The following is a 144,179-nucleotide window of genomic DNA, read 5'->3' on the forward strand; positions in this document are numbered from 1 at the left end:
GAATGTTACAGACTCTATGATCCAAACTCTGATCAGCTACATGTGTCACTGTGTCACCTGGTGACAGCAGGTACACTATGAAATACCATAAATGTATATATCAGCCAAAACAGGGTTTTTTTAATTTATTTATTTATTTTTTTAGATACATTACTCCACTATAAAATACACTGGCACTGTGTTTGTAACAAAAATATACTATAATATATATACAAGCCATCACTGTAATTTTTGCATTTATTTTTTGTAAAAAATACTTTTTCTTGCTGTTAAATGTCGGCTACTAAACACCATATCTCTAACAAGATATACTGTAATATTTAATGGTAAAATCTTTAATTTATTCGGCATTTATAAAGTATTTTATTGTCAGAATAGCGTTTCTTTCAATGGAAAAACTTTTTATTTTTTATGGTATAATATGGAATAAAATGGCAATCTTAAACACGCAATCAACAGTTCTAATATAATATAATTTTCCCGTAATATTAGAAAAAGTTGCACCATATTTATTACGGTAAAGTTCTGGCAACCACAGCGGCTAGTTTTTTACCGTAAAAACAACAGTTTTTTTAGAGGAGCAGACTGAAACTGCATCACTTGTATTTCAGAGAAAAATAAATGCAGATGTCTCTTTTTTGACTAAGCTGTGCCAATACACAATTCATTATGTATATTTAACAACGTATCGACACAGTTTTATCTTATCTTCTCTCACTGTGCCATCGTCAGCTCAGACGTGATAAAAAATATGTTATTTCCTAAAGAGAGAGCCACAATATAGCAATTTTTGTCTTTTTTAGTGATAGGCAGGGGATTTTTATGGGGGAGTAGCAGTTCATCATTAGATGCCACATAGAAGTGGTGAACGTCCTCTGAAACTGGGAACCTGAAGATTAATTTGAGATGCAGCTCATCACTGTGTGTCAATTTTTTCTAATTATATTTGTAATAAACTTGTTTTGGTTAAGCACAGATTCAGTTGGTTAAAGTTTACAATGTACAAGTGCTTAGAACATTATGAGTATATGAAGTCCATTTTCATGCTCAATTATGTTCCATAAGGTGTTGTTTTTGCAGCAATTTTTGGGTTGATACCATTTGTTACACACATTTGATGCAAAATGTAACATTTATTCCCACTCAAAAACTATTTAAAAAGGTCCAATGGTCGAAAATATCACACTAAAGCCACATAAAACAATAGAAAAGTTCATGCTCTGATATGATATCAAGATTTCTGCAAGAATCTTTTTCTGCGATTGGATGGCAAGCACTTTGTGATCTGGAAACTGCTGAGAAACCCTCTTATTGTCAATAGATTTAAGCACATAGGCTTAGTCAGTGACTACAAAACATTGATGTCACACCGTGGTGAGGTGGGGTTTTATTCTGTGTTCTGGTCTTGTTATTTCCTGTTTTATTTTGAAATAGTAACTCTCCTCTCGTTTCAGGTCTCTTGCCCTTCCCAGTGTGTCATCTGTCTGATTGTCTCTCCTAATTACCGATTGTGTTCACCTGGTGCTCCCTTCCCTCCATGTGTTCCAATAGTCTGCGGCCACGTTTATACATAGTAGAGTATTTAGAAAAACGAATATTTCCCCCCCTCCGTTTTCAAAAAAGTTGTAATTTACATCAACCCGCATAAATACGCCCTCGAGCGCCATTATATGCCACACCTATGGGTGGTGTAGGGAGAAGGACAAAGCCATGCAAGCCAATCAGAATCCTCAGAATCAACAACAACGAATAACACGAGCGACTTCCCGTTCCTTTCAAAACAACTAGATAGAATGAGCGTGAGTTTTTAGAAATAATCGTGAGCGGCCAAACCGCATGGAAATATCTGCGTTTTCCCTTCCTATAAACAGGGCCTGTGTTTTTCCTTGTCTTGGTCCAGTCAGCCGTTTTGTTTTTCCTCCTTTTGGAGTGATTTTGGGTTCTTTGTTATTTTTCCCCCTTTAGTCCTGATCCAGTGTTTTAGTAGAATCTTTTATTTTTCCTGTCAGGTTTTGTTCCTCCCTTTTGGAGCGCTTTAAGTTTGTAGATGTTAGTATTTAATAGTTTAGTAATAGGGATTATCCTCCTTTGGAGTGACTTTTCTTTGTTTAGTTTTTACTCAGAGTCAGGTGTTTCATAGCCCTTTTCTTTCACTATGTGAGGACTTACCCTGCTGCATTCTTTGAATAAAGAAACTTTTAAGTTCACCTGCTCTGCATTTGAGTCCTGACTTGAATCAGCAAAGTGACCTCTAGCGGAAATCTGCTGTGTCGTGTCTATTTCAGTGATAGAAATCTGGCAATGCTAAAAAGCTGTATAGTTAACGGGCATGAAAGGGTTCTTGCCCATCAGCACTGTTTGATACACAGCTAAAGTCATATAGCAATGACCACTGCACTCACAATGTTAAAGCCAGGAGGAAATTCTTGTTGACTACTACTACATCTACGCTGATTTCCTCTGTGATGCTTTTACTGCAGCCCACTAAGGATTAAAAGTTGCTATACAACACACACACACACACACACACACACACACACACACACACATTTTAGACATCACCCAGTCTAAAATGGGATGATTGAATTCAAGTGGGGCTGGCTCCGTGTTCGTGACCACTTCCTCTCTGTGCTTTTTCCACATTAATGTGGTCAAACTAATCACCCTGATAAAGCAGCAGAGAGACACACAACGGGACGCTTATTAACCTGAATTAGTAACTCTCACTTACCATTCAGGTAAAAAGAAAATAAATGCTACACTATATGACTTGTTTCTAAACAAAGAAAATAAATACATGCATCCTTTAGGTGTAAGGAAAACAATGTTATCTCAATAATGAGGCTAATAATCATATATTATTAGGCCAGAGCTGGTTGAGGGGGCCAAAAGCAGGTAAGATTGGAATTGTTGGGTTTAGTCCGAGTGGCCGCATTCAATTTACACGACTACCCTTCTTGTCCATTCTGGTCTCAGGGACGATCCAATTGCCTTTGCAAGGCTGTCAGCTCCTCCATGATTTTATCCATATTGCGGTTTGTTGCCACAGTCTGAGTACTGACAGCTCTGCCCACCGCTTCAATCAAGTTGGGCAGCCTTATGGGGCTTTGGACAGCTGTCACTGTTTTCTGTACTCATTGATAAACCAGGGCAACGCTTAATCCAGTCAGTAAAAGACCTGTAATCATGGTTCCGAATAGATAGATGTCTTCCACGTCCTCAACGGAAAGAGCCGCCAGGCACACGACTCGCCACCTCTCCCACGCATCCATCGTGTAGCCAGCTGTGAATGTCCCGGCAGGACAGGTGGGCCCCCGAACTCAGGCTTTTCGTCGAGAAGATGGTGTCAATTCAGTTGATCAAATCGATGATTTCTAGTTTTGGAGAGCAGTGCGTAGAGAGTCTCTCAAAGTGTAAGACAGTAGAAAAGATGAAACGAGAGGAGCGAAGCAGGGAAGATAAGGGGAGGGAGAGAGGAGAGAGAAATGCGAGCCAGAGAAGAAGAAAAGCATCACATTGTTATGCACATAAGTATTCATTTGAGCCCAAACACTGATCTTTTTCATAACCTTAACCAAGTAGTCCAGTTTCACAATGATAACCACATGTTTAAAACAGCGATCATGTGACTGTTTCACAATGTGTAATAAAATTATCATATCTAATATGCTATCATACCAACCGATCATGAGATTTTCTGTGACAGAGCACACGTGTGATCACATTGTGCTCCTATGTGGTTGTTGGCCAACAGGTCATATTTGATCTGAACACAAGGTTTCCAAACGGGTTACATAATTGGTCTGAACAAGTGTATTTGCACATGAAAATCCTGCTATAACATTTAAGTCCACTGCGTGTGCGTGTGTGTGTGTGTGTGTGAATGAGTACCAGTAGATAGGTGCATGGCGGTGGCCAAAAGGGCAACGGAAAGTTGTCTGGTCAAAGTACTCTTTATAATAAAGACTTCAGCATGAAGAATATTTTACAACTCTATACTATAAAAATAGTTAAATGTAATTATAACTAATTAACATTTAATTACAAATAATGTATCCTATTACACTGCAAAAAGGGTTGTCTGAAAGCAAGATAAAAACACTAAATCTGAGGGAAATGATCTTGCTGCATGGACAGATAATTTACCTTGACAAGATTTCTTAAATTAAGATTATTAAATCTAGAAATAAGCATGTTGTACACTTAAAATTAGAAATTAACTTTTAAAACAAGATCAATAATTTAACACTTCTAAATCTAAAGTTTTTTTTTTTTTAATCTTGTTAAGAAACAAATAATTTGCAGTGCACAGATGATAGGAGACCCATCAGTTGGTGATTTTGTCTAATTTTGTCACAAATACCTGTAGAAGTAGAGGACATGCTGCCCACATGGAACAGCTAAGAAGCATGCATCACAAACTACTCTGGAGTCACCACACTGCAAAAAAAGAAAAGTTGGGTGAACTCAAAATTTCAAGGCAACAAACTTCAATAAAAATTTTAAGTTGGACAATTAAACTAAATATTTTAAGTTTTGTTTGCTCAACTCTGAATTTCTCTGGCACGGTTGTAACGCCGCTATGAAATGTCAGCTAATGTTGCGACCACAATTTTGAGTTAGCATTGATACGCTAATGGCTACTCTTGTAGCTGTAGCAAGCAGCGCCGCTAGCATCAGTTAGCCGCTAGCTTTCGCTAATGACCGAATTTCACAACAAAGAAATAAGAGTTAGCAAAACTATTGTCTCTTGTTTTGAACCCCAACTTAAAGATATAAGTAACAACAACTCACAAACTTGTTTTTGAGCAGACAACTGGCTTCCTTTGTTGTGCTAACTTACATTATTGCCCTAGATGTCAGTGATTTATATTTCCAAGTTTTACCAAATTAAATCACCGTTTTAGGCCAAAAAATACAAGTTGGCTTTTTTGCAGTGCAAAAGCTCCAAAGCATGACTTCTTCATGACATCCATCCAGACTAGAAAACAAAGCAGTGTGGAGCCCTACTGTAAATTTACCTCTAAAGTTCAGGCTGTAAACTCCATGAGGCCAGTTTCAGTTTGATGATGATATACCAAGTAAAACTGGAGACAAGCTCAGATATATAGTATAAAATTATAGAACTGGATATTTTCTTTATTGAGCATGATAGTGTAAGTGATAGTGATAGTGAAAGTAAAAAAAAGATTAAAAAACACATTTTATGTTGGTTTTTCTTTGTTTCTTTTTGGTTCAAAATGTTGATCCAGTAAGTCAGAATAAAAAAATAATGACTATTAGGTCATATAGGTGAGGTTGTGCTGGAAAAAAAATATACTAACATGGTATTTAAACATTTTTTAAGTGATGTATACAGGCAGGAGGAAAAGGATTAAAAAATTGACAAAATAGCCCAAAACTCCATAGAGTTAATCTGTATCTATATTTAGGTACTTTGTTTTTAGGCACCAAAGCAAATTCCTTGTATGTGAAAACCTACATGACAATAAAAAAGATTCTGATTCTGGTGGAAGACGTAATCTGATGATTTAATGCATTCATTCATTCATTCATTCATTCATTCATTATCCGTAACTGCTTACCCTAACTGGAGCCGATCCCAGCTGACATTGGGTGAGAGACGGGGTCAGAGGAATTATCAGCAATGTGTATATAGCCTTAAGAAGTTGGACTGTATTTATCATTGTGCTCTGCGTTTCATTACTGGCTTGGAAAATCACACACATCATTGCAACGACTGAAATGCCATCTTTGTATGTTTGCAGGCTCCCATTGGTTAGTTTTAATCTATAAATGTATTCTTGGGCTGCTCCCCTCATATCTGAGCATGTATGTGAGCATATATGTCATATGTGTGCATACGTGTCGAAACCAAACTAAACATGGTCTACGCTCTCTGCGCAGAACATGTCTTTGATTCTAAAATATCAAGAAATCTCTTCCCTTGGTCCTGTGACTGCTCCTTATAAGTCTCTACTGAGGCTCCTTCAGTGTTGTTATGAGGGCTGTATATGTTTTTAATTGTTTATGTTAACTGTGTTTAAATGTTGTAACTTATCACTTTTTATGCTTCTTTCTCGGCCAGGTCTGTCATGGAAAAGATATTTATTTTAATCTCAACGAGACTTTTACCTGGTTAAATAAAGGATATATTTACATATTTACATTTTGATGCTTTATTTCAGGTTCTGAAATGGGGGTACACGTAACCCTGGGGGTACGTGAGATTTTAATTAAATAATAAATAAAAAAAACAAGAAAAAAAAAAACATATATATATTTTTTTTATTTAATTAAAAAATAATAATAATAAAATAAAAATAAAAATAAAATATATATATATATATATATATATATATATATATATATATATATATATATATATATATATATATTTAATTTAAAATAATTATTTAAAAGGCTATTCAGTTTAATGATCCTAAAAACCCAGAGTGTCCCCCATACCAGGATGGTTGGACCCAACCTGTCATATGCCACCTGGCATCACCTGTCAATCACTTGAAAACCCAAAGATGGAGTCGTGGTTGAAGCCTAGCAGTTATAGTTTTAAATGCTTATATGCTCACTGTTTTTACTACATTAGTTTGAATCACTACATTTTAGTGATGAGAAATATTTGCAATAAATTTAGTCATGGATTTTTAACATTAACATTTTTTTTTTCAAATGTTTGAATGTGTTTATGTATGTTCTGTTTTTAAGTCTTTTTTTTTTTTCAACCAAAAATACTTTGCCCTGGTTAGGGGTTGCTTGGCTGAAAAAATATTTCACAGAGGGTACATCACTGAAAAAAGGTTGAGAACCACTGCTTTATTAGATAGTGACAGAGAGAATGGAAGGGAGAGATAAAGAGGAAGACAGCAGCAAAGGGACCCTGGGGCTGGATTCGAACCCAGGTCTGCTGCCCCAAGGACCCAGAACCAGTCACCGGGACGTCCCACAAAAAAGTGTGTTTAAAGTATCAATCTTGAAAGTCATTCCCCAAAATGGGCCGCATTTATACAGAACGTGCTCCCTCTCAGAGTTAGTCAGTAAGTGAAGGCCTCTCTAGCTCTTGTGTGGGTTCATGTGTGAAATCACTGCCATCTAGTGGAAAACAAGTGTAATACAAACTAGATCCAATTTATTCCACTGAATATGACGATTCATACCCTCAATAGTACATGACATGATTGGGTGTGGGACAGATCAGAGATCAATCATGTTGTAGGAGAAACTCTCAACACAATGAAATATTTCACAGCTTCACCTGTTACATAACAGCCGAGCCAGAGAGACTTGGCTTTGACTATAATGACAGCAAACATAATAGCAATCTGTGCATTATCTCCACAGTCTGTAACATCACAACCTGAGTGAGGTGTTCACTGATGGTTATTACAGCACAGCACAGGTTGCACAAATGAAACACTGAGGAAAAGAGAACTTGTATTGCTGCAGGAATAAAATGTGTACAATCGATCAGAGTCAAACTGGATCCAGGTCTTTGCCTACAACAGCACTCTGATAATAACTTGAACAAACAACACATTGTCTTTAATAACAGTTTCTTTTCATCTATGCAATGCATTAAATCATATCTATGATCATACCCACAAATGTACACTGTTACAGCTTAAAGAGTGATGGTACAGCATTCTCAGTGTAATTACTACAAGACATTACACTAGAAATTATTGTTGGTAAAATCAACTCCCACTCTGTTTTAATTGCTTTAGTGCAAAATTTGTTACAGTACATTTCAACCAATCATTTACTAACTTTCAGAGTTTTTTTTTCGTGATATCAATGATATTAAATTATATACAAATATTGCAGTCATGTCAGCAGTCATCTATCTACAGATGCTCACTTGTTAGCAAGCTGCACACGAATAAACACAAAAGACACAAAACCCAACATGAAATGCATATATATGCCATAAAATCGGTTTTCCAAGTGTTTCCTGTCTACATTACTAGACATATAAGCTACAAAATAGTTTCTTCTCCAATGTATGCACTGCAACATATGACGCAGGAGTGTCACATACTAAAAGTATCAAGAAACAGAACTGAGTATAAAGAAAGAGCCAGCTCCTCCGTTGTGCATGTGTGTGCTTACATGTGGGGCTCAGTGTCAGGACTGCCCAGCAGGGGGCAGTGTGGGCTGGTACATGACAGCCCAAAGTCCGGGACTTTCACTCAGACTCCATCACTCTCAGTTTTTTTTTTTCAGTGAATCCTATGTATTGCACTAGAGCCTGGTTCAGGAGGGTGGTACAGAGAAGAGGAAGTGGAATCAGCGATGTGCTGCGTTCGTCAGCTACTGCAGGCTACAGATACTCTTCTTCTTTTACATACAGGATCTCATGGGCCGAGCTGGGAACCTGTGTGACAGAGATAAAGAAAAGATTGTGGTCAAAGGTGGAAGTATTCCAGACTGACATTTAATCCATTCTCATAGTGCAGTGGTTCTCAAATGGGGGTCTGCGTACGCCTGGGGGTACGTGAAGGCACTCCAGGGGGTACGGGAGATTTTAAAATACACATTTAAAAAGTAGCATCCATGCAAAAATCCTTTAAAAATAATAAATAATAATAAATATTTTAGGAAAATATAAGTATAAGTTCATAGGATGGATTTTATATTCAGTAGCCTATTCAGTTTCATTCTCCTAAAACCCAGAGTCTCCCCCATACCAGGATGGTTGGACCCAACCTGTCATATGCCACCTGGCATCACCTGTCAATCACTGGAAAACTCAAAGATGGATTTGTATCTGAAGCGTAGCAGCAATTCTTTTGAAAACACAGAGGGACAAGTGGCAAAGGAGGCCAAAATTCTCTCTGTATCTTGAAGATTATGTTTTAATTGGATTTAGGTTAACAAGTTGCAATCCACCCTAAATAGTTCAGGAGAGACCACTACAAATGAGCAGTGTTTTGCACATTTATGGAGTTTTAAGTGGTTCATTTTATAGTTTTAAATGCTTATATGGTCACTGGTTTTACTACATTAGTTTGAATCACTACATTTTAGTGATGAGAAATATTTGCATTATTTTTTTTTTCAAATGTGTGAATTTTGTATGTGTCTATCAGTTCCAAAGTTTAATAAATCAGACACTGATGGCACAGCGCTCTGTTTTTAAGTCTTTTTTTTTTCCAACCAAAAATGCTTTGCCCTGGTTAGGGGGTACTTGGCTGAAAAAATATTTCAAAGGGAGTACATCACTGAAAAAAGGTTGAGAACCACTGCCTGAGTGAATAAATGACAATTCTTTCATGTCATTGGCTGGGAGGTGTTTATTAGTACTGCATCTCAGTATATTTCCTCACATAATTCCTGCCACGAGTTTAACTGTTATTGTAAATAAGTAAGTCATGTATTATACATTTCAAACATCATGATATGTAGCCAGTTAACTGACCTTTAACTGACTAGAAACTCAATCATTTCTATTGCATCCCTTTAAAAATTGGCCATGATCCTGATTTCGAAAATGTTCAGCACGGCCCATTATTTGAACTCCCAAACAAACTCAAGCACTTTTAGCAGACTGCACTGACAGCCCTGTCCACAGGGTGGAGTTGTTCAGTCAATCTGTGATCAGCCCAACTCCCTGTCACATTCCTGCTGGACCTAGGTTGACTGAGAAGTTTTTGGTTGTAAAGCTTTTTGGATATCTCACTGTAGAATGTGTTGCCGTACTGTTTTATTTATTCCCTCGGCTGTTAATGAAGGTTGGTGCGGAGTCACAGAGGATAGATGCTAGAACCAACCCACCAGATGTAGTCACCCGCCCTACTCTGCTTCTGATTGGCTTATCCCCATAAGTCTTACCCTAACACTAACTCTCATGCACTGACTAGCCCCTTTCAGACCACCGTCTGAAATTCACGCCTCTGTGACGTTTCCCCCTCAGTCTGAACACGTCAGAGGCATGATGGGACCAAGTGATCACAGCTCTAGCTGTATCCCAAAGTCAAGGAAGGATCCTCAAACAGCTGAATTTGAAGGATACTACGTCATCGACAGCAGGATACTACGTCATCGACAGCAGGATACTACGTCATCGACAGCAGGATACTACGTCATCGACAGCTGAAGGACCCACCAGTGTGCGTGGATCAGTGTGCGTTACACCAGTGAAAGGAAGGACTCTGGCCTCATCTCTGGAGGACCCAACTCTGAAGGAAGGAGACTACCAAGGAAGGATCCTTGACATTAGGATACAGCCTCTGTCTCTCGGAGGTTGTAACAGAGGTGTAAAATTTGTGAGACTGTCCAAGGCAGGATCAATGTGACAGAGCCGATAAGATGAAAAATACATGATGTATCATCAGAAACATGCCTCTCACTTGAGTCCGACAGTAAATGAATCGTGTTCAGCAAGAACTCTGCTTGAGTCTTTAGAAACTCTACAGTGAGAAACAACATGACGGGCAGTTGTTCCCTCATTATTGTTATGAATGCACTCACCGCTGCCTTCACTTATTGTACACATACTGCTCTTTTACACGCCAATACCTCTCCTCCCACTTCGTCCCATAAAGCTAAATTGCAGTATGAATTCACAGACTGGGGACGCCAATATTACGCTGTTGTGGAATCAGCAGTGGTGGATTCAGATTGTTTGAAGGGCAGGGGCGAAAAAATAAAAGGGCACATTCTGCACAACATGTGGCCCCACCAGCAGCAAAAAGCTATGATGCATCATGTATGATGAAATATTAGCAGTAAGTGAAAAGGAGATCCAGATCAGAGTAATTAAAGATATGGTACTGACAATTAAAAGTATCAAACCAAACCATGTAGGGGGGTCCGGGGGCATGCCCCCCTGGGAGAAAATGTTTAAATTTTTAAGTAAAATGCATCTATTTTGTGCACTTTGACAGCTAAATGAGAGCAAACATCTCAAATAACATTATTCACAGTTGGGTGATACCGTATTATAGAATCTCTAGAGGGCACATCATCATAATTTATTGTATGAAGGGGCACCCTAGAGGGCAATCAATACGTTTTTTCATGTGTAAAGGGCAGCCAATAAGGCACTTCCTCTCATTTTCACCACTCTAGAGGGCACTTTAGCACGCTTTTTCAACCACGGAGGCATGAGGGGGGGCGGTCGCCCCTCCTGCCCCCCCTCTGAGTCCGCCACTGAGAATCAGTATGTTCTAAGGCTTAACCCTCTGGGGTCTGAGCCTATTTGCCCTCTATATACCACATATTTACTATACTATGTTTGGTATTTGGTATTTTCTCAGCACAACTTCAACATGAACTGACAATTATTTTTTTTACCTTAACCCACTTTATTGATACATTGAGCCCCAAAATACACAAAAATCATGAACTCTGCAATGAAATTATACTATTTATGACAATAAAAACCACAAATATGCTCAATGAACTGTTTCGGACCTAGAAAATTTAAAACATAGGTTGCAAATATGAACATATAAAGGTAAAATTCAAATATATCTTTACATAAATAACTGTTTATAAATAACTGTTATTGTACTGTACTGTAAAATAAAAAAATAAAAAAATCACAGAACACATCTCCATGCTGAATTATGTTCCACTGCATATGAACATATAAAGGTAAAATTCAAATATAATAAAAATATACACAAAAATTACCATAAAACATGTTTATTTATAGGAACAGTGTTAGATGATTAGACCCCTTTTTCCCCCATTTTTACAAAATGCCCCGCCTGCCTCGTCCCATCCTACTTTTACACTTGAATAAGTATTTTTCTACTATCAAATTAAAACGATCACAACTTTGGTTTTACATGACCTCCAAGTCTGTAACTTGGAGTGAAGTCGACAGCAGCGATCCACGTGACCTCGTTTTTTTTGTTTTACGGCGCTTTGATAAAAGCCACGTTATCTAATCACACCAGCGTGATCATAGACCCAGAGGATTAATGATGGAAGAGCTTCGTAATGACACTTGAACATGAACATGAACACATGAAAAGGGCTACAGAGAGCACAGATTCTGAAAACACTGACCAATCAGAGCACACTGGCCTTAAAGAGACAGGTGCTAACACGGAGTGTCTCAGACAGAGGGTGAATACAGATGCAGCAGCCATGGGCAGTATGAGGAAAAAAAGTTATTTTTCTCCTTACATTAAAGTATGTAAACAAGTTCACGTCGAAACGTAATTCTAATGAGCTTAATGGCTCTCTTTTAATTTAGTTGCCACCTTGAGGAAAGGGCAGTAATAGTGGCGCTGTCACAACATCCTGGTTTCAAAGATTTTAAACACGATAATTAATTAATACAGAAATAAGCCTCTACAAGAAGAAAACATATTTTTACATGAGTAAATACATTTCTTTTCATTTCCTGATTGCTCATTACTTAAACACCTCATTTGAACTACAACCTGTTTATGTGATATTTTACGGAAACCTGCCATGCTGCAAAACTAAATTAATTAACTTATTTTTTTTTACTTTTTAAATTATTAATTATTCTCCCAATTAGCACCTGTTTTTATGTTTCAGAAATTACAAATAACAAGGACACCTACACAGAAACACTCATTAAAATAGAACCAAGAAAACAGTTCTGTTCAGATGACAACTTTAATAAAGTCTGGTTCAAATACAAGATTCAATGCACAAAATAATAACAAAACACAATCATGTTTGACAAAACAAATCTCAGTTCAGTTCATGTATTTTTTTCTGCTTAAGATGTCTGCTAAAAAGTCTGATAATATGGACTTTCTTACTGTGCAATATTTATTTTTAAATATACAATACTTGGCAATGATCTGATTGAATAATTTGTGCAATAATTTGTCCTTCAACATTCAATATATTTATGAACGCTGCATAGCATCATATTCTGGCAAATTAAAGACGATGCACTTCACCTCCCTTTCCTGCTTATGTTGACATTATATCATATATAGCTGGGGTGGTCAACCTGTGGCTCCAGAGCCTCATGTGGCTCTTTAGGCCGCCTGCAGGGGCTCCCCGTGTCTGGGACATAAAAAATGATATACATATTTTTACATTAAAATGTTCATTTATCAATGGTGTAGACCAAAAGCTATTTGTATTCCTCAATTGTAAAATTGTATAGCCTTTTTACAGCATATTAAAAAAGTTTTGACATTTAAGTCAACTAAAATGTGCTCCATAGCTTACGAAAGTCTCCGGCCCGGCGCCTTATCCTTTAAGTTTTGCCAACTTTGAGTTCAATTTTGAGTTCCTGAGATAGACTACTTTTCAAAATCATATTAATAAATAATCAATATGACTATTCATAATGTTGGTAGGCTAATTTAGACTTATTAGGCTGTTTAATTTTCATTTTAGGCTCAATAAGGTTTGCGGCTCCATTCCACAATTTTTTTGGCCAACAGTGGCTCTTTAGTCAGTAAAGGTTGCCCAACCCTGGTATATAGTTTTCTTTAAATTTACTTGCCTATGTATGTTTATGTTTATATTGTATATTTTTATATTTTATATATATTTTATTTGTTGTTGCATTGTTTTTTGGAATCAGCTTTAAAATCTCATCGTACATGTGTATAGTGACAATAATTCTATTCTATGCAAAATGCTACATAATAACTGAACACAATCAGTCAAACAGACAAAATGTCATTTAATAGGCCTGATGGACTGATAAAATGTGAAAGTGAACCTTTCTTAGACCTAGAGGAGAACTGGGAACATTCTAGACCACATCTCAGCCGCACCACTGAGCTGAATGACATGCAGAGGATGTGGCAGGTGGTGGTTCACTCGGGGATGATACATGTGATGTAGTCTAAGCAGTAGCACACTTTCTCTCCAACAAATCTCACAGACAGAATGTAGAACTTATTCTCTCCTGCCCCATTCCTAGTCTCCACCTCGTACTGATCACATACAATCTGCAGAGGAGATAGCTAAAGCAAAAGGTACACACTATGACTCAGAATAGGATTTATCATTTATCACACGGTGTCCTTACCTTCAACTAGTTCTACACACCTGTGTGAGGGTCCCAGGGAACGGTTCAGCATCACACTCTACAAGCAGCCACTTTCCCAACTTCTAAATGAGGTTCTGGCTCAGCATTCTCCTCCTCTGACTCAACACTCTCTGCCTCTCTCAGGGTGAAGTCTTTGGGGTAAAGCATCCACAAAAGCAGAACACTCCTCAGCTCTGTATAACCCCTGGTGTTGTAAATGTCAGCTATTATTAAGCAGAAAATAAATCAAATTTTGAGGTGAGAGTCAACAGACATTGAACTCACACACATAGAACTAGAATGAGTGAAATGGATATTTAACTGTTTAACATAATGCTGTGATGTTGCAAGTTAATAACTGCATCATACTTATTAGCTTGAGAATTCAAAATGTTCCAACTGTTAGCCTGTTTGTAATATTACATTATCATTGAAGGGATGGAATTTGATTATCTAGCAATGCAATTAAATCAAGCAATCGTCAGTTCCTCTGCAGCAGAAAGCCTCACCTCAGCAAGTTTTGTCAGTTTATATAGGAGTTTAATGTCACAGTTATTTGCAATGGCTATAGTACACATAAAAACTCAATGTAAATGTTATCAGTAACTACAGCAACTATTAGGGTATGGAGCCTAAGACTTGTTTAGTGCTTTATTTATGTAAATTCACAGAAGAGATTGATATCACTCATGATCTAGCAATGCAGTTGGAGCAAATGTTGTCATTCAACTCTTCAAGACCATTAAGATAGACGAGATACCAAAAGCATTGGTGTGCAAAAGCACAAAAAGCTCAAGGAATTTAGGCTGGAGGTTGCAGATGCCCTGGTGCACAGTGGGAAGAAGAAGGGAAGGCCTTCCAAGGGAGAGGAGGAGAATGTGCGTAGCCCCACCAGATGCATACAAAGGCCAACAACCCCCCAAGACCCATGGTTGATGTTCGCCATGATCAAGTGGATCGATTCCCAGCTTTCACAGACAAGGGAAGGTGCAGGCTTTGCCCAGAAGGACAGACAACAATTTACTGCACAAAATGTGGTGTTCGTCTAAGCATCGTCACCGGGAAAAATCCACACAACTGCTTCCAAGCGTTGCATAAAAAATGAAATTTAGACAGGAAATGAGGTGCATTGTTCATGATCAGTTCTCAATGCTATGGAAAACCTGGACCCATAACATTTTCTACAGTGTTCAGTTGTGTATGCATCATTTTAGAAAATTAAGTTGCTGTGTTTTGTTTTTATGTAATCTTCAGTGCAGAAAATGTTCCGTTTTTGTGTCACATTTTTATGAGATTACTAAACTGGATTGGTAAAAATGAATAAAATCAACTTTAAAAGTGCTGTGTGTAAGTTAAATGACCAAGGAATACAACAATGTATAAATGATCTTCATCAAATTGAACATTAATATGTTTAGTATTTGGGCTCTATACCTTAATGGGGTAACGTATCCTGGGAGATACAACTCATAAAATCCCAAATACTGAATATATATATATATTTTGAATGTGGAAATATTTTTTCTTAGGGCCTAAAGACATGGGTGATAACATTAAATTATTTATTAAACTTATTTTCCACTCCTGCCTGTTTCAGGGTTAAATCAAGTGATGTCGGCTGTGGCTCAGTTGGTAGAGCGGGTTGCCCACCAATCGGTTGGTGGTTCGATCCCTGACCATGGCAGCCTACATGTCGAAGTATCCTTGAGCAAGATACAGAACCCCAGATTGCTCCTGATGCTGCGTTCATCTGTGTGTGAATGAATTCCCAATGGTGGCAGGTGGCACCATTTAGGGTAGCCTCTGCCACCAGTATGAATGTGTGTGTGAAAGGGTGAATGAGCGCAGTCTGAAGGGTAAAGAGCTTTAAGTCGTCGCAAAGCGACTAGAAAAGCGATATATAAGTGCAGGTCCATGAAGACTATCTGATCAAAGGGCTGCTGGTGGCAGGCAAGAAAGCCATCACTAGGAACTGGGGAAAGGAAACACCCCCAATGAAGGATCAATGGATGACAATTGTGGAAGAAATCTTTTTAATGGAAAAATTGACACATATATTGAGGCTGCAGGAAGCACAGCTGGACAGGAAATGGGAAAAATGGACCCTATACAGCACTCTAAACGCTGATACTGGACGGGAATAATAATTGAAAGATATACCATTCTACAAGATCTATTCTGTAAGAATAGTGTGCACTCCCCAGGCAGCTTTGTGTTTGGTTTGCTTATATTTGTTTTATTAGTTGCAAAAATTTGTCAATAAATACTTAAATACAAAAAAAAAATGTTATCAGTAACAATGATTACATGTCAAGTCCGGATAAAGCAAACCAGAGATTTGTATGAAAACATATTAAAAACAAGAGTTTTATTAAGAGTTATTTTCTTATTTTAAGCGTTCAACATGCTTATTTCTAGATTTATTAATCTTAATTAATTAATCTCCTCAAGTGAAATTATCTGTCCATGCAGCAAGATCATTTCCCTCAGATTTAGTGTTTTTATCTTGTTTTTAGACACACTGTTATTTGCAGTGCATTTTTCGACTATTGTAAAACATCATTTTTTAAATATTTTTTAAAGTATTTTTTTCTCATTCAGTTTTAGCTGGGTGTTTAATAATTCATTTTTACTTTGGTGTGGAAAACTCAATTAACATATATATTTTTGCTTTACCTGGACTTTAAGAAACACTAAAACTAATTCAACTTGTTGAAGCCGTCAAACTGCCCTTCCTGAAATATTTTCATAGTCCACTGATTTTAGCTAAGGAGGAGTTTTTTTTTTTGTTGTTGTTGTTTTTTAATTCTTTATTTTTGGATAGGGACAGTGCACATTAATGAACATCGAAAACATCTCTGTAAACATGCCGGATTATAGCAGAGCTGCTAGTTTGCATCGGTAGTCCCTAAAAATAATGTGGAGTCAGGGCCTGAGCTACTCTCTGCCAGTTGTTCCGACATTTTGTTCTGCCCTACAAAGTCTAACTGCAGTAACTAGCAAAAGGTAAAACTGAGAAAAACTCCTTTAAAGTTTTTAACATGTTTCAACTGGCCAGCCAAATGGGTTATATGTAGGTAAGTGATATGACACTTGTTTCTACATGTATTGATGATGTAATTTTTTATGCTCAAAAATCATGATTTATTTGACCTTTGACCCCAAAAACGTAGTTACTGCATTGCTATAAAATGTTCTAATAGTAATGCAAAAACAGAGTGCAGTAACAACAACGTTGTTGTCTTCTTTCAGCTTTTATATTTTGTTTTCAGTGAATAAACATTTTCAAATGTATTTTGTTATCAGTGTGTTTAAAAGTGTTTAACAACTCGGTTCAAAGATGTGCATATTTTAATATTAATATAATTTTATCTCACTTTTTACTTAATCCCTATCCAGATATTATTTTCCCTTTCAAATAAACTTATAATTTCTATTATTATATTTTAATTAGTATATATATCCAAAGCAGACGGTGGTAAGTGCTTGGTTTTGAGTTGGATTTTATGGTTTTTATATAATTTCTTTGAAATAAAGCAAAATTTAAATCTAAAACTTTGTCACAAGATAAAACAGACACCAAGGGGTTCATTTTTATTTATAACTTAATTTTGACCAAAAATGTAGTTACTGCAGTTAGACTTTGACCGCCAGATTCTTGAAGGCACCCCATCAGAGGCTCCCTTGCCATGCAACAGCTCTGTGAAGTTCCTATAATACCTGAGTGTTGGATGTTCTTCTCTAATAGACTCCAGCACAGGATCAAGAGTAGCCAGTGCAGTATTTAGCTTCAGGCTAGCTGAGAGGGGGAATAAAGACCCCATGCAGGTGCTGGTATTTGACCCCAGTATGTGACTGTCACTTCCCTGCTCTACTTGCAGCTGTAGTTTCCATTATAATTGATGTGGACCATCACATCCTTCTCAGTCAGGCTCTTCCTCGCTAACTTCAACTAAAAAAGGTGCTCGATGTTATACACATGAATGGCCAATTTGTCACCGTGTTCTCTTGCGAGGTCAGCAAGTTTTTCTATGCATGTGTGATTCTTCTCAAGTGTGGTGCTTATGACTTCAATCACCTCCAGAGGACAATGTCTTCCTTTTTCTTCAGTGGGACTACCAAGGTGACCCAGGAAGTGATGTTTCCTTCGGTTGATGTGTTGATGGCTGCAGGGAGGGCTTTTCCTTGACATGTCATGCGCCTTTTGTACATGCCCTCCATGTTGCTTGTACTGAGGACACAATAATGAACTATCTGAGCCGTAGGTCAGGATGCAAAGTTGTTAAGCTGCTAAAGCTTCTTGATCTTAGAGTTAATTCTTTGGAGTTTTGGTCTAATTTGTCCGTTTTTGAACACTTTTTATTCTGACTGTATAAACCACTTTAAAAAATGTTATTTTCTGCCAATTTGGTATCATGTTTGTCATTTTGAACCCAAAAAACAGCAAAAAAGGAAAAATAAACAAGCCCAAAAAACTTAAAATTAGAATTTTTAATTATGTTTTTATTTTTTATTTTACTTTTATTCTGCCTGTATAAACCACTTTAAAAATGTTTTATTCTGCCAATTTGGTATCATGTTTGTCATTTTGAACCCAAAAAACAGCAAAAAAAGGGAAAAAAAACAAGCCCAAAAAACCTAAAATTAGATTTTTTAATTATGTTTTTATTTTACTTTACTTTCAACATCTAAGAGAACATCTACAGTCATGAAAAACATTATTAGACAATTGTTTTCTTCAATTTCTTGTTCATTTTAATGGCTGGTAAAGCTTAAGGAGCATTTGTTTGGACAAATATAATGATAACAACGAAAATAGCTGATAAGAGTTTAATTTAAGAGCTGATATTTAGACATTGTTCATGGTTGTTGATGATAATCATGATTAAAAGGCATTCAAATGTACAAGAATTTGAAGAGAAAACAAGATTGGTCTAATCATTTTCTCCGTGACTGTAGTCCCATATGTTTATCTTTATAAATATATATTTGACCTTATCTCTGGTTTTTCTTGTTCTATCATCATTAAACACAAACTGGCCTCATGGAGTTTGAAGGCAGAACTTTAGAGGTAAGCTGACATTTCACTGACGCTTACGTAGACTCCTGAGGGTTAAAGTTACCGTGGATCTTACAAACACATTTCTCTTTGTGAGACATGAGGTTTAATAATCCTGAAGGGCTTTAGTTTGCAGAATTGATCTCTGATTTTACCCTGAATGCATTGTGTTTTACCGTGTCCTATTCAAGGAGGACGGACATTTCTTGCCATCATCCTCAGTTTTGCCATTAATGATGCTTGACTTGTCACTCTGGTGCAGGACATGATTCACGAGGTCTTCAGTTAACTCTTTGGAGTTTTGGTCGTTGTTATCGTGACATTTTCCATGGTTTTGTTGATAATAATCATTATTAAAAGGCATTCAAATGAACAAGTAATCAAAGAGAAAACAAGGTTGGTCTAATAATTTTCTCCATGACTGTAGTTCCATATGTTTATCCTAAATATATTTGACCTTATCTCTGGTTTCTCTTGCTCTATCATCATTAAACACAAACTGGCCTCATGGAGTTTGAAGGCAGAACTTGGATGGGGTCTTCAGGTCTCTTCTGACAGGTGCTGACGGCTTCTCTTCTCTGTCTTGCATCCTTCTAAGTTGCTTCTTTAGATAACTAATTTCTCTAGCCTCGATTTCAAGTTTGTCATTGGGCTCCCTCAATTTCGTTGTCTGTGAGGTTATCTTCACTGTCCTTTATCTCCTTTATTTCCTCCATCACACTTTTGGGGTGGAGGTCTTCGCTGGAGTCTGGGGACTGAATGCTAGTTGAAGGGGGTTCGTGCTACCTGCACATCTTGTACCTGTACCTGTACAGCATGTAGCTTGTTGATGGAGGGGTCAACTTCAAGGCCGCTTTTCTTTCCATTGTTTTTTCTTCTTTTCGTGTTGTTTAATGGTAAGATCTTTTTTTTTCTTCCCTGATACCTGAAAGCGCAACACATTTTGTCAGAATCTAGTTTCTTTCTGCGGTAGCTAAAATTGAATGTTCTATGACTGATATAATACCCAACAAATTTAAAGTGAGTGACAGATTAATGTATAACAATCAATGGGACTCAATGCAGCAAAGCTAACGTGTTAGATAATATGTAAAAACAAGACCTACTTAACTCTCTTTCTACAACTTTTCTGACCCCTGACCTTTCTTTCCCTCCTCCTATACTTCTCCAGGGCTTCTGCATTGCTCTAAATCATGCCTCAACATTTGCTACATACAAATCAGCAACACATCATGATACTATGTTAATCAATTCTACGTAGGTGCAGGCACTACAATAGCCAGATAAAATAAATTATAAAGCAATAACTCACTATAAAAAGGGGACTGAAGCAACTTACCAGTTATCTCCATGTTGTAGCTTTTCTTCTTTGTAATGCATCTTGGGAGAATAAACTCTTATTAAAAAAATTCTGTAGTCTTCACACGAACAATACAATTGTTGTGGAGAACTGAGAGCCCTGCATCCACAGACGCCAAGTTACTTTTTTAGCTTTAATTTTGAAAACATTATACAAGCATCACCATCATACACCATATTTCGTGACCTGCTGCAAGTTCAATGCCGTATTTGTTTAGGTCACACGTATTTCTACATACTGCACACTGTAAAAAATGTCTGTAGATTTTACAGTGAAAAACTGCCAAACCATGACAGTAAAAGTTTCAGTAACAATGAAACACCGAAAATGTATATATCAGCCAAAAAAGTATTTTTTTTATTTTTTACTTATACTTTTTTACAAAAAATGCATTACTCCACTATAAAATAAACTGGCACTGGGTTTGTAACAATAATATACTGTAATATTCTCACTTTTAAATGTACTAAATACCATATCTCTAATAAAAATATACTGTGATATTTAATGGTAAAATCTTTAATTTATGCAGCATTTATAAAGTATTTTCTTGTCAATTATATGTCAGAACAGCGTTTCTTTCGATGGAAAAACTTTTTGTTTTTTTACGGTAAAATATGGAATAAAGCGTTTTTTGTTTTTTTTTCAGTGCATGCACGGCTGCTGCTGGAGCTTTTCATGCCTACAGGTGGTGCAGACTCGACTGAAACGGCAGGTCTCATACTGCTGACACTGAAACTGGATAATAGTGTTGTGAGCCTGGTTTCAAGTGCTTTGCATTAATGACACTGTGTGTCCTTGTTCCAAAGCACTTGATGTACACCTCAGGCAACTGCACAGCTGCACCAGTCTTTAAGTGTGACCAAGTCCTCTTTCCTTTATACAATATGGAAATAAACTGGTTGAAACAGCAAAGCGACACATTTCTTTTGGATACTTTCCAATTACGATGTTCTGGGGGACATTCTGCAGCTCTTTCTTGGCTGAATAATGTGAAGTCTGACAATCGCTCTTAGTTTGGCTCTTCTCCTGGGACCAATTTGCTTTGGAAGGCCCTACCAGGAGCTATCACACCCGACAGAACAGATCCCAGGGTCACAGGTCACAGATCCCTCCACCACGTCACAGTGGGGATTCTCAAAGTAGGAGAAATCTGATTTCAGTTATGTTTTAATGTATTCATACTGTAGCGATGCTGTCATACTTCTGGGAACGCCCCGGACTCTACCGGCAACCGGGAGGTAACACCGCTGTCAAAGCTGGTCTATTAGACGCCAGAGGCGGCACTTTGTTTGGGTTTTGGTTGACCAACTTTTATTTTCCAAAAAATGACTATTTTGTTTATTTATTGGGTACCTGAAGAGGAATATTTTTGGTTGAAACAAAGAGACTATTTTTGGTGTTTTGGTTGTTTGAATTATGGGTTGAATTTGGGACACTGAATTGTATAATACACTGTGTTGAATTGCAAATTCTTGTGTGTGTGTTTGTGTTTGTGTTTAATGGGTCGCCTTTGGAAAAGGTCATACTTGATTTCTGGTGGTTAGTAGGGTCCATGCATGGGTAGGCATGGGTCCTGTGTGGTCCTGTGTTTGACGAATCAAAATATAAATAAAATTGTCAGATTAGCTCTGGCACCCCTGTCTCTGTCCAAGCTATCAATATTTAATAAAGCAGAAAAGCAGAAAAAAAGACAATTGGGAAGTCATGTTAATTGCTCAGATCTGCATAGATATGATCCTGATGAGCAGACATGCAGAAAACAGGTAGTCACTTCTCCAAACACAATTGTACTCAGAATAGAGTATTTCTCCACAGTAAATCAGACTGACAGCTGTGGAGGGCACTCCGCCTCGAGACAAGGATATAAATAAATAAATAATCTGTAGAACACTGAGAAGGAAACATCTGTCACTGTGGATAATAGATGTCTTGCTTGTTCAGCTGTTGTTTATGTGTATATGTAAAACCTTTACAGTTAAATTATTCAAGTTTACCTGGTTGACTCCTCCCACCACCAGGAGGCGGTCTCTGATGACGATGGAGGAGGTGGAGCATCGAGGGAAGGTCATAGGAGCCAACCTCTCCCATTTCTTCTTCTGCGGATGAAAGGCCTCCACTGTGTCCAGTGCTGAGGGCTCATGACCTGGAGAACATGTCACACTGTGGTGAGGTGGTGTTTTATTTTGTGTTGTTATTTCTTGTTTTATTTTGAAATAGTAACTCTCCTCTCGTTTCAGGTCACTTGCCCTTCCCCGTGTTCATCTGTCTGATTGTCTCCCCTAATGACTGATTGTGTTCACCTGGTGCTCCCTTCCCTCCATGTGTTCCAATAGTCTGTGTTTTCCGTTGTCTTGGTCCAGTGTGTTTGACCCCGTCACCATACCAGCCACTTATCTCCTTCTTGCCACAGCTTTTCTTGTTTTTTGCCCTTTTGGATTCCTCGCAAGAGTGATTTTTCTTTGTAATTTATTAGTTAATCGCAGTTCTTAGTTTCATAGTTTTTGAGTCAGCCGTTTTGTTTTTCCTCCTTTTGGAGAGATTTTGTGTTCTTTATTATTTTTCCACCTTTAGTCCTGATCCAGTTTTTCATAGTGGTTTAGTAGAATCTTGTATTTTTCCTATCAGGTTTTGTTCCTCCCTTTTGGAGCACTTTTAGGCCACATTTATACATAGCAGGGTATTTAGAGAAACGAATATCTCCCCCCCTTCGTTTTCAAAAATAACATTGTGCACACAACATAGTTTTCAAAAAAGTTGTCATTTACATCAACCCGCATGAATTCGCCGTCGAGCGCCATTATAACTATGCCAAACCTACTGACTACTGACTTCTGACTCAAATTTGTCCACCAGAACGCAGTTCGCCCAGGTCGGATCCAAAATCAGCAGCGGCGACGTTGGCAGGCAATGTACATACGTCTTGTTTGGGAAAGCTGCAGTAGAAATGCTGACCTCCGTGCACTCCTTCATCTCTGCTCCTCGATATACTACAGCAGTTGTATTTTCAATTTCAAACAGACCAAAAGCGTTTGCACAAACGTAAAAATAAGAACTACCTTAACAGCATCCATGATAGCCAAACAAACTGTAAACATAAGGCGCTCACATGATGTGAAGCATTTTCTGGTGCATAGAATGAGCATGAGAACCTAAAACCCTGTTTCTCCCAGTTGACACGACAACACATTTTCATTTTCAATTTCCAAATTCTCCACTTTGCCCGGAGTTTTTAGAAATAATCGTTTTCTGTGATAAAAACGGGATTTTCGTGTAAATGAGAGGCCAAACCGCATGGAAATATCTGCGTTTTCCCTTCGTGTAAACAGAGCCTTAGTTTGTAGGTGTTAGTAGTTTTTCCCCCTTATCTTAGATTAGGATTTTTATATTTAGTTATTAGTGCAGATAGATTCAGTGTTTATCCTCCTTTGGAGCGACTTTTCTTTGTTCAGTTTTTACTCAGAGTCAGGTGTTTCATAGCCCTTTTCTTTCACTCTGTGAGGACTTACCCTGCTGCATTCTTTGAATAAAGAAACTTTTAAGTTCACCTGCTCTGTATCTGAGTCCTGACTTGAGCCCGGCCTGACAGAACAGGGCATTTATTATGATTTAGATTCAGTTCATATACGGAATGTTTAGTTTACAATATGTCCATCTTACCAAGTCCTCCTGCTACGACCATCCGGCCACGCAGGAAAGCAGCAGCAAAGTCAGCTCTCTTTGTTTTCATCGCCACCGTCTCCTCAGACTTCAACCAGGCGCCTGCAGAGGAAGACACGACAGCTGAAGTGAGCAGATGTGTGTGAGCGAGCTTATAAAGTAGCAGAGGGTGAGGTCAGTGGCCCTGTAGTCCTCCCTTTGGCTGGACAGGATGCTGCTGAGCTTGTTTTCAGAGGGTGACCTGCAAAAAACAGGTCAACCAGAAGCCAGCTGCAGCCAGGACATGTAGAGTACACACACACACACACACACACACACACACAAAAACACACCTGGCAAGGACATACAAAGGTTATAACAAAGAGTACAGACAGAGAGGGAGTTAGGGTCAGAATATTACCAGGGGAAACTGTATTTATACCATTTTCTATATGAAAGTGATTGGTGTTTGGTGTAGCTATTTATGTAGCTCTAATTACTTTACACAAGCACAAAAAAAGTTTAATTTAAAACTTAAAACAAAGAGCAAATGACATCAAACATAAATCATTCGTGTTCATTAACAGGTCAATTATATTTCGTGGTCAATAGTGCCTAATCTTAGCCTGGCTAACACCAGACAAATCTCAAATGAGATTTGGTCTGGACACCAGCCGTTCATTTCTCCGTAGAGGAGGTGTGGTTTACGATCCTCCGGAGCCGTTTATTGGGCGCTTAGAATGTCTATCAAAAGCGTCTGTTGGTAGCTCTTAGCCAATCAGATCAGTTATACCAGATGACGTAGTAGAGCAACAGAAATGGATGTTTGTTGTGTGTGTGTCTGTGAGAGAGTGTTGCTTGCTGCGTTGCTTCTCCAGTTTTCGCTTTCTGCAAGATTATTTATTTTCACGCTTTATTCCCCCTCATGTCATTCAGCCACACACATCCACTGATTTTATGGGCAATAAACAAGCTGCTGTGGATCTCTCGCCAGCTCCGCTGTCCCCCGGCTCGTAGCCAGACCACCGGCGAGACCGCCGGCCGGCGCTACGAGCCGGCACTACCGGGGATCTTGCTACGAGCCGGGGGACAGCGGAGCCGCCGAGAGACCTTTCGCCTTTCAACTTTCGACTTTCGCTCTAAACTATTTAAAACACCATCTACAGCTAAAGAGAGTTTCGTGTCTGCAGCAGCCATGTTGGATCCGCAAGAAAACTACAGCTTCCAAGTGCCGAGTAGTACGCGTCATCGTCTTGCCGTCCCTCCCCGCTCTGTGATTGGATCCCTAAAACAGGGATAAGAAACGGCTCTGGTTGCCAGACTGGATGGAGGTGAAATTAAATTCGAGCGTGCAAGGCAGTATGGGTATACCCAGGCTAGCCTAATCTGTGAATAATCTGCCATGCTTTTCAAATTATCAAATTTAAAGGATTTAGGACTTTAAATTGCATAAACAGCTAATAGCTTTGCATCCACAACACTACTGGCAAGTGTTAATGTTAATGTCCAAAATCCCAAACTATCCCCTTCAGGTGATTCTGTAGCTCACACCAAGATGAGGGGGCAAAGCACTTTCACCAAAAACCTTGTGAGGAGGGAGGAATGACTGAGAATAAATAAATGAATGAATAAATAAGGAGTAGGGATGGGCGATATGGTCCTAAAGATTATCACGATATTTCAGGGTATTTTTGCAATAACGATATTCTTGATGATATTACAAAATACTGAAAATAATAAGTAAGCAGTAATATGCAGCCCACTGCTCCTTGAATGGTGTATTCACTTGTGTGTAAGAAAGGATGGGTTAAATGCAGAGATTGAATTTCCCCATTGTGGGATTAAAAACAGTAATTGAATCTTAAGTGCAAATCTCAACAGTTGCCAAATACAAAAAAATTACTTGACTCTTACTATTAATTACTTGAAAAAAATAACCATCTAAAAAAACAACCATCTCCTCCCTGGGAGAAAATTTTGTTCATTCTTAAATGCAATCTGATCAATCTCGTCCACTTTGAGAGCTAAATGTGAGCAAACACCTCACATAACATTTTTCACAGTCAACAGGACTTTCCACTAGGACATGGAGTATTTTTATGGAGATTTTTTTTTCATAAAAGCCCAAATTTGGTGCCTCTCACACATTCTAATGCCACTATTCCATCATATACACTCATCTTATCATTGCATATTTTAATGGAATATTAAAGGAGAATAAGGGTTCTTGTATGTTTTATTTAAGGCATCTTATTTTGATAGTCTTCTTCTAAATTATGTGGTAGATTCTGTTAACAAACTGTGCTCTTATTTTGAAAGCTGCATTGTTTAGCGACAGGAAGTAATAGTAGCTTTTTGTGATTAACACAACTTTAATTGTTAGTTAATATTAGCTTGCGGCTAACGAACAGCTTAATGCAACAGTGTGTTCGGATCGTTTGGACCTCTGACGGCCCGGACAGGTTGAGAGCACTTAGTTCGGCGCACACGCAGACGCACATGGAGAGATGATGTGGGGGCGGGACTAATACAGACAGGAAGGCACGGCAGCTCGGCATAATCAGTGTGTGTGTGTAAGTGTGTGAATGCGTGTGCATGTCTTGGAGGAGGGCGGAGAGGTGGGTCGGGGTTTGCTGGCTGGCTGGTGACAGACACTCTGCTGAGCAACGGCAACACAACGCAAAATAACTTTATATTATGAATCGTGTAAATATACTTTCAGTGGCTTGAAATGTGACATTAGCACGTTAGCATGTTAGCACATGAGACTCTGGCAAGCTGCCATGGTCTAGGTCATTAATGGGAAACCCTTACACTAAACGTCAAGAAGTAGGAATGATGCCAATATCATGATATGCATTTTTTTACTCATTAAAAAAATACACCGGTATAATCGTGAACGACATGATATGGCACACCCCTAATAAGGAGGAAGTTCATGTAAAATAACCCTATAAAATAAAAATGTACCAGTGTTCCGTTCTCCATTCTGTGTAAGGAAGATGAATTTCTCTCTTTCTTTTTTTTCTTTCTCATACAAACAATGATGTGTGCAGAAATCAGAGACAAAATACAACAGATGGAAGCCCCCTGTCTAATCTCAAAATATTGGAAGCAACATGAAAAAATATCTCTGTCTAGCCTCAGGTGTGGAAAACATTACAATTTTAAATGTATCTCTGTAATAATCTGATACTTAAGCCTGACAATGCAGGCCCTGTGTGGTCAGAGTAGAAAGAGGAGAGGACAGATTTCCTTCACTCAAAGCTGAAGCTCTCCACATGATAAAAAGTGTATTTGAGAGCGGTGAAAATGAAAACAAAGATGTTGTATTTTCTCAGCAGACTCTTTTTTACTTTGAGGTTTTGTTGCTGCCAAGCTTGTTTATCTAAGGGAAACCTAGACTGGAGAGAATCATGACAGAGGAAGAAAGATAACTTCATTAGGGAGCGAGGGAGGGAGAATTAGAAAGAAAGAACAAAAATGTCTCACTCTATATTGTTTTCTATCTTCTGTTATTTTTTGGATCTACCTCTTTCTCCTTTCTCATGTTTATTTTTCCCATTTTCTTTCTTCTCTTCATTCCATCTCTCATTGTCTTTCTTTTCTCCTTTCATTATCTTCTTCCCTTTCCCTTTGCCTTGTTATTTCTCCCTCTCTATCTCATTTATTCCCAATCTTTTTTCTTAAACAAGAGGCAGGGACAACAAGGTGGAGTGAAACAAATATAGGTAGAGGGAATGAGAGAGATAAGTAGCCAGATGGTGAGCCTTCCTGCATGCTGCAGCAGTGTGTAATCAAGAGCTGTGTTTTCCTTTCCTGCCTGGTTACACTGAAGTGAACAGAACAGAGATCACAGCTGGCTGTCCACTCTGCTCACTTCTCTCCCCAGAGGAAAATCCTCCTGGCACATGTTTAACACTGCCATGCAACATAAATCTAAGATGTTCTATACATTCCAGCAGTTATTATGTGGTCAAGAACAAGACTACACTACCAAAATGTGTCTGCAGCATTGCACATCAAAAACTGTGATTTAGCAAAAGACTCCAATGAGTCCTTGCTGTTTTTGCTTTAGGAACTGTGCACTAAAACAATTTTTAAAACATTAAGTAAATAAGGTATCAAAGGTGTGGTACCACTGGTGCAACTGTGAACGTTTTTATATGGGCACGAGTACAGAAACAACAGGTCAGCCACCAGTTTGAGAATGGCAATTTACCTTTGTTTTTAGAATTTTATTTTATTAATTTCTGTGGGTCATCATAGTTAGGTACCAGGAAGTACATCAAACAACAAAAATTAAACTAGAAAATTTCCTCTGGGGAAATTCTGAAAGGGCCACAGGGGCTACTGCCAGTGTGTGTACACTATGATGAGATTCTTCAGAGATTTCAAACAATTAATACTAGTAATTTATAATACTATATAATATACAAGGAGTACACCTACAACAAGCATTCCTTTTCAAGTATTTATTTATACAGCAACCTATGCCCTTTAACCTCAAAATGTGTGTAAATAAATTATTTCTGTAGAGTGGAATTTGCGGCCTGGAGCGCATAGACACGTAGGAAAATTTGTCTTCTCACTCACAATCCTCTGGTAAAGCTGTCAGAGTTATAGTTTGGGCGTAGGACGCACAGATGCTTTGATGCATTTGATAGACGTTCAGGAAGAACTCAGGACGCTCAAAGTGAAGTCGGATCAATGAAAGGTATTATGGTTTTGCCAAAAATGCTTTCTGTTCAAGGCCAGAAATTCCAGTCTGTCCACCTCTGGCTGCTGTCACTGTTCCAGTACATTGGCGGTTGGTGGCAGTTAATTCTGTTGATTGCTCTGCTCTGATTGCCTTTGATCCTTTGATGTGATTACAGTTACAGATACACGCACACACACATGCGCGTAAGCGCGCACACTCCAGATACACATGCTTCAAACACACACACACAGGTAACATTATGTGATTTTAATTACACACACACACACACACACACACACACACAGGTAACTTTATGCGATTTTCGTTACACACACACACACAAATGTGTGCGCACACTCCTCCAGATACACGTTTCACACACACACACACACACACACACACACACACACACACACACACACACATTTTGAGGTCATAGGTTGCTGTATAAATAAATAGTTTTTCGCGACTTATGTCGTGAATAATTCATATTCCGTAGAGAAAAAGTAATAGCACACCAATCCCGATCAAACCGCACATTTTGATGTATAATTTGTATAACTAGTAGCGGGACGAAATTGCGTCCGGAAGAGGAAGAAGAAAAAATCCACAGTATGCTGTATGGGACCAGTGCTTGGTGCGACTGCCCCGTGGCCCTAATGATAAAGAAAATTTGAATTGAACCCCATGGCAAGAAACCTGATGCAGCCAGATGGTTTGTTACACAGAACCATCTGAGAAGCTGTCATTGGAAACTGTTTGGAAAAGGGCAGACACTTTAAAAAAAAATACCTGGCAGGTGATTGGATGCACCATCTGTCTATCACTGTCACACACCGTCCAAGTTGTAACCACTTGGGAGAAGAGTGAAAGCCTTCAGTGCCGTTCTCTGCTGCTCTTCTAATGAAGAAATACTGTCTAGTTTGAATATAATTGATGCTATTGACATTATTCAATCATTGAATCATCATTGCATTGTTGCTGATGAGACCAAGGTTATAATAGTTTTGGATTTTTCATTAGTTTTAGTTTTAATTTCGTTATCAATTTTTGTTTTCAAATTCAGTTAGTTTTAATTAGTTTTTAGAGTGAGTTTTAAGAAGTCTCAATAAATGTTTCCTTTTTTCCTTTGTCTGATCCATTTCAGCCCCAATAAGTTTATTAAGTCATAAAACCAGATAGATGAAATAGATTTCATATCAACCAAAAAGATTTACGTATGAAAAAAGTTGACAACGACAAAAACGAACAACATTTTCACTATAATTGTAGTTAGTTTTGCAACCACAAAACACAGTTTCAGTTAGTTATCGTTTTTTAAAAAACTCTTGTGTTTATTTTTATTTCAGTTAACGAAAATGTTTTTTCAATTTTAGTTTAGTTTTAGTTTTTGTTAACTATAATAACCTTGTATCCGATTGTAGATATTCTCACTTTGCTTTCATGGATTTATCTGTTAATGATTATTGGACCAACAAAGATGCCGGATATACAAACAACTTTACTTAAAACTAGATACTTTAAACATACTTTGATGCTTTCAAATTTTTTCCATTTATCAACCAATGGAAAAGTAGTTCTTTTTTAAACGCAGAGTTACTGGCTGGATTTTCCTCTTGAAATTACAGTTGTGTAAACACATCACACTACAGACTTATGGTCCAATCCTCTGAGACAGAGTTACGACTGCAGGCTTTATTCCTATTTGCTTTGGAGGGATTACACAAGTCTTTGCGCCAAGATTTTCTTTGTAGGATGCAGGGAAAACACCAGCATGCATTATTCTACTCTGGAGGGAGACGGCGGAGGAGAATAAAGAGATGGAGAGACAGAGAAAAGACAGAGAGGGAGAATATAGACAGAGAGAGAGTGACAATAGAATGAGGGAGATGAGGCGGTTCTCTGAAGACTGGCCTTTGTAGTCTGTGTGGTAGTAATTTCGTCCACAGCTCTCGTCTGTAATTGTCCATCATGATTAAAACTAGAAAAGGATGGTGATTGCCTCTCTGTCTTTGATGGATTCTTTCTGTCTGTCATGTGTGAAATCTCAGACTCACAAATGATCCTTTTGGACAGAATCTCACTATTATATTGTGTCATTTTTAATAATTACATACTGGCCCACAGTCATGGCCAAAACAAGAGCACATTTGCTCTATTCTAATTTCTGCTTGATTCCATCTGCTTTGAGGTCTTTTTGGTAGTTTTTATCACCTCCAGCAGGACATAAATCACATATGGCCAACGTGGGAATTCATTTGTTACTAGTTGGCCGCAGGGGGACTGCATCATTTGTGGTCTTTGTTACTGTTGCCTGAGTTCTACATGCCTCAGAGAAGCTTTTGATGAAAGTGTGTCTTTGTTGGATGCAGTTAAAGCAGCAGAATTCATTATTCTAGTTATATGTAACAGAAACAGAAAAGCAGCTATGAAGGGTTGATTCACCCAAATCATCAAAAAAACATATTCCCCTTTCCATCCAAAAGTTCCAGGTACTAAGAAGTCACAGGATATAAAGTCAGGAAGAAAATGAGGAACTTATAATTCATTATACCTAGTCTGAATGCTATAAAGAACCAGTTGTTATCAGCCTCACACATTTGGGTAAGAAGAGGCCTGCTCCACCTTCTAGTGGGTTCAGAAGGTCTAATAAATGGGCTCCTATGATAATTTTTATTGTTAGTTTGTTATTTGTTTGCTGTTTGTTCCTTAAACACAAGACTTCCTGCCAGAAAAAAACAGATTTGCATCCTGTGTTAAACAAAAAATGGTCCGCACCGATGCACCAATGTGTGTATGTTTAGTGACATATTTAATCCCAATCGTGATTTTTTTAAAGTTACACCTAACCATGTATTTTCACATTTTCACAGTTTTGGCGCCTAAACCTAACTGGACTGGACTGGTATACTAAATTTTACCACTCTGTGTTGCACTTGACTTAGCAGTAGGGCTGGGCGATATATTGATATGAAAAATATATCGATATGTTTTTAAATGTGATATGGAATTAGACCATATCGCATATATCGATGTAGTTAAAAAAATGTTCTTTCTTAATATATAAATGCTGCCATTACTAGGGTTTGTCATATTAAGTTATTTTGTAATGTTCGTTATTCTGTTCTCATATAAATATATTTATTTCAGAAAAAGATTCGCCTATTTTATTTCATAGGCCTCTAAAGCTTTATTTAAATGTGCACTTTATTTATGTTCACTTAATTAAACGGTTTCAATAAAACTACTTGTGACATGTCATATTTGGCTTTGACTGAACATTTGGTTTCACTTCATGATAAAATATATATTGTATATCGATATTCAGCCTAAATTTATCGGGATATGACTTTTGGTCCGTGGTGGTAACGCACCTCTAAAGTTGTTTGCCAACTGACAATACACTGAAGAAGAAAAACACACAACGGAATAAGAGGACGAGACTGACGCTCACCTTTCGTCCAAAATGTTTCCAAATTGGCATAGTTTTAGCTCTCTTTATGAATAACTCTAGCTGTGTCCCGTCTCGCCACCTTGAAAAACACATAAACCTTCTAGTAAACAACTACTGTGTCACCAGGTATACTTTGACGACTGTAAACATACCTCAGCTACCCGCCCACGGACAGCGTATGTGTGGAAATCACTATAAATACAGGCTGCATATGACGCTGTGATGCTGTTGGCAAAGGTTGCTCATAGGCTGTTTTCTTAAATTTGGCAGAATTTGTCTTGATTAGAAATGCTGGTTCAGCCAGTTGGCATTAAATTAAACCAGTTTAAGCTTGTACATCAAACTGGATCTACTTCTTACTCATATGTATGAGGCCAATAATAATTGATTACAGCCATTTAATGAGCTGAGAAACGGCTGTTCTCCCTTAATCTACACACACTTTCTCACTTTCTCTTGCTTTTAGACCTGTCAGGAAAAAGAACTTTGTTTTTCATGTCAATAAAAATGACAAAATAATAGTCATTGAAAGATTTGCTGTGATAGAATCAGGCTAGAATCTATCACTGCTGCAATTTATTTGTCTAAGTATTCAAATGTCGGTCTCTGATTTGGCTGACTCTGCCACAACATAATAGAGGTGAATGACATTTTGTTTGTGGTGCTCACAGCATTGGAATATTTCTATTGTGTGGAGGCAGACATTACCTTAAGACCTGTGCAGATAAATCCACAACTATCTCCATGATACTGCTAGAGGAAACTGAGGAAATACATTTTTTAGTAATTTTGATAAGCTGACCCTTTGTAGAGTTTTGTAAAGCAATTTCAAACCATTTTCTAAAGCCATTCTTCATTCTTCATTCTCATTCACGCTAATTTTTTCCACTGCTCTATTCTTTGTATTTTTTGTCATACTTGTTGCAGGTTGCCTACAATGCCCAAACACCAGCTAACAGCCGCGTGTGTCTTAATGCTGGCGATATGGAATGGAGCAGTAATAGAATGTCACTGTGTGACAGCTGATTGCATGACCGTGTGTGTGTTTGTATGTGTGTGTGGGGAGAGATATTGCTGCAGATGGATAATAAAGCAATCTGTTTCTGGATCTTGTAATTTAAAGCGCTCCTCATCCCCAGCCCTCCTCCGCAGCTCATCTCCCATCTCATCTCCACCAAAATTAGATTGGAGAAACGGGGTACGGCTGCCTTTCCAGTATGTGTGTGCATGTGCGTGTGGATTAGCATCAGTATATTCATGTGACAGTCGTGTTTGTGTCTGTTGGAAGGCGTAGCATCCATTCTCTCATCCTCTATCTCTCACACACAGGGCAAACTTTCTCCCCATTATCATACATTAACATTATCACTCCGGCGTTCGGCTTTATTTGGCTTCCATTCGACCAACCCCAATGTGTGACCATATATCCAGCTGTCTAAAATGACTTATCGATTCTTGCTCTCCCATATCTCCTTCCGGTCCCTCCTCAATTTGTGCACCTGTTACTCTAGGGTGTCTTTGTTGGATAGAGGGATAAGTCATTCCACTGTGGTGGGACACAGAGTCTGCACAGAATTAAGAAAGGAATGAGCCCATTTGAGACGGAAACCATTTCTCTTCATGCTGAAGTTGGTGTTATTGGCTGCTCTGTCTGTATTGTTTGACAGTTAAGTCAAAATGAAGATGGATACTGACAATGAATGAGATAATGAGACATTTGCTGATACCAAAATATGAATGTGTGTAAACCAGCTCAAACATAATGACTTTTTTTTTTTATTGCAGACTTGATAGACAGGTCATTTATGAATCCAAATTGTTAATGTGAAGGAATAGCATAGTATTACCTATGAGATGAGAAGGTCAATACATATTTTGTGAGAAGTATCAAGGTAAGTCAGGCGGTATTTAGCCTAGCTTAGCATAAAGACTGGAAGCAGCAGAGACAATTAATCTGGCTGCTTAAAAGACTACTCCACCAATTTACAGTTACAGTTACAAAACTATTTCGTTTTTTAGTCTAGATATGTAGGTTCAGTGATTTTTCCTCCTTTGGAGCGACTTTTCTTTGTTAGGTTCTACTCAGAGTCAGGAGTTTCATAGCCCTTTTCTTTCACTCTGTGAGGATTCGCTGCAATTTTGGAATAAAGAAACTTTAAGTTCACCTGCTCTGCATATGAGTCCAGACTTGAGCCCGGCCTGACACTAGAATACTTACTTATTTGAAACCTACAATATGTTAGGCTTCCGATCCTCTGTTTAAGGCACTTTGGCATCACTTCCACTTTTCAGTCCCAAAGGTTGCTGCTTGCTTCAGCTCCTACTCATGCGAGTAGTGAGGTCTCTTGAGGCAATTCATCAGGCTTTATACAACTTTTTTTGACAAATGCAGGTAGTAGTACTCCCCAAGACCTGTATACAGATAATCTAGTTCCCCTTTAAAGTTGTGTATGTACTAAATCTGGCTGGTTGAGCTCCTGACAATTTGAGGTTTTTTTGAGAGTAACACGCTGAAACTTCCTCTTTAAAATGACTTGACAAACAGCCAGGCACAGTGACTAAACCCAGAGAGGTTTCCAGGTTTTGAATCTTTGTAGTGAAAACCAAAACCTGCACTGCACAGAAGTACTGTGCCAATCAAGAAATCGCTCAAGCATGTGATCACAAATTGTGATTTTTACATTTCTCTATTGTATTACAGCAAGAAACATTGTGCAAATCAGACAGCTTACAAGACGCTATTCAGCATATTTTAAAATCAGGGTTAGTTGTTTCTTCCTGCCTCCTATCTATATGTTAAGCATACCGAAACTTTCTTTTGTACTAAATTTAGACTGATACTGATCTTTTCTCGCTGTGAATGACAGCAAATATAAATATTTCCCCAAACTATTTCTCTAAAACCCCTCTAGGCTCTTCAAGCTGCACTTTTCCAACAAGTAAACAAAACAGATCATTTAGAGTTTGGATACAGAGCTGCATATAAAGCAGTATTATGTATAAAAGCCTTCAAACTCCTCATATTTTGTCCTCATTCCAACCCTTCAACTGAAGCGCACCCTGCTTATATGAAGGGAAGTTTTTCAAAGTCAATATGGCATTTGTTGTATCTGCAGTTCCAGCTGGATTGTTCCATAGGCTGGATACGTTTTGACATATTTAGCATCTATGGGAACTTAGAAGAAGAGTTTGAACAGCCCTTTGTCACATAGCACGTGCTGTGTGTGCATATGTATGTGAGGAGAGGCAGATTTAAACTTTTTGACCATGCTTTAAAGTTAATCATCAAAACACAAAACTATTACAGCGTTCGTACACTTCAACAGCAGTCAAATTCAAGCATTTTTCAAGGACTTTCAAGGTAAATTTTCAAGCTTTTCCAGTATCTTACACCTGTTGTAAATTGCATGTTTTGGATGAGTACTTACATTATTATCATATATTAATACTTAACTGCTAGATCTATAACTGAAACACACACACACACACACACACACACACACACACACACACAAACACACACAAACACACACAGGGGTACCATTATTGTCGTTGTTTAATATTCACTCCCTGTCTGTCTATGTCACTGTAGTCTATTATTGCACTATTTGTCTGTCTGTCCATGTCACTGTATTGTATTATTGCACTATTTAAAAAAAAAGAAAAAAAAGATGAGTACTTACATACTAAAAGGGGAAGATTTCACTCAACCATACCAACAGTGATGGTGTTACACTTTTAGGAGGAACGGTCTTCATTTCAGAAAGGCTACTCATTATTTTTTACATTGAACATGTGATTATCTATAGTCTATAGATGGATATAGTCAGATTGCAAGAGAAATACAAGATACAAGAATTTCAAGCATTTACAAGCACTTTATCTAAATTTCTAGCACTTTTTAAACCTTGAAAATACAACATTTAAATTCAAGCATTTTCAAGGATTTCAAGCACCCATACGAACCCTGTATTATCAAATAATTTTTCTTGGATTTTTAACTTTGCGTGAGCTTTGTGGTCCTCTGTGTCTTTTATTTCTTTTATTTCTTTTACTACTTTTAACTACGTCTTTTATTTATTTTACTATGTTTATCTGTTTGATTGTATTGTTTTATTTATAGCATCATTTTAGATTTATTCACTTATTATCTATTGCTGATTGTTATATGGAAATGTTTGTTTTATTGTTGATTCTATGTACAGCACTTTGGAGACGTTTTTGTTGTTTAAATGTGCTATACAAATAAAGTGGATTGGATTGGATTGGAAATAACTAAAACAATAAGGGAAAATGGGTTTTAGTACCTTGGTTGGTATCAAAAATATTGACATTCTTGGTGAACTTGGAGCTCTGGTGTCCTCCTCCCTGACGCAGTCCTCCAAGCAGGCACAACCTCCCAGTTACGTCCCATATCACACCCCCATAAGAGCGTTTGCAAGGCATCGTGGGCAGCGTAGTCCAAGTGCGTGTCTCTGCGTCATACACCTCGAAGGCCTTCACTGGCCGCTTACACTGGCGCCCGCCTGAAATATTGCATAAAAGTTACTAATAGTAGTCATTTTCTTAGAAACAAGTTGAATACAAAGTGAAGCTGTTGTTATATATACACATAATTTTGTGTTTGTACCTGCTACAAAGAGCTTGTTGGCCAGCAGATGTATGTTGGCATCATAGCGTGGAGTCGGCATGGGAGGAAGTAGCGCCCACACGTCTTTTCGAAGGTCATACTGCTGCAGGATGCTACGAGGGAGCAGGTCAGCACCCATTCCCCCAACAGCCAGAGCACGGCCATCTACACACACACACACACACACACACACACACACACAAACACACACAGCCAGTCCCCATCTGAGTGCTTATTTATAATGTATTGCAGTGGTTCTCAACCCTTTTTCAGTGATGTACCCCCTGTGAAATATTTTTTCAGCCAAGTAACCCTTAACCAGGGCAAACTGTTACAGCTAGTAGCTTAAGTAGCTTTAGGTCATGTGGTTTGTTGAATCTTATCCTGCAACATAAGTAAAGACTCAAATAATGAAATTATGATAACAGCAATGTCATAAAGAATTTTGATTATTTCTTGTGCACGCTGCAATATTAAAAGGCAGCAGGGACATGTGTTCCTGAACCTGTGCATGTGTGTATGGCATCTGTGCTATGTTTGAGCATACATACTGGAGAGAAGTAGTACATGGTAAATAGAATACACTCGTTCCTGAATTACATCTTAATATCAGACAGGAAAAACTCACTTAGTGTCTGATTTATTAAACTTTGGAACATACTAAATTCTAACATTTGAAAAAACGACTATTTCAAACATTTTAAATGTTAATAATACATGACTAAATTGATTGCAAATATTTCTCATCACTAAAATGTAGTGATTTAAACTAATGTAGTAAAAACAGTGACCATATAAGCATTTAAAACTATAAAATGAACCATTTAAAACTCCATAAATGTGCAAAAACACTGCTCACCTACTTCACGTACCCCCATTTGACAACCACTGATGTATTGGATTAGCAGGCTACAATTTTCACCAAATGCACACATTTTATGGATTTAAGTTTCGTATGTGACATCACAACCTTCCCCAAAATGTTGCTAAAATGAGCCAAACAATAACAACCTGCTCAACAATAATCAGCTTGTGAAAGACCAATCCCAGCAGATGGAAACACCTCCTTGGCACTTTATTTTATGAAGTGCTAAAAATCTGCAAAGCTGGAGAGTTGGCTGAGAAGTTCGTGACGAAGCAAGAGAGTGTGACAGACATGGGAAGGACAGGGAGTACAGCAGCAGAATAATAAAATGCTAGAGTCCACGTCTGGCACTTTGGTATGACACCTCTAGCATACGAATGGAAGTGGGTGAGAGTGTTGACACGAGGGAAAATTCAGCATTAACAGAGAGAATGAAGAGAAAGAGAGCTGCAGGGAGTGAGTTTGAATTCCATTCTTTTCTTTATTAATTTTCAAGTTTTTCTCTATAAATAATACATATTTACATCAAATACCCCAGTGTATCTATGTTACATAAACAACACAAGGGAAAAAGTTTACTAAATACTTTATATTCATTTTGGGTAATGGAAAAGCTCATTACCTGAAGTTCATTATCTAATATCTGGGGGAAAAAATGATTCTACAAATGTCAATAAAAATTGCATTATTTAGTCAAATTGGTGACTATCCATTCAGAAATACCATATTAGTTTTAATTTGGCCCTATTGATAACTTTGTCAGACTATTTGTCTCTTTTTCAGCTGCTGGGGATGAGTTTGGGGAGGAAATTGCAAGCAAAGGATTGAAGATTGGTCAGGGAGATGGAGAGAGAGCCCTATACGCAGCCAATAAGTCCGTGCACTCACAGCATCTATCTGTGTTTCAGCAGACACTGACGGATGCACTGCTGGACTGAGCAGACTCAGCCAAGGCTGAAGACAGTCTCTGAGAGTCTCAGACTGCAAAATGTGAGAATAAATGTGAGCATAACAGCCCAAAAATGCTCCATTGACATCAGATGGAAAAACTAAGCCCAGGCTTTAAGTGTATGAACTGTTGTTTGGTGTGTATTCAAACTAACCTCATGGAGTTAAGTTACACTGATCATTTTTTACAAGGATGGTAAAAGCATTGTCTGCCCTACTCTGCCTCCAATTGGCTTACCCTGATATTCTTACCATGATCTAACACCTCAAGCCTAAACCTAACCAATGAATACAGGCCAATCAGAGAAACACTTCACCCTCCTAGGAATTTTTGTTTTGCCTATACATTGTTTCCCCTAGGTTTTTGGGACTTTGGGGGACCACATCTTTTCCAACGTGCATGCCCCCCCGGGAGAAAATTTTGTCAATTTTTAAGTAAAATACATCGATCTTGTGCACTTTGAGAGCTAAATGAGAGCAAACACCTCACATTATATTTTCAGCCAGGAGAGACCGTGACATAGAATCTTTGTTATTTTACTTGTTACCATGCTGCTGTTAGCTGGCTAGGGGGGCTTCGGGGGGCCCTCCCTCTGAGAATTTTTTTTCTCCATAAAAAGCCCAAATTTAGTGGCCTCTCGCAGATTCTAATGCCACTATTCCATCATATACACTGATCTCAATCATTGCATATTTTTAATTAATTATTGTAAAGGAGAATAAAGGTTCTTGTATGTTTTATTTAAGGCATCTTATTTTGACAGTCTTCATGTAAATTCTGTGGTGGATTCTGGTAACACCCTGTGCTTTTATTTTGAAAGCAGCATGTGTTTAGCGACTGTCCGTCTGTATTTAAAAATTGAAAGTGAATCATCATTTAGTCTTTGGGGAACGATAACGCTATTTATGTTTCTAGGTGTTGTGAGAGTGAGTTGCTGAGACCGGGACAGGTCTCCAACAAAGCTAATTTTCTCCTGATTTGTCCTTCGGAAAATTGCTATTTTTGCGTATGGAGTTTCAGAAGACATATGGCTTGTAAATAATGGGTCCAAAATGTACTTTGGTAACTCTGGGACAAAAGACTGTCATAATCTGTACTCACATTAATTTCTCCCATTGAATGGACTCAGACTCCCTGCTAGTTTCCTAAAGGGGCGTGCCAGTAACTTAACCCACATGACACACATACAGGAAGTGAGTGGTCAATGAACAATCTTTCTTCTAAAGTGTTGTCGCAAACTCAAATATTCCAAGCATCAGTGATGTAAATTTCTGAAACGCTTTGTTTCCAGAAGAAATCTGTTCCCAAACAGCTAGTTTATTGCTCAGGATGCAAGGAAGTAGGGCTGGGCGACATGGACCAAAAGTCATATCCCAATATATTTATAAAAACTTAAATAAAAATAGCCTAGGAAATAAAATGTCAGGGCCAATCTTTTTCTGAAATAAATATATTTATATGAGATCAGAATAACGAACAGAACAAAAAAACTAAATATGACAAACCATAGAAAGGGCAGCATTTATATAGAAAGAAAGAAAAATCTTTTAACTATATCGATATATGTGATATAGTCTAATTCCATATCACATTTAAAAATATATCGATATAACTTTTATATCGATATATCGCCCAGCCCTACAAGGAAGCACAGTGTTCAGTATGAAGTTGATAGTAAATTGGCTGATACAAGCACGCTTTGAACAGACACAGCACTCCCACAGTGTTAAAGACACAAGATGCTAAAGTATGCCAAGCTCAATGCAAAGTCATTAAACCTAATATATACTATATTATACGTAAAATGATAACTAAGCGAGCTAATAGCCAGATATTTTTGGATGTTTCAGTACTCTCTCCCACAGACTGCTTTTATTTTTCATGCAGTCCTGCTGAATAATGGAATACATCTGCTGCTGCATACATAAAATATATTTGGCATTATCTAACACTTTTCATGTTTAGGCTTGTTATTTGAATGCACATGCAATTAGGAATGGTTAAATTAGGAATCTATTAAAATGAGAGCTGGAGATAAATAAAAACAGCATTGTTTGTGTAGATTTTACAGTTGAGCAGTTCAGGGTTGTTTTGTTTATGAGAAGTTCTGTTAAACAGATGTTAGATCCAACCCATAGAGCTAATTTCTTTAACAAACAACACCATTTATGTCTCATTATTGCCAATTTGCACACACTACCGTAGCACACTGTTGTCAAACTGAAGGCCTTTATCTTACTGTATTGGAGTATAATTAGGTCACAACTTATTGTTAACTATTACTGTTAATCATGGTAGAGTCCATAGTTACCTTTCACAGTGATGGAAACACCCATCAAGGCCTCCCGCAGAGCACTCCTCTTCCTCCACCTCCCTTCCTCTGTGTTGTACATCTCCACCGCCTTCAGGGGGCTCTGGTCGTCCCCCACTCCTCCCACCACCAGGATTTGTTTTCCAAGCACTGCCACAGCTGCTCCAGCACGAGGAGTGGGCATGGGAGGCAAGCTCATCCAGCGGTCCTCCTGCAAACAGAGACCTGCAGCAGTCAGACATTGACCTTTTCCTACCTTTTACTTTTCTTCTCTAATTTGGTGCACCTCCTCAGAGCCGGGATTCTCTTTATTTACATAGAGCCACTTTATTTCCAATTTTAATCGATTAATGTGTGACTTTAGGGCAGGGACTTGTGGCCAGACTCGGACTCGCACTCTGATGACTTGGAATTGTGCATTCCAGTGAACAATGACTCAGAATAGCACATTGATGACTCGGACTTAGATTTGGAATCGAGCATATTTTTTAAAAAATGACTCACTTTAGGCTCAACCTTGATGACTGACTCGTGCAGACTATTCTTGGTGACTCAGACTTGGACTCGGACCTGAACACTGGGGACTTGGGACTTGGACTCAGGTATTAATGACTTGACTTCGACTTGAATCTGACTGTTCTTTGGCTTTGACTCGGACTTGATCTCAAACAATGGGGACTCGAGACTTACTCAGACTCGAGAATTGGTGACTCGACTACAACACTGCTTCAGTGTAATCAAATGTAATTTATGTTTAAATACATAATTTAAAAGTGGGAAGTTAAATGCAGCTCCTGTACAGCTTACTTGCCAGGAAAATTATATTTATTATATTATATGTAGTCCCCCCTTTCAGTGTATTCAGTGCATTGGGGAAATGTAACAATTCATGTGTTATTTTAGATCTTATGTGTGAATCGGGCGGCAACTTCCGGGTCTGAGCAGGGAGGCAAACCAGGAAGTGCTTTAAGCTGCATTCTACTGAAACTTCCAGCAGGGGGCGCTAAGTTTGGCTGCAAAAACATTTCTGTCCATTAATTTCAATGCAAAATGAGAAAACTTCTCACTTGATTTATTACCTCAGAATTTTATTTCAGGACAACACTATGGTCTCAATCATTAAATCACAAAAAATCTTCTTCAATACAATTTGATGTTAATAGTTCTAATAATGGCCCCATTTAGAAAAAAATAGAAGATAAAGAATCGTATGATTTGGGGCGTGGCTAGCTTTGATTGACAGGTCACTAACAAGGCGAGCCGTCATCAGGAGAGAAACAGAACAATGCGTATCCACGACAACGTGTCAATAAAGTTATATATAACGTTATATAGATAGAAAAGAGGACATTTAGCGGTTTGGTCTCATAACTTTGACCCTTTCACTGTATTTTCACTTAATGACAGTTTATTTGAACGTTTTGTTCAGTAAAAATGTCTTGTTCAGTGTTTGGTTGGACTAACAGACACTCCAAGGAGTCGCTGCTCAGTTTTCTGAGGTCAGTAACAAACATTTTGTTTTTGTTTTTTGCTAGCCAAAACTAACATCCCAGTTAATGTTCCAGTTAATGCTAACATGAATTAGCAGCAGCTTCTCTCAGTCAGGTTGAGATGTAGAGAGGCTGTAGTCAGTGATCAGATCCCTCTCCTCCTCCACAGTCCAGATATGGTCTGCTCCCCGTATCGAAAACAAGATGGCGACACAAGATGGCGACGAGTGTAACGCTGAACTTGATGCTTCCAACGGGCCACAAACCAATGGGTGACGTCACAGTGACTACGTCCATTATTTATATACAGTGTATGGTGTGAATGTCAGTTATGTCAGATTATTTTACCTTGTGGTTTTGTCTGTGTCTATTTCTACTCAGGAAAAACATCACTGTGCATGTTGCATTTGTTTGGTACCTCAGGGGAGTAGAGCTCCAAGGCGGGGCAGGGCCTCCCTGCAGCGTCGCAGCCCCCCAGCATATACATCTGCCCCCCCACCTCAGACAGAGTGTGGTAGACGCGGCCGCTGGGCAGTCGTGCCAGGCTCTGCCAGTGAAACTCGTGGGTTGAAGGTAACGCCATGACCTCAGTACCCCAGTGGAGACTCGATGAGGCAGGAAGTGATAAGGGAGGAGGCCAGAGTCAGGGAAATTTTGGGGGTGGATTGATCAGAGGCAGCTGAGTAGATGGAGGTGTGGGAGAGCTGTGAGACTGGAGTCAGGGCCCCAGGGTGAGGGGGAGGTTCTTTATTGGAAAGGTGAAGCGGAGGTGAGCTGTGGGAGTGTCGGATCAGTTAAAGGCCAGGCTGAACTCTCCTCTCCTGGGGACGCTCCAGCCTCTCACAGACCCCTGGAAAGGACAGGAGGTGAAAATGGATTCAGCAATGCAATATACAGAGCAGAGCATGAAAAAGTGAACAAATTGTTAAGAGCTAAAAAGCAGTGTCTACATTTTCTGTTGTTCCAAGAGTGGGCATTTACCGCAGCCTACAAGATGTTAACACTCTGCCACATCCAGTTAAACAACAGTTAGGATGTTCTAAAGTGAGCTGGTCATAGGAAACATTTCATCAAGAAAATTAAAATGTGATGGCGCATTCTTCATTATTTTGTGACATTTTAGAGAACAAACGTTCATTTAATCAAGAAAATTATTGGCAGATTCAATAACGAAAATACTCATTAGTTGCAGCCCTGTCCGGCAGCTAAGATGGTGAAGTTAATTAAGATTGCACATGAAAAACAAATACAAAATTATATAAGATTATTTGGAGCATTTACAGAATACTGATACTTTAAATGCATTTTGTAGATAATACTTGTAAGCCTTTACATAAAAAAATTTTGAGAATTAGCTTTTCCTTTATGTGACAGCCCATTAATATTTTTAACACTGTCATTTTGCTAAAGTACTGTAAAGGCTCTGAATACTTCCAAACTCCTCCTCAGACAATAACAGCATATGCAGCTATGTTATAAACACAATGAAGCTGTTTTGCATAACAGATACCTTAGCAATACTCCTTTAATTAATTTACTACTCATACCATTGTATCTGATGCAAGGTAAATATGAAGCGAAGGCTCTTTAAAGGAACACACCCATCACCAGAACTATGACGTTACTCAGTCAACCTATTGGTTTCATGCAATCTGTTGCCTAAAGATTTGTAACTTCTCAGACGAGAATAACCTCTTTGCTGTTTTATGCCTCCAGCCAACCAGTAAATTTGCCAGTAGGGGTGTGACGAGATCTCGTGAGATTAAACTTGGCGATATTTCTCGTCGCGTTGAAAATCTGTCTCGTGAGATTTGTGAGCTATCCAAAATTCTATATGTGACCTGTGGGGGCAGTAAAAGGAAAAGAAGAAGAGGAGGAGAAGGAGGGGAAGCAGCAAGCAGCCAGAATGACATTGCAGGGGCTCGTTAAGAAGAGTAAGAAGGGATCGAAGCGTTCCAGTCCTGCTAATAGGCTAACAGCTAGCTCTGTAGCAGTACAGTGTGTATGTGCTGCTGCTGCAGGAGGTGTTCACTTAGCGATCTCTGTTTGTTTACAACAAGCACCGGACACTCTGTGCACAGTTAGTGATGCTGGATAATTCAAGATCGCTCCATTTAAACTTTAAACAGTAGACACAAGTCTTGTGTATTGGTGTATTAATCCACGTTTCGATAGGTCATATTGTTTTTTATCAATCCCTGTTCAATGACCATGATCATTTTTGGAGAAATTCTGAGATTATAATGGGTGTGTATTATATGGAATGTTCGTGTCACAGTGTGTGACATCATCGCCAGAGTGTAGAGGGAGGGAAAAAATTGTCAAAAAATAAATTTGAAAACTGCGCTCCAGCCCGCAAATTCCACTCTACAGAAATAATTTATACATAGAGACGTAGGAAAATTTGTCTTCTCACTCACAATCCTCTGGTAAAGCTGTCAGAGTTATAGTTTGGCCGTAGGACACACAGATGCGCCACCAACGAGCACCAACAGCCTCATTGACTCCCATATTAAAAACGCAGGAAGATTTCTGAAAAAGGGAGATGTAACAGTTTTTTTAGATCGCTCTAACAATGCTATTTTTTCATTTTTCTTAAAAAAAAAACAACATATGTAGACGTTCAGGAATAACTCAGAAAGCTTAAAGTGAAGTCAGATCAATGATAGGTATTATGGTTTTGCCAAAAATGCTTTCTGTTCGAGGCCAGAAATTCCAGTCTGTCCACCTCGGGCTGCTGTCACTGTGCCGGAACATTCAGGTGGCCGTTAATTCTGTTGATTGCTTTGATCTGATTGCCTTTGATCTTTGCTCTGATTGCATGCATACCTATGCTTCCAACACACACGCACACACACACACACAGGTAACTTTATGTGATTTTAATTACACACACACACACACACACACACAAAGGTAACTTTATGCGATTTTCGCTACACATACACACACAAATGCGTGTTTCACACACACACACACACACACACATTTGGAGGTTAACAGGCATAGTTTGAAATCTCTGAAGAATCTCATCATAGTGTACACGCAGTAGCCCCCGTGGCCCTTTCAGAATTTCCCCAGAGGAAATGTTCTAGTTAGCCATGCTGCTTTGTTTTGATCAGCTGCTGATGTTGTGCAGTTAGCGACGGCGGCCACAGTTGCGTCTCCCGTCTTTAATCCATCGTGTATGTTATCGCTGATCACGGTCGAAACTGTCGGTAAGCGATTACGCGACGATAGAAAACCATACGTCACCTCATTAAGTCTCATTAATCCCTCTGGGGGATTTTATTTTTTTATTTATCTTATTTTAACCTATTTAAATTTTAGTTTTAGTTTCAATTTGTGGAAGAAGAAGTTTATTAAAGCTCATGCTTACATCATGCATGTAAAGAGTTATAATAAAACATTTAAAATGCATGTGCAACTCGGTTAAATAAAAGTCTGTTGGTCCAGTGTCATTGTAGTTTTCTTAAAATCTTGTCTCGTCTCGTGAGCTGAGAGTATCGTCACACCCCTATTTGCCAGTCAATTTTTTTTTTTACATCCATGGCTGTCCAGACACATATGCAGTTATGACAGCAGACAATGCTTCAAATATGGAAGTCACTGCAAAGAAGCTCCAGGACAAATTCTAAAAATGGAATGCTTCACACACATCTTCACCTGGCTGTACAACAGATCTATATAATGACCATACCTTCAGGATGGGCACCCAAGATCAGTGTCACAACTCAGTATCTCTCCTTCTGTTTCTGAATTGTGGCATTGAATAACTAAGTGTTTTGCAAAACACTCTGATGTCACAGGGAAGTTGACCTTTAAATCTTTTGTAAATAAAATTACATCACATCATAATTAGGATATACATTCTTGAGATACGGCCAAAACGTTTCCAGAGGTCACAGTGGCTTTGACCTTTGACCACCAATTTTAATCAGTTCATCCTTGAGTCCAAATGAACATTTGTGCCAAATGTAATAAAATTCCCTCCAGGATTTCCTGAAATCAGGCACTCATGACTATAGGACCGACGTGGGGTCACAGTGACCTTTGACCACTAAAATCAAATCCGTTCATCCTTGAGTCCAAGTGGACGTTTGTGCCAAATTTGAAAAACATTCCCTCAAAACGTTCCTTAGAAATCACGTTTATGACAATGGGATGGGTTATAGTGAACATGAACTTTGACCATCAAAATCTAGTCGGATCATCCTTGAGTCCAAGTGGACATTTGAAGCAGAGATATCAAGTTCACAAGAATGGAACAGAAGACATAAAAATCCAATACAAATCAGTAGCTCAAAGAAACTTTCGCTTACATTTTTAACATCCTGTGTTTAACACTCAATTCCATGTAAGAATGCTTGTACAGTGTGTCACTGAAACTTTATTAAATCAGATTTGTTTCAGCAGACATGTGTCTCATTAAAGTGAATCATCCAGCCTTGCTACTACAAGGTCTATCCAATTTTCTAATTTGAAGAACAATGCTACTTGCTGAGTGAACAAACTGGACGGTCTTGTCATACATTGTCATACATAGGTGATAAAAGACTTTTGCAGTTTGGTGATCACTGACTTCAGGTTACACTTTACCCACCTTTCCCTTTAACACTACATCACTTTGCCCGTGTGTAACTGCAAATCAAAACATCCTCCTCTTCCTTTCTCTGCTCAGATGAGTAGCAGCTGTAGAATAGTGAAACCAAACTGACACGGCGTCTCTAATGTTTAAGTTTCCTTTCTTGCCGTTGTGATGGCGGGCTCCGCTGTTGTTTTTTCCTGTGTCATCCCTCAGGAGCTTTCTGTTTCCACCGTGTAACCCACTTCTCCTGCCTACGTACGCTTTCCAGCGAGGAACGGGGGAGGAAGTCTGTCACTGACGTGGGAGGAAGCATCCAGAATAAACCCACGATGCAGTGCAAACCGAATTCTGACTACATCACCTTGAATGCACCCTGTAGCACAACCTTATGTGTCACACAGGGAGGAATTACACTAGTCATTACTGCCAAAGTCAGGTGTGTTTTGAGGAGGTCACGGGGAGGAGATTTAGCTGAAAATCTAACTGCTGTTAAATTACCCAGCTGTGATTTAACACAGTCTCTCAGCAGTTTATCCTTTAAAGCTTCACATCTCTTTTTAACTCCTGCCTTCCCTCCATCCACACCTCCACCCCTTTTCTCCCCCTCTCTGTCCGTTTCACTGCCACGCTTTATCCACCTGTCATACCTTTGATCATCTCACAGACGGAGGAATAAAGGACAGAGGGTGAATATAAAGAGAAGACTGTCCTTCAAATTAAAATCTCCCCCATTTCAGTACGGCGGGTAGGTTGCCATAGCAACAGTTAGGCTTTTCCCAAGAGGTGCAGCTTTTGTTTTTTCATCTCTTGTGCACATGATTGCTTATCGCTTGGTTTGCTGTTAATAACAGCTTATGAAAAAGGATGAAAAACAAATAAAAGAGGATGCTTTCCTATAGGCTGACCGTGGCAGGCGCACTCCTGCTAACGAGGCAGGGTAGTTCTCTCCTGCCCCGGCTCACAGAGTGCATTAATTGCAATCTGTAACCGATTTGGTTCGCCACATCGTTTCTTTTTTTTAATTAACTGCTTGAACAGCTTGAGATCAACAGTAAGCCCAGCAGCATCATCTGAAGTCATTTACAATCAGCATGCCTCCAACTTGAAACTTTTAATTAGGTTGCATAGTTACTCTTCATCAGCTCCCTCCATGCAGGAACGCTCTCTAAATGTAAAGCCATAGAACGCTTCATTCATTAAACGAAGCATAATGAACTGCATGTTAATTTCATGTCATATCTTATGATTGATTACATCTTATCAACCTTTCAACCAAGTTTGAATGACAATAAGCAGTATTTAGGATAAACAGATTGTAGTGTAGGAGGAACATCACAACTCAGTCTGTTGGTTTTTCTGTTCATGGACTACAGACATATCAATATGCAAAAGCTAACCTGAAGCCAGGGCACAAATCCAGCAGTTAATAATAACATTTGAAACAACAAATTGGAATATTTGAGATGACTAAACTGGATCCACTGCACTGATATGTGAGTTAATCCCTTATTAATCAGACCTGGAAGGAATAAATCCAGCATTCCTCTTCACCAAACTCCAGACTCACATTGGGGAATCAGATATTATTCATTTTTCATAAAGTAGTTTTCAGATGTGTCATGAATAACAATTTCCAAAAAATAAATGTTTTTCAGTTAGAATTCTTGAGTCACTTCAATTGACAGCATTAGAAAGTAAATATGCTGATAGTTGTCAGGTTATAATGGCTACGCTGTACATCTGTGTGAATATGACTGGATGTTAGCAGGTGGAAGCCAATTAGTTGATGAGTGAGTATGTGATTGTGAAGCATGAATGAAGGAGCTGATGCCAATCAGCTTGATGCAAGGTCTTCAATGCTCTGTCTAAACTAAAGCTATGCAGGTGCTTTGTGACAGTGATGCTGTGGCTACCAAGGTTATTATAGTTAACGAAAACTAACGAAATAACGAAAACTAGAATTGAAAAAACATTTTCTTCAACTGAAATAAAAATAAAAATGAGAGTTTTTGAAAAAACGATAACTAACTGAAACTGTATTGTGTGGTTACAAAACTAACTAAAACTAACTAAAATTATAGTGAAAATGTCCTTAGTTTTCATCTTTGTCAATTTTTTTCATACTTTAACCTTTTTGGTTGATATGAAATCTATTTCATCTATCTGGTTTTATGACTTAATAAACTTATTGGGGCTGAGATGGATCAGACAAAGGAAATAAAGGCAACATTTTTTGTGACCTTATTGAATCTCGCATCCAACAAATACCCCATTACAAAAAAACTAAAACTAACACTAAAACTAATAAAAACTTAACTAAAACTAAAGATTTTCTCAAAAATAAAAACTAATTAAAACTAGCAAACTCACTCTAAAAAGTAATTAAAACTAACTGAATTTCAAACTATTATAACCTTGGTGGCTACCACTGCTCTACACAACAGGCTGCTGCTATCCACCTCATATCATTTAATCACACAAGTAAATAATACTATGTGTCAGCTGTGGCTGTAGGTGGTAGAGCTGTTGTCCACTGATCAGAAGGTTGGTATTTCAGTGGGTAAATGCTGTGTCATTATAGACAATTGCTTTGAGTGGTCGCTATAGACTAGAATAGTGCTACACTACAGTCTAGGGCAGGGCAATACGGACCAAAAGTCATATCCCGATATATTTAGGCTGAATATCCATATACGATATATATCCTGATATTTCTATCGCAAAATGAGAGCAAATGTTCAGTCAAAGTCAAATGACATGTCACAAGTAGTTTTATTGAAACCGTTTATTTAAGTGAATATATATACTGTATAACAACAGGAGTACCTTTAAAAACAAAGCTCCCTAAAGTGCACATTTAAATATAAATAGCCTATGAAATTAAATAGGCCTATCTTTTTCTGAAATAAATATATTTATATAAGAAAAGAATAACGGACATCAAAAACGAACTAAATTGACAAACCCTTGTAAGGGCAGCATTTATATATAAAGAAAGAAAATAAAAATTGAACTATATCGATATATGCGATATGGTCTAATTCCATATCACATTTAAAAACATAACGATATATCTTTTATATTGATATATCGCCCAGCCCTACTACAGCACATTTACTAATTAAAGCAGGTTGTTGTTGACGCTGCAGTAATTCTTGCGGACAAATAGGATAGTTGATGATAACCGTGGCACATCTTATGTTTGGTTTGGTGAGTGTGCAGATGGCTGAACAGACCAGTTCTCTGTGGAACACTGGACAGGTCAGGGAGGATGTAGAGCTTGTCAGATCCAAGCTGCTGCCTCTTTAACACAGCACAGGAGCTTTTCCTGCTTTCATAGGCTGCACCTTCCAGGGCTTTTCTTCTACAGGTATTAGGTTGGTCCCAAACTAGGATTTTCCATCTTTTCTGGTCAATTTCAAAGCTCTTCAAGGAGCCTTACAGTGCTTATTTGGGCCACTTTGCACTCACTTGCCAGACTTGTTTTGGCAGTCTTGTGTAGTGCATTCTGCACTGCAAAAAAAGTGTGTCTAAAAATAAGATAAAACACTAAATCTGAGGGAAATGATCTTGCTGCATGGACAGATAATTTCACTTGACAAGATTTCTTAAATTAGGATTGTTAAATCTAGAAATAAGCATGTTGAACGCTTAAAATAAGAAATGAACTCTCAAAACAAGATGAATGAATTATCTAACACTTCTAAATCTAAAGTTTTTTTTTATCTTGGTAAGAAACAAATAATTTGCAGTGCACTCTGCTCGGGCCAGTTCATCGTTGCTTGCAACTTTAATTAGGGACAGAGCACCAAGGTGCGAGGGCCCTATTGTAATTGGTCCGTCTATTATTTTTATTGTTATTATTCTTTTTCTTCTCCCAAATGAATTGTCTTTTGGGGGGCTTTATCATACTCCAAAACTCACCATATTTGGAATATATTTTATCATGTTTTAATAGTTAATATCTTATTTTAAGCGGTCAACATGCTTATTTCTAGATTTAATAATCTTAATTAAAGAAATCTTGTTAAGTGAAGTTATCTGTCAATGCAGTATTTAGTGTTTTTATCTTGTTTTTACAAGCATGGAGGGGATGCTGTGAACATTGGCCTTGCTATGGATGTTGGTGTCAGAGATTCTGTCCTTCCATTTGATCCTGAGCAGTTTCCTCAAACAGCTCACATGAAAGTTAGTTTAGTTTTCTGGCATGCTGCCAGTAGACTGACCAGGCTTTGCAGACATATAAAGGGCTTGGAAATATGACAGCTTGGTAGATCTTCAATCTGTCTCCTGCTTGATGCCAGTGCTTCCAGATACAGAGTTACATAGATGTCCAAAGGCTGCACTGACCTTGACAATATCTGTCATGATTCTTGGACCATATAGCAGTTTTTGTACCTCCTTTACAGCTCTTCTCATATTGACGGCTGCTGCTTTCGAATTGTCTATTTCAGTACAGCCCTAAGTTGAAGACTCCAGTGTGCTGCCAAGTTGGCTACGCTGTGTGTGTAACTGTGACAATAGTCGGTTACTGTCTGTGCCGCTGTACAAGCAACTTGCACCAGCATCACATGCTGTTACTTTGAGCGGCGCAGAGTTGGCGATATCTTCAGCTCCGAGACCAGTCATAAGCTGATATTGTCTGATTCCATTCACCAACCAATTGAGAGGTGCATCTCTACTTAAAATGTAACCAACATTTATACCAAATATTGATAATACATTGGTAAAAATAATGATACATATCTAGAAATGTGGCTCAGTCACATTTGGAACCTCCCTGGTGTCTCTTGCAGCACAACAAGAACCTTGATAACCAGACTGCAGGTACTTGGCCAGAATTACACGAGTGAAAACAGTGAATAAATGTTCCCTGTTGATGTCTGTTTCAGTGAAAGACTCGTGCACTGTGTGTGCTGTAGACTGAGAGGACACATTTCTATCTAGATGGCAGCTTGTTGTCTTTGTTCTATGTTCGAAAAATCACACCACCAGTTAGCATACATACACACATCTAGGTCGTTACCACAGCAACCAATGCAGAAAGATACAAGATGCCTGAAAAACCAAATCTGATACGATCATAAAAAACAAGCCAGTGCTATACATTGGAATCAGAAACAATACAGCCAACAGTCTGAACAGTCCGATGCCTGTTATTACTGCAAACTGTGTTGAAGTATAAAAATAATCTGTTGATGTTGATGTGGGCTTGGTGTGTGTTGTGTTGGGGTTTGAGAGGGCAATGGAAGTGACTTTACACGGCAGAAGGGGTGCAATGAATGACGCCATTGAGTTGCATTGTGGGAAATAAAGGATGACTAAAAGTATTTCGCCATGCTGATTCATTCATTTACCTTCTTTTCTGTAATCTTTCCTTTATGAGTTCCCTAACTTTATGCAAGTGGAAGACAAAAACACTGGATTATCCCTTTAAATGTGCACTACTGAACAAGCTAAAACTCAACATATAGCACAAAAAACAACTTTTTTGTAAAGGTCTGTAAGTGAACCAACATTATGTGAAAAACTTCTAAGAGGCGGTCTGAGTATCTGATGCCAAAACAAGAGCCAAAATTGCGCTGCTCCTATGTCTGATCTGCATTAAATGTTTGTTACAGCTTGTTTTTACAGGATACTCTGCATTGGAAAACACTGCAAATTGTCAAAGAACTGTATTTGTGGACATCATGGTTCCAACAATACACCCCAGGTCTGAAATTATGGATGGAGAGGACCGTAATCCTTACAGCAGCAAGCTTTTAACTGCTGTTTTTCAAAAACAACTTCTTTTTCTCCGTCTCCTTTAATCCTTCTTTCAAGTCTGCCTTACAGGTTGGGCTGTGAATTGTCAAAAGGCTTCAATAACTCACACCAGTTATTTTTAGTGCGGTAACCTATTTTCATTATTTAGAGGTCAGATAAAACGCCTGGTGTGCTTTATTGTGGTCTACAACTGACCCTCTCTGTACTCCCTCTCTCCCTCTGTTGGTGCAGGCAGTTCTGCAAGGGATCATTTATTGACTTGTATTTAATTAGTCTGCAGTATTCAAATAGCGCATCTGTGCTGCAGTCTGTAGTTGACCTCAGTACACCGACAAAGTTGCCAAAATGTGTATGTGCAAAATGTTCATGCATGCCTGTGTGTGTGTGTGTGTGTGTGTGTGTGTGTGTGTGTGTGTGTGTGTTCTTGTACTTCCTTCATAGTGAGGACCGGAACACATTTTTAACCAGCAGAGTGAGGACATTCTTGCAAATTGAGGACATTTCGGCCAGTCCTCACTTCTTTAAAGGTTTTTTTGAGATTTCAGACTTTGTTTTAAGGGTTCAGGTTACATGATAATAATAATTAATTGAAACTGCATTGTCTGGTTACAAAACTAACTACAATTATAGAGAAAATGTCCTTCATTTTTGTCTTTGTCAACTTTTTCATACATAATGAAGATGGATGAGGCAAAGGAAATAAAGGCAAAATTTACTGTGACCTCTTTTAATCTCCCACCCAACGATTACCCCATTTCAAAAAACTAAAACTAATAAAAACTAAACTAAAACTAGCAAACTCACTCTAAAAACGCATTTAAAGTAACTGAATTTGAAAACAAAAAATCACAACAAAATTAAAACTAAAACTAATGAAAAATCCAAAACTATTATAACCTTGCAAGGGAATTCACTATTACAATAAAGGCCCTCACAAAGATAGAAGTACAAGAATGTGTGTGTGTGTGTGTGTGTGTGTGTGTGTGTGTGTGTGTGTGTGTGTGTGTGTATAAAAATGCAGAAGGTGCCTGAGTTTTATCAGACAAACAGCTTTTCACACTGGCCTGGTTTTAACAATGATGAATTCATCCCCCAGAGCTCCAACAGCAGTTCCACCTCCCTGGGTCTGATACAATCAGTACTGTTTTGGCTCAAGCAAGCCTTATCTGGTTAAGTTCAGCACAGGCCAGCTACTTCATGGTAACAACCTGCTATTGATATAGATCCATTTAACTTTAGGAGTGAGAAAATGAGAAAAAGTCTTGGCAAACTAAAGATAGACACAGGGAAGTGAAGACACAGCAGTTTTTGTTTATCACAGCAGGGTCCTGAGTAAATTATCTGGGACAATTTTCATATGAATACAGGTGTGTTGTTCACTGACTGTCCTGCAGTGAGCTCACTTGAGCTAGAGAGACACACCCCAGCAGTCACTACTCATGAATTCAAGCAGTTTTAGACTTATGTCTTCAAATGGTCTGTCGCATGTCTGTGTCAGTCATTTTTATGTTATATTCACGACACACTGCAAAAAAGGTGTGTCTAAAAACAAGATAAAAACACTAAATCTGAGGGAAATGATCTTGCTGTTCAGTCTTAATATTGTAGGGGCAACAACCCTTACCCATCGTTAGAACCATCATTGAATTAGGGCTACAAAACCAAAGGTGTTAACTAGGGGTATGACGAGATCTTGTGCCTTGTTAAAAATCTGTCTCGCGAGATTTGTCAGCTATCCAAACTTCTTTTTGTGAGCTGTGGGGGAAGCAAAAATGAAAAGAAGAAGAGGAGGAGAAGGAGGGGAAGCAGCAAGCAGCCAGAATGACGTCACAGGGGCAGGCTGCTCGTTTGGTGGCACAGTCCTGCTAACAGGCTAACAGTTAGCTATGTAGCAGTACAGTGCTTATGTGCTGCTGCTGCAGCAGGTGTTCACTTAGCGATCTCTGGTGCTTGTTGTAAAAAAACAGACACTCTGTGCACAGTTAGCGATGCCGTTAAATCCACATCACGATGTTTATGATCAGCACAGACGCTGCATAGTTAACATGGCTAATTATGCACAGCTAAGCGATTACGCAACAATAGAAAACCATACGTCACCCCTGGAGTCTCTAAATCCCTCTGGGGGCTCTTACCCCAAAAGGAAACTTGGCTCATATTGTTTGCACTCGAAAAAAAGAAATAAATATTTTATTTTATTTATTTTATTTTAACTTTTATAAATTTTAGATTTAGTTTCAATTTGTGGAAGAAGAAATGTATTAAAAGCTCATGCTTACATCATCCATGTAAAGAGTTATAATAAAAAGAAAATTTCAAAATGCATGTGCAACTCTGTTAAATAAAAGTCTGTTGGTCCAGTCATATATTGTGTAATTGTAATTTTCTTCAAATCTCGTCTCGTCTCATTCTCATGAACCCGATATCGTGTCTCGTCTCGTTCTCGTGAGCTATCGTCACACCCCTAGTGTTAACTGATGTACTGTGAGAGAACAGAAAAACTTCTCATTGTTTTGAGAAGAGATTCCATTTTTTTGCTCCCTTTCACACACACAATGTCAAACATTTAAAGAGCATCATCTCTTTGTGTAAATGTTTTTCATATCTCAATAACACCATAAGGAACAAACACTCACAGATGCTTATGTTTGAAGTATAAAAAGCCATCACTATGGTAGCCTGATGAAGCCAGGAATGTTACATATCCTATGTCATTTAACTGCATCAGCTCAACATCCAGACCCCAAAAGATTTTACACTTGTGTAGTTAATTCTAAAGATTTTGTTATAGCATGGGTTATCTTAAAGCAAAGACATTCATGTGTCTCATATTTCTGGATTCTTTGGAATTAATATAAGAAAGATTGGCAGTGAAAACTATCATAAATGAACAGACAAAGTAAAGAAACCTGAAGAAGCTCAAACTTTATCTGAAGAAAATGCAAGTACTACCTACACAGTTTCCCTGACAGGTGAAGTCTGGAAAGTGAGCAGAAAAACTACAGCAAAGTGAGCTGAGCAGTGAAAATGGAGGCAAAGTAAAGGAGAACTTGTAGATTACTTGTGGATGGGATTTACAGGACAGGAGGCCTCATTTTCTCTGCTTTGCTTCAGACCAACACAGTATACAGTACATGACATTTACACAGTCTCTAAAATGTAATACCTCAAGGCTTGAGAGCTCTTCTTCACCATGTGAACATAGAGCACATTCCAACAAGAACACATTCTGCCTCTCTGGCTGACAGATCCACAGCTCAGCTCCTCTCAGCCAACTGAATCACCACCTTGTTCCCAGCAGCAGCTGCAGACATCCTGCCGCCGCTCGGCTTCAAGATTAGATGAAGCTCCGGGTTACCTGGCTGGCCAGCTCCAACTGATCTAATGGCCCAGACAGGATTAGGTGAATGTGCTGCCTTAACAGGGTGGGCAAGAAAGCTAAAGTCTCAAGGTTCGCAGGCAGCAAAGAGCCGCTCAACCAGGAGAACTCTCTCCTGAGTCTGAACTGACCTCTGGATCAATAGGCCAGGGGAAAGACGGCCCCAGAGAGCAAATGGAGCCAAAATGGAGCCAATAGCTTCTCTCTCTCTGCTCATTTCTTCTCTACCCTGCACATATAAACAGCGTGTGCTATCTGTAATAAATCTCCATCAGCAGAGAGAGACTCTATGGTAAGCACACTGTAAAAAAAGAAAAGTTGGGTGAATCAAAATTTCGAGGCAACAAACTTCGATAAAATTTTAAGTTGGACAACTTGGCCGCTAACATCAGTTAGCCGATAACATCAGTTAGCCGCTAGCATCAGTTAGCCGCTAGCATCAGTTAGCCGCTAACATCAGTTAGCCGCTAGCTTTCGCTAATGACCGTAAAGCTGTTTGTGTTTAAATGTTGAAAATGTGTAGGTTGCCTTCCCCAACAAACGACGTACGACACTGCACAACACAACTCAGAATAAAATTCCTGTATCATTTTAATTAATTTAATTAAGGTTTGATTACCTGTGTGGAGTCCAGCTCAGGCAGCACAGCCACAATGAGACTTCAAGTGCCATGCCAACTCGGAAAGTTGGCTTTCCCGCATTACACAACAAATAAATAAGAGTTAGCAGAACTATTGTCCCTTGTTTTGAACCCCAACTTAAAGACATAAGTACCAACAACCCACCAACTTGTTTCTGACCATACAACTGGCTTGCTTTGTTGTGCTAACTTACATTAATACCCTAAATGTCAATAATTTATATTTCCAAGTTTTACCAACTTGAATCACTGTTTTAGGCCGAAAAATACAAGTCGGCTTTTTTGCAGTGCAGGAACAATGCAGCATAATAATGTTGCCACGACCCAGAGCAGGAAAATTACCTGCTGCTGTCATTAGAGCTTCTTTTCTCTGTACTACTGCTGCTGGCCACCTCACTGTGAATGCTGTCATTTACATATTTTACACAAGATTGAAATGGCAAAACGTTCGAGCCCAGCTGTTCCTGTGTCTGTGTTGGTACTGATGAAGTGAATTAGCAGGCTAAATCTGGCAACGCAGGGTGCAGGTTCTATAATGAGAGAGCTGAGACTAAATAAGTTGTGGCTGATTGTTGGCTGAGGTTGTTGTGGAGCAGTTGGCGTTTCTCTTATCTGCTTTTAAAAGGCAAATAACTCACTCTACCCAGCTCGGTGTGGCTGTCCTTATGTGTTTCTGTGTGTCTGTTATCTATGTGTTTATGTGCATGTGTCTGTGTTCAGCCGGCACATGCTATAAAAGTGAGCACTCTGTTGCTGTAACAACTCAAGTATGCTGTCATGTTGAATAGGGGGGAGAATAGAGCACCCATTTCTTCCACCCTCTCTGGGTTTTTTTTTATGTCACATGAACGCAGTGACCACCTATCAGCCTGTACAAAGAGAAGCCCCACTGGGAAACACACATAAAAGGACAATAAATTGATGAAGGGAAAAGACAAAATGATGTGGCACTTACTAAAAAAGTTCTTAGGGGAATTCAGTCAATTGCATAGGGCTGGGCGATTTGGACCAAAAGTCATATCCCGATATATTTAGGCTGAATATCGATATTCGATATATATCCTGATATTTTTATCACAATGACATGTCACAAGTAGTTATATTGAAACCGTTTATTTAAGTGAACATAAATAATGTATAACAACAGGAGTACCTTTTTTAAAATCAAAGCTCCATAAAGTGCACATTTAAATAAAAAAAAAAACTTAAATAAAAATACCCTATGAAATAAAACAGGCCAAGTATTTCTGAAATATATTTATATGAGAAAAGAAAAACGAACATTATAAAAGAACTAAATATGACAAACCCTAGTAAGAGCAGCATTTATATATGTAAAAAATAAAATAAAATTGACCTATATCGATATATCCCATATGGTCTAAATTCCACATGACCAAAACCCCATACCTTCCCCCATGGTACGCTGTATCTAACAAACACTCCATCCACAGTGGGAGACTATGAGATGCACGTACACGCTCCAGGAAGGTTTGTAGCTGAACATTGACTATATTTGTTTACATACATACATCTCTATACCTCTATATTATATTTAATTAACTCCCTAGTGCACCAGAAAAACTAGCAATTCCTGTTTGCCCTGTTTTTAATGCTTGCTTGTGTTTTTTTTTTCTCTGCAGGATTTAAACAGATATAGGAACATTAGCCTCAAAAGACACAGAGGAACATTTATCTCTTGCTGTGCTGGTTCCAGCAGTGTGTGTGCTTAGGGTTTAAAGAAAATAGGATAAATCAGTTTACATAAATAGAACTGGCTTTTCATCCAACAAGATCTCCCACCTAAACGACAAAATAGATTGTTTGTCAATACCGCCCAAAACTACCATCAGTAAGTAAAAAGAGAGGATCGGATCATTCTAAAAATAGCGCACACATCGTTATACATACACGTACGGTTTGTGTTTGTAAAAGAGGCCGCTGATCTAGGTTTAGGGTCACCAAAACAAATACTGCATAACTGAAAAACTGACATTCTTGCATTGACTGAAATCATTAAAGATCTTGTCAAAAATTGTGCTCCTTTCAAAATAAACCAATACGCAGTTCATGCAGCCTAAAACCACTTCACATCAACATTACGTCTTGACCGCGGGCACCAGATCAGCAATCGATCAATCGATCGATCAATCAATCAATCAATCAATCAATCAATCAATCAAAGGGTCTCAGAGGGTCGAAGACATGGATGACGAGAGACTGATTGTTGAAGTGGAACAGCATACAATCATTTATGACAAAACATATTGTTTTTATAAGGATAGATGGTCAGATCAACAGATCTTCCACGTCCGAGAAGCAAAGTAAGCTGTTTGTTGTTGTTGTTTACTTTATACACACAGTTCATCACGTAATCTCGCGGTCTCCCATACGTTAGGGTTATAGCGTGTTCCCGTTATCGCGGGTGTTTTCAAATTCAGCTAGTTTTAATTTGTTTTTTAGAGTGAGTTTGCTAGACTTTATCAGTTTTTATTCTTTGGAAAATGCTTAGTTTTAGTTTAGTTTTTATTAGTTTTCGTGTTAGTGTTAGTTTTTTTGTAATGGGGTATTTGTTGGGTGCCAGATTCAATAAGGTCACAATAAATGTTTCCTTTATTTCCTTTGTCTGATCCATCTCAGCCCCAATAAGTTCATTAACTCATAAATCCAGATAGATGAAATAGATTTTATATCAACCAAAAAGGTTTAAGTATGAAAAAAGTTGACAAAGAGGAAAACGAAGGACATTTTCACTATAATTCTAGTTAGTTTTAGTTAGTTTTGTAACGTTCACTTAACAAAAATGTTTTTTCAATTCTAGTTTTCATTATTTCGTTAGTTTTCGTCGACTATAATAACCTTGTTGCTGAGCTGAGGTCAAAGTCTAACCATCTTTCGAAAACAATATCCACACCACACACACTGTTGCTCTTTGATGCATGGATGCACAAACAGCCTAATGAGTTTAGGTCTGAGGGTCTGGGAAGCTAATCAAAAGACGTGGCTGCATTTTGCATGTTGCTGCGCCAGGAGCCATGGAGACAAGACGGAAATAGATACAGGCGCTTAGGAAAGAGCAAACATTAGCAGAGCTGAGAAAACAAAGCTTGATGTATGCATGGACATGACGTGCCTGCACCAAAGAACATGCTTGGTTACATAAGGACAATGTATATTGAGTTTCCCCGTACTGTGTTGTGTCCCTGAAGCTCAGCCCCCTCCCTGGCTCAACCACTCTTATATTCAGGGCATAGTGGTTCTGCTTCCTTTCACTGACTGCTGTGTAGGAGTCAAATTAGAGTGAGCTGATCCAGTGTGGCAGTGCTGTGAAGGCTTGAGTGGAGAAAAGAGCAAAGGAAGAAGCGTAAGGAAAGGAAAGATGGAGGAAAGGCAGAGGAGGGAGAGGGAGTAACGGTGAGGAGTGGGAGAAGTGGGCTAAGTTAATGGATGAAGGATATTACATGGAGGATATAATGAGAGGGAGGGACAGCTTAATGAGGGGGGTGATAGAGACTGGGTAGCGAAGCTAGCGGGTTATATGGAGCACAGGCTCTATTACAGAGGGGAGTTAGGGACATCATAATCCCTGTGGCCTTATAAGTAATTACTATGTGATAGAGAAAGAGAATGGTAAGACATATCTACTGTCAGCAGAATTGGAATTAACTCCCTAACGGTTATTTCACTGCACCAGGCTTTAAGTGTGTAAGAGTGTGTGTGAGTGTGTGTTTGCAATACCCTTTTAAGATTTGAATGGTTGACTTTCAGATTGAGAGCATTTTTCTCTATTAGAGTTGGTTCAGAGGTACGATGTGGGTTCATGGGTAAAGTAATCTAGAGAGAACATAAGGAGTGTGTTTACCTCCTCACTGTGTGGATCATAACACAGAAAGAGGTCTGGACAGCATATCCTGCAGCAGGCTCAATATTATCCACCTGTTCTAAGGAAAAACAGCAACCAGGCTGCTCCCTTTCTGTCTGGTACAGTATAAACACATTCACTTTGTTAAGCTGAGCTACAATAACATAAACAACAGCATTGTGTTCCCCTGTAGATCACCAGCTCCAATACTTTCTCCTAATGTAAGCTGTGCACATTGTTCAACAGCTTAACAATAGATCAGTGTAAGTGACTGTTTTGTACTGGAAAAAAATTAAATAGTCAAGAGGCAACCTCCAGGACTGGAAAGTGAAGCCATAGGGCTGTTTCCACTACCGGACAATACCCGGAATGAGGCGGGTCTCACTCGCCGAAACGCCCCTAATTTGAATACGAGCAGTTCGGAGCCGGCTTTTGTCGGGACTTTTTTAGTCCCTGTAGAAGAGCAGGGTCTTTTTTCTCCCCTGAAAAACGCCTGGTTACTGATTGGATAGATCGCTAATCGGGATGTGACGTAGTACTCTACACGACAACAACACACGCCATTTGACTTTGCGACTTTGTTTCTAAATTTAGCTACTTTTCAGACCCCTTTAGCGACTATTTTTCAAGAAAGCGACTGGAGACAAATCCAGCGACTCCTTCTTACTATTCTTATCGAGCCGATAACGAGCCGGAGGCTGGATTGTTAAGACGAGCCACCGTTAGCGGCAGTTAGCTACAGTTAGCTCTGTAGCAGTACAGTGTGTATGTGCTGCTGCTACAGGAGGTGTTCACTTAGCGATCTCTGTTTGTTTACAACAAGCACCAGACAATCTGTGCACAGTTAACGATGCCGTTAATTCACAATCATTATGTTTATGATCAGCGGAGACTCTGTGCATAATTAGCCATGCTGCTTTCAGCTGCTGATGTTGTGCACAGTTAGCGACGGTGAAAACCATACGTCACCTCCATGGTCTCTAAATCCCTCTGGGGGCTAATTTGTAGTGGAGACACGCAGAGTGAGAGGACTTTTGAGAGGCTGTGGCCTGAGGCTTTCCCGTTGGACACTTTCCCCCCCTAGTCGAAACACAGCTAATGTGAAGTGGCTTAAACTTGCATTCTTTCTAATTGCCAGCAGGGGGCGAAAAAAGAAGTCAGTCTGTATGTAATTCAACAGGAAAATGACTGTACTTCTCACTTTATTTTATTAATTTTAAGTTTAGTTCAATACAGCATAATGTACCTTTTTTAAATGATGGTCCTATTTACAGTAAAAAAGATGTAAAGCAGGGTACGCTTCAGGATGGAGCTACATTATGACTGACTGGTTGCTACCATGGTGCAAACCCCATGGTACCAAAGTGTTTTTGTCCTAAAACTTTGACACTTTCACAGTATGTTTTCACTTCATTAAAACTGTACCAATTTAGTCTCTCAGAAATGTCTTATTCATTGTCCGGTTGGACTTAAAGACACTCTAAGGAGATGGCTGTTTGTTTTGAATAACCATTGCTCCTTGCTTACTTGCTTACTAGTTCAAGATCCAAAAAACCCAACATGGCAACGGCCTTAAACCAAGATGCAAAACCAATGGGTGATGTCACATTGACTACGTCCATTATTTTCATACAGTGTTTGTATAAACTGTGTGCCACCAGTCATCAATCAAACTGTGACTTTGGAGCAGTGCTGCCAAGTCAAAATTTGAAAATGTCACTCACCTTGTCAGAAAGAGACGGCCCATCATCCCAACAGCACTGACTGACAGACATATGTTATATCAGTTTTTAACTTCTTCCTAACTTTGACAGGATGAGCTCTATCCTGGTTGTTTTGTGAGAAAATGAGCAGGCTAACTTTAGACTGAGGCAAGCATCGAACCACATCGATTTGAAATACCGCCGCACGATGCATAGCAATTGACTGAAATGGAATTTGGAGTATGTGTGTGGAAGGAAGTAATCAATGGTTGTTGAAACAAGAAAAGATGGGAGAAGGAAGTAAAAAGTGAGGAGGGGGGAGTGGAACAGAGGTGAGAAAATCAATGACACTAATGTACCTTCAGGTTGGAATCCCAGGCAGGACACCCTTGATGATTTCTCAGCACTGTGAATCAGTTACCTGTGAAGTCAAGAAGACGGCAATATAAACGCTTCACCACAGAGCATTACACACACTAACACTGTGTTCAACTCATCACCCTCACACTGGAAAAAAGGTGTAAAACCAGGTAAAAACACTAAATCTGAGGGAAATGATCTTGCTGCATGGATAGATAATTTCACTTGATAAGATTTCTTAAATTAAGATTATTAAATCTAGAAATAAGCATGTTGAACGCTTAAAATAAGAAATTAAGTCTTAAAACAAGATAAATTAAAGCTGCAAGCAGCGATGAACTGGCCCGAGCAGAGTGCACTGAAAATTATTTGTTTCTTTCTGAGTTAATTTTCTTATTCTAAGCGTTCAAACATGCTTATTTCTAGATTTAATAATCTTAATTTTAGGGGTGCGCAGATTGCAATTTTCTGGCCGATCACAGATTTTTAAAAAGCCTGACCTGCCAATTCCTATTATGGCCGATACCGATTTTTTCACAGCATACACCTTCAATGTTTGAATCTTTTATTTTATTGAAAAACAATAACACAGCAGTATTTTTCTTTAACAAATAAAGGAAATCACAATGTCTGAGGTAGTTAATAAAATATTGAACTTAAAATAAATAGCAACAATTTACAGGACAAACTAACAGAAGAACTGCAACCATAAATAAAGTGTCCTGAGTTTTTGGTTTCGTTATAGTACAACATACATACAACTAGGGATGGGCATCGATTTTCGAATATTCGAATAGTCATTAAATAGTAAAAAATCGAATAGTTAATCATATCTGGAAAAGAGCATAGCAGCGTAGCATTTGAAGATACACAGTGTGGCAGGCTAGATGCCCAGCTGTAGAAGAAGAAACAAACAGAGGAGAGGGTTTTCCACGGTGGGACAGTCTGTGGTTAGCCCCCAGAGGGATTTAGAGACTCTGGAGGTGACGTATGGTTTTCACCGTTGCTAACTGTGCACAACGTCAGCAGCTGAAAGCAGCATGGCTAATTATGCACAGAGTCTCCACTGATCATAAACATAGTGATTGTGAATTAACGGCATCGCTAACTGTGCACAGAGTGTCTGGTGCTTGTTGTAAACAAACAGAGATCGCTAAGTGAACACCTCCTGCAGCAACAGCACACTGTACTGCTACAGAGCTAACTGTAGCTAACTGTAGTTAACTGCTGCTCTTCTTAACGAGCCGGTCAACGCACATTCAGACCTTTGTGGAGGTAGATAAGATCACTAGATAAGATCGGTTTGACATAAAAGAATCGGCCGATCCCGCAAAATTAAGGGAATCTGTGCACCCCTACTTAATTTTTGAAATTTTGTCAAGTGAAATTATCTGTCCATGCAGCAAGATCATTTCCCTCAGGTTTAGTGTTTTTATCTGGTTTTTAGACACAACTTTTTTCTGCAGTGCAACTAGCTCGAGTTTACTTATTTTCTTTTAATTCTGAACAAATGTGATCACAGGTAAAATTGCTATTGAATGTTTCCCCTTTTTCATTATCTATCTAGTTCTTTCACAGCTGCTGGTGTTTAGACAATGAAAATGGCATTTGGAGAAAAACATGTTTATATTTGTCCACGTCAAATATCAAAAGTATTGTTTTGATATGGTGCCGAAACTCGACTGGCACTAGCATCAACAATTTTCATATGATCACCCTGACACAGTGTCAACCCCATTTCCAGCAGCAGCAGGAAGCTGTTTTTAGCAAAAAAAATATTGCAAGTGTAATCCAGGGTGATGTTTTTTAAGTTCTCTTTCTTTTGTATTATTCATTATACACAAGCAATAAATCATTCCATAATATGACCAACACAACACTTCATACTGTCACCTTATAAACTGCTCTTCTACTCAGGCCAGGCCTTTGTGTTAGATGAAACAATGCATGAATTGATATGACTAACATCTTTATTCAGTTACTGAATTGTAAACACCTTCAATATCAGTGTTTTAGAATAATAAACCTTTCTTAATAAACTTGTAGGTAACACTTTAAAATAACCCTCATTTATAAATGGTAAACAGATACTTTATTAATGTTTAATCATCATTTATAAACCGTTTATAGGCCATTTAGAATGGTAAATACATAATTTATTAATTTTTAACTAACTAAATCATTTATAAATGGCAAATAGATGGTATATTAATGTAAGTTAATAGTTATGTTACCATTAACAAACAATTAAATCATAATAAATAGTTTATTAATAGTTTTAGTGGCACTCATTATAACATTTTAACACCATATTAAGGATGTTTAGATTTTGAAATGATTCATATAGCTTTAAGAAATTGGTTTAAAACATTTCATGATTAAATATGTATAGCACTTAGTAAATGGTAAATAATTGGTTTATAAACATCACTTAGTTGGTTATTGTAAAGTGTTACCAACTTGTATTTTAAAGCTCTGAAGTCCAGGAGATTTTAGTTCAAATTTCTCAACTTCCTATGTATTCTGTATCTGTTCAGCATCTTTCAGTCTGTCCTTACACCACATGCATGGCTCCTTTTTGTCGACACAAACTTGGCTATCAGTCAGATTTTTCATTTTATTTTAATTAACAAAGTATAAAGCTGCCAGGAACCCAAAATACAAACAAAAGACAGGTGTCTATGGAAATATACCTTTTTTTTTAAACCATTCATACACACAAAAACCTCAGAAAAAAATATAAATAATAAAACTGCAAAACAGTCTATTTGCATATCCATTAAAAATAGTAATAGTTTTCATTGTAGAAAGAAAATTCACATTTTAAAAATGGTCTAGAAACATAAATGGCACACTGTGAAACCCCTATTATTGCACTTTCAACTGGCTTTCTCAGCTTGTCTACATATCATATATAAATAAAGTTATTACTGTAAATAAAACATGTATTTTCAATAAATTGATGGACTCCAGAGGGTAAATCATGACTTGAATAAAACTTGGTGAGGCCTGGTGTTAACATCATTCATTCATTTATCATCTTAAACCACATATTCAAACTCGGCTCGCTGGAGAAAACCCCTGCTGACATGGGGAGAACATGCAAACTCCACACAGAAGAGCCCTGATCCTCTTACTGTGAGGCAACAGTGCTAAGCACTACACCATCAGTGTGAACATTAACAAATGAAAAATGGATATGAATCTCACTTATCTCTAGTCAGTTATACTTTTAAAAAAAGAGTGAAAGTGCAGAAAGATTCAAAAGGAAGAATTTCTACACCCCACTTTAGCCCTGCTACTCTAAACATTTTTCTTGGTATGTATTTATCACTTTGTATTGTCAATGGGTGAACAGATTGTAACGGCTTTCTGGGTTGCCTATCACAGCCTGTAGATGGATTTCAATGTAAAAGACTGACTTTTTGCCTCAAAAATCCAAAGGATGTGAATTGTATGCAGGATCATGAGTGGCTTGCCTCCCTATAACTTCCCTACAGCACCAACAAATTGCTAGATATTAGGGCTGCGCGATATATCGATATAAAAATTATATCGATATATTTTTATATTTTAAATGCTGCCCTTACTAGGGTTTGTCATATTTAGTTATTTTGTAATGTTCGTTATTTTTTTCTCATAAATATATTTATGTCAGAAAAAGATTGGCCTATGTTATTTAAAAGGTTATTTTATTTAAAACTTATGTGAACTTTATGGAACTCTGATTTTTTTTTTTTTTTTTAAAAAGGTACTCCTGTTGTTATACAGTATTTATGTTCACTTAAATAACTGTTTTAATAAAACTACTTGTGACATGTCATATTTGACTTTGACTGAACATTTGCTCTCACTTTGCAATAAAAATATCGGGATATATATCGTATATCGATATTCAGCCTAAATATATCTGGATATGACTTTTGGTCCATATCGCCCAGCCCTACTAGCTATTGAGGCTATACTTGAGAGAATCATGTCAGCTAATTCATTCACATGGTTGGGGCTGATCTAGCTGGTAAATTGGCTAGCTCGCTGTTAGCAAATTATTTGGTGCTGGGTAGCTAAATTACAGCTCACTGTGTGTTGTGGTGGGTGGCAATCATTCATGGAGCCAAAGGTCAAAAAGCATGAATAAAATGACTAAATGACTAAACAGTTAGCTATGTTTTTTCTCATAATTGACAGCATATAGCAGTAAAGTACACTGTAAAAAATGTCTGTAGATTTTATGAAGAAAAACTGCTAAACCATGACAGTAAAAGACCGTAAAATGATAAATGGGTTAATTCAGTTTCAGTAACAATGAAACACCATAAATGTATCAGCCAAAACAGTATTTTTTACAATTTTGTTAAAAAAAAACCATATTACTCCACTGTAAAATACACTGGCACCGTGTTTGTAACAAAAATATACTGTTATATATATATATATATATATATATATATATATATATATATATATACAAGCATCACTGTAATTTTTGCATTTATTTTTTGTAAAAAATACTTTTTCTCACTGTAAATGTACTAAACATCATATCTGTAACAGAAATATACTGTAATATTTAATGGTAAAATCTTTAATTTATGCAGCATTTATAAGTATTTTCTTGTCAATTATGTGGCAGAACAGCGTTTCTTTTGATGGAAAAACTTTTTATTTTTTACGGTAAAATATGGAATAAAATGGCAATCTTAAATGTGAAATCAACAGTGCTTCGTCAATCATTTTACCGTTATATTAGAAAAAGTTGCACCTTATTTATTACGGTAAAGATCTGGCAACCACAGCTGCAGGTTTTTTGCCATTTTTTTTTTTTTTTTTACAGTGTAGCGTTAGTTTAAATTGAGCAAAGTTGGGGTCCATATTCCTCCCCTGGAGTTTCTGATCTGTATTGTTATGTAAGTTAAGTTAAGTTTCAACTTCGGAAGCAAAGTATGAGAGTGGTGGAGAGTGACAGTCTCCCTCGGGGAGAAAGGAAGACAAAGAAATGTCATTCTTCCTCCTGTACATCTGTGCTCAGCCTGAACCTAGACAGACTGAAGACAGACAAGTGTGGTGAATATTGAGTAAGTGACCTTTCAGATAACGCCTGGATGGTCTTTATATTCACTGTCATCATTGTCATGAGGACTGTAACAATAGATCCATCATCATCAATCATCACTTCATGGGCTGGGGAAGGAGATGAAAAAACCTTTTCAGCAAAGACAAATGATGTAAACAATCCAGTAATATTCAAAGTTTATGCGGCAGGCACAGCAAGAAACTGTTTAAGCTGTAGATTCATCTTTACGGACACTGAACTTTGTGGTGCTGTTGAATTGAATGGTGTTATTATTAGTTATTAGTTTCCAATATTGTGTCCACCCCTTTTATATGAATGAGAAATATTCACATTGAAGAAGCTGAAATCAGAGAATTTCGACTTATTGTCTTGAAAAAACTGCTCAAACCAATTATTCGATGATCAAAATAGTTGACTATATACACTCTCTGAAATAGATTAAACAACATTAAAACCTTGATGAAGAGTTTTGTATTCACTGTTAGCTTTGACTAGGTGTACCTTATACTCTGACAACCAATTATGTATATTATAATGGTAATCTGTATATGGGTCAGTGACAAACAAGGGTTGGCAAGATGTCAAATAGTGTAAGCACAAAAGAATGATACATATTAAGTACTTTATCCATCTACAGTGGATTTAAGTGGACTTATACATGTAATAATCATCATAACATGACATCAAATGGCCAAATACAATAGGATACATTAAAACATTAGATTACATTAGATCACGTCATTGACCCATATTATATGATTTGCACTGAGGCACTGTGTTTTTATTTATGTATTATTATTATTATTTCTCCCATGCTATCCCTACATTGTTGCTTGTGTATACGGCACACAATGGTGTATCACTCACTTGCATTATTTGGAATCATATCACTATTATTCCTCAAGTATTCATCTCCATCATTCTAAATTAAAGGCTATATTTAATCAATAAGTGAGGTCCCTACTCTCCACAGTGGGAGGGACCATTCAAACAACACCATGTTTATCTTAACATTAGTAATGGAGGCTTTCAGGCGTCTAATTATCACAGTGTCACACACAAAAACAATTACAGGAGCAACATTTACAAGGGCCTGTAAATGCTTAGCTAGTGTAATGTAGGCTATCCACGTACTTTAATTAAAACTAGAGCTAACAGTAAGGCTAATTAAAGTATCAGTTTATTTCACAATGGTTGTAATATTAGCCGTATCGCAACACTGGCTTAACTGTACATTTGTATCATGAACTACACGAAGTTTACTGTAGAAAATGGCAACTTTCTACACATTAAGCACCGTGCAGTCGAATGTAACGAGTAACGAAGTACTGCTAACCAAAGTACTAGCGTTACTTTCCAACTGGAGTCATGTCAAGCCGCTCCGGAGCCTCTCCTCTCCGGAACACCGCTTACATCTCCATCAATCCCCCTTCGCGAGCTACTTACTTTTCCCGCCTCCGTCGCTCCTCTCTCGGTGTGGCCGCTTCTCCTCTCCCGCTCCTCTCCTCTCTCTGGAGGTGAGCGATGGAGAGAGGAGTGGGATCCAGGCGGAGAAAGATGGGAGGCGAGGCGCGCCGTTAGCAGCTCCCGCCGTACCGGAGCGGAGGAGCGGGCTGGAACACGACACAGCTCCGCTCACCGTGCCTCATATATCGCCATTATGTGGGTCAGGGATGAAGTATTCATCTCCAGCTTTCATCGCACAAGTTAAAGCTCATCCCTGCGGTGGTACGATCCGGAGAGAGGGAGAGAGCCTGTGTGTTGTGATAACCTACATTTGGTGAAGGAGAGCCCACTGACACGATTATTTGAAACCAAGAGATATGTGGAGCCTTCTGCTCTTTCACTTGATTTGAGGTTACACTAAATATACTATGGACTAAAATAAAAAGCATGGGCTTATGAGGAGCTGTAAAAGACATAGTTTTAAGCCAATATCCAGCACAGCAGCAAGCATTTTGACTTTTAGTCCTCCTCTGCTGCACAGTCTGCACATTATTATAGTGCCCCAGGCCAGACATCAAGGTCCACACCACTATGATGTATTGACAGGATTTTAGTTTTCATTACAATATTTTTGTTTTATTACCAAACAACCTAACTCAACCTAGGGCTGGGCGATATATATATATATATATATAAATACATTGATATGTTTTTAAATGTGATATGGAATTAGACCATATCACATATATCGACTTAGTTCAATTTTTTTTCTCTATAAATGCTGCCCTTACTAGGGTTTGTCATATTAAGTTATTTTGTGATGTTCATTATTCTTTCTCATTAATATATTTATTTCAGAAAAAAATTGGCCTATTTTCTTTCATAGGCTATTTTTATTTGATTTTTTTTATGTTATTTAAATGTGCACTTTATGGAGCTTTGATTTAAAAAAAAAAAAAAAAAAAGGTACTCCTTTTTTTATACAGTATTTATGTTCACTTAAATAAATGGTTTCAATGAAATTACTTGTGACATGTCATATTTGGCTTTGACTGAACATTTGCTCTCACTTTGGGCTAAAAATATCGGGATATATGTCATATATCGATATTCAGCCTAAATATATCGGGATATGACTTTTGGTCCATATCGCCCAGCCCTCGCTGAAGGAGAGCCCAGTGCCACGATTATTTGAAACCAAGAGATATGTGGAGCCTTCTGCTCTTTCACTTGATTTGAGGTTACACTAAATATACTATGGACTAAAATAAAAAGCATGGGCTTATGAGGAGCTGTAAAAGACATAGTTTTAAGCCAATATCCAGCACAGCAGCAAGCATTTTGACTTTTAGTCCTCCTCTGCTGCACAGTCTGCACATTATTATGGTGCCCCAGGCCAGACATCAAGGTCCACACCACTATGATGTATTGACAGGATTTTAGTTTTCATTACAATATTTTTGTTTTATTACCAAACAACCTAACTCAACCTAGGGCTGGGCGATATATATATATATATATATATATATATAAATACATTGATATGTTTTTAAATGTGATATGGAATTAGACCATATCACATATATCGACTTAGTTCAATTTTTTTTCTCTATAAATGCTGCCCTTACTAGGGTTTGTCATATTAAGTTATTTTGTGATGTTCATTATTCTTTCTCATTAATATATTTATTTCAGAAAAAAATTGGCCTATTTTGTTTCATAGGCTATTTTTATTTAAGATATTTTTTATTTAAATATGCACTTTATGGAGCTTTGATTTCTTTTAAAAAAAGGTAGGCCTACTCCTGTTTTTATACAGTATTTATGTTCACTTAAAGAAATGATTTATATGAAATTACTTGTGACATGTCATATTTGGTTTTGACTGAACATTTGCTCTCACTTTGCAATAAAAATATCTGGATATATGTTGTATATGAATATTCAGCCTAAATAAATCGGGATATGACTTTTGGTCCATATTGCCCAGCCCTAACTCAACCTCTGTTTTTTGTCATCAGCAAGAGTCTGTTGATAGATGGCAGACATTTTGACTTGTCTCTGCAGAAAGCACATGTGTAATGAACATGAAGATAGTCTGTGTCTGTAGTCTGTGTCTGTGCTATTCAACCTGGGGGTCACAAGAGTATTTCTGATGGGTCGCCAGATGGTTCTGAAGAAAACAATAAAATGTCATTTGAAAAATAAAAATGAAATATTTTAGACTGGGGGATTGTTTTTACATTACAGTGTGGGTTTGGTAGCTTTCATGTGTTATAATCAGAGCTTAAAGGGATAGTTCAGGATTTTTTAAGGTTGTGTGAAATTCTTGCTGGATGCAAAGCTAATAGCTTACTTACCGAGGTTTAGCCACAGTTATATGCCAGCTGTCATTGTTTTTACTGTTTTTTGCAAACAAACAAAAAAGTGCCAGGTGAAGTTAGTTTGTGATATGCATGAGGACCATTGTTTTGTGGTGGAATGGGTGACCTTTAAGTGTACACATAGTTTTGTGGAGTAAAACCTTGTAGTTTCGTGACAAAACAAAACTTTTCTTTTTTAAAGATTATTTTTTTGGCATTTTTACTGCTTTATTTGATAGAGACAGATAGAAAGGGGGAGACAGAGGGGAAGACATGCAGCAAAGGGACCTCAGGCCGGATTCGTACCCGTGTCCGCTGCAGCAAGCACACGGCCATGTGGTAAGCGCTCTACCAGTGTGAGCCACTGGGACACCCCCAATGACAAAACAAATCTATTCTCCGATCGAAACCTGCAAAACTCCAACACCGGGGCTCGGAGAGCAAGCTAATTGCTGTTTTATACAACTTAATGTCCAAAATTCCAAACTATCCCTGATTTGTAAATCAGGAGGTTCCACACAGAGAGGGTGTTGCTACAACAGCTCACAGAACGCATCAACACCCCACAGTGCCTAGAGCGCATTGGATTACGTCTGTGTGCTAGCTGCCATCACAAACAAAGCAATATTTATTTACAAGTATTAAATATTTGCTTTTGGTAACGATTGCTGGCTAAATAAATCCAGGTCAATATGCATGGTTCTGATTGGTCCACACAGCCCGCTATAGAGTTCTCAAAGTTAGGAAGATCCACATTTATAGGGAGGTCATAGAGAACACTACATCCACCAGAGATGATGTAAGAATTCCCTTTTGTTTCAGTACATTTTTCTTTGGTTTCTCTGATACTATATTATTCATAGAATTATACATATTATTAAATGAATAACATTATTTACATCCCAAACAATCAGTATCAATCTGACACAATCAGATTTAAGCTTTTATTTCTGTATGTAGATCATCTTAAACATCATTTGTCATCATATTTTTTGATTTTTGGAACAACCTATAACTTCACTTCAGTTGAGGTGATTGTGGCAGTATGGTCAGAAACCTGGATTAGGTGTTTACATGCCACATTATCCTGGTTCGTATTAAAACTCCAGCTGATATATTTAAGTGTCAAATCTGGTATAAAGGGTAACGTTACCTGGTCTGCCTACATCCACCTACAAAACATCAATCACCTCCGCTCCTCCCTTACCCCCCACACTGCTGCCATCCTTGTCCACAGCCTCGTCACTTCCCGTCTGGATTACTGCATCTCTCTCCTCTTTGGCCTCCCTCACAAATCACTCCATAAACTTCAACTGGTCCAGAATTCAGCTGCCCGCATCATCACAAGAACCGCCTCTATCTACCACATCACCCCTGTCCTCCAACCATAGACTGTATATAAATAATGGATGTAGTCCCCGTGACGTCACCCATTGGTTTGTGGCCCGTTGGAAGCCTCAAGTTCACACGTTTCACGTTTCACAGACACACGTCGCCATTTTGAGTCGCCATCTTGTTTCCGATACGGTGAGCAGATCATATCTGGACTGTGGAGGAGGAGAGGGATCTGATCACTGACTACAGCCTCTCTACACCTCAACCTGACTGAGAGAAGTCACTGCTAATTCATGTTAGCATTAGCTGGAGCATTAACTGGGATGCTAGTTTTGGCTAGCAAAAAACAAAAACAAAATGTTTGTTACTGACCTCAGAAAACTGAGCAGCGACTCCTTGGAGTGTCTGTTAGTCCAACCAAATGCTGAACAAGACATTTTTACTGAACAAAACGTTCAAATAAACTGTCATTAAGTGAAAATACAGTGAAAGGGTCAAAGTTATGAGACCAACCCGCTAAATGTCCTCTTTTCTATCTATATAACGTTATATATAACTTTATTGACACGTTGTCGTGGATACGCATTGTTCTGTTTCCCTCCTGATGACGGCTCGCCTTGTTAGTGTCAATCAAATGTAGCCACGCCCCAAATCATATGATTCTTTATCTTCTATTTTCTTCTAAATGGGACCATTATTAGAACTATTAACATCAAATTGTCTTGAAGAAGATTTTTTACTAGCGATTGAGACCATAGTGTTGTTCTGAAAAAAATTTCTGAGGTAATAAATCAAGTGAGAAGTTTTCAAATTCTGCACTGAAATGAATGGGCAGATTTTTTTTTGCAGCCAAACTTAGCGCCCCCTGCTGGAATTTTCGGTAGAATGCAGCTTAAAGCACTGACTAGTTTGCCTCCATGCTCAGACACGGAGATTGCCACCTGCTTCCAACAGCTCCACTGGCTCCCGATTCAGTTCTGTGTTCAGTACAAAGTCCTCCTGGTAACTTTCAAGGCTATCCACAACCTCGCCCCCCCATATCTGTCCCACCTCCTCCATGTTCCCTCAGATCCTCTTCCCCCATACACCTGTCTGTCCCCTCCGCCCGTCTCACCACCATGGGGAGCAGAGCATTCAGCTGTTCTGCTCCCTGCCTCTAGAATTCATTACCATCTCAACTCAGAAACATTGACTCACTCCCCCATTTCAAATCACAACTCAAAACACATCTGTTTAAAACTGCCTATTCCCTGTGATGACTTTTACCCTGTCCAATCTATTGTATTGTATTGTTCTTAATTCTGTGTATTTTGTTGTTGTTTATTTTTCTATCCTTTTGTACGGTGTCCTTGAGTGCCAAGAAAGGCGCCTTCCAAATAAAATGTATTATTATTATTATTATTATTAAAGACTTGTCCACGCTTCTGAAACCAGGATGTGATGTCTATTATTTCAGAAATCAGATCTTAACTGGGTTACAAATGTTCAGATAAACAAAGTCAATGAGCAGACACACTGTAACCCAACATTTTGTGTTAGATGTTATGTGTGATATCAATAATTGAGTTTGGATTTCTCTGTTTATTTCCAAATCCAATTTTCTCAGGGTTAGCATGCACATACAGCATATTAAAATAGTCAGTATTTGTCTCTCAATTATTATGCCTGTGATGATAAATTGAAGAAAAAAACTTCTCAAAGGTTTTTTAATGAGACTAGAACTCCGAGTTAAAACCGACTGGGTATAATAAGTCTTTATGAAGAGATCATTATCAACACAAGTAAATGTACAAAGAAAACACATTTCCTTACAAACTTTACAAATTGTTCAGTTACAAACCACCACCACAGACCACATTACTCTTCTCCACAAAGCCAATATGCAGTAAATAGGCTTTTAGTCACTTTCAGTGTCACTGAAATGTGTCATTTTGGAAGAAAAAAGAAAAAAACATACAAACACTAACAAACTGTAGTGAGTGCACTGTGGGGCTGCTGGTGAATTAACCTAGAACTCATTCCTGTTATTAAAAAAAATACATGTTTATGTTCCAAGATCTTAGTAATTGAGTTTTTTATTCCACATAAATGAGGCAGTAATTAAATCTAAGCATAAGGGAATAAAAATAGTAACATGAGATAAACAGTCTGGTTTTACCTGTCGTAGCAGATTAACTGCAAACTCTGAACCTTGTTCAGTTTGCTGCTCTTAAGCTACCTTTAAATTATATATAAGTGTATTTATTAAGTCGTAATGTATTAAAGCAACACTGCGTTTCACTGTGCACTTTAAATTGCTCAGTATCAAAATATCTTTTTAGGTTTGATATTAAAGGTGCAATGTGTAAGATATGACCAGATTTTTGGTTTAAAGAGTAACTAAACACCAAAACCCTCTATTCAGCTGGAAATCAATGTATATAATGCATTTCAAAGTCTAAAAAAGCATCTGCCCTCTACTGGTTCAAACCTAGATATTACAATAGAATATTGCTATTGGCTGATCTGGAGTCAGGTGACATATATGATGCCAGGTTTCTTCACCAAACAATCCCCACATTCTGAAAATGAACTAACAGTAACATACGAGTCGAGCCAGCTGTACCAGCCTACTGCTAATAAATGGAGTGGCTTTAGAATTAAGATTTACGTTTGCCACTACAGCCTAACCAGGATTTTTTTTGCCCTAAATCTAGGTCAATGGTTTTGTAGCCTAAATTCACAAAAATTGCAGCCTTTTTACAACCATGAACTGTACCCGTATGTACAATGATGCGTGTGCTATTTTTAAAAACGCTCCATGGTACTGTGAGCCACGAAACGCTCATTTTGCCAAATGCTCATATGTGTCGATATGGGTGGTATTGTCAAATGGTCTATTCTGTTGTTTAAGTTGGAGATCTTGTTGGACTGCAGGTTACCATCCACAGCACAGAGCTGCACTGTGGTGTTTATGGAGACCTTGCTGCACAAAAAACATCCAGGCTTAGCTTTGCCTGGGAGCCGAAATCTGCACCATCTACCATGCAGACTCCACACCTGGTCCCACATTGCCTCCTGTGACTCCTGTCTGCCGTGCTGTTGGTCTTCATGCACTCTGCTTTGTCAGTATTCATGTATTCTCCACCTGGGTGGAGCTAGATTCTTTGGGGACCTGTCCATTGCAAAAGTCTCTAAAAGTTTGCTAAACATTTTTGAGGACACTGCAAGGTTTATTGCATGTCTCACTCTAATGCTACATAATCTTGAACAGTGTCATCGCTGCATTTAGTATATCATGAAATTCAAATTTTTTTTGGAGCATGTGGCTATATATTACACAGTGCCCTTTTCTGTGCCAATGATTAATAACCAGCCGAAAAGGGCATAAAATTAAGGTTTTACAATCTATATAATGTACATTATATTACACGGTTGGACTAAGAGTCTTCAAACTCTTAACTTCTCTGTTTGTGTTATTATTGTTCTCTGCCTTTGTGTGGCAGAAATAGCCATGATTGTCTCTGTACACATCATTCCAAATCCAAAATCTTCACCGTGTCAATTAGGCTGTGTGATTTATAGACACTCCAGCTTTTGTGTTGCTGTCATTGCCTCCAGAAAATCAAGCCCCCCTTGATTTCTTTGCCCGGGTCATTTTCTCGCCTCCCGCCTGTGCTTCCACATCCTCTGGCCCTTGCTATTTTTTCAGCCTGACAGAGGGACTGTGGCCCAGAAATTCTGCTCTGAAGATGAGTACCAACTCGCTGTCAGCACTGCTGTCTGCCCTCCTGGGACCTAGCCTGATTACAGCACCATCATTCTCTCTCTTTTAGTTCTGGACACACACACACATACACACACACACACACACACACACACACACACACACACACACACAGAAACACACACACACACACACACACACACATGCACACTCAGTTGTGGCGCTGCTCTCAATGCACATCTGTACTTTACAGCTCATTGAATATGCCTTTTCGAATGCATTATTATTTTCTAAGAGCCTTGAATCTGTGTGGTCTCCTGTCACTGTATTCTCAAGCTCTCTGAAGTCTCAGAGTGTGAGACAGAGATGACTGTGGAGATATTGTTGCTGTTGACAGCTGGCCAGTCACATAATTGGCTTGTCGACATGTCACTCTCTATCTCTGATGTTTCCATTGGAGCAGAACACTGGTCTGGGAGACAGGAATCCACAGCTACATCTATAATTCAGCTGAGACTCAAACTGTCTACAGGCAGCAGTTTTTACTTGGCAAAACTTACAGCTTAGAGTACTTGGCACAGGTATGAGGTCTGCCAGGGACGGTTACTGGTTGTTTCATGTCAGGTTAACAGGAGCTGTAATTAGGTCATGGTGCTCTTTCAGCTGTGCAAATTAGGTGCTAGACCTCAGAGTAAATGCTCTTACCTATTATGATGGGAACTCAAGAATCAAACTGATCCACCTGTCCCTGGTAAAAAGATCACTACCTCTACTCCTGTCACTTCAGCAAACATTACAGTGTGACAGTTTTCTTTCAGGACAACTGTCGACACCAGAATTTTCAAGTTCCATCTTCAGGTATTCTCTTTTACTGAATTTAAGCAACTATGCTATTCAGTTGCATTTTCATGTTGCAAAAATATCTGGCAACACTTTACAATAACCATCATTTATAAATGGTAAACAGAGTTTACCATAAATTCATAATTTATTAATGTTTAACTAACTAAATAATTTATAAATGGCAAATAGATGGTATTTTAATGTAAGCTCATAGTTACTTTACCATTAACAAACAATTAAATTATAACTATTAGTTTATTAATACTTTAAGTTGCACTGAATATAACATTTTTAACACCATATTAAGTATGTTAATGATTTGAAATGATTCATATACCTTTAAGAAATTGGTTGAAAACATTTAAAGATTAAATATGTATAGTACTTTGTAAATGGTTAATAACTGGTTTATAAACCATCTACAAACATCACTTAGTTGGCTATTGTAAAGTGTTACAAAAAAATCTATTCCAACCATCAAAGCATATGATGTGAAAATCAGAGTACTAACCCATTTCATATTTTTATCTAGGCTCAGTGTAGTCAGGTCAACTGTCTTGTATAAATAATACAGTCAGATTAACACATGACCATTCAGTGCATATGCTGGGCACCCCCAACAGATATTTATAGGGTTCATAGCACTTTCCCACACAAAGATGAGTCAACAGGAACAATGAAAACTTGTTGATCAGACCTATCACCACACAATAGCAGCAATAATGGAGGATTCTGCAAAACCCACGCGTGTTCACTAATATTTGTACACAGCCTAAGCTTTTTAAAATCCATCCATCCATCCATCCATCCATCCATCCATTCTCGTCTGCTTATCCGGGGCCGGGTTGCTGGGGCAGCAGGCTAAGCAGGGCATTCCAGACGTCCCTCTCCCCAGCCACAACGTCCAGCTCCTACTGGGGGACCCCGAGGCGTTCCCAGGCCAGGAGAGAGATATAATCCCTCCACCGTGTTCTGGGTCTTCCCCGGGGCCTCCTACCAGTTGGACGTGCCCAGAACACCTCTAACGGGAGGCGCCCGGGAGGATCCTTACCAGATGCCCAAACCACCTCAGCTGGCTCCTTTCGACGCGAAGGAGCAGGCCTATCACACAATGAGGCGGAGCTCCCCTAAAAGGCGTCCAATTGGAAACAGTGCAATGCGGCAACACATCCTATGTAAATAATGATATTTTGAAAAGTGAATTAAAAAATGATGCACACCTTCATGCCACGCGCAAGCCACATACGAAACGGTCAGCGAGATATGCCCTAGACACACAGAGACACACAGAGACACACACACACACACACACACACACACACTTCTTGCTTTTATAGATACAGTAGATGCTAAGCTAGGCTAATTGCCTCTTGGTGCCAGCTCCATAGTTAATGCACAGATTTGAGATTGGTGTTTCCCAAAATGTCATTATATTCCTTTGAGAGTAATTTTAGCACTACACCGATGCAATTATATTTTAGAGTGCTTTGTGCCAACCGTTTGTGTTTGGCTCTTTAATGTTTAAACATGACAATGTCCCTGTGCACAAAGCCAGCCCCTTAAAGAAATGGTTTTCCCTGTTTGTTGTGGGAGAACCTGAAGGCATGCTCTGAGCCCTGACCTCAACCCCAGCTAACACCTCTGGGATGGACTGAAACACGGACTGACTAATGCTCTTGTGGCTGAACAGATGCAAATCCCTGCAGCCAGGTTTATAATTCAAGGGTAAGGCCTGAAACCCATGATTTTAGAACGAGATGCTAAACTATCACATACATAGATATAATATTCAGTGGTCCACTTACTTTTGGCAGCAGACACCTCACATAATTTAGCAAAGGTCAAACATGAATGCAAATAAAAAAGATAAAAAGATGTTTGAGCTGCAGAATACTAATATCAAGCTATAAATTGTTGACAGTCACATTTAATGCGTCATATGGGGCTACTGAGAACCAGACGAGGCAGGAGGGGGCATCTTACTGCTACTGTCTGCATTTTAAACACTTCTAATTATATATTCACTTCAGGCATTTATTACAGAAGCATATACTCTATAATCTGTGTGTGCAGGCAACATTAAAACGCTAATAAAAGTTCAACTTTACTCAGCCCAGCTAGCAGTTAACCCTCTGGTACCACTCAGGACATTTTTAGCCATATTTTTCACTTTTGTTTTGGCAATTATTTTGGCTGTGATACTGCAAATGGCATCATATTATCAGATTTTAACCCTTTAAATGCCAGCTTGATTACATGATGTCACTGTTTTTCAAAGAAAGGAGTTTTTACATTTTAAATGTACACTAGACAAAAACTCATAATGCATCAAATTCAGTTTTTTTCTTAATCTTTGACATAGCCATGACTGTGATAAGAAACAATGCCCCCGCCAAAAATATTTTATGATATGGAAAATAACTACATTTTTGAGTTTTTTGTTGTTTTTTTTTCATGAAAAACATCAGAGACATCTTGCAATCAAACTGGCATTCAAAGGGTTAAAATGCCAAAAATGTCAAAACATTTATTAGTTTTGAGCAGGGCGGAAGTTGTTTAAGAGGTATATGCAGAAAAAAGTAGGAAAAAATATTAATCTGTTAAGTTTTTATCGTGTTTTTTAAGTGGACATTTTCAGTAAATTTTAAATCTGACACTACACAAAAATTACAAATGCATCAAAATCAATTTTGTCGCTAATCTTTGACATATCCAAGGCTGTGATAAAAACCAATGCCCCAGCCAAATTATTCATTTCGTAGAAAATAACTATAATTTTGTGTTTGTTTTCTTTTTCATAAAAAACATCACTGACATCGTGCAATCAAACTGGCATTTAAAGGGGTAAAATCCTCAAAATATTTGAATGTTTGTTAGTTTTGAGCAGGGCAGAAGTTGTTTAAGAGGTATATGCAGAAAAAAGTAAAACAAAAATGTTAATCTGTTAAGTTTTTATAGCGTTTTTTAAGTGGACATTTTCAGCCCGACGGGTCTGAAAGTGTAGTAAATTAGAGTGGGCCCAGAGGGTTAAAGTGAAGCTGCAGAGAGCAGAGGTCTGCTATGTGTGAGCTCACTACAATGCATGTTCTGCAGAGTGAAGGGTACAAGGCAGAGAAGCCTTCTCCCATACACAGAACACAGCAAGCCCCAGGCACAGCTTTACTTCTGGGCCCGTCTTGCTAACCGCCTGCCTTCATCCACTTTGATCACGGAGGCGAGTTGAGGAAATTCAGGAGAGCTCGACTTCAATCATCCTGCGGAGCTCCGTCTGTGAACAGATTCAGTGTAGTGTAGCGTCGTGTGCTGGGAGACTTTTGTATGGTAATTTGTTATGGAGTGGAGCGAGGGAGGGTTGGTTTTCAAAGGAATGCTTTGAAGTTTGCCAGAAGTGTACATGGATGCATAGTGAGATTAGAATATACAGGAGTAATTGTTCTGTCCCAGGCAGAGATGAAACAATGAATAAATTCCTCAGTCATGACCTTCAAGTTTCAGTCAAACTGCTTTTGTTCAAATGTGACATGAGAAAGTAATTTGACAGTTGAGACGTCCCCCTGTGAGGACTGACAGGCGGCAGGCTGGGATCTGATGTCCTCCATTACCCAGCAACCACCTGACTGTCTTCACCACTCTCACATTTCATATGTAGAGATTTCAGCTGTTCTTAGAAGGCAATATGAGTTACAAGCACATTGTGAGCTCATGATAATTGTTTTAACGACAGGGTGATATAACAAACACATCATTCAAACTGTTTAATGAGTACATAATGGGATTCTTTTTTTTTTCTTTTTTTTTTCAGTTTTACAGATAATTACACTTTAGATTCTCGTGTGTGGAAGCTAGGTAGCCCTGGTGAGTGTGAGCTAACCATGGAGCTAACTAATCCTTTTCTTTTTTTTTTAACTCACTTCTTTATTTCACATGAGATGACAAACACACATACACACAACGCATACATTAAGAACACACATAAGGACATGCTATTACAGTTTCAGTTCTAACATATAATCATGCCCTCACATATCTTCAAATATTTCGTCCTCCTGAAAAGGAGATAATATGCGCAACATGTATCCATGACTACATACATTTATTGAACAACAAAAGTGGTAAAAAGCAATAAATAAAAGAGGTGACTAAAGTTCTGCCATTGTCTGTATTACTGGTAGCCATCTTTGTTCAAACTGTCTGATTTAAGCTGTAACTTTGCTGTGATTTTCTCCATGATAGATACATTTTTTACTTTTTCTCTCCATTCTGTTATACTGGGGGGGATGTGGCTTTAACCAAGAAGTTGTAATTGTTTTCTTCACTATTAAAAGCAGTATTCTCAATAACAAAGTCATGTTGCCATCTATAATATTATCTGGGACTAGACCCAATATGTACACTGCTAGATTTAAAAAAAAAAGTAAATGCCAAAATCATCTTTTATTTCCTTTTGAATATTTTTCCAAAAATCTAAAATCTTTGGGCAATCCCAAAATATAAGAGTAAAATCCCCCAGCAGTCCACAACCCCTCCAACACATCTCAGAAGTATTACTTTACCTTGAGGAGATAGATGGAGTAATAAAGTACCTCATTTTGACCTTCCAATCAAACTCCCTTATCCTAACTTATCTTAACTTAACTCTCCATTTCTTCCACTCTCTCTACCTTCATGATAATCAGCTGTATCCTGCCCCATCACTGCTCTGCCACCTCCATGTTTGCTTGTCACATCAGAGAGTCAGAGCTTTGTGCAGCCATTCCATTAGTTTATTCATTATTGAGAGCAGTGTGGAGGGAACCTCAGCAAAGGCTGATTTTTTTTCAGTATTTTCGAGGACAGCCCCTTCAAATCCAGTATTTCCACAGCATACAGCTTGTACAGCGCAGATGAGAAGAGCTGAGCAATGTTTGTGCTGTTTCCCAAAAGCTGCACTGTAAAAGTATTTTTTCTGAAATTAAATGTAATATTTTAAAGGGGTTTTCTTGTTGTTTTTGTACTACATTAAGTGTAAATGCCAATTAAAAAGTGAATTACTTTTAAAACAATATAATGTAAGTTGAAATATGTAAATTAATATAATGGCAACATTATTGTTAGTAACAGTATTATTCAGTTGCATGATGGTCTTGAATATTACAAGTCTTTGTAAAATTAAAAAGTAAAAAATTATACATCATATTGCTGAATGTATATTGCCATTCTGGAGCCACAGGTTGCCTACCCCTGGTTTAGTGTATGTATATTGTATATTTCTGTCATGTATGATTTTTACTTTAAGCACATTGAGTTTACGCCTGCCGTATGAAATGTGCTGTATAAATAAATCTGACTTGACTTGACTTGACTGCTGGAATGTATCTGATGTTCTGCCACCCTCATCCCACAAGCACAAGAAACTGAACTTTTATGAACCAACAGTCTGAAAATACTGTTTTATGTTTAACAAATTTACTGGAGTTCTTGATCCCACATGAGGCACACATTTAAAATACAAGCACAAATTGAACACCAAGCAGGGAAGGTCATCAGTTTTACAGCTCCAAGCTATCTTAGCTATAAACTGATAAAGTCAGCAACTCTAGATCATGAAGCATGGAGACATCCAAAACATTTTCTAACTTGTAAATCTTTCAAACTTTTCTAACATTTAACTTTCTTCCTGCATTCCCTATTAAACAAGTAAAAATAAGAAAGTAAGTAAAGTTTGAATTTTTATAAAAGATGGCAACCTCTCATCACATATGTGAGTCCCCTCACCTCTCTGGACCCCAACTGAGTCGATTTAATGCATCCAATTTTAATTTATTTTATTAAGGGTTTTTTTTTTTTACAAGCACACTCGGCATCCTGTGTTTATTTCTATGGTTTACTTATGAATTTAAATTATTTGGTGTTTTGATGACTCATATGAGTGCATCACTGTCCATTTTGCTTTTGAGCAAGCCTCACAGCATGTAAAAAATAATCACGGCTACCTGGATATGACCAAGATACTTCATCACACCAAATCAACCCTGAAGCCTTCTGTAAGCACACTTCACACTGAAACAGCTTCATTTTTAACTTCCCTGTCCAAACTGTACGCTGTGATATTATTTAGTAAAAACACTGCATCTCAAAGAGGTGCTCCAACACAGAAGAGTGTCCCATTACAACTCAATGAGATGCTATAAATTCACTCTGCTTGTCCTTGCTGATAGGTTGGATCGCTTGTTTGCCCTCAACAGGTGATAAATCAGGACTGAAGAGGAAAATAGAACGCCATCAGCCAAACATTAGTGAGTGTGTTGAAAGCTGGACTGTTTTTAAGCAAAGAAGTATAATATAATAACTGAGAAAATTAAAATAAATGGGATTTAGAAACAATTAAATCATGATGTAGGGCATGGGTCTCAAACTCGCGGCCCGCAGGACTTTTGTGGCCCCCACCTTGATATGAAAGTTTACTGTGAGTTTTATATGAATGGCACTTTACCGTGTTGTGTGTGGAAGGTCCCTTTAATTACTTTTTTTTGGTAATTTTGTGTCTTTTTTAAAATATATTTGTGTCTTTTTAAAATACATTTGTGTCTTTTTAAAATACTTTTCTGTCTTTTCTAATAATTTTGTCTTTTTCTGGTAATTTTGTGTCTTTCTTTGGTAATTCTGTGTCTTTTATTTTGTAATTTTGTGTCTTTTTCAAATAATTTTGTGTCTTTTTTAAGTAATTTTGTGTCTTTTTAAAAATATTTTATGTCTTTTTTTGGTAATTCCGTGTCTTTTATTTTGTAATTTTGTGTCTTTTTCTGGTAATTTTGTGTCTTTTTTTTGTAATTTTGTGTCTTTTTTGATAATTTTGCGTCTTTTTAAAATAATTTAGTGTATTTTTTAAGTAATTTTGTGTCTTTAAAAAAATATTTTTTTGTCTTTTAAAAAATAATTTTGGGTAATTTTTGGGCAATTCTGTGTCTTTTTTTGGTAATTTTGTGTCTTTTTGGGTCATTTTGTTTCTTTTAAATATTTTTTTGTTTTTTCAGTCATTTTGTGTCTTTTTTTGTAATGTTGTGTCTTTTTTGGTCATTTTGTGTCTTTTTTTAAGCAATTTAGTTTTTTTTCTTTCATTTGTGTCTTTTTTTTTCAGTAATTTTGTGTCTTTTTTTGGTTATTTTGTTACTGCCTCCAGCGGCCCCCAGGTAATTTGAGTTTGAGACCTCTGATTTGGGGAATAAACTGCATATAAATGAATAAATACATGAACAAGTAAAACAGGGAATTGTGTTGCAAAAGCATCAGGGAGGGATTCTGCTGGGGGAATATGGACCCATAACCTCCATTTTTCCAAAATCCTGGCTACTGTTTATGCTACTGTTTATATTGTTCTCTCAGATGATTATAAAAATTGTGTTTATAAGAGCAGCTAGTCTTAACAACCTGCACCAGCTTCAGGACCACCTGCTGGCTCTTCATCATAACAACTCAACACACACAACACACACACACACACACAGACCCTCACTCACACACACACACACACACACACACACACACACACACGCACGCAGACACACACGCACATCAACAACAACAACTTCATAGCACATTATCTCAGTCTCCTCAGTCCTTTTTGATATCATCTTTATTATCTGTATGTAATTAAATTACACAGATTAAAGGTTCCCTGTGGGGTTTTTGGACTTCTAATACTGCTATGAGTGGGTCATGTGCACACATATTATGTACACACAATCTAACCCAGCTCTCCTGATTTGGCCATTGTTGGCCAATTAAAGAGAAAAAATGTCGGAATGGAGCCGCAAACCTTATTTTGAGCCTTACAATAAAGATAAAACAGTCTACTAAGTCTACATTAGCCTACCAACTTTACTAATAGGTCATAATAAGAATTTATTAATATGATTTTGTCAGAATGCAGCGATGGCACACGTGCAAATGAGAGGCAGGACACCGAAGAAAACCTCAGGAGATTTGGAATTCGAAAGCTAGCCTTGGTGGGGAAACTCAAAATTTAGAGATTAAGAAGCCGAACCGTATAAACTATGATGCCCAGTTGACTAAAATGTAAAGTAAAATAATTAAGTAGCATATATAAGGTACATATTGTACAAATGAAGAATACAGATTTATTTGGGCCTACCCCATTGATAAATAAAAAATGAAAATGTCAAGAAATGAACATTTCATTTCGGATTTTTAGTTACAGCCACATGGAGCCACTGCAGACGTCCTAAAGAGCCACATGTGGCCCCAGAGCCACAGGTTGCCTACCCCTGGTCTAACCAAAGGTGTCACACTATTCCACTGATCTACAGATGGAAGTTACACGTCATGTATATATAATGCTATGTGCCAGCAAAGACTGAGAAAAGAAGATATGTGCTAGCAGACAGTGACTGTGATGAAGTCTAACTAAATTATTTAATACCATAACAGTTATATATAAAATGACAACCTGATATGTCAGATTCCACAAACCTGAATGCATGAAATGTGCATCAGAGGGAAGAGCAATCTTCAGGAAAACGATGTCGGCTGACTGCTTTATTATTTATTGACACAATGTTTGGGCCTGTCCAACAAGGTTGGATGTTTCTGTCTGTCCTATAAGGTCAGACAGAATTAAATGTGTCAATAAATATTCCAGCAGGAAGAGGACACTGTGTGAAAAGGTCAGTTTACGGGTCAAAGAAACCCAGACTTTGAACCAGGACACTGGTGTTTGTGTCCTGTGTGAAACCAAGAGTCAGTGTTGTTATTTGGCGTTAACCTATGTATTAATTGTGTATTAATTCCAACATCACAAATGTAACTACATCCAGTCGTTAAGTACAGAAGTAGCTATTTTTAACCCCAATGATTTTTTAATCTAACCTTAACCAAATAACTAGTTTTGTTGCCAAACCTGACTGTTTCCTGTGAACAGGGAAGTTTAATTTGAAAAGCCACTGCACACACTGGCCCTCATTTATCAAACGAGCGTACGACAGAAGGTGAGCGTAAAGTGGGTGTACGATCGTTTCTACCCAAGCCTCGGCATTTATCAATGTGGACGTGAGCGGAGGGTACGATCAGATCTCAGCTCGTGTACGCAAATTAGAGTCAGCGTGAAGTCCACACGTCTGAGTCTGAGAATTGATCTTAGACTATTGTATCGATGTCTGGAGCTGATAAAACTCTGAGGTGTTTTTATTTTAAATGGTGAAAAACCAAAGCATGTTTAGGCTACATCATTTATCATTAAAACCTGATTAAAAATAAATACACCCTGCGAAATAAATACACCCTATTCAAAAAGTAAGAAATTAAACTATAAAATTAGGATGTATGATGATCAAAAACAAGTTATTTGAGGAAAACCTGCAATACTGAATGATTAAATTAATTTGTTGCAAAGATATAGACCCATGTTGTGCATCAAAGGGTTAAAACTGTTTGCATACTGAGTTTCACTCCTAACACAGCCCCATAGACACAAATCCAAAGCTTGCCATGCTTGCTCGCTAAGCTATTATTGGACATGTTGGCTTCAAATGTGAATTGGTGTCAGATTCCAAATGTGCTCATAAACCGATATTGATTGCACTACTTTCTACTAAACTATACTACTTTATAACAATGTTTTTGCACCATATTCCTTCTATGTTCTGTTTTCCACCTTATGAAAGCATGCATCTGTTTTCTTTCCAGCGCTGGATATTTCATTTTGAAAAGCGCTGGTGTACATCAGGAAGGCTCCTTGCGCTGCACCGGTAGCTGCGGATGTCACTGTAATCCTCAGGATGCTGAGCAGAATCCATCATGGGATTTCACGCCTCCTTCTCTCCTCTCCTCATTTCCTCATTTCCTCACTTCCTTGTTCCCTCATCCTCAGCCTCGTCTCCTCTCTTTTCATCACACCTCTCCTGACCTACCTACTCGGGGCGCTTCCCCCCATTTCCATTGGAAAGTAGTCGTGATGAGCTTCAGCTTGCTGGGGGCCAGGCTAATCACTAAAACAAGTAAACAAGTGGTAAAGGTGAGCAGAGTGCAGCGCAATCAATAATGGTTCTGTGGCTGATTAGTGTGGAGGTTGAGAGTGCATGCACACACAAACACACACATACACATATGCAGGGTCATGGAGGTCAATCTGAACAAGACAATGAGGAGGTGGGATCAGTGTTAAATGGTGCTAGCTTGACATTAACAAACGAACAGGAATCTCTCAAAGTAGGTCTGCACTCCCTCTGACCTCAATTCCTCATTTCCCTCACCACACACACACACACACACACACACACACACACACACACACACACACACACGGACGGGTTTATATGGTCTGTTGGGACCAACATTTTATTCATCACGTTTGGGGACCACCCTTTCTAAATGTTATATAGCTATGAAAAAAAATCAAGTATATTCACGATGGCTTTGTTAGCTTATACACAACTTCAAATATCAGAATTGATGAAGTCATGGCTGGACCATTTCATCTGGGGACTTGGGAAAAATCGATTTTACATGGTTGATGGGGACCTCATTTGAATATATGTAAATTCATTTACATAATTCACAACACACACACACACATTCTTGCACTTCTATCTTTGTAAGGACCCTCATTGGAACAGTGAATCCCCTGCGAAGGTTATAATAATTTTGGATTTTCCAGTTCGTTTTAATGAGTTTTTAGAGTGAGTTTGCTAGTTTTAGTTTAGTATTTCAGTATTTCTTTTTTGAAATGCTTTAGTTTTAGTTTAGTTTTTAATAGTTTTAGTTTTTTGTAATGGGGTATTTGTTGGGTGGGAGATTAAAAGAGGTCACAGTAAATTTTTCCTTTTTTTCCTTTGTCTGATCCATCTTCATTATGTATGAAACAAGTTGACAAAGATGAAAATGAAGGACATTTTCACTATAATCTTAGTTAGTTTTGGAACCACACAATACAGTTTCAGTTAATTATCATTTTTTGTAACCTTAACCCTAAAACAAAGTCTTAAATCTCAAAAAAGCCTTCAAAGAAGTGAGGACCGGCCAAAATGTCCTCACTTTGTAAGAATGTCCTCACTCTGCTGGTTAAAAACGTGTTCCGGTCCTCGCTATGTAGGAAGTACAAGAACACACACACACACACACACACACACACACACATGAAAACAGACCTGAATTTGCACACATATGATGTAGATCCACACATGTTTGCTCAATGCACACACAGACACGGTGTTATTAGCAGTTTCTCTCCATTAGGGAGTACAGCTGCTGTTGTCATGCATTTCGGCTACTTTACTTGATCAGTTAATGGCACTTATTTTCCAGAAAGAGCCTCCACCTGGCTTCCATGCCACTCCATCAGCCTCTGATTAAAGGCTGAGTGTTAATACCAGCACTCTGGTGATCTGCACTACTCCTGGGTGTAAAATAGGGCCTCAGCCTCGGATTGAAGGAGGATTTTGAATACTTAAAGAAAGCATCTGCTGGTTATGACTGAACCGCTCCCAGCAAAGAGAAGGTTTGGCTCGGCTCCTGTCTGAAGCCTTTTTTTTAAGTTAAAATATGGAAACTCAGTGACTTGAATGTTCTGTTTAAATTCATATAGGTTGTGGCAATGTAGATCACCTAGTAGAGACCTCCATTGAAAGCTGTCCTATACACTGCAAAAACCAACTGGAAAAAATGAGACATAAATAACTAGAATTAAGCAAATACATGCTTGAAACAAGTAAAATGATCTGCCAGTGCAGTAAGTAAATGTTTCTTTGTAAGAATTCTTTAGTAAAAATATCTCTGCACTGGAAAAACAATGATGTCTTAAAAATAAGGCCAAATGGGGTGGTTGGTAGCGTAGTGGGTTACGCAGGCGCCCCATGTGTAGAGGCTACAGTCCTCGCTGCAGCTGCGGCCCCGGTTCGAGTCCCGCATCGGACGGCCCTTTACTGCATGTCATTCCCCTCTCTCTGCCCCCTGTTTCCTGTCTCTCTTCAACTATCCTGTCCATTAAAGGCATGAAAACCCCAAAAAATGCATTTAAAAAAAAATAAGTCCAAATATACTTTTTTTGAGCGATTGTGGCTTGAAAAAAACAACTGTAATATCATTAAAATAAGCCAGTAATACTTGAAACGAGCACTTTTTCTTCTCATTTCAGTATCTTTGGGTAGATACTGGTGGTAGAAAGATGCTTTTGAAATAGCATTTAAACTACATGCAACTAAAACTCTCAACTGGAACCAATATTTTAGGGAACAGTTCACCATATTCAACAATTGAATAGCTTGAAAAGCATGAAAAAGCTCACAATGTCAATCCTAAAAAGAAGTCTTTAAACAAGACTGAAATCCCAGTGAAGAGGTTATTTACTCATTTTAGTTACAAATAGACACACATTCTTAAAATTAGCACATAAAGCTGTGATCAGTAGGTATATTATACTCAAAACAAGATAATTAAGATACTATTGCTTGTCACATTTGTCAAATCCTATCTCTGGATGAGAAGGTTTGGGAGCCTCGGGACCAAGATTGATGTCATTTCTGACTCGATCCAACCTTCCCTCTTTAAATTGTGAGGGTTAGGATTAGGATTAGGGTTTGAGTTACTGTTTGAGTTAAGGTTAGGGTTAGGCTTCACTGGACCCGACACAAGTGAGCAACTACAGACCTGTCTCACTCCTACCATTCCTTTCAAAAATTCTGGAGCGTACAGTCTTGAACCAAGTCTCCAGGTTCCTTTCCGAGAACAACCTGTACAATTCAAATCAGTCTGGCTTCAAACAGGGTCACTCTACTCAGACTGCACTCCTGTCTGTAACAGAATCACTGCGTCTGGCTCCAGCAGCTGGTCAATCATCAGCTCTTTTGTTGCTAGACCTCTCTGCAGCTTTCGACACGGTTAACCACCAGATCCTCCTCTCTTCACTCGCAGAACTTGGTATCTCAGGTTCTGCCCTCCGATGGTTCGCGTCCTACCTATCAGGGAGATCTTTAAGAGTATCTTGGAAGGGAGAAGTGTCCAAACTACAAAGCCTTTCCACTGGGGTGCCTCAAGGATCAGTGCTTGGCCCCCTTCTCTTCTCAATTTACACCACCTCACTTGGCACAATCATCCGCAATCATGGCTTCTCATACCATTGTTATGCCGATGATACCCAGCTGTTCTTTTCCTTCCCACTAAACGACCCCACAGTCTCGCCCCACATCTCCGCTTGTCTTGTGGACATCTCCACATGGATGACAAAACACACCTTCAGCTTAACCTTTCAAAGACGGAGCTCCTTGTCATCCCACCCCGTCCCATCTTATATCAGCCTATCAATCTTCAGCTTGGATCCATGCAACTTGTACCCACAAGCTCTGCACAAAACTTGGGTGTCTTGATTGATGACCAACTGACCTTCAAGGTTCTTGTATCCTCAATTGCCCGATCTTGTTTATTCTCCCTGTACAACATCAGGAAAATCAGACCCTATCTGACCGAGCAATCGACACAACTCCTGGTTCAGGCCCTTATGTTATCCCATTTACACTACTGCAACTCGCTACTAGTGGGTCTTCTTGCTGCACCACCAATCGTCTGCAGATGATCCAGAACGTGGCTGAACGTCTGGTCTTCAACCAGCCCAGGAGAGCACATGCCACTCCGCTCCTCATCTCTCTGCACTGGCTCCTGGTCACATCCCGCATCAAATTCAAAAATGTATTAATTTCTTATTTTAAGCTTTCAACGTGCTTATTTATAGATTTTACAATCTTCATTTAAGAAATCTTGTCAAGTGAAATTATCTGTCTATGCAGCAACATCATTTCCCTCAGATTTAGTGTTTTTATCTTGTTTTTAGAAGCCGCTTTCTTGCAGTGCAGAACCTAAAAAGCCACATGCATGAGACACACTTGTCACAGTGCATTGTGGGCTGAATGGCTCAGAGCAGTAACCTGCTAAAACACTCTACAACTATGTACGTGATGGCCAATGTTGCATCTCTTGCATCTATCTGCACACGAGACTGCTCCTGCTGTTTCAAGGTCACCCCGCAACAATTCAGAGCATCTTCATTACTTCTGTTGGCCCTCTGTCGTTCCCATAGCAACCCTGCTGAGCTGACAGATGAGAGGCACGGGAGTCAGCATCCCACATAATTGTGAAAAACACACACACACACACACACACACATGCAGGAACGCGTAGACACATTAAAACAATGAAGGCATAACTACATCAGGGGAAGCATACTCTGCATTGTTTAAAATAAACCAGGCATCAGAGGCGAGGTGTTGGAGTGAGATTGTCGTACACAAATAGGCCATTATGGCAAAAGTGGAACACAAGGAGTCTCCTATGAAAACAGAGTGTTCGCTCTCTCTCTCTTTGCTCTCTGCGTCTGTGTCTCTCTGTCGCTCTCTCTGCGGGCAGGCCATGTGCGCCTCTATGCTCGTTATCAGAACAAACAGAAATGAGGGTGGAAGAATGGGGTACACATCATGTACCAGAGAGGGGAGGATGAAAGAGTACAAAACAAGAGAAAATCAAACACCCGGCATGAGGGAGACACCAGGGAGCGGTTTCTATCGGCGCACACCTACTTCCACAGGGAGCTTTAGAATTTTAACGCATTAAAGGTGCGCCACACCACACCACAACACAACACAACACAACACACCAACACACCAGATTGTCAGCTCCTGAAAAAAATAATTTATTCCAATTCCAGTCCATATCAGATGTACATTTCCCTCGAGGGTTTAAAAGGAAAAAAGAACAGAGAGAGACTCGCCAAAGGCTGCAATAGGCTTGTAATGAATAAGACATTGCATCAGAATTGGAAAGACAGTGAAATCTCCTTCCTGTCTGCTTGCTGTGAGACAAGGGATGTATCATTACCAACTCTGTCTTTTTATGTCCTTGGAAGTGTGAATCCACAGTGTAACGAGTGGTGAAACATTCCAGCAGGCACAGTGACGAGAGAATCTGCACTATAAAATCCAAATATGGATGGCTGAGGACTTGGTGTTTAGATGAAGCTATCTGGTACAAAAGACTGTACACATGTATGTGAATAGACTGATGTTGTTCAGTCTTTATGGCATGTTCTAATGTATGTAACAAATGTATGATAATGTCAAAGTGTTAAAATTAATATACTTTAAATCTCATCTTTATCATGTTCCATATTCAACATTTGGATTAATTCCAGTAATTTGCATGGACCAAGTCATTTAAGTATGCATACCATAATCATAAATTAAATTTAGCCTAGACTCTTCGAAAATTTCCTCCCAGCAAAGATTCAAACCTCAAAATAGGGGTGTTTCCATTACAGTCGAATACCCGGAATGAAGCGGGTCTCACTCACCGAAACGCCCCTAATTTGAATATGAACCATCCTGAGCGGTCTTTTGACTGGACTTTTTTCATCCCAAAAGCCTGGTTGCTGATTGGATAGAACGATAAGCAGGATGTGACGTAGTACTCTACACGACAACAACACACGCCATTTGTAAAAAGCCGGCGAAGTAGCGAGTAGTCACAAGCAACAATAAACATAAGTTCCTTTCATAGTGTGGTCCAGCAGATCTATCAGGCCGGGCTCAAGTCAGGACTCAGATGCAGAGCAGCTGAAATTAAATTCTCTTTATTAAAAAAATGCAGCAAGGAAAAACCTCAGAGAGTGAAAGAAAAGGGCTATGAAACTCCTGACTGAATAGAAATCTAACAAAGAAAAGTCGCTCCAAAGGAGGAAACAAAACGTGACAGGAAAAATAAAAGATTATACAAACACACTATGAAAAACTGGATAAAGACTAAATGGGGAAAAATAATAAAGAACAGAAAATCACTCCAAAAGGAGGAAAAACAAAACGGCTGACTCAAAAACTATGAAACAAAGAACTGCGCTTAACAAATAAATTACAAAGAAAAATCACTCTTGCGAGGAATCCAAAAGGGCGAAAAACAAGACAAGCTGTGGAAAGAAGGAGAAAACTGGCTGGTATGGTGACGGGGTCAAACACACTGGACCAAGACAAGGAAACACAGACTATTGGAACACATGGGGCCATGAACACAAATGTATTGAATTGATAGAGTCATCACAGAAGAAGACAAGACACAAACAAAAATCAAGAATCTAGAATAAAGTAGCATTTTGGTCCTCAGCTCATTTTAAACAGAAATCACCCTGAAATCACCTCAAAATTCACTTTTGAGCAACAGCTCCGATGGATAGTTTAACATAACAGCGAAAGATGACCACATATTTTGCTTGAGCCCACACTGCCCTGGGCCCTTTAGAGGTCGTGGGCCCCTGGGCAATTGCCCAGTTGCCCATGTGGTTAATCCAGCCTTGCCTGTCAGTAGTTTGAATCTCGTTGGTGATATTATCTTGCACATGTGTAGGTACTTTCTGGTGAGTCTGGAACAGAACAATACATTTTCTATCATGTTAAAAAATGGAGAAAGCTGACTCACAGTCAAGTCAATCCAGACATGGTCATGGTGTGTAGTGCTGCTTTTGTTAGACCTGAGAAAACAGTCTCAAGCCTTGTTTCAACGAATTTCAATGCACATTTTGAAGATTCACATGAGAAAAGAAACACCAAAATTTGAAAAAAACTTTTGGCGAATACGTTTTGACGTAGCGAACATTTAACTCATGGCTTATCGGCTGTTTCTGCTCTGACATGAAAGAACAATATAAGTTGCCCAATTGAATCTAATTCCTGAAGACATATTTTCCCTCATGGGTGGCCAAAGTTGTCTGATTAGCAACCTATTTATTAATATTTTTTCTCTTTGCCTACAGCAACACATTACACTACCATCTTCTGACCAAAGTACGTTTATGCTCATGTTCATTTATTATTTTATTCGATCTAACAAGTTGATGGAAATGTTCCTAATTTCACATTTTCTTAAATGCAACATTTTAAAATTCATTCATTCATTCATTCATTATCGTTAACTGCTTATTCGCACTCGGTTGGCGAGTGGCTGACACATAGAGACAGACAATCACATTCTACATTTTAAAATCTCACTTCAAAATTCCATTTGGCTTTAAATTTCTGAAGTCCAGGAGATTTTGGTTCAAATTTGTCAACTTCCTATGTATTCATTTCTGTCTCTGTTTAGCATCTTTTCGTCCGTCCTTACATCACATGCATGGCCCCTTTTCCTCGACACAAGCTCGGCTATCAGTCAGATTTTTCTTCTTTTTTTTTTAATTACAAGTATAAAGCTGCCAGGAACCCAAAACACAAACAAAGGACATAGGTTTCTATGGAAAGTACCAGTAAGTTTCACTATTTATACACACAAAAACAGCAGAAAATAATGAAATAAATAAATAACTATAAAAACATCAACAACATGTCTATTTGCATGTAAATTAAAAATAGCTTAGTTAGAAAATTCACATTTTAAAAATGGTCTAGAAACATAAATGGCACACTGTGTAAAAAGACCCTATGATTGCACTTTCAACTGGCTTTCTCAGCTTGTCTATGATATATAAATAAAGTTATCACTGTAAATTAAACATGCTCAGTGTATTTTCAATAAATAGATGGACTTCAGAGGGTTAATGAAAACACAGCTTCAGTCTGTTGCCAGAAAGGAGGGGAGGGCCAGGACTAAACTTGTTTATTAGACATTTATTAGAGTAATAATAATTGATTGTGGACAACATATTCATGTCCTCTAACACTGCCAACCATTTTCTTTTCTTTTTTTTAAATTTTGGATGAATAAGATGAACACAATCAGACCAAAAAGTGCCAGGAAGCTTTGATACCCCTATTTGTAGGGACAGAAAAAAACAGGTACAGGACAAAAGTAAAGATAAACAAGTAAATACTTAATATTTCTGGAATTTTACAGTCATTCATTTGTGTTCAATTAGCTCCCCAAGCAAATGACCATGTTACTCTCAAATCTACTCCTCATGTTAAATGTTAAAATTAGTCCAATGGGTGAAACTCATTTTTGGGTATAATCCCCATTGTCTCTTGTAAAGAACACTGGGTTGTAATTTAAGATGTTCAAACTGTTATTTATCATTACCCATGATGAGCGCTCCATCTCCAAATTGTGTTTCTTTCTTTTTCATTAACAGCAAGGACTGATGAAGCAAACTAACCAGCAACTTTTCGTAAGATAACCAAAGTTATTTTAGATTATGTTTTTTCTCTTTTTTTTTTTTTTTTTTTACCATTAACGTAATAATGTTAGTTGTACAAACACAGAGATGATCATGAGCATTTTCATTCAGTCACTTGTTTAGAACATCAGCACCAACCTATTCACTGTCATGTACACTGTAAAAAAAAGTGTTTTTATGGTAAAAAAAAAACAGGCAGTTGTGGTTGCCAGAACTTTACCGTAATAAATACAGTGAAACTTTTTGTAATATTGCGGTAAAATGATATTAGCACTGTTGATTTCATGTTTAAGATTGTCATTTTATTCCATATTTTACCGTAAAAAATAAAAAGTTTTTCCATCAAAAGAAACGCTGTTCTGCCAAATAACTGACAAGAAAATATTTTATAAATGCTGCATAAATTAAAGATTTTACCCTTAAATATTACAGTATATTTCTGCTATATGGTGTTTAGTACATTTAACAGTGAGAAAAAGTATTTTTTACAAAAAATAAATGCAATAATGATGGCTTGTATATATATTTGAGTATATTTTTTGCTACAAACACGGTGCCAGTGTATTTTACAGTGGAGTAATGTATTTTTAAAAGAGTAAAACTGTAAAAAACACTGTTTTGGCTGTTATATACATTTACGTTGTTTCATGGTTACTGAAACTGAATTAACCCATTTATCATTTTACGGCCTTTTACTGTCATGGTTTAGCAGTTTTTCACTGTAAAATAATTTTTTACTGCCTAAGCTTCTGTTGTTGGTTTTCAGGTCACCATGGAAACACCCTGAGCATTTCCTGCAAACATAAAGCACAAAGAAAGACAACTTTAAAAATTGTGGGACAAAACACTGTCTCAGTTCTTTCCATTGATAAATCACATTTTATTTTTATTTAATGCAGCATTAATCGTTAAATAATCATGAATAATTTTTCTTTCTGTTATGACTTGATTTGATTTAACTAAGGACTCGACTTGACATAACCTGTGATATGACTTGACTTGCCCTAGACAAAATAACTTGCTTGAGACTTGAATCACAGATCTGTCAGTCAGGCTGCAAAACGGTGCTTTAAGCTAAATGCTAATATCAGCATGCTAACATGCTCTCCATAACGATGCTAAATTACTGATATTTATTACATTTAGCATGTTTATTATATTACAGATGTAGTTCAACATGTTAGCATGCTAACATTTGCTCATTATAACAAAAACACAGAATAGAGACTGGGGGGAATGGGTGTTGCAGGTATTTCATCATGCTGCAAAGATTGGAACAAAGTGAAATTCTGACCTCATGATGGTGCGGCATGAAAAAATGACAGAATCACCAAGTTGTTACAATTTATTCAAAGTAGTTGAGATATTTCACTTAAAACCACATGCATTGCACCATGTTAAAATTGAATTAAACAATTCAAACAGTGACATTTTCTATCTCAAAGTATTTATATATAAACTTTATTACAGGCTCTAGACCCAATAGCAAGACATACAACATAAAAAGGAAAAAAACAAAAACAAAAACAACAGATACACAAACACATACAAACATACTCTTATTCATGAGAGTTTTAAACCCAAATGGTAAATGTGAAATATGATTACAATTACAAAGTAATTTGATATAAATCGCAATGAAGATATAACGATAATAAGATAATGTATTTATAACATTTATAACACACATACATGTGCTCAATATGTCCATATCTTTCAAATAAAGGGCTGAAAAGAAGTGAGAAGAAAAAGCTGACAATTTGTGCATGTCAGTCACGTTTAGATGAAATCTCCCTCTGAGAGTCCAGACAACTTTAGTTTTTGACCCCCAGCTTTATAGATGAAGACTGATTTGCAGCCAGACGCCTTCCACGGCTGAAAACTGGCCCCTGCCATGCTGCGACGCAGTCACCCATCAAGCTCCTTTATCTCCCGAGGGAAACACCCTCAGTGCTGGTGTCTGGATATCTACGTAACAGCACTGTCTGCCCAAAATCCCAAGTGGCTGACAGCCTGTAGAGAACAGACAGCCGGGGCTGGAATCAGACTTCTGATAACAGTAAAGAGGCTCCGACTTTGACAGCTTTTCAAAGACACACACACACAAGAGTAGTGATCAGAAGTTTGATTAAAGGAGGCTGATGACGTCAAGGTAAAGAATACATTTGGTTTGTTTAGACTGTATTTGTCCAACCTGAGGTTTTTAATCAGCCAACTGCATCCACAAAGGGAGGATCTTGTGTCTGAGGCAGCTGCAGCACTGCGAGCTGCCATTGGGTGTCCCTGCTCCACCAGTAACACCAACTGGATGTCTGCACTGCAAAAACCAACTGACAAAAATGAGAAATACATAACTAGAATTAGGCAAATGCAAGCTTGAAACAAGTCAAATTATCTGCCAGTGCAATAAGTAGATTTTTCTTTGTAAGAATTCTTTAAGTGAGTAAAAATATCTCGGCACTAGAAACACAATGATGTCTTAAAATAAGTCCAAAAACATTTATTTCAAGCAATTGTGGCTTGAACTGTAATAACATTCAAATAAGCCAGTAATACTTGAAATGAGCACGTTTTTTTTTCTCATTTCAGTATCTGTGAGTAGATACTGGTGGTAGAAAATGCCTTTGAAATAGCATTTAACCTACATGCAGCTAAAACTCTCAATTGGAACCAATATTTTAGGTAAAAACTCACCATATTCAACAGTTAAATAGATTGAAAAGCATGAAAAAGCTCACAATGTCAATCTTAAAAACAAGCCTTTAGACTGAAATCCATGTGAAGAGGTTATTCACTCATTTTAGTTACAAAAAGACACATGTTCTTAAAATAAGCACATAAAGCTATGGTCAGTAGGTAAATTATACTCAAAACAAGATAATTAAGATACTATTGCTAGATATAAGAAGAAAATACTTGGTAAGCTTCATGTTTTTTGCAGTGTGTGGACTGTTGATGAGGTTTTCTCCTCCCTGCTATCAGAATGCCCGCAGAACAGGTGAAGGAACAGGAAGCCAAAATGAAATCCAGCAGCTCTCATTTCTAATTATTTTCCCATTCTCTGTATGTTTTTTGTACCTGGGACAAAATATCCCAATAGAGTGACAGATGGCTTCTTACTAAATGACAAAATGGATTGTTGTATTCCAAAACTACTGCAAGAACTTTACTCAGCTGGCACACCTATCAGGATGAAGAGATCAGATACTTCTTGTCTAAAGCGGCTATAATCTACGGAAGAGGGTTGGGGCCAGATAGGAGACAAATATTATGAGAGGAGGATCATTCACTGACTGGTTGTTCAAGTATCAATAAGTCATCAGAGGAACATTGTTTCAGGTCCAGTTTACACGAGGACGCTTGCAGGTAAAAACGACAAAATATTCTATGGGAAGTGCTTTTCGTTTAGACGGTGTGTTTTGGGGCTTAAAAGCGCAAAAATGTGAAACCACCCTCCAGAGTGTAAAACTGTAATCCGCTCCACCGTAGCGTGTCCGTCTACACTGCCAAGACACAAAACTCTGCTCAGATCTGCTCACGTCACGTACGCGTTTACGTCACATGCTCCAGTGCAGGGAAATAAACAAACATGTGGGATTATTTCCATGCGTGGGACCTTCAAGCTGCTCTGGCAGCTCTAATAAACTTACAGGAGTCTTTCCACCAAATGTACAGGATATGTACAGATAGTATTAGTGAACAGAGAAGGATCTGTAATTACATCTATCACATTTTGGATGCACCGATTGGTCGGAGGCGAGCCAGGCAGCTTTGGACGAGACCTGGGAGATCTAGTGGATGGTGGAGGACTTTGTGGAAGGAGTAGCTGATGAAAATGTGTGGCGTGAAAACTTCCACATGCCCAAAGATGCTCTTATGGCTTTAAGTGATGCTGCCTGGCATGCATACCCAATCACATTCACACACTTTAGCATCACCGTATGCAGCAGATTTCCTCCTGAAAACGCCCGTTTGAACGCGGAATAAAGAGCTAAAAAAAAAAAAGCTAGATACCGCTTTTGCATCTTCTGTTCGGACTGTCATCATGTAAACGTAGCCTCACAGAAACAACATCTGTCAAAACAGTTAGGTAGACTGCAAGCTACAACCTGATTTTCATCAATGTCATAAAATGATCAATAACCACAATATTTAAGGGTGTAGTAGTCCTAAAATCCCAGACACATAAATGAGCTATTTTTGGTAGTCAGTTACGACAACTATTGTTTTGGGAAAATCTGCTTTTATGATTTCTTATACATATATTAGACATATTGAGGATAATCAGGCAAAAAAATTAGACTTTATTCTCAACATTCCAACTCTTTTTTTCATTTTTTCCCCTTTTGTCATTATTATTTTCTCCTACCTGGCCATAATCCTCTTCCATAATGAGCATGAAATGTAAAAGGGGATGCTCATGGCGGGAATTTTCCCCCACCTCACTCTGCAGTTCAGTTTAGTTTCAAGAATTTTGGTTCCTCCTCACTGCACCAAATAACAATATTTTTTTATATATGGCAAGCTATTTTCGTTGAAAAGATTTTGGGGAGTGGGGTTTGTGGTTGATTTGACCAAACAATTAAATTTGGCATGATCCAACGTTGGTGACATTCACAGTCAGCAACCCAATGTGGGAAGGTTGAGCAGAAAAACAAAAAAGAAAAGCACAATCAAACTAATGTTAAATGGCATTAAATCAGCCAAACTCTTCACATATGTAATGAAGAGAGAAAACACTCTCAAAATTCATGTACGAAATTAAAGGTAAGAATTAAAATGCTGATACAGTGCTACCTACGTTGATGTTATATCATACAGCATTGGACCAAAAAATAATTGGTGATTATTGGCTGTGATAAACAGCATTTTTGCAGCTATTGGAATCATGTTTTTTCTATTTTTAATCTGATCGCCAAAAAACAAATCAGCATCTCTTTGTGTCTCGTCACCCTTCTGCAGTTTCACTCAATATCCCGCCCACAGCACTATCTGATTGGACACACATCAATACTAATAGCCAATCAACACTAAAGGTCACTGTGCCACAGACGGGCAAAGACAAATGCAGACCAGAGATGCTCTGATGAGCAAGGGAAGATGTGTGCACTCCAAAAAAGGTGTGTCTAAAAACAAGATAAAAACACTAAATCTGAGGGAAATGATCTTGCTGCATGGACAGATAATTTCACTTGACAATATTTCTTAAATTAAGATTATTAAATCTAGAATTAAGCATTTTGAATGCTTAAAATAAGAAATTATTTTTTAAAACAAGATAATTTGCAGAGTGCACTGCAAATTATTTGTTTCTTACCAAGAGAAAAAAAACTTTAGATTTAGAAGTGTTAAATAATTTATCTTGTTTTAAAAGTTAATTTCTTATTTTAAGCGTTCAATATGCTTATTTCTAGATTTAATAATCTTAATTTAAGAAAGCTCGTCAAGTGAAATTATCTGTCCATGCAGCAAGATCATTTCCCTCAGATTTAGTGTTTTTATCTTGTTTTTAGACTTTTAGATCTTTGTTTTTTTTTGCAGCGTGTTGAATGAAGGCAGCAGATATGACCAAATTGTCGTCAGTTGAATGTGTAGGCAGTGAGCTAGTTGCAGTAGAGGGAGTGAAATGGAGTGACGAGAGATGTGACATGAGACCAGATTATCATAAAAAGCAGCAGCATGACAATAAGACATACCATGTATAAGATGTACATTATGCACCTGCTGATATCAACTCAACCCAAGCTGAAACATTCACATGAATTACATAGCATATTTACGATTGATGTAAATACTGCCTCCTTGGTGGAAGTCTGAGAGCATTTTCTAGTTAAGCATCTAGGTATCATATTGGATTTCCCATGTTTTCTAGCAGTCTATTGAGTCTGATATAAGCAGATAAAAATAGCATGAATTTAGTAAGAAAGGGATTCATTTGAAAAGTCTGGGCCCCACAGTGTCTGCTTAGAAAACGTCTGGCCCTTGGACAAATGTACACTGTAAAAAATGTCTGTAGATTTTAGGGTGAAAAACTGCTAAACCATGACAGTAAAAGACTGTTAAATGATAAATGGGTTAATTCAGTTTCAGTAACAGTGAAACACCGTAAATGTATACATCAGCCAAAACAGTATTAAAAAAAAAAAAAATTAAAATACATTACTCTACTGTAAAATACACTGGCACCATGTTTGTAACAAAACTATACTGAAATATATATATATATATCTATATATTTATATATATATATATATAATACATATATTATTATATATTATAATATATGTAATGGTAAAATCTTTAATTCATGCAGCATTTATAAAGTATATGGCAAAACAGCTTTTCTTTTGATGGAAAAACCTTTTATTTCTATGGTAAAAGATGGAATAAAATGGCAATCTTAAATGTGCAAATATCTTTTTACCACAATATTAAAAAAGTTCTTCTGTATTTATTATCGTAAAGTTCTGGCAACCACAGCTGCTGGTTTTTTACCGTAAAAACAACAGGTTTATTTTTTACAGTGCAGTTGAGGACTCCTGCTGTAGTTCATACACTTCATTGCTTAACCAGTTGTCTCACATAGCCAGACCTCTCTCCACAGTGCTGTGTCAGTGCGTAAGAATGGTCTGGCTGAGTTCATTATCATTCTTTTCCAGAGGAAGAAAAACTCTGTCTTGTTTGTATTTCCTTGAACCTGTCACAACCTAACCTAGTCATGTTTTTGTGTGTGTGTGTGTGTGTGTCTGTGTGTCTGTGTTTTAGTTGCTATACAGAAATATTTGAGTGCAGCTGCATTAAGTACCAGAGGAGCCAGGCTACAACCATCGTGCTGCTGCTGTTCAACAACATGTTTGGTTCACTTGCTCTCTATAACGGCACAGGTTCATTGAAGTCATGTTTGAGTTATGTGAGCTCTGTTACTCATTATGATACTGCTATGAGTAACAGGTTGATGATGATAAGTGTTGTTGTGTTATCTTGTTTTTACTGCTGCTATTATTAACACTAGTGTAGTGGCACTCTTAAACACTTCCACAAAGACACCAGGGATATTACCTCCGTCTAGAAGATTATTCTTTTGGTGTTATTTTATTTTTGTGTATCCTATCTGTCAGCAGAATTACATAAAAAAAACTTCAGGCCGGGTTTTCATGAAGCTTGGTGGAAGGGTGTAGCATGAGTCAAGGAAGAACACATATTGGATCTGAATCACAATGCAGATACACAATTTTTTTTTCACTTTCATTAACACTGCAACAGGGCTTTAGTGCTGCATTCATGTGCTGTTGGAGAAATCAGGTGTCGAATGCACCACCTTTAGTCCAGGAGACTTTCTGTCTGTCCTCATGGATGCTGACGGGCCATTTCAAATCATTATTCTCATTTACTGATATTTGTGCAATTGCATTTTCTCAAAGATTTTCTTTTAAGTAGTTATCAATTAGTTTATTGTGCTCTATTTGGTAATTGAAAGCTTCTGACATTTTGGATTTCTTTGAAAAAACATCTCACCACGTGTTCCACCATATTCACAGTGTTGGTATTTATAGTTGAATTTGAGTACCTTATTGTATTTCAGAGGGTAATAGTGTTTTGGGAAATACAGTTCAGTTTTTATGGCCCATGACCTTTGGTTTATCTTCATCAGTTGCTGAAAGAAGCAATGGTAGCACACAGGACACAGATGACACCATCAGGGACCAGTAGACATGTCAGATGTTGATGACTCTGCAGGGAACATGTCAACCATGCATGCCAACCATATAGCCAAGAAAATGATGAGAATGTTGCTCTCCTACTCTAAAGCCTCTTAACCCTCTGGAGTCATCAAAAGCGCCGAAGCATGACTTCTTGATGACATCCAGACTAGAAAACAAAGCAGCGTGGAGCCCTACTGTAAATTTACCTCTAAAGTTCTGGCTGTAAACTCCATGAGGCCAGTTTCAGTTTGATGATGATATACCAAGTAAAACTGGAGACAAGATCGATATATTTAGTATAAAATGATAGAACTGGATGTAACTCTCTTATATGTTCTATTTGACACCTTTGTTCACATTCGCAACATTTTAATTTTTTTATTGAGCATGATAGTGTTTTGAAAGTAAAAAAAAAAGATCAAAATCACATTTTATGTTGGACTAAAGGACTAAAAAAGACACGAAATGACCAAAAGACACAAAATGACCAAATAAAGACACAAAATGAAAAGACAAAATGACCCAAAAACCACAGAAGACACAAAATGACTAAAAAAAAGACACAAAATGATCAAAAAAGACACAAAATGAAAAGACAAAATTACCAAAAAAAAACACAGAAGACACAAAATGACTAAAAAAGACACAAAATGACCAAAGAAAAGACACAAAATGACAAAAATTGTTGCGCTAAACACACAAGACACAAATAAAATCGAGTCCCACTAGATACAAGTAAAACCAGAGTTGGATGACAGGATCGCACACAATCTCAAGAAGGTTGTTTTTTCTTTGTTTCTTTTTGGTTCTAAATGTTGATCCAGTAAGCCAGAATAAAAACTCAATTATTATTAGGTCATATAGGTGAGGTTGTGCTGAAAAAAATATACCAACATGGCATTTAAACATTTTTTAAGTGCTGTAAACAGGCAGGATGAAACAGATTCAAAAATGGGCAAAATAGCCCAAGACTCCATAGAGTTAAAATGGAGCAGGCCTAAATTGTTGATCCCTTTGTAACACAGACATGATACAGGAGATGTCTGTTGTGATCCAGAAGCCAGCTACTGACTGTGATGTTGCTTTTTTTTTCTTTCTGTGAACCAAATGTTGTTTCCACAAGGTTGATGGTCAAATAATCAGGATGTCACCATAGGGTGTGCTGCCATTTGTCATTCTCTCTACGCAAATGGAAAGTTTAATTCTCTTTCAGGAAGAAAAATGGGTAACACAGAAGCTGATGACATGTCCGTGGGCCAGATATGTGGGATATTTCAGGTGCTGTCATTGTTCAAGTTATAATTGACAGTGTTGCACATAAGGTCATTTGTTGTGATGTTGCAACCTTATCTCTCAAAATGATGTAAAATGACCATGACTTCTTAACACCGAATTCTGTGATAGTGGCATGTAATGTGTGAAAATTTTGTTCCACCAGCACGAAATCTGGTGTTAAGAAGTAGTGGTCATTTCACATCATTCTGTGTAACAGCGTTCTAAAAATAGCACACATTCAGCATTCATGTTAATGTATTTACAGTTTAAACATCTTTTATAACGCCTGTACCAAGGTTATTATAATTCACGAAAAACTAACGAAATAACGAAAACTAGAATTGAAAAAAACATTTTCATTAACTGAAATAAAAATAAAAACCAGAGTTTTTAAAAAAAAATGATAACTAACTCAAACTGTATTGTGTGGTTACAAAACTAACTAAAATTATAGTGAAAATGTCCTTCGTTTTCGTCTTTGTCAACTTTTTTCATACATAATCCAGTGTTTCTATTTCTCCACCGCTGAGTGTGTGTATTCCTGCTTTGTGGGCTTCGTGGAGTGAAATTACTGTAATGACTCCATGTTGGCTGTAAAGAGAAACTTCTCAGCTTTCAGAAAACATTGGAATTTTCCCGACAGCGAAAACCGTTTGATTATTATGGTAAAAGTGTCGCCAGTGCAACAATCTGTTAACTTTGGATGTTGTGCTTTCACTGTGTGCAAGTGAAAGTCTACAATTCAACCATAATATTACAAACCATATATTTTAGCGACTGCGCTGAATAGTGGCTGCAGAATACATGTAGGGGAAACACTGCATAATCCTTTTTGGTTGATATGATATGTATTTATTTAGCTCCAACTAAACAGCTGCTGGAACACGACGAATATGTTTACTGAGACTGGGATGTCTACTGTTGGGAATTAAGGATGGCTCTTTTATGAATAAATGATGACCTTGCACAGGGCGTCAAATATGTTAATAAAAGGGCGTTATCATAAATGCTTTCCCTACCATAAGGATACCAAATATGTAGGGATGAACCAGAGCAGCACTTGTGTGGATCTCACGGTTCAAAAATATGGTTAGATGGCTATAAGAATTATTAATAATTATCATAAATATTTATTAATTATAAGAAGTGATGTGACTTGATTTGCTCTAAGTCACAGCTCGTTGGGGGCACCACTCTGTAAAACAGAGACAAAAATATAGCAAATTCACCTAAATCAGTCTAACAAAGTTACTACATCAATTTGGAACACTGATTATTAATTATGAATATAATTATAATCAAATTACCATATTAATATTTAGTAGTGGTTGAAGGAATCGTGAATTCTTGTCACAGCAGAGGCCAGCATATAGTTCATAATATACAACATTAAGTAGACAGCATTTGTAATCAAAAGGTATTTATTCTACAAAAAAGTAAAGCAAATAAAGCACACATCTATAAACTATAGAGAACTACATTACAAAAGAGAGGGAAACGTGTGTGTGTGTGTGTGTGTGTGTGTGTGTGTGTGTGTGTGTGTGTGCCCATAGCCCATTACAAAAAACTAAAACTAAAACTAAAACTAATAAAAACTAAACTAAAACAAAGCATTTTCAAAAACTAAAAAACTAAACTAAAACTAGCAAACTCACTCTAAAAACAAATTAAAACTAAATGAATTTGAAAACAAAAATTCACAACGAAAAAAAAAACAACGAATGAAAAATCCAAACTATTATAACCTTGCGCCTTACCAGGATGTTTTTTGCCCTAAACCTAGGTCAGTGGTTTTGTAGCATTAATTCACAGAAACTGCAGCCTCTTACCCAACAGTGAACTCTACATGTACGTATATTGACGTGTGAGCTGCAAAATGCTCAAATGTGTCATTTTGACAAATGCTCATATGTGTCATTATGGGTGGTATTGACAAACGGTCTATTCTGTTGTTTAGGTTGGAGATCTTGTTGATACATTACAAATTATAAATAAAATTTCCTGAGCCAATTGGATGTTTATGCACACCTCAGCCTTATACACAGCAGTCAATACGAGATATAAGAAAATCCAGGTCAAAGTCAGCTCCCTGAAGCAGATCTCCCCTAACCACAGCTGGTTTCAGTTTGTCCCTGAACTCCTTGAGCCAGTGGTTTACTACCAACATGCATGTGTCCTACATATGTATCTATATATATATATATATGTGCGTGCGTACGTGCGTGTGTGTGTAGGCAGTGAGCTAGTTGCAGTAGAGGGAGTGAAATGGAGTGACGAGAGATGTGACATGAGACCAGATTATCATAAAAAGCAGCAGCATGACAATAAGACATACCATGTATAAGATGTACATTATGCACCTGATGATGTCAACCCACGCTGAAACATTCACATGAATTACATAGCGTATTTACGATTGATGTAAATACTGCCTCCTTGGTGGAAGTCTGAGAGCATTTTCTAGTTAAGCATCTAGGTATCATATTGGATTTCCTATGTTTTCCTATGTTTTTATATTTTCATGTTTTCTAGCAGTCTATTGAGTCTGATATAAGCAGATAAAAATAGCATGAATTTAGTAAGAAAGGGATTAATTTGAAAAGTCTGGCCCCCACAGTGTCTGCTTAGAAAACGTCTGGCCCTTGGACAAATGTAGTTGATGACTCCTGCTGTAGTTCATACACTTTATTGCTAAACCAGTTGTCTCACATAGCCAGACCTCTCTCCACAGTGCTGTGTCAGTGCTTAAGAATGGTCTGGCTGCGTTCATTATCATTCTTTTCCAGAGGAAGAAAAACTCTCTCTTGTTTGTATGTCTTTAAACCTGTCACAATCAGTGTTTTTTTGTTTTGTGTGTGTGTGTGTGTGTGTGTGTGTGTGTGTGTGTGTGTGTGTGTGGATGGAGCTGATGCAAAATTACACCAAGAGACTTGAAGGTGTAGAGTGTCACAAGATGGGCAGCAGAAATTAACAACTGCAGAGTTGTGGGAAACATCAGGAAAGGCAATGAAACTGAGAAGAATGTATTGATTTTAAGGTCTTTCTCCATCTGGTGGCCTTAAGTAGAATTCTCACAGTGGCAGTATTCTCTCATAATACTTCCAGGATGGAGATGTGGACATCAGCACAGCTGCACAGCTTTGGATGACTACAAAAAGCGGAGCTGCCTGTCCTGAGGACGGATGACATCCTTGTGGAGATGTTGGGTGTAGCAGAGACAGTTACATACCTGTCAAGTTTTGGATTTGAAAATAAGGGAAATTTTCTGGCGCCTGCCGCGAGCAGTCCCACCACCCCATCCAAGCTCCAGTACCCCCTACATTTCAAGACAAGTTTACGAGCTAAAATCACCACTTGTCAACCATTTATAAACTACAGTTGACTTTATGCACAGCTGCACTACTTCCTGAACTCCAGCCAGCTCCTTTGTTTCTTGCCTGCCATTATTGGACAAACTGATTATAGGGGGAGACAGACGGAAGTGCTCCAAGACAGATTCGAACCCGGGCGCCCGCTCACGAGGACTGAGCCTCTATGGCAGTGGTTCCCAACCTTTTTCTTGAGGGACCCACAGTTTTACCATTGTAAACTTTGGCGACCCCCCCATTGTCCATTGCTTCTATGAAGCCGAACTCAATGTGACTTTCATGGTACCCTCTCTTTTTCTTTTTGAGATATTCAGCATTTTCGTCTCCCTGACACTTCGCCATTTTTCTTTTAGCTCTGTGTTTCTGTTGTTAGGTGAGGTTACCGCTAGGTGAGGTTACCTCTAGGTGAGGTTACCGCTAGGTAAGGTTATCTCTAGGTGAGGTTACCACTAGGGGAGGTTACCGCTAGGTGAGGTTACCTGTGTATACTGCAGGAGGGATGTTACACGTCCTTATTCTCCCGATATAGCCTTTGTTTTTAAACTTTTCCATAGTGATTTTTCTATTTAAATAAATGAATAAATGTTTAATGTAGCCCTTATTTAGTTGTTTTTGTCCCATTAGAATGACACTTAAATGCTGGCTCATCTATATTTAACACATTAGATTTATTACATCCCTTAAAATCAAGAGGGCTTCGCGACCCCCCCATGGTTCTTTGGCGCCCCCCTTGGGGGGTCAGGCCCCCCCTTTTGGGAATCACTGCTCTATGGTATGCGCTCTACCAGGTGTGCCACCAGAGACGCATCACATCCATCATTTATATAGTGTATGCTTGTCACTCATCTGACGTCACACACTAACCTTGTGACAGCTGCCACCTACAGTACCTGTAGTAGCTACTATGGTTTTTTTCTCCGCCCGGGCCCGATTAAAATATGGGAGATTTACGGGAAAATATTAATACAGGAGGACGGCGGGAAAGAAGGTTAAAATACAGGACTTTCCCAGCCAAAACGGGATACTTTACAGGTATGCAGTTACCTCAAAGATCAGTGTTGAGTGGAGGGAAAGGAGAAGCAGAACAGACAACTGGCAAAGTCAGACAAAGATGAGTTGATCAGCAGACAAGATACCACACACAGCTGTATACATACAACAGGGGAATGTAAACCCAAAACAAGCTCAAGTGGAGAACAAACTGACAGTGAGAGGAAACATCCCAGAGTAAGACCAGCAGTGTGTAGGCGTGGTTACATGTTCTATATAATTAGGCTTGTGTTGATGATGGCTCTTTCAAAGAGGAGCAGTTTGAAAAATAGGTTACTACTGCTGAGCTTTCATTGATAATGAGGCAGACACTGTTAGTTTTAGTTTAGTTTTTATTAGTTTTAGTGTTAGTTTTTTTGGCTGGAGTGTAGACATCCCAGTCTCAGTAAACATATCTACCATGTGTTCCTGCATGTTCACTAACCAGCAGCTGTTTAGTTGGAGAATACATTTCATATCAACCAAAAAGGATTATGCAGTGTTTCCCTACATGTATTCTGCAGCCACTGCTGGATTTTCAGCGCCACCGCAAACACATTTGATTTGTAATATCATGGTTGAATCGAAGACTTTCACTTGCACACATTGAAAACACAAGATCTTAAGTTTACTGAGTGTTGCACCGGCGACACTTTTACCATACCATATTTTCTGAAAGCTTAGAAGTTGCTCTTTACAGCCAACATGGCGTCATTACAGTAATTTCACTTGCGCTTCTTCCGGAAGCAGGAAGCAGGAATACACACACTCAGTGGTGGAGAAATAGAAACACTTGATGATATATAAAAAACGAAGGACATTTTCACTATAATTTTAGTTAGATTTAGTTAGTTTTGTAACCACACAATACAATGTCAGTTTTTAAAAAACTCTTGTTTTTATTTTATTTCAGTTAATGAAAATATTTTTTCAGTTCTAGTTTTTGTTATCTCGGCAGTTTTCGTTAACTATAAAAGCCTTGCTTCCTATGTAGTTAGTTCGAAATTAAGGCTCGTACCATGTTGGCAGGTTCCTTTCGTCTTTGACTTTATTATCTATCTCCTCTAAATTAATTTGCATTGTGAATATATTCTTTTTATGTGAATGTGAAAATTTTTGGGTGAAGTAGACCAGATTTAGACCTTTGAAAAAAAAGTATCACCTAAAAAAAGCAAAACATTTTTTAGTTATGCCCTTGAAAGTTATTGAATATATATGTCAAATTTCATCTCCCGTGTCCCCACTCTACATGTGCCTCCACAGACTTTTGGCTTGCATGAGGCCCCTGCTGGCGAGGACAGACTCTTGAAAGAGTATAAAGATATCATCCTTATGCCAAAACACTGGGGAAATGTATGTGCTCAAAGACTAATCTGATGCCGCATCAGTAGCTCCAAAGCAGCAGAAGTGGTCGAATCCGTTATTTTTGGAGTTCCATCCAAGGCAAAGACTGAATAAAAATACTCCTTGTGCCAACACCTTGAAGCTAAATGATTGCACTGTGGGTCCATAACTCCAATATTTACTTCATTATCCTCTGTGTGTTCCTCATTTACAAACCTCAGGTTGCCCCAGAGTGATTTACAAGAAGAGTCATGCTGTCTTAATGTGCACCAGCTCACCAGTTTGTAAGTCATAAATACAACTTGAGGCAGATTCATGTACAATTCAGTCAAAAAATATCTTCATGGGCTATTAAATGAACAGCTGTCTGTGGGACATTTGAAGGAAACAAATGATTAAGAGCTATTTCATGCTGAAATACTAGATACACTTTTTATTTACCGTGCACCAAGGAGTAATTTTGACCCCCTCACATGTTCAAATGTGGGTAATTCTTGAATATAACTGCTGTGTCTCCCAGTTCATGAATGTTCCTAAAATTAGTTGGCTTATAATTTAGTAAATTATGGAGGGTGTGGGATAAAAAGGGAAAAAATATGAACATTTATACCTCAGACATCTTGTCTGCTTGTATAGTTGGCTTTAAGTGGGTTACTGAAACATAGCAAAACAAGAAATGAACTGTAGCAAAAGAAACAAAGTAATTGCTTTAAATGCTTTAATAAATTCATGAATTAATTTAGGGCTTATGTCAATGTTATGCTTATACAGTATTAATAATCCTTCATCCATCCAAAAAATGGCTGCAGTTTTATTGAATTTAGGCTACAAAACCATGATCTAGGTTGATCTGATCTAGGTTTATTGCAAAAAACGTCCCTATAAGGCGCTATAAAAGAGAGTTTAAACAGTAAATAAATGTACATAAATGCCAGGAGTGGTGAAATATGAAGGCGAGGTGACTACTTCATAATCGAACAGTTGGCTGTTGGCTGCAGTTTTGTTAAATTTAGGCTACAAAACCACCGATCTAGGTTTAGGGAAAAAAAACTTTGAACAGTAAATAAATGTACATAAATGCATGTCGGTATGAGGATGTGACTAACAGAAGTGACATAGTTATGTAAAAACGTGATGCAGCCAAACTTAGCGCCCCCTGCCGGAATTCTCGGTAGAATGCAGCTTAAGGCACTTCCTGGTTTGCCTCTATGCTCAAACCCGGCGGTTGCCGCCTAAACAAGACATTTTAGTGCAACAAAATGTTTTAAATAATTTTAAATAAATAAATGTTTATTGAGATAATAAATCAAGTGAGAAGTCAGGTACAAGGCATTTCACCATTAGCTTCACCCTGAGGCTTCTTCTTGGTTAACCTATATTTTGATATTAGCTGCTAAAGATTTAACCTTAAACTTCACCAACATTAACCAAGTATGTTTGTTGCTAAACTTGACTAAACAACCCTTAACTATAGAGGTGCCAGTTCAGAAAAGGATTGACTTGCTTTTAAAGAATTCACATTGGTCAGCTATTCCAATAACTTGTGCGATTCAATGCAGTCTCATGAAGTTTTTCTACACACTGGCTGTTTACTCTCAAAATTCTTAGATATCTTAGAGTATCTGCTACAGCAACCGAAACATTTGTGATTCAAGCAAAGTTAAACAACAGTTGATTACTTGGCACCCCTGAGGGGGGCCTGGAGTTATAAAAAGGGGGCACTGCAGGCAAATATAAATAATGCATATTTCTGCACTGCCAGTAAAACGTAGGCCTGCAAGGTGAATCTAAAGCAGATAATGAATGGAGACTTAACATTAATGGTTTGTTGTTCATGAATGTTTTGCTCACTTTGAACTAATCTTTTATATGACTGGGGAGCAATGAGCACTCTCAGTCTCATTGTCCATTTTTTCATGCGATACGCTGCCTCGTCACATGGCAGCTGAATAAGCTCAGTCAGGACAGGAAACAGAAATGTTTGGCTCGCAACTCAACTATGCCTCCTCAAGTTTGATTCTCTCATTCATTTGTCATGTGACAGCTGTAGAGGCTCAGGCACAGCGCTGTGGGCTGAGCAACAGAAATGAGTCGTTCTCGAGTCGACTCGTTCTTTTCATTTTCATTTATCCTTTATTTATTTCTCGAGGAATCATTGAGGGCAACCATTCATTTACAATGATGTCGAGAGTACAGAGAAAACACAAAACAGAGTCCAAAGAAAACACAAAGTTGTTTTTTTTGGGCCAGTTTAAAACATAGTTTTAAACTGGCCCATAGTTATAATTGTGTTGAGTTTGAGTAAATGCTGTAAAATGTTCCAGGTAGATGCAGCAGAAAAACTGAAAGCAGTTTTTCCAAACTCAGCATTAGTCCGGGGAACATTGAGCATTAAGTAATGGCTAGAGCGTGTTGGATAGTTACAATGTGACCAGTTTAATAAAAAGTTGAGGTATGGTGGCATGTCGCATATCAAGACTTTATAAATGAAAAGGAACCAGTTCATGTCTCGTCTCACAGATAAAGGTGCCCATCCCACCTTGTTGTATAGGATGCAGTGATGGGTGGAGTAACTGTCACCAGTGTTGTCTCATAATAGATCGTCGGGGTTGTGTCTTTTCTTGCTCAGCCACAGGGTGGTGGGCGCCGCACTAGTTAAACTGAATGAAATGAAAGAAACTACTTTAAAAAAAGATTAGTTTAATTTACTGTCCGAGAGTCAGTGACCCCAGTCAGCAAAAAGAGAACTTCCTAACACTACTAACTATCATAACTACCAAAACAATGAGAGAAAACATAATGAGGACTTACTTGCACATTGGCTTTTTTTAAAGAGAGACCCCTGTGAGTTGTTGGGCTGCCATGTGTGGACAAGCCACAGTTGCAAACGGGTATCTTCTCTCTTCTGGGGAAGTTTAATCTGTGAAGTTTACCGTCCCTTTCAAGAAGTGGTGCTCCCTGTGTGAAAGTGTCCTTCTGTTTTGTGCTAAAAATAATAAAAATAATTCCAGTAAAGAGTCCTTGGTCAAATTTACATTTAAATGTAGCCAAAAAGAAAAAAATCTCAAAATTAATGATTGTTTCCTTTCATTACTACTATGTGAACCAGTGCAAAAGAAGACAGCACAATGAGATGTCTGTTCCATTTCACTTAGTTACATATACTGACAGAGCAGCTTTCCCACCAAAGCCAAGCATAAAAACCTTTATGCAATATTTCAACTTTTTTTTCAAAGAGAAAAAGGGCATTAAAAAGGTGGATGGAAAGGCACCTAAAATTGACCCCCACATACGTCACATCCAACATGGTCTCACAGGAATCCGTGAAATAGCCAGATTTGCTTAACTCAAAATCTGTGGAATAGCCACGGAATAACTCAAATTTCCATAAAACTGACACGGATTTCGCTACAGTGCAAGTTAATGACAGTCATATCCCGTGGCTATCCCATTGATATTTTTTCCTATTGGTTTGTGTCCAAGTCACGTGACTTTCAAGGTTCCGGCGGTCAGAACAAAAAACATGGCGGACAGTTCTCTCATTTTTAGTGAAAAAAATCAATATTTTGACTTTCTGCATAAAAATGGATTTTGATTACATTTCTAGCGAGCAATATATGTTTTATTTTCTAAATATTCACTCAGTGAATGTACATAATCACTTTGTGGCGAAGATGTTGCCAGAAAAAGACGATCCGCTGTGTTTTATTTTGAAATCTCCCTGATCCTCTGTGTATTTAACGGATCAAACCTTCACCCATTACATGCCTTGTGTCTGAGGTTGATTTGCTGATCAACATATTATTCTGTTGCAGTGGGAGACACTAATGTTGACAAAGTGGTGTCTTACGATCAGATTTGTCCATTGATTTGTTTGATAATCTACCGGATGTGTGGTGCGATCTCATTGAATCGCGGATCACTGTAAATGCCGCGGGCTCCATTCCATTTGGTGAGCAGAGCAGTTGGCGCTCCTCTCCTGTTTTAGTTAAAATATCTTCATTAAACAAACATTTTTGTCTTTTTTTTTACCATAGATAATATACATGCAGTATAATTATTTGTATATTATTTACGTTTCCGGCAAATTTGTATGATCTGCACATTTTCTGTTACTCATGAACTGACCATGGTCCTGAAGCAACAATCGTCTTCATGTTAAAATTCTGTCTGATGCAGGACTATGTTCTGCTGTGTGTTAACAATTTATCTACTGTTTGGGTTTATCTGTTGTTGGCACTTTGTGCAACAAAATGATTAATTGCGCCGCACAATAGAGCCGATATGCAAATTGACATGGTTTGTCTGTTGTATTGTGTAGGGCCTTTATAGAGCTCTGTTGGGAGAGCTTGTGTTATATGCAGTGTTTTGCAGTCATGTAATGCATAATGTTGCAAAGTAAAATAGTCACTGTTTTTCCAGTTTGTATAGGCTATGAGGATTTTTAAATCTTTTATGGTTAATATCATTTGTTGATGTTAAGAATGTACATGTAGCACATTTAATTTAAAACTGTTATCTTGAATTAGGTTCAAAGATCCAGGTTCTTCATGTTTAGCAAGGCAAATGTGTAGAGACAAAGTGTGAGAAAAAGACAGACAGGTAGACCCACAGAGAGACAGAGACTGACAGAGACAGAAGGAATAGATTCCCCACTGCTCTTGTAACTCTCTTTCAACTCTGACGTTTGCTCTGCCGACACGAGTCAGGGACTTTTCCTCTCGGTTTTCTGCCTCTGAAATGTCAGAGAAGCTGCTCTGTGTCTTTACTAGCAGAGAAAAAGAGAGAGCGGCAATATAATTGTAGCATGAAGACTGCTATGAAGACTGCTATTTCTTTCTCTCTTTTCATATTTGAGTTTACAGAGACTTCAGGATGCCGAGGAAAGAATTTTTCTCCTCATTAAAATTCCTGTAATAGCAGCAGAGTCTGGTAGGTGCACACAGAAACACATACACACACACACGGATATGGACACACAAACACAAACACACAGCAACACTGAAGGTTCAGTGAAGCTAACGGAACCTGACAGAGCAATCACAGTCACATACATGCTTCTCTCTCGTTTTATCTCATTTGTTTCATCCCTCCCATCTTCATCCTCACCCTTTCTTCACCCTCTCCCACCACTTTTCCTGTTTTTATCATCCACTGCTTCATCTGTCCCTGCCTCTTTTCTCCGCTGCTTTTATTTTGTTTAACTTCATTACTGATTCAGCCGCTTCTTTGTGCAAAATGGACACAAACTACAGCTATTAAAAGAACACCTGGACTGTTCAATTTCTATTTACGTGATGGGAACAGAGAATGAAACAAACCATATGGTCACATTCCAAGTATAAAGATAGACTTCAGTAATCACATATTCATTAAGTCCTACTCAGAGCACAGTTTGGTGCTTCTGTGTACACGATGATAGAGGAAAGAGGAAAGACAGTAGTCTGAACGGTAAACAATTGTAATTTGAAAATCGGCTTGAAATGAATTGTTTAGTTGAAGCAACAAGCAAAATGAAACCTGTGCATATGAAGTTAAATTTAATTAAGTATTGGATGTGTCACGAGTGTGTAATTTTCTACAAAATAAACTTCCATGTTAACCAGAAACTTATGTACAAGGGTAAACAAGACTAGGTCAGAACCTAGTATACGGCTTAGTATACCGCGTTGGGTCTATGCAATTTTGACATTTTGTGGACATGTGTTACAGCAAAAGTTAATGGTAGAGTCTATGATTATGAATTTGGATACTAGTAGTTAGTATGTGTTTGAGCCTTTGACCCATTTAAGCCGGGAAAGCATTATCGCATTTCTACCATTAAAACCAGGGGCATTGTTGTGTTATTCTACCATTAAGGCCAGGACAGCGGATACGTCGTTTTGTAGTATTTGTAGTTTTTTCCACCTATTTTCGGTCTCTTGGCCAATGAAATGCATCAGAATACATGTGGGAGTGTCGCAATGCAACATGGGACTTTTCCAGAACTTTGAAATCATGGCGGAAGACGACTATAGCGGAGGAGCTCAGAAGTAAGTGACGGAAGCGATCTTGATGAAAATAGTGCCGATTATATTTTTTGCTGTTTCGGACTTTGAACCCTCGGAACCAATCGACCGGGATTTATGGATGAGGAATATGTTTTTAGACGACATATTTTCACCAAAGAACAGACAGATTTGTGGCCATCTGGAGATAATAACAATAATAATACCAACTGATTGTGATGATGATATAAGAAATCATGACTGTTTATGTCTTATATTACTTTATGCCTCGTTGAATACCCTGAAAAGTGCAATATAGATAAAATGTATTATTATTATAATTTTTTTTATTTTTTTTTATTACAGTAGGCTAATGAGAACTATGTCTATTTCTTCCAATGGTCATATCATGTTTGCATCTTGCTAATGAGCATGTATTAGTATTATGCATAGGATTTTGTTGATTTTTAAGAAAAACTTCATTGAAGGTTTGGACAAATAACTTCTCATGAAAGCCACGGGTATAAGCTCTCAAATACTTTTTGAATTTCATTTCTATCTGCTACAGAGGCTGAAAAATCTTCTGTTGAATTTCCAGAAAAACTTCAGGTTTTAGGGGGTTCTTTCAAAATCACCCAGAGGTTTTCCAGGCATTTTAGGCCTAAATGGGTTGATCCATCCATCCATGTATCCATGCATCCATCCATCGATTCTCGTCTGCTTCTCCGGGGCCGGGTCGCGGGGGCAGCAGAATAAGCAGGGCATTCCAGATGTCCCTCTCCCGAGCAACAACGTCCAGCTCCTCCTGGGGGACCCCGAGGCGTTCCCAGGCCAGGAGAGAGATATAATCCCTCCACCGTGTTCTGGGTCTTCCCCGGGGCCTCCTACCAGTTGGACGTGCCCAGAACACCTCTAATGGGAGGCGCCCGGGAGGATCCTTACCAGATGCCCAAACCACCTCAGCTGGCTCCTTTTGACACGAAGGAGCAGCTTTAATACAATCAAGTAATAATATGCTTAATGATTTAATAAACTCCACATCCGTCACTCACGTATCTCACAGGTCAGGATTCCATTCAATTAAAGGCAGGCTATCAATCCTTACTGAGGGCTTGAGATGGACGCGAACACGTTGTCTATTTTGTGGTGTGTAGTAAAGACTTTTCTTTTTTTTTACATAGACAGCTTTTCAACCCTCTGGAGTCCATCTATTTATTGAAAATACACATGTTTAATTTGCAGTAATAACGTTATTTATATATGATATGTAGACAAGCTGAGAAAGCCAGTTGAAAGTGCATCATAGGAGCTTTCACAGTGTGCCATTTATGTTTCTAGACTATTTTTAAAATGTGAATTTAAAGCTGCAAGCAGCGATGAACTGGCCCGAGCAGAGTGCACTGACAATTATTTGTTTCTTACCAAGATAAAAAAAACTTTAGATTTAGAAGTGTTAGATAATTTATCTTGTTTTAAGAGTTAATTTCTTATTTTAAGCGTTCAACATGCTTATTTCTAGATTTAACAATCTTAATTTAAGAAATCTTCTCATGGTAAATTATCCGTCCATGCAGCAAGATCATTTCCCTAAGATTTAGTGTTTTTATCTTGTTTTTAGACACACCTTTTTTGCAGTGTGGTGAAGGCAGTTTCGCTCAGCTCCAGTAGCTGCTGCACTGCAGTGAGTGAGGGGGAGCTCACAGACACACAGGGAACCTTAAAACCAAAAGTCAGTGCTGATACTTGAAGGTGTATGTGGAGAAACTTGTATATTTACTTTTATATATAAGAACATCAGAATTTCCATCACATATAGCCTGCCATTGCTAGACAAATTAGCAAACAATATTACTTTGCAACCTCTCAGTTCATTTTTTGTTTTCAAAGTTGCAGCTGGACAGTGACTGTTCCTGAAAACAAATTCTGGCCAGAAATAGGCAATGCAGCAACGTGATCTTTAGAGTTTTGTGGACGTCAGTCATCATATCAAACCTGTGTAATACACAGTTGGCCCTATTGGAAGAGTGACCAGTTTCACATCATTACATAGAACAGTCAATAATAAAATATCACATGAAGCTTTGTGCATTAGTTTATTATACAAGCTGCAGTGTGAGGATAAGTTGTCTAAATACAGTGATGGGACTTGCACACAACTGTCTTTCTGCATCTACATTTATTTTATGGTCATCATAAATAAGGCAGAATTTCAAAAGGGGCTCCAAACAAATTGCTGGGTCTACGTTTCCCTGTTTTTTTGATGCAATAATTTAAATCTACCAGGACAAACAAGCATGGAGTTCACATATGTTCTCAGCTGCTTCCCCCAAACCCAGTAGCCTATCAGGTGCTGAGAGGAATCGATTTTGTGAGGAAATGTTGCTGCAGAGTGTCACTTGAAAGAACTACATTGGCATACCAAGTGGAACTGGATGTTCCGCTGACACAGCGTATTATTATCACTCAACATGGTGTTTGCTTAAGTGCAGCACAGCGCCCAGGAGACGCAGGGATGATTTTTCTGAAGTGAACAACAGCTCCGTCTCCCAAATACTGCACAGTATTGACTGTTCTACTTCAAGTCAACAAGTTGCTACAACAGTCTCATTGGCTGTCTTTGATGTTTTTCTTTTCCTCCCTCTGTGTCTGTGGTGCTGGGTGGGTGGAGGTGGAGAGGTAATGTGATGCAGAGAAGCGACTGGAGCGAGACGGAGCTCCGAGAGAAAACCCAGGTTCACACCAGGGTGGCTTACACTGCTGCTTCACTCTCTGATCACACACACACATGCACACAAATGAGCATATGAGCACCTGCGTATACACACGCAGTCGCACAAGCATGCATATTCACGGGTGTGCACACACATGCAGTACAAGTGGAAACACACACATGCTTGCACACACACATTCAGAGCGGCTTATGAGTTGTGCACCTCAATACAGCCGCAGTATAGCCCATCTGTGAAAAGGTAAATTGAATTTTACAGGCACAAAGCCGACTCCCCTGTGGTCTTTAGAAAAAAAGCCCCACTTTGTGAGTCTAAAGCTTTTCTAAAGCTTTCGTCTCTTCATCGCTTTTTTCCCCTTTCCTTTTCTTCTTTTCCCTGCCTGCCCCTCTCTCCCTCTCCCTCCCTCTCTCTCTCTCTCTCTCTCGCTCTCTCTCTCTCTCTCTCTCATGAAGGTGTGAGAAACACTGATCGATATGCTCATTAAAGAGTTGTGTCTTTGGAGGCCTGCAGAGGGTCTGCACACAAAGAGCACAGAGTCAGACGCTGCCCTGAAAAAGCCTGCTTATATCACCTCAACAACGTCCATAACTGAACACCACCACTTTTCACAATCACAAAGAGCTAACGGAGAGTAAAAACAATCCCTCTCTTCTTCTCCCTCTCCCTGCTTTTCTCAACTTTTCCTCCTCCTCTCTCCAACTGCCTCTTTGCTTGCCCAGGGATGTAGTTAAAGCACTTTTATTCTGCTTGTGCAGAGGATTTTCCAATCTGTCCGTGCCTCTATTATTAGAAGCTCCCATACATAGCCTGTGTTTCTGTATTGAGTTAACAAAAACAGCTATGCAGCTAGTCACTCTGCCCACACAATTAACCCCCACACACACTGAGGTGCTGAGAAAACGCAGTTTGATATGTTAAATTCTAATTAACTACAGCACTACCGCTTCCAACGATTTACAGTGTGTGTGCATGTGTGTGTGTGTATGTCAGGCAGGTGGGATAGACACTGACAGGTGGAATAAAATTGCCAGTGCGAGGTATCCATCTGTGCAGGATCCACCATATGCATTTCAAAAACTCTGCAAGGTTTCCATGCCAAGTGATGGGGAGAGATTGACACTGTTCCATCTGCCAGGCTGTATTTGAGATGTGTGGGAATAAACAGGGGTGGAGAGATTATTACGATGTCTCACTCAATCTGAAGAGTTGTTTGCCTGAAATATCCCTTTAGAAGAGGATAAAAATAGAACTGGAGTTAAAGATGGTGTTGCAATCTGTTCATAAAAGTAGTAAGAGACTCATTCAAAATGGACTTAGTGAGATAGAGAGGGTGGGGATAAAGTGAGCCTGCTCTGGTACACATTATGTGTCAAAAGTAAAGCAAAGATTAACACTGCTTTCATCACTTTTCACATGTGGGCCATGTTGTGCTTCAAAAGGAGACCATCTTAAAGCAACATATTGCCATGAAGAGGTTGGCATGATTTACTGAAATTTTCCATGAACTTTCGCAGCATGATTCGTATGATATCCTTTAAAATGTGTCATGGTACTAACACTGTTCTCTGCCATGTGACGACTGCTGTTGTAGACTTTGACACGATTGCTGCTGGAGTCTCCAAAATCTCCAAAGCATGACTTCTTCATCACATCCAGACTAGAGGTAAATTTACAGTAGGGCTCCATGCTGCTTTGTTTTCTAAAGTTCTGGCTGTAAACTCCATGAGGCCAGTTTCAGTTTGATGATGATATACCAAGTAAAACTGGAGACAAGCTCAAATATATTTAGTATAAAATGATAGAACTGGATGTAACCCTCTTATATGTTATATTTGACACCTTTGTTCACATTTGCAACATTTAAAATTTTATGTTGGACGAAAGGACTAAAAAAGACACAAAATGACCAAAAAAAAGACACAAAAAGGTACAAAATGACCAAAAAAGACACAAAATGACTTACAAAGACACAAAATGACTGAAAAATACACAAAATGACCAAAATTGTTACGCTTAACATACAAGACACAAATAAAATAGAGTAACACTAGAATAAACACAAAATCACAAGATCACATTTATGTTGGTTCTTCTTTGTTCCTTTTTGGTTAAAAATGTTGATCCAGTAAATCAGAATTAAAAAATCAATTATTATCAGGGTATATAGGTGAGGTTGTGCTGAAAAAAATATACCAACATTGCATTTCAACATGTTTTAATTGGTGTATAAAGGCAGGATGAAAAGGATTCAAATATGGACATAAATAGCCCCAAACTCTATAGAGTTAATGCTGTAAACTGGTTGAAGTTTACACATGTGACCTATACATATTGTTGACATGACGACAAATGTTGTTGATCCATGAGTCCACGAAAGCACCCGCGGATGATTTCTTCATGATGTCACAATGTAAAAAACGAGACCGATCTCCCCTCAAAATGTCAACATAAGACGTTTGTACAGGAAGCAGAATACGCCTCACATTTACGCTTCAGACTGTCCTCTGCTGCCATCTTGTAGTAATGATCAACGGCCATTTGACTTACTGTTGATCAAGTAAGTCAAAGTGAAAAAATTATCATCAGGGGCCTCATATATCAAAGAGTGCGTAGCTTTAATACTGAAAGATGGCGTACTCCCCAAACTAGAAAAGTACATACACAAACTCACCTCCACATGTATCAAACTTTTCCTACGCCAGGTTCAGAGCACCTTTCCTTGATACATCCCGATCAGCGTGGAACTGAGCGCACATGCGTGAGCCACTAACCACGCCCCGGCTCCTCCGACAAATGAATACGCAGATGACATGCAAATGACTATAAATCACCGGCATGCCCGCTGATTATCGATAAAAAAAGGCAAATCAACTTACTGCCACTGCAGCGAGGTGGACGTGGTGATCTCCAGGGTGGAGGCAGGAAAATGTGCTTTTTGTTGCCTCAGCTCTGGGATCAGCAACAAGGTGTCACTGTGGCTGTTAACACAGCCAGATCAGAGACCTGCACCATGACAGAAGGGTTCCTCCACACACGCTCCCGCTAAACTCCACCTTTGTTTGAAACTCTTTGAAACCGACAGAGTAGCCAGTGTGTAATGCCTGCCAGTATCTTTTTTACGCATCAGTTTAAAAGTCATTCTTAACTTCCCAATTAAACATCACCTTCGGGATCAAATATGCACCACACCTGACTTATTCTGAAAGGATTTCCCACACACGTTTTTTCTCAGAGGAGAGGGATCTGTGTGTTATGGATTGTGTGCACCTGCAGCGTTATTATGTCCATGTTACACCAAGCAATCGGCGATCAGGACTTTGACACAGTAATTAATGCAGGTTATCTGTGAAAAATGTGTGCACTCCATATCATTCAGAATCAGAAATACTTTACTGATCACCGGAGGAAAAGTCAGTATATATATAAAAATAGTATAAATAGCAAAGTATATAAACTTAAGAAAATATTCAATCTTAAAAAACATACAGACTTCGACATACTATGATTGCACAAGTAAGCAGCAGTACGCAGGTGAATCTAAAATATTAATAGGTGAAAAAAAAATCATCTATGCCCTCATATTAGAACAGGTTATTGAGGGTGGAAAACGACATTTTCCTCCATTGTCTGAGAGGTATGAACTGTAAACACAAAGCCAGTTGTGTGTAGTTTGAGTTTAGACATGAAACATGTTTTAAATAGAGCATAAAAGACAGTAGTTTACGCCAAACAAAAGTTTCTGGTGCCACCGCACATTCTCACGGCAAGTTCACTTTTCATACATGTGGCGTGTGCGGGAAAAACAGCGTACGCAATGTTTTTGTGCGTATGCAGCGTTGAGGCCCCAGGTCATATAGGTGAGGTGGAGCTGAAAACAACGATACCAGCATGCCACGGTGAACATTTCATTTCAAGTATTCAAAAACAGACAAAACAGCCCAAGACTCCAAAGGGCTACACACATTTTTCATGCAGTAAAACGGTTAAGGCACTAAAACCACAAGTGAAGAGTGCTGTTTTCTACACGTTACTAACATGTGACACATGTTGACATGAGACTTTTGTAGACTATGTCACGATTGTTGTTCCCTCTCATAGAGAATGAATTGATTTAGTTGGCTCTGTTATCAGAGTTGCCAGTGAAAACCCAGTGTAACAGAGAAAATAGAGCCTCTACCTCCACAGGCTGCAGATTGAGCCACTGTCTTCTCACGCTGCTCTTTAAAACTAGCGCAAACAGCAGTGGCGGCCCCTTCTCAAAGCTTTAATGAGGGTAAAAGTGAGAGCAATAAAAAGCAATGTTAATACAGGGAGATGGTTGCATTGGTTGAAAAAGTATTGAAATATTGAATTTAATGCGCCTAAAGAAAAAGAGTATATCCAGTATTTGTTGCACTTGCCCTCTGTAATCCTATGTAAATGTATAACTTTGTTTCCTTGCTGCTAGCCTGCAGATAATCGGCAATCTTCAAAACTCAGCAACTACAACATGCCATTTAAAGTAAAATGACTAGAACAGCAGATAAAAAGCGTCTCACTTACAGCAGCAGTTGCATATCATTGCTTCCATGGGTGTACATATTTGCGGCGTGAGTGCTGATACATGAGGACGGAGACTGGGAGGACGGCTCCATTTGTGCCTCTGGTTCCCATCGGTGTACTGGCCAGCTCTGGTTGCCTGGGTTACTGTATCCCTTGCGGACGGTCAGCTCACTGTTGCTATGCTAATGAGAGTATATCAAAGCCACGAGCAGCAGCGACTGCCTGTCAAGTGCATGTGTGAGTGTGTGTGTGTGTGTGTGTGTGTGCTTTATTTACAGTGTGACACCACAGGGTCACAGAGAGGCCAGAGCTTTTAATTTGAAATGTCACGCCAATTAAGAATTTGTGAAATTAAGCAGGCAATATCAAACTTAGCATTTTATTCATTAGGCATGGAGCGGCTCCTAATGGGATTTCTCTCTCCATCTCAATGCTGTGCCTCTTCCCCCACCTCAACTCTCACCTCCCCTACTGACTCTTCCTTTAACTCGCTCCTATTTCATTATTTACATCCTCTTCTCTCCCTCTTTTTGGCGCAGTTTATCAGTTTAATCAGCTCGCGTCAGGAGAGGGAGAGAAAGAGGGGGAGGTGGGACACACGATCTGCATCATTCTCACATCCTCATAGTAATGCATCTTTATTAGGCTCCCAACATCAGCCCAGGAGACAAGTCTCTGCTATCACTGTCAATTAGCAGGGGGAGCCGCTCGGGGAGAACGGCTCGCTCCTCTTTATTAATATCTCCAAACAACCACACAGCACTCAGATGTATAGAAAGAGGCTTTCTCTTTATTAAAACACACTCAGAGCAGCAGTGCAAACCATACAAGAGAATGTCATCAGGCAGTGTAAGGTGCAGTTGCAGAGATTTAGGTTTCATTTACTGAGAGAATAAAAAAAGGGAAAAAATGAAGGGTGCTTTGCTTTATTCATCACAGGGACAGATATTACATTATCATTTCATCATGGCTTTCTGGCAATATGGCTTTTTCAATCAGCGGATACAGACATTATTTATTCATAGATGCATTTTTAAAAGGCACACAAGATACAGCATAGCCAATCTCCACAGAGTTGACACAATCAAATATACATGAATATAATATTAGTGTGAGATGGGGGGAAGGGGGAGGGGCGGCCGGTGGATGAATTCACCTTTATTCAGATGGAGAACAAGAGAGGAAATGAGGAAAAGGATTGGAGTAGAGGACATTAACTACACCACATTTATTCCTCCGCTTGCTCCGCGTTTATTTCTTCACGGGGATTTCTATTTGATTTGTTTGAAGCCGCTTCTGTGTGTGTTTGTGTGTGTGTCGCTTTCTGTTGCCTGAGTGAATCTCTAGTGTTGCTGTTGAGTGTGTGTGTGGTCTGGCAGTATATCCTTGCTTTAAGGCAAGTGTCTCTTTAATGAGGCTTTGCTGCAAAAGGAGCTCCCTAGGACTCTTGACGTGCTCTGCATTTCAAACACACACTCTCCTGCAGCACGCAGACCACTAGCACATCCTCTCCTCCATCACACACACACACACAGACACACACTACCTCTCAGGCTGGTGTGTGTGAGTGTATGCCCTGCCGTGCCAAAGCATTGATTGGTGGGTTTCCTGAACAGAGTGAGAGCTTGTCAATGAGAAACAACCTTTCTGATGCAGTAAATCTCTCTTTCTCCTGCTCTCACTCTCACTTTCTTTCCCTTGCCCTTTCTCCTTCTCCCTTCTCCGTCTCCCACTGCGATACTTTCTGACCTCATGTTTATGTATCTCACTATGCTGAGCTGTTCGTCAATGCTACTGTCAAAGGTTTCCTCCACCTCCTCCTCTGTTTTTTCTCTCTCTATCTTTCCCGCAAAAGCCCAGAGATATGAATAATATAAAACTCCAATCGAGAAAGGAGATAGCATTACACAGCCAGATGCCGACAAACGGGCTGCTGTGTGTGTTGCTGGGTGGCAGCGGGTGCAGAAGGCTTACAGGGGTTAAAGAATTTGCAAGATGCTACAAACAACAAACACAAATCCTGTCAAACACACTCAAAGTCTGGACACTGGGAGTGAAGCGGCGTTAATGTGCTGATTTTGGAAAGTGCAGACTACTTTGCTATGTGCTCAACGGCTTTGGCCGCATATTGGATCGAAGGCACAAGCTTTTGGTTGGTTTAGACACTATCAGTGGCTCAGTAAATGTTATGAATCGGCTCACACACAAAGCATATTTGCAGTTTGAGCAGAAAGGCTCCCTGCCAGAGCTTCCGAAACAAAGACAGCCTGCTAGTTTTCACTTATTTGGAGCTCTGATGAACCAACAGTTTCAAGAATTAACTCAGGCTGCAATCAGGACAAGTGTTGTCTTTCTGTGTGTGTTCGCGCAAAGCCACGCTTCATTGTTTTTCAAGGAGAATGAAGTGTTCAAGAGCAGATCAGCTCATTAGTGGCCCTGCTGAATTGCTCTTAATGAATGCTATCAGCCTCTAATGAAAAGTATTGTTCTTGAGCACAACTAAATCAAAAGGTGTTTAAAGTGTGAGCTCGCGGCGCACACACATGCACTTCATCAATGAGCGTTTGGCGAAGAGGTCTCTGATGGCGACTCAACACCATGGTTACAGGGGCTAACACCCCCCGAGAAATCAATCTCTCATTTAGACCACAGCCACTGCTCAATACCCGCTCCGGTATCGACCAGCCTCAGTGGAAGTGTGTGTGTGTGTGTGTGTGTGTGAGAACAGGAGGTGGGGCAGGATGAACAGGGCTGGCTGAGGAAACAAGTGGAGAAATTGATGTATCTCCCATTGATGCTGGTGATTTGGCACCAGATATGACGTGTTTACAGCCAATTAGAAAAGTTTTTCTCTACCCAGTTGAAAACACACGTCAATATACTTTTCTTTCCAATCAGAAAAATACTGTACATTTAAAAAAGCATTAGCTTAAAGGGGTGAGAAATCTGTATTGTCCATGTCGATGTGTCTCCTTTAACCTTCAGCCCACCTAAAATGATGCCTGCAGAGATTTTCAACATTCAAACACATAAATTGGGTATTTTGCTGGCAGAGTTTCTGCTGACTGCTGCTGGTTTAAAAAAAAGTGTTCTCATTACTCCGATTAAATTCTGACACTTAAGACTATTAAGCAAAACTGCTCTGAAACCCCAAGCTGTGGCAGTGAACCAGGTTACATTCCACAAAGTGTCCCAGTAATATTCCTGGAGAGTATTTACAGGAAAAAGCAATAAGTGGTGCACTGTGAAATAAAATGAAACTGAGATTCCAACTGTTAACAGCAAATATTTCACAAAACTGAGTGTCACCCAAAGGCAACTGAGTCAGCAGTTAAAAGTTGCTGTATTATTTACTTGCAAAACATGTTAAATACACTTCAAAAAACTTCACAATCACCTCAAAATTGGCACAAAATTACGAGACTGTACTGGTTTTGTAATCATAGGTAACTTACACAGCCAAATATATATTTATATATATTTATATATAAAACAACAGTGTTTCAGCAGTGGAGCACCATGGCTGTAGCTAGGATTTTAGATTTCAGTCATAGGACATCGTCCCTGAAATAAAAAATAACCCAACACGAAAAATAAGGTCACAATATGATTTTAATGATTTGGATTTTAAAACGCACTCCATTTGGTTGTATCCTGTAGTCTGTGGCTCTCTTTCTACACTGCAAAAAAAGGTGTGTCTAAAAACAAGATAAAAACACTAAATCTGAGGGAAATGATCTTGCTGCATGGACAGATAATTTACCTTGACAATATTTCTGAAATTAAGATGATTAAATCGAGAAATAAGCATGTTGTACACTTAAAATAAGAAATGAACTCTTAAAATAAGATTAATTAAAGCTGCAAGCAGCGATGAACTGGCCAGCGCAGAGTGCACTGACAATTATTTGTTTCTTACCAAGATAAAAAAAAAACTTTAAATTTAGAAGTGTGAGTTAATTTACATTGTTTTAAGAGTTAATTTCTTATTTTAAGCATTCAACATGCTTATTTCTAGATTTAATAATCTTAATTTAAGAAATCTTGTCAGGTGACATTATCTGTCCATGCAGATTTAGTGTTTTTATCTTGTTTTTAGACACACCTTTTTTGCAGTGAAAACCGTGATAGCAGTACAGAGGCTGGTTCTAATGTAAGATGCTGTTGAGTTGCATTATGGGAATTGTAGGAGCCCATGTTTTTGGAGCTTGATCCATGCAGGAGACAATAGCCTCTGCCACTTTGATCATAAAATGCTCCAAACTTAGTGCAAAACCTAATGTCAGAGTGGCCCTTTCATAAAAGCTATTCAGTTAACCTTCAGTTACATTTCTATACATGTTATTTCCAAACATGAAAGCCTCTAATCTGTGACAATGGCGACTGCTCATTGTTCTGACATCCCATTGATCCGACGCACAGATGAATGGATCCAACAGCCAAACATCCTGAAAATACAAACTGGAGTCCAGTGGCTGCTGACATGCTTCTTTAAAAAGAATGATGTTTATGGCTTGATATCACTGTGGATAAGGAATGGTTTGGTTTAAGCACAAAGACACCTTGGTGAAGATTAATGAAAGATCACTTCTTTGAATATTGGGATGGCATGGTGAAAACTGCACATCTCCAAAATGTATGAGAAGTTTCAGCTTTGTGGCTGCAGTTTTCAGATAATCCAATGTGTTTGTATATGGTCTATTCGTCCTAATGAGTATGCCTTTATTATATGTGTATCAATAAACAGTTAATTATTAAATTTATCAGACACATTTAAAATAAACAACCTTGGAGTTCAGTGGTTTTCACTGCATATTGATTCTTTATACCGCCAGGATTAAAAATCTGGTGTGAAAATAGTTAATTGGCCAATCAGAGTGAAATAAATTGATTTATAAAACATCCATTAAAGTAAAATTTAACCTTGCACCAGGTTTCTAAAACCTCAAAAATACTGAGGACAGTGTCAATGTCTCCCTGGTGGCTTCGTCCTTGTGGAGAACTCCAACAGAGTTAGAACAGCCAGCTGATTGTCCTTCTGTTCACCTAGATGATAAAAAAGATGATTTTAATATATCTGACGTATTGCTTTTGATTTGTTGAAGCTGCACCATGTAAAATGCGTCCTTCCTATCAGCAAAGGTGAAGATGTTGAGGTTTTTAATGTTTGCCTAAATGAAATTCTGGTGTCAAAATGTTTGATGGCAGCAAACATTTTTTATGAAATTGAAAAAAATAAAATCCTAAACAGCACCAAGTAAGAACTTTGTCCCCGGGATGATGGCTGAACCTCTTTATCACCTCCACCCCTCTTCACACCGAGAGGCGTTTACTGACACCACCTTAACAGAATTTGTGGGCACTGTGGTCCTAAATTTCAATCAGTTATGTCTCGCTGCCATTCGGGGCTGTCAACGTGTTGAATTGCCAGGTGCAGCTTTAACAGCGTTTTATAAATAAATTTTACTCGGCTTAATTTCATCACTCCTCAGGCATCGACCTCAACTCTCGAGGGTGTCAGAATTGCTTTTCCCTCACAAACAGAGTATTTGGGGTTGGCAGGAGAACACGAACCAAGACAGGATTGGTTGGGGTCGGGGGCTGAGGGCTTGTAATGAACATGGCGCAGATCCGAGGTTGGCACAGCAGGCTGCAATCTAATCAGCGCTGCACCTTATTTTCATCTAGACGTGTGGGAGAATTAGATATTTAACGCCGGCGGTTTTATCTTCCAATCACACAGCTTAGGTCTGCACCGCGGACACCTTGTTAAGTGGCTCGATGTGTCCAATCAGCCAGTGTAGGTGGGTTGTCAGCGTGAGTTCACAAATGTGTGTCTGTGAATGTGTGTGTGCTTTCAGCTGGTTAGCGGCGCCCAAATCATTGTGTGTCTGCGTGGCTCGTATTGGTTGTTTGATGTAGACTGGCACAAATTGGCAATCAGGTGAGGTTGGCATGGACGGGGGCCTCTCCTCACCGGGATCCTGACTCCAATTGGCCCCTCACCCCATCTCCCATCCTCTCATCCCTCTCTTCGTCCCTCACCCAAGTCGTTTTAACTTGACCCTGACAGGTGCTTCTGACAAAACCCATTACAGTCTCAATTACGCTATATATCTCTCTTCTCCTCCTCCTTCACTCGTTTTATCTCCTCTCTCTGCGTCCCTTTCCCCCGTTCCCTGCTCTGGTGCTCCAGGACTGGTGGGAGCTCTAAGCGCTTGGCGTTGGCGCTTCCCTCCTGACTCTATCACCAGTCTGTCAGTGCTCTGCATTCCAGTCCTCCTAATTAGCTTTGGTGGGACTATCACTTTCTTCTTCATTAGGAAAACAGAACAGATGTGGGTGAGGGAAGGAGAAAGTAATAGAGGGACAACAGGCTGTGGCTCAGGAGGACACATGGGAGGGGGGGGGGGGGAGCTGTATAGTACTGCAGCAGGCTGTTCTCATTTCCTACAAAAAGTAACACACAGAACATTTTTGTAGCTATCCTACAACCAGGAGACCTGGATACTGGTGTTTGTGTAACCAGGGGACTTCTCATTCTTCCAACATTCCATTGGTTGACCCCATAGAATGGGCTGAAATATATGCCACCAGAAACTGAATTGGAATGATTTATATTTGATTTTGAACTGCTTAACTTGAATAATTGCATTAAAAAACTGAATTTGAATCACATCATTTGAATTTGTATTGTTCAATTTGAATCATTGCATTGAAAAACTGAATCTGAATTGTAATTTGAAATAGAATTTATTAGTTTGGAACTGAACATTCAGTTCTCACAATTCAAATTCAGTTCGCAAAATTCAATTTCAATCTTCTGCGACAAACATGCGGGTAGTTGAGGCAGAGCAATCGAGTGCAGACACACAGAGCGCCTCTTCGGCCAATCAGCACATCCTTTTTCTGTGCTCGATTGCTCTGCCTCAACTCCCCGAATGTTTGTCACATAAAATGGCATGGCACCTTTATTTCTCAACCATAACCAAGTAGTTTTGTTGCCTACACCTATTGTCTAAAAAATGTTACATGTGTTTATCATCACATCACAAAAGGCTCTTTTAAAAGCAGTACTATTGTTGTTTCTTTTAACAATGATAATACCACAACCTCTTACCCTACTCTACCTTCATTTTTATTTGCTGTCTTACATGTTTTTATGCATGTCACATTATTTTATGGTTTATTTTATCTGTTTTATATATAATGTTAATGCAATGTTTAGTATCTGTATATTGTATATTTCTGTCATGTATGATTTTTACTTTAAGCACACTGAGTTTACGCCTGCCCTATGAAATGTGCTATATAAATAAATTTGACTTGACTTGACACGTTTAAAACTGACCGGTCATATTTCATAGGATATCATACAAAGCCATTCATGAGAATACAATGGCTGCAGCAACACTTCCAGGGTTCCACTCCCTGATGAACTACTACTAATATTACCATGAATCTAAAAGCCCCAGCTCCATATGCAAAAGTTAGGCAATGTGACTGTGTGGCAGATTCAACTCCTCAGTAAAACAACAGCTAAGTTTCATTTCCTTGAGCAAGGCACTATCGGGGACAGGGTTATGAGGCTCAATCTCTTATGTAATACAGAAGGTGTCAACTGTAGGTACCCGCTGGATTAAATGGATAGAGAAATGTGCTCATACGTTTAATTGCCAAGAGTTCCATCTGCTTCTAGTCTTTATGGTCCCAGAACACCAAACGCAAGCTGATTTTTTTTGCGTAGTGAAAGTAAATGCAAAAAAGGCAAGTAGAACATAAATAAACATAAATAACCTCTTGAGTTATATTTTTCAACTCAAATTTGAGCGGTAGTGTGTCACAACAGTCTATCAGTGTTGAGATTTCCCATCACAGCATAGCTCTGATCTACCAGAGCTCCATTTAAAAAACAAGCATTGTTAAAGTTGTTTGCTTGTCAACCTCCGGACAGACTTGGCATAAAGTCATACTCTGAACACATTGACATCATGTTGTAGTTATTTTGGCATCCTTTATACCACTTTTTTGCAACCAAATCCCAGCTAAATCTGTTTATTGTAGTATTATGGATTGTAGTCGCAGCCCATTTTAAAGATAGTTTGCTGTATGTCCCGCAGACAGAATTGACAAAGCATAACTTTTTATGAATCTCTATCGAGTTGTAGTTGTTTTGGCATACATTTTTATCAATTATTACAATAAAATCACAGGAAAATCAGTTTATTTGGGGTTAGTACTGCTGTAGTACCACTGTAATGGCAGACAGCTTTGTGCACTTTAGGATGATATAATGAATTCAGACACAACAGCATTTTGTTATCCGATATTTAAAAAATTGCTTTGCACCTGGTGTGAATTGCTATTATGCTAAGCTAATTGAATTCCACTTCCCCTCTCGCTCTATGCTAAACATACACACATGAGAGTGCGATCATTGTTATCATGTAACATTTGACAGTAAAGTAAATAAAGCGTGTTTCTGAAAATACCAAATTATTCTTTTAAACTGGGAGCAGAGCCTCTGATTCAGCTCAGAAGTAAGAGGAATGCTCCTTCTTCCGTTAGAGTCCGTTCCCTACTGGGGTCTTCCGTAGTATGAATTTATGTATGCACTCATTATACAGCAAAGAGCTTTGCATAGGCATATATTCATATTATAATATTATCTAACCTGGCTCTCTTTTTCTCACACATTATACATTCACTTCTGCCTCCTTCTATTCCTCGCTACTTCTCGTTTGTCTTTCCAGCGGTTTCCCTTCTTTGCTGGAGAGAAGTGGGGGTGGGGGTTTGGGGGTTTGAGGGTGGGGGGTGGCGAGGTGTTGAAGGAGATGAGCGAGAGGTACACGCAGCAGCGAGTGATGAATCTCCCCGCCGTCTGTAACACTCTCCGCTTCATCGGCTCTTCCTTCGTTTCTGACCCAAATCTAATGCGACAGGACTCGTTTTCGCCGTCCCCACCCACACACGCGCACACACACCTCCTCCCGCCCCCCCTCCCCGCTGTCGCAGGAGTCGTGCACCACCCCTCTATTTTTAGCTGTTTGTCCTTGAGTTACAATCCCTGAAAATTGCCATGATCCATAAAGGACTGGGTTGTGGTGCTTGAGGGAAAACACACACCCACCCCTGCCAACACAACCCCCCCTCCGCCCCCATCCCTCCACTACCACCTCCAAGTGTGTGTGTGTGTGTGTGTGAGCAACAAATCGTTACCAATTCCAAGTCTTTCGCCATTACTGGAGCGAATATTCCTCTCATTAAAGAGGTGAAATGGAGGGAGCGTTAAACGAGTGTAACGCGACAGATCAGGCTGTTCTTTTCTCTGCCCCCCCACCACACACACGCACTCATCCCCCGCCTCAGAAAGTTATCCACTGTAGCCAATTAGCATGACTGCTCTGTCTAGCATTAGCCCCCCTCTTCCATATCCAACTCTCGCTCTCATTACCGTCTTTTTTTCCCTCTTCCTCCCCTATCCTCCTCCAACCCCTCTCCTCATTCTCTCTCTTTCTCATTAGGGCTGCGTCGTAACACAGTGAATCATAATAGGTGCTCTACACTGTGAAATGGCTTTAGCTTTGTCTCATTTCGCCGCTTGTAGCGGGAGAATGAGTAAACAGACAATCTATTCCACGCAGGCACAGACACACACCAACAGACACAATCAGGGCCGGCCATTAATCTGTCGTAAAGCAGCTTTTTGCCCGCCTGAAGAAATCCCTGATATTCAGAGTGAGAGAAGAGAGAGTGGGGGCTAATCTATGGGAGATGCCATGCAAGGCCGTGTACTATCCACTGATAATAAACACATGAACCCCACGAGTTCTGAAGAATTGTAAAAGATGGAGATGGAGGAGAGGGTGAATGTGGTGGAAGGCCTAAAGGTAGATGGAAAGGAGAGAGAGGAAGGATGGGTGGAGGTGGAGGTGGGGGGTGGCAGTGGAGTGTGGAGGGGGTGGAGACGGTGGCACCGAGGCGTTTTCTAAGCCCTGAATGTAAATATGCGTGAGGGGATTATCACAGAGTGCCAGGCGGCGCTTTTGGGGCTTTGTTTCCGTGACACCGTGACGTTGGCTTTGTTTCCCTGACAGCAGACGTGTGTGTGTGTGAGTCTGTGTGTGCTTGTCATTTTGTGTTTGTGTGTGACATCCAGGCATCTGTTTCCTGCTGGAAAAGGTTAATTACATCTCCACTGGCTGACTAGACGTGCCATGCATAATCACATACGCTAATGAGAGCTGCGTGCGTGTGTGTTTGCGTCTTTGTGTCTCGATGTGCATTCTGAAAAGGCGTTTGTATAGCAGCTGAATAGATCTCTTAACCACTTGTTTCAGGTTTGAAAGTCTATTGTTGCAGCCGAGAAGAAACACAAGCACACAGACACACACTCCAGAGTTGGACACTCACACAGGTGACAGCTGGAAGTGCACCGCAGTGGCATTTACGGACAGACACTCCACTCCCACCGGGGGACATTAATGGATGGCTCTGCATCAATGTGTGTGTGTGTGTGTTTGTAATTACTTGTCTGCCTATTAATGAGACAGAGATGCTACAGCATCAGAGGAGGGACTTCTCACAAACCCTGTTGCTCATTCTGACCCTTGACTCCTATCTTCACACTCCAGCTAAGCTGCTGATTGGACAGCTGCTCTGCTTTAGATTGGGCCCAGCTCAGCGTGAAAACCGAGATGGGCTCCAGCCCTCCATGGGTGACTTTGGAAATTACTGTACACTTTCTCACTTGGCTGAAGTTTTCACTAAGTTGATCTGACATAAGCAGGTAGGCGAGGAGGCGCAGAGCTCCGTGGATTCAGCCTCCGTGGAGCCGCGATTACGGAGAAGGTCCGGAGTGTGACCGACAGAAATAATGGTTTTCTAGGGCTCTTCGTCTCTTCGCACCTTATACAGTACATCAAGAAATAAATCAAACAGATAAGAAATGTTGTTGTTTTTTTTTTGGAATCACATCAGCAGAAGCAAAGTTCTCAGTCAGCTGCCAAGGGAACATTAGAGTGCAGCAAGGAAGGGTAATGATGAGCTCAGAGTTCACAGGCTTTTATGTTATCAATGGGATTCATTTGGAGGAATATGGCTCAAGACAGCATTGCAGTTGTTGAGCTTATGCTAAAAAGTAGAAAATATGTAGAACCTGAAGCCATAGTCACAGATACTGTTGGAAATTATGCATCTGAGTCAAAATAAAAGCCTGTGTCTGCTGAAGCTCCATTACCAGCCCTGTTCTCCTCGTACATGACATGAGTCTGTACTGAGCAGTAACCCTCCAGTCTGTTAAAGGATAAAACCCTGGTGGAGGTGTGGAGAGCAGCTGAGAGCGCCGCCGTCACACCTCTGTCTCCTGATCTTTCCATCCTTCTACCTCCTCACCCTGCTCTTCATCCACTTGCTCCTTTTTCTTCTTCTTCCGTCTGCCGCAGAAGCCGTTCAGGCCACAGAAGCAGGCGCAGGTGAAGGGCATGGCCTATCTGGAGCGCCGCATCCACGGCAACCTGAGGAGGGAGAGACGGAGGGGAGAAGAGGGAAGGTGTTAGAACGTTTCTCCATCAGCTGGCTGTCTGCCAAGACATCACACTGCTCCTGAGCTCAAGAGTCTTTTGAAGACAAATGGATATCTTGAGTCAAAGAAGAAAAGGTTTTTTCTTTTTAGTTTTTTTTTTTAATGGAAATTGAATCACTTTGAGTTTTGAGATTACAGTTTTTAACTGAACTCTTTGATGAAGAGATTTTGCCTTTTTTTTTTAACTTCAGTTACATTTTGCCTAAAGGACTTGCCTAAAGTAAAAAATCTGAACAAGTAGTTACCATTTCAAGCTTCCAGCATAAGTGCCTCCCAGTATATTACAAGCAAGCAATGTTTAGCACTAAAATTAGTATTGTAGTGCCAGCTTTGATCGCACAAATTGGGAAATTGTACCTCATGAACTGTACTTTAAGTAAGGGGTAATGTACATCTAGAAGGTTAGTATTGTGGAATGAACCCAGACGGTGATGTAAATCACCCTGAAGGAGTGAAAAATGAAGAAGAAACAAATGATTCAACACAAAATACTGATTTGAAAATGTGTTCTTTTTTAGTTAAATGACTGTACTTTAAAGTGAGTTATATTCTATAGTTGGAACTGCATTTATAGCAATATGATTGGGATAATGTCCCGTAACGTCAACTGTTAGTCAGTTAAAGACATTTTCCCTGTACATTAATCAGTTTCTACGCTGCTGTTGCCCATACGGGGTTTTGTTTATTGTTTACTCTAATCTGCGTACAGATTACACAACTACACTTTGAAATTACGTATAATGCATACACCAAAATCCAATTCTGTGTGCATATGATACACACAGGAGCGTTTCCAATAATACCGACCTTATCGGTTGCAGGAGATCGACATGTCATTATACATAAACGTATGGTTTGCTACTCTAAAAAAAGGCTGGAGTTTTGTTGAATTCAGGCTACAAAACTACATCTCTAAGGTTAGGGCAAAACTCCTGGTAAGCATTATAAAAGCAAAAGTATTTAAATGCCAGAAGTGAAGTCATCACAAGGATGAAGTGGCTACTAGAAGTGACACGGTTACGTAAAAACATGATTCGTGGAAGTAAATCGATGTTTGAATATTTTTTTTTCCGTATATATTGGGTTGTCAAGAAGTAATACATATTCAATCGGTAAGGGTACAATTCACCCATATATATATATATATATATATATATATATGTAAAAAAGTCACAATAAATGTTTCCTTTATTTCCTGAGATCCATCTCAGCCCCAATAAGTTTATTAAGTCGTAAAACCAGATGGATGAAATACATTTCATATCAACCAAAAAGTTTACGTATGAAAAAAGTTGACAAAGACATTTTCACTGTCATTTTAGTTAGTTTTGTAACCACAAAATACAGTTTCAGTTAGTTATTGTTTCACAAAAAAACTCTCGTTTGTATTTTTATTTCAGTTAAATGTTTTTTCAATTCTAGTTTTCGTTATTTTGTTAGTTTTCATTAACTATAATAACCTTTGTCCTTTGACACCTAAAATGACCCCTCCCACTACAAAACTCTACAGGCGAAGTATGAATTTCATTCCTGAAACAGCCAATCCAGATTGTGACTGAAAGCCACTATGGAACACGGACTGGAGGTGCCAGAAGGAAATCTAATCATTGACTCTGACAGTGTTGATGTAATGGCCAACCCAGAAGGCTACATGTTCAGCAACATAATCTCATACACCCAACCACATGACTTAAAATCTTAATCGTCTGAGATTTACCATCATATACATCAACCACAGGCCTGCAGCTGGGAAACACTTGTAATCCAGTAAATTTAAAGCAGACAGCTGTCGATAATGCTCGAGGCTGTGTATGTTACTCTTGACGTTTTAGCAATGCTGTCAGCATGAAAGTAATGCAGAGAAAGTAACTGTGGTTCAGTCAATAGGTCAGTCAACACACACACACACACACACACACACACACTGCGGTAAAGATCGACATGGGGGTCTATTGAGCGCTGTCACTCAACGAGGAGAAAACTAGCATTATGCTTTTTCTCACATTTCTCCTATCCAAATATGAGCTTCAATTATTCTCTCTCTCACTTCCTTTCCTCTCTTGCTCACACACACATACACATTATTGTATTTCTGTCTTTGTGAGGACCCTTCATAGAAATTATGCATTCCCTAGACCCTTACCCTTCGCCTAACCATCACAACTAAACAACTAACCCCAACCCTAACCTGATTGGAACCTTAACTTTAAAACCAGGTCTTAAACAGGTCTTTGCAGAAGTGAGGACCAGCCAAAATGTCCTTACTTCCCCAAAAGGTCCTCATTCTGTTGGTTAAAAACGTATTCTGGTCCTCATTATGGAGGTACAAATACACACACACACACACACACACACAAACACAGCCAGAAGTAGTCTTAAGGCTCACTAAACTCCCAACGTTAACATTTTTCACTAGCTTGCTACCAGCCAATCACAAACGAGCACTGAGATTAGAAGACGCGAGGTGAAACTGAGAGCTTCATTAAATACCAACCTGAGTCAGCAGCACCAGCAGGTTTGGCTGGGGAGTGTATACTGTGTGTGTGTGTGTGTGTGTGTGTGTGTGTGTAATGCAAAGTGGGAGAGAGTGGGTGACAAAAACACTGGCACAGACCAAACATAAAGTGTCTGTATTCATGCGTGTATAGTGTGTATTTGTGTGTGTGTGTGTGTGTGTGTGTGTATGAGTGTGTGTATGAGTGTGTGTGTGGCTTTAGGGATTGATGTGCGCTTCAACCTGTCTCATATGGGGGCAATTAGCTGAGCTAGACTCCGGGCTGCCTGCAAGCAGAGACAAAAACGCCTCAGGCCTTGCAGTGTATACGAGTGTATGTGTGTGTGTGTGTGTGTGTGCACATATATGCTGTTAAACCTCCATGAGCTCTTCTTTTATCCCTCCTCTGTCATTTCATATATCCATCTAATCCTTGTCTGCAGATCTCCCACTCTGTACCCAATGGCTTTAGACCCTATGTGATATGCCAGAGAAAATCACATAGGAATAGAAAGCCATAAAACACAGCAGCGAGCCAGTCACGCCGATAGCAGGAGTAAACTTTTCTCTCCGCACAACGATTCGTGTGTGTGTCCAGGAGTGTGTGTAGTTCTCACTTCATGCCTTTAACACCCTCAGCTTGTCTGACAGCTTACAAGGCCCTGCAGAGGATTTACAACAGTGCTGAGACACCTCTCTCCACTGTGTATCCTTCTTGTCTCCCGTGTATCCTCCAATCCCTTGCCTCCTGTCCTCCGATCTCTCCTTCCCTCACTCCCACCCCCCCCACTCTCCATCCCCAGCCACGCTGCCAGCCATTGGAGTCAGTGTCTTGTTTTGGTGGTGTGTAATTACTAGGGGTTCTTTCACAGGCGAGCGCAGAGATGAGACAGATGAAAACACAGCCTGCAGACCCTCTGAATTATTAACTGGCTGAAAATGGATGAGTCAACGTTAACAGAGAGGGAGAGGGAGGCAAAACGGCCCACGTGCATCCACAAATACACACATAAATGGACAGCCACAGGCCCGAGTACAGCGTGGCACCATGTATGAACCAACCATGGCGGGATCCAAACCAGGGTGATGCTGATATTTTTGGTCGGTAATATTGATCATGGGAAAAGCAGATCGGCAATGAATTTGAATTATTTAATACTTTGATAAAAGCTGTAGTGCAATTCAAGGTAGTGATGTTCCCAAGTATTTCTACCATTGAATCATTGGTAGGCTCATTGCTTCTTGCATTGACTCTAGTACAATGAGTTATACAACATTTCTTAATTTTTTAAAACATCGCACCCATATCCCATGAATTTTAGCCCCAAGAGATGTTTTTTGGTTTAACTTTTGTGACCTGTTGATTTTTGGGCTGCTAACTTTTCAATTAAGTTTGGAGTAAGAGTCAGTAACTGTGAAATTTGTACATTTTAGTCTTCTGTGACACCCCCTAGGAATTTTGTTTAAAAGGTTCAGCAGCCAAAGTCAGATCAATAATTATGGTCAGTGATGAATATGTATGGTTGATCAGCATGCCAACCCCAGAAATGCAGAATAAAGCTCTGTCTGCCATCATAGTTAGTAGCAGTTTCCTTTAAACTGGAGATTGTCGTCACAGCCAGCTGAAGGCAGCGGGTATCTGTTCCATCTGTTGTCGAGATGATTTTACTGTTGAGTCACAATTACGTACAGCAGCTGTAGTAAAATAACCACAGAACCCCCGAAACCCACACTTAATTACTTAAAACTTTTTGCATAAGTCTCCCAGGACAGCTCTTACTCATCCCAGCATATGCCAAAGTGCACCATTGACACACAAAGAGAGCCTGGCCAGGAAATGACCAGGCACTTGTCAGGGCACTCTTGGCTGCACCGAGTCTCATGGTCAGTGTGTGAGAGTTGGCAGCCTCGCCTCACTCCCCAACATGAGGATATTGTCTGTCTTTGACACTTGCACCACAGTCTGTGTAGAATAAAAGAAACTTGTGCTTTTGTGATTATATGTTTCCAGCTGTGCCAAACATGTATCAAATCATAATGTCTTAACTGACGTTTGAACCAAACTGTGGCTGCATGATTATGGCCAAAATCACAATCACGATTATTTTGATCAATATTGTAATCACGATTTTTTAATCACGATTATTCATCGTGTTAGGAAAAACTTGTGTATTTTTATTGCACTACTTTTAAACAGACAATAAGAACATTTTTTAGTGTGTGCACAGTGTCAGCACATACACACTGTACTGCTACAGAGCTAACTGTTAGCCTCTTAGCAACTTGCAGACTGGACGCTAAGGGGTAAACATCCCCGAGCCGCTTCGACTCGCTCTTAATGAGCTCCAGCGGCTCGTTAAGAAGAGTAAGAACGAGTCTCCAATAACACCAGAAAAAGTCGCTGGATTTGTCGCCATTTTTTTTTCCAAATAGTCACTAAGGCCGTCTGAAAAGTCGCAAAATATATCAACAAAGTAGCTAAGTTAGCAACACTGCTTCGCCAGCTTTCACAAATGGCGCGCGTTGTTGTGGCATCGAGTACTATGTCACATCCTGCTTAGCGCTCGCTCGTTATTTAGGCACACTAAACACTCTGTGAGGACTTACCCTGCTGCATTCTTTGAATAAAGGAACTTTTAAGTTCACCTGCTCTGCATCTGAGTCCTGACTTGAGCCCGGCCTGACAATTGTAAGAATTAGAGTGTGGTACCAACATTTTCATCTAACCCTCAGCAAGATAGTCAATCAACATAGCTAATAACCACATGCACAGCATTTCCTCCATATCTGGTGAAGAAAGGAAGGGAATCCCTTCTTTTTGAGAGACAGCTGGAGCAACAAGCGTGGCGGCGGGGAGTCAGAGGGCTGGAAAGACATGCAGAGATAAGAAAGAATGAGATAAAGAAGCAGGGTTTAGGAATAAAGCAAGTGGGGCCACTCAGAGATAGTTTGAAGCAGTTAGGATTAATGTCAAAGTCATCCATTCTTGTTTTAGTCCGTCTTTTTCAATCTCATCCCTATGAAAACTTGCTCTGCTTCCTTGTATGTGCTTGTATATGTTTATGCATGTGTGTGTGTTTCGTCAGTGTTTGTGTGTGTGTGTAAGCTGATTTGTGTCTTATCGAGATCCTCTGTGGAAACAGACAATGTGCTTTATTTGTTATCTTCTTGTTTGGACGACGAGATAAGGCGATCAGTGTTTGCATGAGTGAACGAGAACGTATGAGAATGTGTGTATATGTGTGTGTGCAGTTGAACTTGCATATGTGTGCGTAGAGCAATAGATAAGCTCAGTGTTGTGCCTTTGAGTCTGAGTGACAGAATTCTAATGCTGATCCCAATGGTCAACAGCCCAGAGACGTTCCACGGAAAGCTTATTAAACTTTATCCATTATTTATACCGTGCCTGCCTTCGGACACACACACACATACAAAGCAGAAACACTGAGTGTGAGTGTGATTCATGCTGACATGTGCCTGACTTCTACTCATGGAATATAAGTAGCCACAGAGAAACCTCCCGTCCAGAACATTTCCCATCAAGCAGGCACCAAGATGCTCTGACTGGTGTATACAAGACGTTTTACTCTGTGATGGCCTCGAAAATTCCAACTCCCAAAGCACTTTCTTTCATGTAGAGATTTTTTTAGGTCATTAAATTCAGGGGCTACACTGAAGAGGAACATTACAGCTAACAGAATTCACAGATTGCTTTTTAAATGCAGAAAAAGCTTTAAAAAATGGGAGAAATGTCTTAAAATGTGGTTTTACTTACATCTTGTATTTGTCGCATCAGCAGCAATCCTTCACTTTTCCCAGCTCCCTTCACTCTGTCTTTCTTTGGCCACATATGAACCTTTCCCTGCCACTTAGATCAGCATTTCTTCTTGTACCTGTGTCTTTTTCTGGCTTAAAATCCCACTTCTCTTTCTTTACCATGGACCACATAGACATTGTAACCTGTGTGTGTCCTGGATTCCTGGTTTCTGATACCCACACAAAGCTTTTACCTGTATCTGTTGCATTCTTGCTCCCCCCTGCATTCTACCCGACCCCTCCCAACTCTCTCTTTTTCCTCTACTTCTTGCTGTCCCTCGCTCCCTAGTCCAAAACAAAATACCCTCTGTCCTGCTCTCAGGTAAAACTCCCACCCCGCAACCGCCCAGCCCAGATAACTGAGAGGGCTGGAAAAAAAACGAGGGAAACAGTTTCTGTTGTTCCTACACAAAGAGGCCAATGGTGAGTGGGTAGAAGAGGTAGGGAAAATGTTTGTATGTAGAGAAAGAGAGATAAAGGAAGAGAGGAGCAAAAGAGGAGAAAGTCAGGGAAAACTGATAAGGTGATAAGGTAAAGCAGGAACAGTGGACAGATATTGAATGACGTCCCGTCAGGCTTAGTTATTTGAATAGTGTGTGTGTGTGTGTGTGTGTGTGTGTGTGTGTGTGTGTGTGTGTGTTCTTGCCTACATAGTGAGGACCGGAACAAGTTTTTAACCAACAGAATAAGGACATTTTTGCAAAGTGAGGACATTCGGCCGTTTCTCACTTCTTTAAAGGCTTTTTTAAAATTTAAGACTTCGTTTTAAGGGTAAAGGTTACAAAAAAAAAGATAACTAACTGAAACTGTATTTTGTGGTTACAAAACTAACTAAAATTATAGTGAAAATGTCCTTTGTTTTCATCTTTATCAACTTGTTTCATACATAATGAAGATGGATAAGACAAAGGAAATAAAGGCAAAATTTACTTTGACCTCTTTTAATCTCCCACCCAACAAATACCCCATTACAAAAAAACTAAAACTAATAAAAACTAAACTAAACCTAGCAAACCAACTCTAACAACTAATAAGAACTAACTGAATTTAAAAACAAAAATTCACAAAACTAATGAAAAATCTCAAACTATTATAACCTTGCTAGGGAATTTACTATTCCAATGAGGGCCCTCACAAAGATAGAAGTACAAGAATGTGTGTGTGCAGGTTCAGGTACACTATGGTGTGTAGGAGTCTCAGTCTGTCCTCATGGCTAACTGTCTCCCAGTCCCAGTGAACAAAGAGCCTATTGACTCTGTAACACACAGGAGCTTTCTATCTTCTCTACAGGCCAGTGCTTTGTGCTTGTCCCCTTCAACACACATCACATTTCCAAATTCCCCCAACACACACACATAGCTAAATGCACCCACACCACCACTCCACCTGCACCTAGATATAGCTGCCCTCTTCCCAGGACGCCTCAATACTCAATGTTGAGATGTCCAAGATGTGGAAAAACAAATTATTTTTAAAAGTCAGTGTTCCTACAGGTAAAGATCACCATCACATGTAATGATGTAGGACTGCACCTAATGTTTGCTTAACCCTTGTGTACTCCTAAAAAAAAATGATATCAAATTTTCATATTTATTTCATTATTATTGGTCAATTTTAGTCAAATATACAAAATTAGACCTCATTTCAAGAGAAAAAAAAGTAATAAAACTGTATAAAAAATATATAACAATCCAAGTAAGATCATTCTGCATAACGAGTACTTTTGTTACTTTAAAGTACATTTTGTTGCTGGTACTTTTGTACGGAAAATAATTGAGTGGCCTATTGCCATTTTTGTTATTGTGACAAATACGTCACATCAGGTTTTCCATGACGATTTTTAGGTTAAAAGTCAAATGTGACGAATACGTCACAGCAATATATTTGTATAACTTGTTTTACATTAATTTGTTCAGGAAATTTGGTCAGAACTAAATGCAATAAAGGACACCTTTTTAACAGATTAGAATTGTTAAATGGCTTTTAACTTAGCCAAGTAACAGAAAATAAGCTTTTTGAAATAGTTACTTTTTCACATTTCTGTTTCCAGTTACAGCCACGCTTAGGGACTTAATGAGTTTGGGTCAAGCAAAATCTGAAGTTGGGAGATTCTAGTACATTTAAAATGTTTGTTACACCCGTGTCCCCGTGGGTTCTTCTGGGCTAACCTAAGTAAGTTTTGAATGCAATGATTTGACGCCACTACGTCATGAATGTAGGAATGTTGCCGCTATTGCAATATGCATTTTTTTTCTCATAAAAAAAATATACCGTTATTATCGGGAACGATACGATATGCCACACTACTCCTAGGAAGCACTTCAACTGGTATCTTTTTTTTTCTTCAAAAACCTGCCTTCCACAGCTCCATGAGTACCACCTTTTAATTGTAGGAATACAACAGAGGGCATTCAAAATATGTTTTATTACTTATGGACATTATCAAAGGTAAATGAAATGTAGTTCTAGGCAGCAGCACAGCAGCAAAAAGATGTCTGTGTTGACACTGCTCCGGTGTGAGGCACTGCAGTTCAGTAAGTTAGCTGTCACGCAGTGCTCAAGCAGGCTGCGTTGTATAAAAGTGTACAGGTATACTCATTTATAAGATTCAGCCCTTCCTGTGACAGCAGCTATTTGGATTAAAAAAAA

General features: G+C 38.8%; 1 protein-coding gene and 1 pseudogene across 1 annotated transcript; one reads left to right on the forward strand and one right to left on the reverse strand.

The window, feature by feature from the left end:
* Window positions 1-7,130: 7,130 nt before the first annotated feature.
* klhdc8a (kelch domain containing 8A) lies at window positions 7,131-69,829 on the reverse strand. Its single transcript, XM_059330086.1, has 9 exons — window positions 69,280-69,829; window positions 62,759-62,820; window positions 42,880-43,311; window positions 40,972-41,182; window positions 36,847-37,011; window positions 36,524-36,742; window positions 24,082-24,183; window positions 22,419-22,567; window positions 7,131-8,392 (listed from the first exon to the last, which is right to left on the reverse strand). Exons 3-9 carry the CDS (start codon window positions 43,042-43,044, stop codon window positions 8,339-8,341), a joined length of 1,065 nt encoding a protein of 354 aa, XP_059186069.1. The 5' UTR covers window positions 43,045-43,311; window positions 62,759-62,820; window positions 69,280-69,829; the 3' UTR covers window positions 7,131-8,338.
* A 17,646-nt stretch (window positions 69,830-87,475) lies between these two features.
* On the forward strand, window positions 87,476-91,209 carry LOC131968089 (uncharacterized; annotated as a pseudogene).
* Window positions 91,210-144,179: the final 52,970 nt, after the last annotated feature.

This window comes from Centropristis striata, chromosome 3 (assembly GCF_030273125.1).
Source record: "Centropristis striata isolate RG_2023a ecotype Rhode Island chromosome 3, C.striata_1.0, whole genome shotgun sequence".
NCBI lineage: Eukaryota > Metazoa > Chordata > Actinopteri > Perciformes > Serranidae > Centropristis > Centropristis striata.

What these genes read in the sequence shown, in the direction of transcription:
- klhdc8a (XM_059330086.1), bottom strand. Translation starts at nt 43,044, where the DNA reads ATGGCGTTACCTTCAACCCACGAGTTTCACTGGCAGAGCCTGGCACGA. An exon ending in CAACAAGCTCTTTGTAGCAG is followed by an intron (nt 36,743 to 36,846) that starts GTACAAACACAA and finishes GCAATATTTCAG; the next exon opens with GCGGGCGCCAGTGTAAGCGG. An exon ending in TATTTTTGATACCAACCAAG is followed by an intron (nt 24,184 to 36,523) that starts GTACTAAAACCC and finishes CTTCCTCTGCAG; the next exon opens with GCGCCTGGTTGAAGTCTGAG.